Raw genomic sequence first — 116,789 nt, 5'->3', positions numbered from 1 at the left:
TATTGCACGCCTGAAAATTTTGAAAAAGTGTCCTCTATTCAGATTCCTAAAATATGGTAGCCCTAGTTGTAATCAAGTCAGTCTCACTCTACAGCTTTGACTCGAGTCATTTTCATTTCATCACCGAGTCATATCAGGGAGTAGGCCTAGATGTCAGTTCCAAATCATTTTTTCCACTGTTCGGTTTCGAGTTCAAGTCATGCTCAGGGTTGCCATGCGCCCGGAATTTCACTGTCCAGACTTGCGCCCGGGAGGAATTTCTAAGATATACCTAAATGTCCGGAATTTTGAAGGCTTGACGTTGGCTCAAAATTGTTTCGTAAAGCAATATGATAACGTTATTTTGGGGAATATACATGCTACATTTTATTTTTCTTCGCGCTGCGCGCGATTTAACATGTCATTTATTGATTGTAATATAGGGATTACCACCCTCGCAAAAACTGCAATAAAACAAATAAAAATAACTTTCATTTACTAAAATAAGCCTTATTGTAATCGCAATTATAGGATAATGGTATATTCCTAGGGATGGTTACGGCCGTTTAAATGCTTTATTCAAAGATAGTGGTTCCAAACGTGGGGGTCGTTTGCCTTTATTCTGGGATGTTGGGAAGATGTTGAACGTATTCAGCTTCCAAAATAGCCTGTGACCAAGTCTGGGCAAAGGTGCTGACTTCTTTTAGTAATCAGCTCGTAAAATTTTGATCCGGGCCACGGAACATTTTCAAATTGGAGATGGAGTCGCGACCATAAAAGGTTGCACATCACTGGATGTGGGGTGTTCATTACGCTCACTGTATTTTTGAAGTCGTTCTCGTCCACCAGCTCTACCACCAACATAATCCTGAACCACCTTTGGTCTATAAGCAAAGCTTTGCTAGTGTGACGTCATATTGATAGACAATGTGCTATTACTCATTTTGAAATCCACTAGTGGGCGCTAAAGAGTGTCTGGAATTTGGGTAACAGAAATATGGTAACCCTATGCTCAATCCACTCTTGCAACTCCGCTTGTGCAATATCGAATTCATGATATACTATTTATTATCAGTTTCTGGCCCCATTTCTCAAGTACCAGTAGTGATTGACGAAATACCAATATAATGAATATATGTGTTTATTGGTCTATTCGAAGTTACAATTAAATGGCGGTATTGACCGTCCTATTCTCGAGTCAGTGCTCAATGACTCCAGTGCTAGTCGAGTCGATACACAAATTGAATCAAGTGAGGTCATTTTCCGCATTTTAAGAAAATGACTCAGGTCGAGTCACCAAAAATAGCCAGTTGATTCATTACGACTTCGTAACAGGCGGATGTGGTCCAGAGCTTTGCAATCTTTTCGCTTGTGGGTGTTAATGATTCGTAGGATATTGAATGCGTAATATTCTAAAACAGCAACCTGTCGCAGCTGTAGTCGGTCATCAATACTTTTGTACCGTAATGTAGTACCTAGTATCCCCAGCTACTGCGGCGCGAATCCTGGCTTGGTATCGTTACGTTCACGCCAGTCATTAAAATGGATTGGGTCGCCTCGATTTCCAAATTTATGGGCGACATTCTCTAGGCGCGTGACGATTGCATCGCTCCGCCAGCCAGCGTCAACAGGAGTGCTTTATTCCTGTGACGACACGATCCCCGTCGGAGGAACTCTAGTATCGTCATCATCATTGGTTTATTATAGCAATTTTTATCAGTTCAATACACCACAAAAATGCGATACAATATTAAAAGATAGGAAGTTGTCGAAGCGACTAGGAGTAGTCTATGGAATCAAGCACCCACCTTGGCCTAAGGCGATGTAAAGAGAAGGTATGCACATTGCACAGTGCACACTGAATGAAAAGTAAAAGAATATAGTATATAAAAAAGCAAGCGACAAAAATGGGGTGACATGTCCTGGAAGGCGAGATCGATAGGTCTGGTCGTGGTCCGGTAATCTTGAGGTTGGACTAGTACTGAGGAAACCGAACTTTTATACCGCGCATGGTCTAACTGTAACAAAGATTGATCTGATATTTGAGCAATGTAACCTAATCCGGGTTTCGGGACTCCTTATAGTAAGTAGGCTATTGGTTATGTCATTGCCAAAGTCAAATTAAATCAGCGTTTGAATATTGAAACAGATCAAAAACAACTTGAATAGTAGGCCTGCACTAATTGTGCCATTGTAATATAAATGTACCTTCGCCGAGGAAGAGAGAGATATGATATTCTTTCTCGCCTGCACCATCGAGATGCTTTGGCGACGGAGTTGCGATACGGCCCCATGAGGTCATCTAGTCTGCGCCCCCGTTTTTTTTCTCCTCCATGCTATCCGTGATTGCTGAGCGCCTAGCAGGATAGCTGCGGATACCATTTTTCGAGTCTTTGGTATGACCCGGCCGGGGATCGAACCCACGACCTACCGCTCGAGAAGCCGGACGCATAACCATTACACTATCTCGCTCGCTCGCTCGGTATCCATTGGTGTTACAGCTGTGGAGCGTACCCCTACTCACCTGTGGCGATAATATCCTGGATAGAAAACCCAAAATGACCCGTGATGTAACTAACTATATATCAAGGGATCAACAATTTGCCAATGGTTACCATACCGAGCTGCTTAGATACCTAAACGCAAACTATACGACCTTTTGATAGATTTTACTATATTCTCCATGACATTTTGATAGTAGGCTATATGTTGCGTCCGTGATTGTACGAAGTCACGGCGTTCCGAATCACAAGTCCTTCTCTTTTAGAGTAACGTTTGACCCGGCTCTACTCGAGTCATAATTTTAATCAACCAGTCTGTCCACGTTTGAGTAATATACGAAAGGTCGCGCCCAAGTCCAAATCACAATTTTCTGTCAGGAATCATGTTTTATCACTATGATCCGGTAATGTGACATAATAGATGATCTTGCATCGCATGGAAACTTTTGAAAGTGACGTGATAGTAGGGTCACCATGCGTCCTCTTTTAAGAGGATCTGTCTTCTTTCTTTTACTTTTTTGAAAGTGTCCTCGGAGGACCAATAAATGTTTTATTTTTTGAGAATTTGTCATCTTTTTTGAGAATGTTGGTTAAAATGTAGGGTAAAATTCGACTGAGATACAGTAAATCAGCACTGAAATAACCCTCCGGCTGTTATTGCGGGAGATGGGCCGGAATGATGACCTTTGTTTTTAGTCACCCAACCCGTTGAATAAATTGGTCCAGAAAATATTCCACAGCATACATGCCTAATTCCACAATTGAACTCGTACCCCTGGGCAGTGGCGTAGCAGCCACTTGGCGGTTTTGGCTCTGCGCCAGGGGCGGCAGGCTCCAAGGGGGCGGCAAAATGAGGCTGCACAGTGCAGACAGCCGGCTAAAAGCAGCGTAATTGGTAGTCGCTAATAGCTGGCGTCCCCTGAGCTAAAATTTATTCAAACTGATCTCAATCGAAATATATTGTCGCGCTGATTCCGAAAACACGAATCAATATGTTAACATGGCAATGGAAACACTCCGAGAAAGCCGTCAAGGCCGATTGCTCCTAACAATCGGAGCGCCGCAATGCAATGACCATGACCATGATAATGTCAAATGCTGAAGCGAGAGTGATTGATACGCGATGGAGCGCAGATCACGCCGCTGTAAAGGCCCTTCACGCAAGTTTTGATGAAGTTTTGGATGCTCTTGAGGAGCTAGGTAATCCCTACGAAAATCTTACTACACAAGGTGACGCTCATAGTATTCTAGAAGCGATTCAGAATGCACGATGCATGTTTCAAGCTTTGAACAGATTTAAACTTGAAGCTGAAAGTATAGGTTTACCGGCATACATCACTTAAATGATATGTTTGCATTTTTGAATCCTCACGCGCTGCTGCGAAGCGAGAGTCGCAATTTATTCACCAGCGCTTTTAAAAGCACTTATAACGACGAGGTGGACTTTTTGAAGTTAGCTGCGGAAATTGACATATTCAGGGGGCTGGTGCGGAGCAGTGAAATCAAGTTTGATCGTAGTGCAACAGCGTTTGATGTTTTACAGTGATTAGTTAATGCAAAACTACTTGATTCGACACCATATTTATGCTCGTGTCTGAACATTTATCTGACCATTGGTGTTTCAATTGCGAGGTGTGAGAGGAGCTTCTCAAAGCTCAAACTCAGTGCTTTTCAACCTGCGTGACAGTTCGCACTTGTGCGAATGAAAAAAATTGCAGTGCGAATGACGGAGATGGTGCGAATGAAAATCGTGATTAATTGTTAACTTTTCTGAGGTGGAATAATTCAAATAAACCTAATTGAAAATTTAAGGTCAGTGTAACATTTGTAATTGCAATTGTAAAAACTTAATACGTCGCACCACTAATCGTAACTCTCACAAGCCGTAGTGAAAGCAAAACGAGCGAAAAAAGTTGCCTTATTAATGAGACACTTGATAGCTTAAGCTACATAGTAGCCAGTTTGTTGCACATCTGAACAAAATATTATTAGGTATAGGCCTATCTTCATCTTCTTTTTGTATAACAATTTTCGATTAGCTTGTGCGAATGAAATTTATTTTACAAAAAAAGTGCGAACGGAGCTCAAAAAGGTTGAAAAGCACTGCTCAAACTGATTAAGTCTTATTTACGTTCTACCATGAATGATGATCGGCTATCAGCTTTATCCATTCTGTCTATAGAAAGAGACTACGTTCAAAAACTTGAATTTGAGGATATTACCGCTGATTTTGCTTCTGCGAAAGCCCGAAAAGTTAAGTTTTGAGACGGCTATTGGTTTTCTATTTGCACAATACATTCGTTCGCTATTTCTTGTTTTTATTATTTCTGGCCTTATTAACGTTAAGACGGTGAGGCTGGGACGCGGCATAGCAGTTCTAATTAATTTTATTGACAGGACTGCTTGAACATCAATATATGTCGGAATTTGCTGCGGTCTACTTAGGAGGAGGGGGCGGCATTTTAAGCGAGAGCCAGGGGCGGCAGCACACGCTGCTACGCCAGTGCCCCTGGGGGTTCTTCGTACCCCGAAGGGGTCTGCGGACCCCTGGAATAGAAATGTCCAATCGCCGAAGAATCCATTCGTGTTACAGCTGTGGAGCGCACCACTACGTTAATAGCCAACGATAATAACATGGATAAAGAGAACAAACAACACCCGTGACGTATAACCCACTATGCGTCACGGAGGCTACCAGAATTTACCATTTTCCGGATTTTACTCCAGTATTGTAAGTCTGAAAATTTTGAAAAAGTGTCATCTTTTCAGATTTCCAAAATATGGTAAGCCTATGTGATAGCGAAACTTGATGAGTAGCTTCTGGTTTTTGGAATAGTTTTAAAGTGAATTTTAAGTTCTCAAATTATAAATAAAGATGTGTGCCAGTTAAATATTGTCGAATACTTGAAAACCAAAATGCCGACCCGGGTCGTACAAAATGCTTGTGATGCGCGTGCTGGTCACCACTGCTTTAGGTCCATAAGTTTATTTTTGGGAGATTTCTCTTTATGGCGAATATGCAGTGCAGTACTACTGCATGTCTTACCGCGAGTAGTTGCAAGCTCTCATTCCGTCTATAACTATATGTAGGGTTACCATATTTTGAGATACGGAGCTAGGATACTTCTTCGACTCACAAACTTTATAATACCGGACGAGAAAACGGTTAATAAGAAAATCTTTACTATAGAAATACTGCCGTGTCGACCTAAAAAAAAGGTCATTTTTCCAAATTAGCTTCCGAAAGACCCGGTCTAACGCAATAATGTTGTAGTCCCCAAAACAGTCGTTTATTCCAGATTTCGCATCATTTATGGCGTATTTTAGTTGTGCTTGCACAATCGCCAGGCTGTCAAGGCAATAAAGCACTGCGAATTGCCAAAAGGGAGGAAATTTGGGAGTCCTGGGTGGACTTTTCCGATTTTATGAAAAAAGAGGACAAATCCTCCTAAAGGGGGACGTATGGTAACCCTACTATATGGCATTACTGAGGAGAGGACTGTGTCGAATGACACGACTCGTGGACTTCATATCTATTTTTCATAAATATGAGCTTTGTTTGAATATTAGATACAAGATTGGTATGATTGGCTGGTTCTTCGCTATGTAATCTCTGCCGCATACGACATGAATTTCATAAAGTTCATTGGTCTTTTTGCTTTTTGTCTTGTTGGGAACGTCTTTTTCATTCTCTCTCGCAGTCATCATCATTGTCTCTCGCTCCCATGCGTCCCCAACGTGGTCTCTGCTGCCGACTTATAGCATGGCTCACCTTTCAGTCTGGGCTTTTCAATGCACTACCGTAGTGTTGAGGTCGGCGATGAGGAGCCCAGATAAACCTCCGACACGTAGACGTTGGTCAGAACCGGTATTTGAACCAGCGTCCATTGGTGTCGTGACTACAATGTTTAGCCAACTGCGCCACTCGCTTCCCTGGACTCCCTGGTAGATTGCGCAATTTATTCCACACGCGGTTGGGTTCCGACCAGCAATTAATGAAGATATTCTTGGTGTATTTCAGAGGTCTCAAACTCAAATGTGCTCGCGGGCCAATTTCCTAGTTTTTGATGACGCCGAGGGCCGCAGCATCAATAATAGGGGTATATAATGTATAATATCCGAGCATGTCCACATTCAAGTCGAAATACAAGCAATTACTACTAAATAAATACAGTCCATCCTCAAGATTACCGGACCACGACTGACCTATCGATCTCGCTTCCCATGACATGCCGCCCTATTTATTGTCGCTTTCTTTTTTCTATACTATCTTCTTTACTTTCATTCAGTGTGCATGCCTCCTCTTTAGATCGCCTAGGCCAAGGTGGGTGTCAGATTCCATAGACTGCTCCTTGTCGCTTCGACATCTTCCTGTCTTTTCATTGTATCGCATTTTTTGTGGTGTATTGAACTGATAAAATTGCTAATAAACCAATGATGATGATGATATCCAAGTAGGCCTTATTTTTGACGGGATCTTGCTGACAGGTATTCCACAAACATCATGAAATTGTAGTTTACTATTGTACTATTCACGTTCAGCACGGAAAAAATCATATTTTCAAATATTTGAATAAAATTGTGTTTGTGCCGGGCATTTGTTAAAATAGGGAGTTGTAGACATCATGCGAGAGGACGCACCATGACATCTTAAAAGCTGTCGGGTTATAATATTGCAGCTAGCGGATCTTTAACGTGACACAATTTTATGTACAATATTTCAAAATTTACTGAAGATTGATCTGATATCAGAGCATGTAAGCGGTGTAGCCTAATCCGGGTTTCTGATATGGTCGTGGTAAGTACGCTATTGTTACTGTCATTGCCAAAGTCAAATTAAATCAGCGTTAGATTTGCCTTCGAGTATTATTGGAACAGATCAGTAACAACTTAATAATTATCGTGCCATGATAATAGCATTGTTTCTTAACCTTTTTAACGATCGCACCCCGTGTGCTTTCAATAAGATGTCTCGTACCCCCTGTCTAATTTCAACACAATTTCTGATGGTAGGTCTATATTAAAATCACAAATCCAAATCACATAAAATCGCGCGTAGCGCAAAGAATATTTTCCAGTTGAATAAATTGGTCCAGAAAATATTCCACAGCATACATGCCTAATTCCGCAATTGAACTCGTACCCTTGATGGGGTGCTTCGTACCCCGAAGGGGTCTGCGGAACCCTGGAATAGAAATATCCAATCGCCGAAGAATCCATTGGTGTTACAGCTGTGGAGCGCACCAGTACGTTAATAGCCGCCGATAATAACATGGATAAAGAGAACAAACAACACCCATCACGTATAACCCACTATGCGTCACGGGGGCCACCAAATGCCAATGGTTTCCATACTGGCGTGATTAAATAGCTACCCTACCCAACGCAAGCTACGACCTTTGATATATTACTATTCCCCCAAACAGATTGTTGCGCCCGTAGGATTACCAAGTCATCGTTCCGAGTCGCAAGACCTTCTCTGATTTTAACGGTTTACCCGATTCAACTCGAGTCATTTTATTTAATCACCCAGTCAATCCCAAATCGAGTAATTTTACGGAAAGTCGCACCAAACCAAATCACAATTTTCCGTCACGAATCATCAATGGGTCATTTTTATCATCATGAACTAGGAATGTGACGTAATAGCTGATCTTCTACCACATGGTAGCTTTTAAAAGTGATGTGATGGTGAAGTTTGTTGAGATTTCCGGTTTTTGTAGTAGTTTTAGAATGAACTCTAAGTTCTCAAATCTAAAAAAGATGTATGGCATTTGGTTATATCGTCGAATATTTGAAATCCAAAAATGCAGTCGCGGGCAGCACAAAATGTTCTCGTGGGCCGTGTATTGGAGACCTCTGGTGTATTTGCTATGATACACGCTAGTAGTAGTATAGATCGGTCGCGAATCGTAATGGGTTCTTATGGGTGCGGTCGCACATCGTATGGAAAACTCGTGGTGGCACATCGTACTTTTGGACCCCCCTCTCGGTCGCACATCGTAATGCGTTCTTATGGGTGCGCTCGCACATCGTACTTTCAGGTATAGGCATCTGTCGCATATCGTATAGAAAACTCGTGTTGGCACATCGTACTTTTAGGTATAGGCATCTGTCGCACGTCGTACTTTCGCGTGTCGTATTTCGCGTATAGGCAGTGGTGGTGATTCACAATGTGTTCTTATGGGTGCGTCGGCATATCGTACTTTCGGGTATAGGCATCTCTCGACTGGTGTTGAATATGTATCAAGTAAATAGCCATGTGATTGACTCTTAGTTAATGTGTATATTCCAAATTACGGCGAGTACGACAATGATATATCGTTATTCTTATGGACGCGGCGATGATTCGTACTTTCGTTGATAGAATGCTAGCGGCATGTCGTACTTTCACCAAAAAGGGTGTGAAATAGTTTGCTAAATCTAGGAATCAGTCGCTTGGTAATTCGTTTACCACGGAGCCGGCGTAGACGGCGATTCGAATACCAACAATAACCGCGTTCACAAACTAACACTCCAAAAAGGTGTGAAATATTGGTAAAATCCCGCGATCGCTCACAAGATAATACCTAAGACATAACCATCGCTCGCGACTCGCTGTTACATACATACCGATCGTTGACAATGTAATATTTTGGTAATTAGTTTACCACAGAACCCGCGTAGACGGCGATACCAACAATAGCCGCGTTCACAAACTAACACTTCAAAAAGGTGCGAAATAGGTTGCAAATCCCACGATCACTCACGAGATAACACCTAAGACATAGCCAGCCCTCACCAACTTGTTGTTACATACATTCCAATCGCCACAATGTAATATTTTGATAATCGGTATGTCACAGGAACCGGATTTCACTGGTAAAATTTAATAAGTAACGGATAACAGAGCCGTCACAGACGATGATTCGAATACCGACAAATTCTCACTTATTTCTGATCCCACCCTAATCCTTTGCGAAGTTGACGCTTATTCGAAAAGGTGTGAAATAATTGTAAAACCCTACGTCGCTGACGGGATAATGCATCAGACATAGCGATCTAGTTATAGCATGGGTCGGAATCCATTCGCGGGATGTACTAGGTAAATTGAGATAATCCAAAACCGAATATTTTGACTTTGGTGTAGTGTGAATTGAAATAGGATTGACAAACATGGCTATCAACTTTCCCACAGCCCCATATTGATATTATACGCACATTGATTCGAAACAAGTAATGGAACATTGCAACTCTATTCGCGATCCGACTTTTCGTTTGTCAAAGCGACATTTTTAACATCTTACCATACTCAAAAGAATTATTTACAACATTAACAAGTGTTCAAAATCTAGTTTTCACTTACTTGATTATACCACTGCAACTCACAAATTTGAATTAATTCATTCTGGTTGTATTCGTATGATCGGTCTTTTTTATTCAATTGTAAAGGTCGTTACTATTCTGAAGACAAAGTAAGCTATTTACTAATCGACACATAAATGACTTGACATAAACATATTATATTTTGAGTATACGAGATTTGAATGTCTGAACAATAACTGAGAAATAATTTATCATAATAAAATACGTATATTACAGCGTAAAAGATGTTTGAATGTCAGCAACTCTGTACGGTCATAGTTACTACCACTAATTTACCCGACCAACTCGTCATGATCATTCCTGAAATCAACACAAATATGACCACTGACTTGAGTTAACCACAAAACAGCATCAAGTTTTAAATCCACTTGTAGCTTACGGCTTATTTGAATGCTGGTTATGTTTTGTTGTAATTGAGTTCACGGACATAGTATTACGTCTCGACATCTGACCATCTTACCATATTCAAAGAATCAACCACGAAAACATTGTCAAGTAAATCCGTTAACCGACCAACTCAACAGTATCAATATGAAAAACAGCCAAACATACACGAATCCATACAAGCACTAAAACCTAAAATCCATAACAAACCTGGTTGTATTCATATCCCTACATGTCTTTTTTATTCAACTTGAAAAGTCGTTACTATTCTGTAAGACAAAGAAATTAGTATGCGGTATATTTTGTAAGATAAAAGTAATTACTTCTCGGTGCCCGCGACTTGAGATTAACATAATATGTTTGAGTATGCGAGATTTGAAAGTCTGCCCAACATGTTGAGAATTCATTTCTTACAATCGAACGCAGGTGTTATATTGAAAATTATCATGATGTAAACATAAGGATTGACACATTGATTTGACATATGTAATAGTTGATCATGACTTGACTATTAAATTATTTGCGTTAATTAGACCCGGCGTTGTGGTAAAGATTATTGTGACAGCAACAAACTTTTCAGTACCATTGTTATTAACATATTGAGTTGTAAACTATGTGTGTCTAAAATGTTCTCGATTGGAAAATTATTCAGCCTTGGTACAAACCACACAGAGTATTGTGGATATCAGGAAATATTTTACAAATGTCTGCATTAAACAAGACTAAAGATGAAACAACAATTTCCTTTGTTGAACAATAACCGGGGCAATACTTTATTGTCGGTGAGAATTGAAACACTTTCGCGCATTACCTGGTGTCAAGATATCACACTAGGTGAATTGACATACCACCATTTGATTAATGCTTAATCCGTTCGCATCATTTCACACTCACTTTGATCATTACAAAAGTAAATTGGAATATGTTTGCTAGGCACCACCCATTCAACTATACTTGAGTAATACAGAAACCTCTCAGCGTTAATAAAATCGAAATGTGCGCTACACTGAAATCTACAAAAATGTGTTTGTATTGCTGTTCGTAGTAGCGATATCGATTTGAACCTCCATCATCTAACCAAACTACTGAGAGTCGTTGTCAATTTACATGACGTTCACTGATTACATACTAGAACTATTTGTGCAGCGCACACGATGAGAGAAATTGGACATTTTTCCATTGCCATTCGTCAAAGTAAATGTCGTCACAATAATCAGTCACTAAAAGACCATATACTTGTATGTGATTGAATCGCCGACAATTAACTCGGTAAATCAAACCCCTGAGAAATTTCACTCAGTCATTGGATAGGAAACAGCGTCGCTTAATCGGTGTGAGTCGTTTTTTCTAAATACTAATCATATCTGTCCAGCCAAGAACAATTTTCACTCACTTGGGTAACAAAACCAGTGTCCAATATCAATACAAGATATTTTCGTCACACAAAAATAATCAACTTCACTCGATATTCCCGTACTACGAAACTGTACAAAGGTTACATGCTTTTGTATGACATGGAATCAATACCGATCGAAGTAACCGTATTGGAGATAACTTTTAAACAAACACACTCTACGTGGTTAACATTCTCGTCGATTCTATTGTGATTAATGTATACTTCATGTGATCTGGATTCATTTCGATATGGCTAAACATTCAACCTCGACGGATACGAATTGTCACACACTCAAGTAATATCATACCAAATAGTTATTTACAAGACACAGAAAATTTGTTTTGGTCGTTTCGATTTTATTACTGGAGATACTCATCACTTCGCTTAATACAATCTAGATTTAAACTCCGTCGAACCTTTGGTGTCTATCGTTTGCTGGATACGAATTATGTTAGTCTAAGAGTACACAATTTTCACTATCTTGGGTTATGAACTCAGTGTGTTAGCGATCATTCAATATTTTGTAGTATCAACTAGCTACCTCGTAGGATACGAATGATCATCCTCACAACTCTTACAAAAGTACGAAGGATATTTACATCACACAAAGTAATCGACTTTACTCGATATCCTCACACTACGAAACTGAATGATTGGTTTGACTCTACAAACTGTTCTGATGTCACAAGAACTTTTTCATACGAATGGTTACGTATCTAAATATTCAAATAATCCAACACACGACTATAGTACTTACAGAAATATCATAGTTCTTGTAACATAGTTGTATAAGTATAATGTTTATCGTAAGTCCTACATAGCCATGATATCCGTCCGAGTTTGACTTTTAGAAAACATTATACCGACTTCGCGACATCTTTCAAAATTAAAACCACGGTGACTGCTTCAGAGACCTACCAATGATATTGCAGTAATACAGTTACTTCCACAAAAGAGTATGTATTCGACTTACTTACAAATCTAACGCACAAAGCAATTTACTTTACTAACGAGAAGCACCGAGCCTCACATCAAAACAACTAGAAAGTGGAACTATATTAAAAAACGTCGCTAACCTTTGTGCACCAGCTGTAAATCACACAAGCAACATGTTTCAAGATTCTGGTTATTGAAAAACGTTAAAGTGTTTCTCCTGCACCAAGTCGTCAACATAACGACTTGGTGTAGAAATACTTTCACGCTTTTTGAATAACTGGATTCTCGAGACTTGTTACTTGTACGATGTACCGTTGGTGTGCAAACTATAACGACCATTTTGTATGATAGTATGTTTTACTAGTGAGGATAACCATATGATGACTCACCACTTTTCGTTAGCAAAGTAGTTTGATCTATGTGAAAGATGTAAGGAGCGTGACTAGAAAACATATGTACTTTGTTGTTGGAGTACTGCTATGGCGTTGACATAACCCTCTGGAAGTGAGTATGCTTTTCTTTCACGAAAGTTTACGTGGCTCCGTTGTAATAAATTTGTGTTAACTAAACTCGGATGGATACCGCAATTGTGCTGGACTTACACATGGTATTCGCATACTGTACACATACAAACTTTTGTGTAAACAACTCTGATGTTTATGTTCGTACTAGTTCTGTGTTGAACTATTTGATGATTAAGATACATGAACACCCATTCAGACAATAAAGTTCTTGTGATATCGAAACAGTTTTAAAGCGTCACCAATCATTGCGTATGTTCGTAGCATGAGCGAATATTTTCATGTGTCATGAATATCTTTCGTATACACTTAGTGTGAAATGAGATGTGTGGAACAATAATTAGTGTCGTAGAAAGTGTTGTGTTTGATTGCGTACTTTTTTATCATTGTTTGTTGTTGAAAGATGGGTGAGTTTACATTTAAATATAGTAAGCGGAACAACTCATGTAATAAATTTTACTCGTTTGAAAATCGACTCGCGTGAAAATACCGATTAACAGTATCAGTATGAGCAGTATGTTATTTTTCGCGATATGCAACCAATCTTCTAAGCATAACTTGTCGAAATTTATCGTGTCATAGAAAAGTCGGCTGTTACGAATTCGAAACAAATGTACTTCGATTATCACGACAAAGGGAATTGAGATCAATGCAGTATGTCGGAAGTGAATGTGTATCGTTTGGTATGTTCAGCAATCACTAAATGACAAAAATATCAAACTGTGCACACAACTCGGTTAGGTAAACGATACAGTTACAAGTCGGATGCGATCTCGATTTACAGATGACAGCTTGATGATGTAAAGCTCAACCACTCCAGTGTGTTTATTGCAAAGTATTTGACACAAAATATTGAAACGAAGGCCCACCACTTGGTTTCATTACAAGGTGAGTGAAAATTGTTTTCTGTTGGCTAGGTATGATTTGCATTTAGAAAAAAAAACGAACTACACCGATTAAGCGACGCTGTTTAATATCCGATGAGTGAGTAAAATTTATTTGGAGTTCGGTTTAGCGAGTTAATTACCGGCGATTCAATCACATACGAGTAACGTCTTTTAGTGGTAGAGTATTGTGACGACATTTACTTTGATGAATGACAATTTCCGATTTCTTTGGTCGTGAGCGTTCTACAAATATTTCTGGCATACATTTAGCAAGCAACCTACAATATTATTTTGTTATGGTAATGACTTTCGCAAGTTTGGTTTTATGATTACAATTACTTATTCAAATGATAATTTATGATCACTACTTTGAGCAATACAAACACATTTTGTAGATTTCAGTGTAGCGCCTATTGCGATTTTGTTAATGCTATGAGTTTTGTGTATTACTCAAGTCTAGTAGAATAGGATGCGTCCAGTAAGGATATTCTAAATTGCTTCTGTGTTGATCAAAGTCTTGAAGTGTAAATCTGTAGACTTCACAACGTCTTAGAGAGTGCGAACGGAATTGTGTATTGATCACACGCTTCAAACGGTACTCGATACCCAAAGTGGTATTTTCACACTCTGTCAGTTGTGTATGTTTCAAGTCCTGTCACAACTCCGACAACAAATTGTATCAATTGCTGGATTCAATAGTAACGACATGAAATTGTGATATACTGACTCTATATGTAGTCGTTTCAATTAGCCGTCAAGAATTTGACCAATAAAGCATTTTGCATCGGGTGTTCAATGTTTGAATAACGAAATTGTTGTTTCATCTTTAGTCTCGGTTACTGGAAACAACTACATTTGTAAAAATATTTTCTGATATCCGTAATACGCAGAGTGATTTGTACCAACACGGAATATCTTTCAAATCAAGAACATTTCAGACAAGTATAGTTTTACAAATCAATATGTTAATAACCACGGTAGTGAAAAGTTTGTTGTTGTCATAACCTTTACCACAACACCGGGTCTAATTAACGCGAATAATTTAATAATCAAGTCATGATCAACTATTACATATGGCAAATCAATTTGTCAATAAGGATGTTTACAACATGATAACTTTAAATGTAGCACCGGCGTTTGATCGTATAAGAAATGAATTCTTAACTAGATTGCTCGACTTTTCAAATCTCGTATACTCAAACATATTATGTTAAGCTCAAGTCCCCTGTACCGAAGAGTAATTACTTTTGTCTTACAAAATATACCGAGTAATAATTAGTTTGTCTTGCAGAATATACCGCGTAGTAATTCCTTTATCTTACAGAATAGTAACGACTTTTCAAGTTGAATAAAAAAGATGCGTTGGGATATGAATACAACCGACCTTGCTATGGATTTTAGATTGTAGCGATTGTATGGACTCGTGTATGCTTGGCTGTTTTCATACTGATACTGCTTGAGTTGGTTGGGTAAGTTACAAACGGATTGACTTGACAATGTTTTCGTGGTTGCCTCTTTGAATATGGTAAGATGGTAAGATGTCGAGACCTAATACTTTATCCGTACACCCAATTATAACAAAACATACCCCGCATTCAAATAATGCGTAAGCTACAAGTGGATTTAAAACTTGACGCTGTTTTGTGGTTAACTCAAGTCAGTGGTCATGTTTGTGTAGATTTCAGGAATGATCATCACGAGTTGGCCGGGTAAATTAGTGGTAGTAACTATGACCGTACAGAGTTGCTGACATTCCAACATCTTTTACGCTGTAATATACGGATTCACTCGTGATCATTTAATTCTCAGTTATTGTTCAGACATTCAAATCTCGTATACTCAAAATGTAATAGGTTATGTCAAGTCTATAACGGACGTTTTGGTCGTTGCCTAGCTCAAACGATAGTTCGTTATATTTACTTGATTAGAGTTTTGGCTGTAACAATTTAGGCTTGTCGAGTAGCTTGCCAACTCGAATTGAGACTACCACCTCACTTTCTTTGCTTCCTACAATCCGAGCCTGCCCTTGAGACCCGGTCAAATGTAACTCAAAATAATTACAGAATAGGATAGCAATTTACTACATAGAAAGATCACGTCAACGTCGAGGCAACAGTCACAATAGCGGTTAACAACAGTTAACTCTCTAGGCTCTAAACTTACAATCTAAACAAAATACAATCACCTGAATGATGGCCTAAACTTATACAATACTTACACAATACAAATAATGCCCTATGGTACATTATATCCCTAAATTTAGCCTAACTTCAATCACTGATCCAATGATATTACAAGCAACAAAGCGACTAAACTTCAACAAGTGACTATCAAGACACTAGGGGAAAATCCAACCAGAGAGGGCACTACTGAGCTGTGAGGCTCACAATCACTTGACCATTTCTCGTGTTACATTCCCCCCCACAGATGTAGGAATTACGAGAATACATCGACTTAACCTAATAGCACGAGATATTATCAAGCCAAAGAAAAGTAATTCAAATTACCAATCAACTCATGCCACAATGTCACTATCAATATAAGTCAAATGTTCTTCAAAAGGTTGGTGAGACTTCAGTAAATCTCTCAAATATATCAACAGTCTTCAAGTAACATTTTCAAACAACCATCTGTTTACTGGCTGTACAATCAACCAAGTACGAACGAAAAACTGGAACTCCATGAGGAAAGGTTCCACTCTTATTCTTTGGGAGACATCGGAGTTCGATCCACATCGCACAATGGCATTCACCAGACACTCAATCTTCTTCAAGGTCTCCAAAGCTGTTTTGGTTTGCACCTCCTTATAAAAGAAGGATAATGACAATATGTCAGTGCCAATCCAAATGGTAGCCAACTCCAACATTGATTTGTCCATGCTACCAAACCGAGCAAGCTCTTGAAGACAAGCCCCATTATAAAGAGATGCTTCTCCATCAAACTCAGTGCTGTCAGAATACCCTTGTGGATCCTTCAACAATTGCGATTGGATATTAGCACTCACATCGCGAATCCCATCGTCACCAGTTATGGAACGAGAGCATGCTTCAAACTTTGAATCCAATGCGCAATCCATTGACACCTGTGTCATCAACTTTTCAATATTGGCATCAAGAGAATATCGTTTCTCAAATGTGAATTGATTTCCTGTCACTTCTCTATGCACAAATTGCACAGGCATCTTTGCTACCTGACCATTACCAGTTGGATCAGGATGGCTTGACTTGTGAAGTATTGATACTTCATCATGCGCATTAGATGATTCGGTTTCACCTTCAAACTTTGCATCACGTGAACAACTTGAGTGTTCACACAACAATGTATCTTCCGGAATATGATTATCAACTCTGTTCCCAAGGAGAACGTCTTCCGGATTACACTTCAGCGCCTTTCCAATATCAGGAAATTTACAAGACCTAGCACTGTCAAATTTAACCATCGTGGTTTGAGAACATTCTGTGTCACAGTCCTCAACGTTGTCATAGTTTCCTTTCAAAATACCAAGGTCCTGAACACAAGTATTTGCATTGATGCAATCTTCAATTGGGTGTGACGCATTGACAGGATCGACGATAACATCGACTTCAGTGGAATTGAATACTGCAGCTTCAGAATTACTTGGACATTCCACATCCTGACCTTTCACATCAGATTTGTCTTTGCTTGTGCCATTGACAAATACTTGTGCAGTGTTGCCAAGGCCTTTCACAGCAAGTCCAACGAGGGCAGGAGAAACTGGATTCTCTGTATTTACACTGCTTTGCTTCAGAGCAGTACCTTGACAAACAGGCATTTCTTCAGTATTCTTCTGCGAGTATGAATGTAGCTTGTGCACGTTAGCTGAGGATTTCCAAATACTTGCTTCAACGCAAGCAAGTTCAAAGTCTTGCTTCAATCGTAATCGTGACGTTTTACGTTCAATCATTAATTTCTCATCTTCCAAAACTTCGCGATTGAACTGATGAGCTAATTTCAAATGAGCCATTTTCTTTTGGATGATTGCTTCTTTTCTCTTCACGTTTACAGTATCATGTATGCTGGCAGAATATGCATTTCCAAATCGCCGAGACACATGACGACTGCTTCCAATATAATTCGAACGTGTATGTTTCGATCTTTCTTGCATGCATCTCTCCAACTTAGTTTGGAATTCATGATAAAATCTCACTTGTTTATCATGATCTTTATGACATGCACTCTTTTCTAGATCATCTTCGACTCCGAGGAGGTATAAACTCCAGAGTGTAGAATATTCTTGAAACATACACTGTAGATCACTTTGATGTCTCAGAAGATTGATGTTTACGTCTCGGGTCAAGATTTCGTGTTCAATGCTTTCATATCTTCTATGCAGTCCGGCCAACTTCTGAATCAATTCTTCTTCAGACACACACTTAATTCTTGCCATGGTCATTGTTGTTTTTCATCAGTTACGAATTGGAGAGACGTTGGAAACCTCAGTTGCACATTACCGTTTTGACTGGCGTGAACTATAACTAATTTGCTTATTACATATGGTGGGCCAATTAACAACTCCTGAACTTGCTTCCACTTTCAATTACAACTAGGACAATTTCATGTATGGAGGACACTAGCCTCATATGAGAACCTATATCTCATTCAAATGCAAAATACTTCTGCTGAGAACCCTTGGCTTAGCAGTCAAATTTTCTATTGGGAACACCAGCCTCAATAGACTTACGAATTTGTATCAACTGCTACTAAAGCTGATTCTAACAATCAATTCAATGTCAGCTCTTCGAATGCAACTAGCAGTTGTCAATGGTACAATACCGGTACTCCACTTGCAGCAATTGATATTCAACAATGGCCAAGTCTATACAATAGACTTGGATATATCAAATTGTGGACGACCGTTTCTATCAAAGGTTGCCGTTTTGATAGTCTTCAAATTACTTCTGAGATTGTTGTTAACTTAAATATAACGGACGTTTTGGTCGTTGCCTAGCTCAAACGATAGTTCGTTATATTTACTTGATTAGAGTTTTGGCTGTAACAATTTAGGCTTGTCGAGTAGCTTGCCAACTCGAATTGAGACTACCACCTCACTTTCTTTGCTTCCTACAATCCGAGCCTGCCCTTGAGACCCGGTCAAATGTAACTCAAAATAATTACAGAATAGGATAGCAATTTACTACATAGAAAGATCACGTCAACGTCGAGGCAACAGTCACAATAGCGGTTAACAACAGTTAACTCTCTAGGCTCTAAACTTACAATCTAAACAAAATACAATCACCTGAATGATGGCCTAAACTTATACAATACTTACACAATACAAATAATGCCCTATGGTACATTATATCCCTAAATTTAGCCTAACTTCAATCACTGATCCAATGATATTACAAGCAACAAAGCGACTAAACTTCAACAAGTGACTATCAAGACACTAGGGGAAAATCCAACCAGAGAGGGCACTACTGAGCTGTGAGGCTCACAATCACTTGACCATTTCTCGTGTTACAAAGTCGTATATGTACCGATTAGTAAATACTTTGTCTTGCAGTGTAGTAACGATCTTTACAATTGATTAAAAAAGACCGATCATACGAATACAACAAGGATGACTTAATTCAAGTTTGCGAGTTGTAGTGGTATAATCAAATAAGTGAAAACTCTATTTTTAACACCGGTTGATATTATGAATAATTCTTTTGAGTATGGTAAGATGTTAAAATGTCTCTTTGACAAACAGAAAGCCAGATCGTGAATAGAGTTGTAAGGTTTCATTACTTGTTTCAAATCAATATGCGTATAATTTCTAAATATGACCGGGTTGAAATTTGGTAGTCTTGTTAGTCAATCCTATTTCAATTCACAATACGCCAAAGTCAAAATATTCGGTTTCGGATTATCTCAATTTACCTATAGAACCCGAATGGATTCCGACCCGTGCTATAACTAGATCGCTATGTCTGATACATTATCCTGTCAGCGACGTAGGGTTTTACAATAATTTCACACCTTTTCGAATAAGCGTCAACTTCGCAAAGGATTAGGGTGGGATCAGAAATAAGTGAGAATTTGTCGGTATTCGAATCATCGTCTGCGACGGTTCACATTCTTGCGTGCGGGTGAGGGTGAGACGTCACCTCATCAGCGATCACTATACCCACAAGGCACCGGTTGAGCGATAGGGCATGTTTTGGGGGATTCCCCTTGTCTCACCCTCACCCGCACGCAAGAATGTGAAACGTGTTTATCATTTTCGGTGTTGGTTGTGTTCACATTCTTGCGTGCGGGTGAGGGTGAGACGTCACCTCATCAGCGATCACTATACCCACAAGGCACCGGTTGAGCGATAGGGCATGTTTTGGGGGATTCCCCTTGTCTCACCCTCACCCGCACGCAAGAATGTGAAACGTGTTTATCATTTTCGGTGTTGGTTGTGTTCACATTCTTGCGTGCGGGTGAGGGTGAGACAAGGGGAATCCCCCAAAACATGCCCTATCGCTCAACCGGTGCCTTGTGGGTATAGTGATCGCTGATGAGGTGACGTCTCACCCTCACCCGCACGCAAGAATGTGAACACAACCAACACCGAAAATGATAAACACGTTTCACATTCTTGCGTGCGGGTGAGGGTGAGACAAGGGGAATCCCCCAAAACATGCCCTATCGCTCAACCGGTGCCTTGTGGGTATAGTGATCGCTGATGAGGTGACGTCTCACCCTCACCCGCACGCAAGAATGTGAACACAACCAACACCGAAAATGATAAACACGTTTCACATTCTTGCGTGCGGGTGAGGGTGAGACAAGGGGAATCCCCCAAAACATGCCCTATCGCTCAACCGGTGCCTTGTGGGTATAGTGATCGCTGATGAGGTGACGTCTCACCCTCACCCGCACGCAAGAATGTGAAACGTGTTTATCATTTTCGGTGTTGGTTGTGTTCACATTCTTGCGTGCGGGTGAGGGTGAGACGTCACCTCATCAGCGATCACTATACCCACAAGGCACCGGTTGAGCGATAGGGCATGTTTTGGGGGATTCCCCTTGTCTCACCCTCACCCGCACGCAAGAATGTGCAAGTAACCCGGAGTTGTTAGCGCGATGGGGAACATAAATTCATCCGTTTTCCGAACATCATTATCCGTGTACCAACCAGTTACCAAAGTCGAGGAGGTGTTTTATTCAGACATTTTGACTCTGGAAAATCCAAAGCGCGAACCCGGACATCGCGGACATATCGGAAACCCCTTTATTCGCCAATTACGAAAACATACATATCGATGTACAACAGCACATTGTTATTGCATGCGAGTAACCAATGATTTTGATGGGATGCATCAGAGCAAGTGAATATTTGATTAGACAAATGTATCGGAGTCGTTGTTGGTGTATATTTTGTCACTGTCGTTGTAACAATATACAAAAATATCAAATTGTTCGGTGTGGTTGTCAGTTTTCAAAACGAAAATGGTATTGTTACCCAGGTGAAAGATAGATTTCCAAGTGAAAACTGTATTGGTACTCAGGCAAATGATAGTTTTCCAGACGAAAAGGGTTTGTTACCCAGGAGAAATGATTAGTTACTCTAGGTAAAAGTATTTTTCCAAGTGAAAATGTATTGTTACACTAGGTAAACGCCGGATCTCCAAAAGAAAATGATATTTTTACTCGGGTAAACGACGGACCACCAAGTCAAAATGGTGTGTTGCTCAGGGAAAAAGGTTTGTTAACCAGAGAAAAAAATATATTTCCAAGTGAAAAGGTTTGTTAACCAGAGAAAAAATATATTTCCAAGTGAAAAAGGTTTGTTACCCAGAGAAAAAATATATTTCCAAGTGAAAAAAGGTTTGTTAGCCGAGGAAAAAAAAATATTTACAAGTGAAAATGGTTTCTTACTCTGGGTAAACGTCAGATCTCCAAAGGAAAATAATATGTCTAGTCAGGTAAACGATGGACTGGCAAGTGAAAGTGGTAATTTTACATAGGTAAACGTCGTGGGTTCAGTGTCGTTGGTCTTGTTAAACGTTATCGCTTGACGTTGGTATACTATTACGAGTGTGAAAAGGCTATGCACGTCTTGTGCGGAGTATCGCGACAGTGAACATATTTTTGGTGTGACGAAACAAGATCGTTGTTTACATGTTAATGCATTTCGATCACCGAGTAGCTGTACAACAGAGAGGAGTCTACAGTTAGTTCGTGCTGTATGTCCCGACGAAAACCACAAGACCACATGTAAATCTATTAGCACAACTCGATGATGTTGATACAGTGTTACTTGAATTAATTATTACCTATTTACACAACATAAAAATAAAAATTCATGTCGTAGTAAGTAAGTTTCTTGAACTCGTGCTTGATGAAAACGAATGGTGACAAGTATGCGTTTGTGTTTGAGTGAAAAAGAATTATTTAGAGTAGTGACAGTTTGTGACCAACGAATGTAAATCGATCATGATATTACAATATACGCCTTCGTCAACATAACGACTTGGTGTAGAAATACTTTCACGTTTTTTGAATAACTGGATTCTCGAGACTTGTTACTTGTACGATGTATCGTTGGTGTGCAAACTATAACGACCATTTTGTATGATAGTATGTTTTAGTTGTGAGGACAACCCTATGATGACTCACCACTTTTCGTTAGCAAAGTAGATTGATTTGTGTGTAAGATGTAAGCACCGTAACTAGAAAACATATGCACTCTGTTGTTGGAGTAGCTGATTTATTGCTATGACATGGACATATCCTGAAGCCTTGGTTTGTTGTCTTACGAAAGATGACGCGACCTCGGTGTCGTAAATTGTGTTTACTAAACTCGGGTGGATACCACAATTGTGCTGGGCTTACACACGGTATTCACATACTGTACACATACAAACTTTTGTGTAAATAACTCTGATGTTTCTGTTCGTGTTAGTTCTGTGTTGAACTATTTGATTATTAAGATACATGAACACCCATTGAGACAATAAAGTTCTTGAGGTATCGTAACATTTTGAAAGCAACACCAATCATTGTATAGGTTTGTAGCATGGGAATATTTTCGTGTAACATGAATATATTTCATATGGCTTTGGTAAGAAATGAGTTATGCAGGATAATCATACACAACCTACAAAAGTAAACTTGTTGCGTTTGATTGTATACTTTGTATCGATGTCTTTGTGATGTTGAAAGACGGTTGTGTTTACATTTGCATTAAGCGGAGTAACTCAAGTAATAAATTTTACTCGTTTGAAAATACCGAAGAATGGATAACAGTATCAATATGACCGGTAATTATTTTTCGTGATATACAACCAATCTTCCAAGCATACCTTGTCAAAAATTTATCATGTCATAGTCGGCTGTTACGAATTCGACACAAATGTACTTCGATTATTACGATGATGGAAATTACGTTCAAGGGAGTATTTCGAAGTAGTATATTCAGCAATTACCAAATAACAAAAAACATCAAACTGTGCATACAACTCGGTTAGGTAAACGATACAGTTACAAGTAGGATGTAAGCTTGATTTACAGATTACAGTCTGCTGATGTAAAGCTCGACCACTCCAGTGTGTTTATTGCAAAGTATTTGACACAAACAAAATATTGAATGAAGACTTCGGTTTCATTACCAAGCTAGTGAAAATTGTTTTCTATTGGATGGATATGATTTACCTTTGGGAAAACGATATAGACCGATTAAGCGACGCTGTTTCATACCCAATGAGTGAGTGAAATTTCTTTGGAGTTCGGTTTAGTGAGTTAATTATCGGTGATTCAATGACATACAAGTAACGTCTTTAGTGACAGAGTATTGCGATGACATTTACTTTAGCGAATGACAACGGAACAATTTTCGATTACATTGTCGGTGTATGTGTTACACAAATAATTCTAGTACACCTAACCATATAGGATACATTTGGCAAACACCGTACAAAGTGTTTCTTTGTGTTGGTAACGACTTTCAGCGGCTTGGTTTCATGTCGGGAATTATTATTTGAGGGTTCAAAAACAATCAATGCTACAAATGAACAACAATGCAAAAACACGTTTAGTGAATTACAGTGTAGCAAGTACTTCCTTAATATTACGATTGTTGTGCACTAGACATTTCTAGTTGAATTGAATGCATCGAGCAAACATATTCAATTTACTTTTGTAATGATCAAAGTCTTGCAACCTCGTGATATTTTACATTTAGCACGTTCTATAGAAAGTGTGAACGGAGTTGAGTATTAATCGTGTACTTGGGATAGTGCTTTGATATCAAAGATATATTTTCACATTGTGTAATGTTTCGATTCTCTGTTGTGAATACCTCCAGTAACGACATTGATGTTAAGTCCTCACTCTTGGTCATTGTAAGTGAATCCTAAACATCACAACAGTCGGTATGGAAATCGAACGCGTGCGTACTTTTAGATAGGTGACACTAACAAGTTTATTACATCCGTGAAATACTCTGAAACGTCGATTCGTGATTGTGTTAGCTATATTCATCTTCCATATCTGTGGACACAAAGATATCTTGACTTTGGTTACAACTCACTCGAAACGAATTGTCGCGGGCAATCTAAAAAAGCACAACTCGAAGACGAATGATTTGATTTCAATGAACTAAAAAAGTCCTTTTGTTTTGATGTTGGATTTAATACAATTTGTATGACTATACCGAATCCGAAGGTGCAATGTTACTTTAGTAGAAAAATTGGATGACTCGCATTTTGATATTGATAGATGTGTAGAGTAATATGACTAGTTTATAAAATCTCGGTAATGTTTTTTTGTCATGTCTGTGATCAACAAATATGTGATCAAGTCTTACCATTCGATATTAACTTTCGCAGTCGGTGTAATTTGTTGAAGTAACAATACCGACGAGTTCAATAATATTCTCCATCGATGTATTCGAATAATCCGTCAGCTGCAAGCGGATTTAAAACTTGATGCTGTTTCGCGGTTAACTCAAGTCAGTGGTCGTGTTTGTGTTGATTTCAGGAATGATCATGACGAGTTGCCTGGGTAGATTAGTTAATGTGGTTGTAACTACGACCGTACAGAGTTGCTGACACCCCAATATCTTTTACGCTGTAATATACGGATTTAATTGTGATAAATTAATTCTCAGTTATTGTTCGGACATTCAAATCTCGTATACTCAAATATAATATGTCCAAGTCAAATCGTGTATGTACCGATTAGTAAATACTTTGTCTTCAGAACAGACCTTTACAATCGAATAAAAAAGACCGATCATACGAATACAGCCAGGATGAATTAATTCAAGTTTGTGAGTTGTAGTGATATAATCAAGTAAGTGAAAACTAGATTTTTAACAATTGTTAATGTTGTGAAGAATTCTTTTGAGTATGGTAAGATGTTAAAATATCTCTTTGACAAACGGAAAGCGGGATCGCGAATAGAGTTGCAATGCTTCATTACTTGTTTCAAATCAATGTGCATATAATATCGAAATGGGACTGCGGGAAAGTTGGTAGTCATGTTTGTCAATCTATTTCAATTCAGACTATGTCAAAGTCCAAATATTTCATTTTGGATTATTTGGATTTACCTTTAGTACACCCGCGAATGGATTTAAAGTTGGTAAATTACCAAAATGATTGAATATTATCGGGTTAGAGATAGTTGGTATTGATTCTATAACTGTTAAAACAGCGGCGTGGAATGTGTGAATAATTCAATGTGACTGAAAGTCGGCGTCAGTAATATTCAGGTTACGGTCGAATCAGAAGATCACGTTAAAAAGATTTCTCGAATTAATTAGAATTGTGCCGGATCAACACATTCAAATACGAATCAACTTGAGCTGTGTAGTAAGTTTCATTTCATTCAATTGATACATTGCTTGAATTCTCGCATGATTCTTATCATACAACTAAAGTCAAACACGGACAAAGTGTCAAAAACATATAGCGACCATACCAGAAAGTGTCAAATTGTTGGTTTACGAATCACCGTCTGCGACGACTCTGTGACAAACTAATTACGGAAATATTACCTTGTGAGCGGGCATGAGGGATCGCTTTGTCTGAAGCATTACCCTGTGAGTGTCGTAGGATTTTAAAATGATATCACACCCTTTTGAATAAGCGTTCACTTCACAAAGGATTAGGGTTAGAGCGGAAATAAGTGACAATTTGTCGCTATTCAAGTTGCCGACACTGGCGGTCTGTTATTCGTTACTTATTAAATCGTACGAGTGAAATCAAGCTCTGTGTCAAACTGCTTACGAAAATTTCACCGCGTGAGCGATCGATATGCCTGTAACATCAAGTCGCGTATGTCTGAGACATTATCTTGTCAGCGAACGCAGGGTTTGCAAACTATTTCACACCTTTTTGGAGTGTTAGTCTGTGAACGCGGTTATTGTTGGTATTCGAATCGCCGTCTACGCCGGTTTTGTGGTAAACTAATTACCAAAACATTACCAAGCGACTGATTCCTAGATTTAGCAAACTATTTCACACCCTTTTTGGTGAAAGTACGACATGCCGCTAGCATTCTATCAACGAAAGTACGAATCATCGCCGCGCCCATAAGAATAACGATATATCGAAGTCGCATTCACCGCAAACGTTGGGATTAACTCGAATCGGTCATATATAATAATTTGTAATATACACATTAACTAAGAATCAATCACGTGACTATTTACTATTCCTGATACTTCTTCAACACAGCGCGAGAGTTGCCTATACCCGAAAGTACGATATGCCGACGCATCCATAAGAACACACAGCGAATCACCACCACTGCCTATACGCGAAATACGACATGCGAAAGTACGACGTGCGACAGATGCCTATACCTAAAAGTACGATGTGCCAACACGAGTTTTCAATACGATATGCGACAGATGCCTATACCTGAAAGTACGATGTGCGAGCGCACCCATAAGAACGCATTACGATGTGCGACCGAGAGGGGGGTCCAAAAGTACGATGTGCCACCACGAGTTTTCCATACGATGTGCGACCGCACCCATAAGAACCCATTACGAATCGCGAGCGATCATACCTACTACTCACGCTCAGGGTCATGTTTAGGCAACCGAGTTCAGCAGCAGCGCCTACCTGTAGTAGGCTGCGGTTTATAATTACCTAGAAGCCTTGCAATAAATCAGTCGTTTAATATGACATGAAATCCAAAGTAATTACACGCATGCATGAATTACTATGGATTATGCTTCCTGAGTGAAATTATTCCAGGAGGTGGAGGAAATTGCGGACAATCTCGGGTGCGCCTTGTTAAAGGTGTTGGCATTTCAGGACTATTGGAGTTGCAGTACCCTGATATCTACAATCTACATTCTACAAACTATACAAGCGTTTACCTCTACAGAGTGTGCGAAACATCGCACGATGAGGCAAAACAAACGGATGATCAAATACAGCATATAATGTTGATGTTTTGGTATCAAGGTCGATATAGGATTACACTGACGAATTATTTCCAAAGTTACGGAAGCCAAGTGTGACTACGACTACAGACCGCAGGAATTCACTATACATTGTACATTGTACTCAAAGTACGCGAGTGCAAAAATGATATCAAACCAAATTTTGTAATACAGAGGTCGGCACATTTTCATGATCAAGCCATATAACGTCGTTACCACTTTTCTCCGTGACTTCTTATTGGCTATAATAGCTGGCACAAACTAACCACATGAGATCGCGCGAAACACCAAAGTTATTTTTTGTTGCAAGAAATTCAGCAACTATTAAATAGGCTACGTATCCCAAGATCGCTCTGGTGCGGTCGCAACCCACATTTATATTCTTCGCGACCCATACTTAAAGAACCCCTGAAGTAAAACTTGCTTGAGTATTATCTTCGTATTACATTGTCACGACTCCCAGTTAGCATGCGGGACTCCATTTCCGATTAATGCGCGGCGCAAAATTGCGCGCTGTGTTTTGACGCGAAATGGACGACAATCCTTAATGTCTTCACGGCGGAAACTCACGACTTTTGAAGCATGACCTGGCCGATATAAGAGATCATGGTCGAAATCGTCAGCAGAAGACATTGAAATTAAAAAAACGTCTTTTAATTGGGACGCAATTCACCAAATAACAAATGTCATTCACATGAAACTCCATCGTATGTATAAGTAGCCGACGTCTCACGATTTACGTCGAGCAGAGCGAGACGCGAGGCAGATGCAAATCATTTATAGTTCTGCTGCAGAATGAAAGTTGCGAATGTATAACGTCAAGTCATTTTTTCTCGCACATGTAACAGGCTTTACCGCAAAGATATTACGACAGGCACGCACCAATTGGTATATCAAGCCTATTTATGCGAGTGTCATAACGCAAATGGTGCCCGTGAACCAAACTAATAAGGGACTGGTATCGTATTCAAAAGCTCTTTTAACTTCTGTTTGAACGTGTGAGTTTGATATAAGCTAAAATCTACCATGCTGATTCCAATCGTCACGCAATCAAAACCATGGATTATGGATCCACTATTAGATGCTGTTTTGAATATTCACGTTTTCCTTCTGTTTCTCATGTTGGTATAGCAGACGTATAGATATACTGTGTCCAGAAGTATGAGCCCGAATCCGCCTTTTAAAAAGATCTTGACTTGGGAAGAAACACTGAAACATGGGGATTTCGTCAAGAAATATGCGCTTCAACAGTTCTTGGAGGCATACCACAGGACGATGCTAAGAACGCCAGATGAACTGAAATACGGAGATGAGGTGAATGGATATTGGATATATAATGAATGTTGCAGTAAAAATATGCGGAGTACGTAAAAACAGTGGCACGATTTAATTAGAACAATAAATGGGTATATATCGCCTAAAAATACACTACTTCCAGAATGGTTAAAATTCCAGTTCTTGAAACTATATGCCCAATAAACCTATATTCTGATTCCACGTATAGAAGAAGTCGTTGTGGAAAAGGAAAACCGTGACTTTGAAGGAGTACCAGTCTCAACACTATTTGAGAGAAGACAGATATACCTAACAATATGCAGGGATATCGGTTGGCCTATGCTATCAGAGTGCACTGAACGAACACGAATACACCCCGCACTATCCGATATATTGCTGGTATACGCTCCTGAGCTACGATCTCGCTTAGCCAGACCTCATTGTCTCGACACGATGCCAATATCCCAATGAAAAATTGAGGCTGATTGTGGGGGCTCCAGTGTCGTGAGCGGAATAAAATTTATATTTTCGTGATCAGTACAGCGGCAGCTTTCGATTGATACCCGTTTTGTCAAATTTAATTCTTGGCAAGGCGGTCAAAAATTACCGTCAAATTGCCTTTAGCCAAAAGGAAAGCGTGACGTCGACCAATTTCACTGAGCCGTGAGACTTGTCCACACCATAGAGTCTATTATTTAACCGTCACTGATCGTTTAGCTGGAATGCTACTTGATCGAATTCGACAACGCTAAACAAGCCGCCCGCTTACTTCTAAATGGAGAGCAGTTTTATGACAGCGTGACTCGCTTTCAGCAGGAAGGAAAGTAAGAATGCTGTGTACCAACCATAGTGTAACTTGTGATACTTGGTATCATTTTGCTGCAAGTTATTTTTTTGGGGTACAAAGCACGAAAATCAATGCACATATCGATTAGTTTCGTGTCATTTGATCGCAGCGAGCTGGCTGGAATCTGGGCTCTGGAATATGCGAGTTTCCAGATCGAAAGTACCCCGGCGAAGCCTTTCGAAGGCCTGTCAGGACTTGGGGACGTAGAAAGGAATATGAACGACAGGTTAGCTTGTATTTCCAAGACCAATCTGGAGGTTTCGTACGAATATATGTTTACTGTAGTTAAAGTTACTGATGGGTTGGCAGGCTTTTCGGAAATCGTAACATTGGAATATGCTTTCGCTAGCACACAAATATCATGTCGTTGCTTTTTTCGCATGATTTACGCGGTTAGGAATTACTGATAAAGAATATTGAACTTATTCTTTTGCCACTTCCAGGAGACGGGAAGCTCGGGCAATGATGAAGGAGAATGAGAGACTTGTAACGGTGCCGTCTTTCCCAAGGTAACGCGCTGTCTAGAAGTAATTTACAAACAAGCGCTATAATACCCATCGCGTTTTATGGCGCGGAATTGAAAATGCATGAGCATAACGAGCCGATTAGTAGGGCTGGTTAGGAACAGTCGTAGTCACGGCATGGACTACGGAAAATTATATACTACAATATTGGACCATGTTGGACTATAAGTACTCGATATTTACACATCCGTAGTTTTATTGGGTATGAAATTTATATAGCAGGCCTAGGCCTATATATATTAAAATTTATCAAACTAGGCCTACTTCCACCAATCAGAAGTTCCGGTTGTGATATGTTGCATTTTCATATCGGTCAAAATATGTTATAATAGTGATATTGGTATCTGTTACAATTCTGATATCGACCTAGTTCTGATTAGCATACTGTCACAGAATTCGTTAAACGGCAACTGTAGAAATGAGAGTTACTTTGGATTATTTTGCCTCAAGGAAATGGGATTCGGGCATAGAACATGCATTTCAGCAGATTTTGATTTACTGTACATGAAATTTCTATTGAACTTTAATTGATTTTCGTGTCCCGATTCGTAGAAAGTTCATAGCAATATACCGGATGGGAATCTGGATTCGGGCTGAATTCTCAAAACATGGACTGGTCCGCCAATCTTTGTGGTGATATGAAAAGGGCCAGCTGCTCGTGACGTTATGAGAACAGTTTTCCAAGCGCAGTTTATTCACGGTCTGGTACATAACTCGTTTATCACGATAGGCTCGGATGCCCGGGTGCGCTGGCTGGCTGTCAAGACACTTCGCTGAATGGCCCGCTTATGGATTCCATCTTTCTTCCCGATTCCACCGTCACTCCGGAATTGATGATGACGTGAGGCGAGACATACGATAACATATTCATCAACTAAGACGCTGATGCGTTGAAACATCTGCAGGGCGTATGCCAGCAATATTCGTTCAAGACGGGGCGGTAAAATGTCGCTAAATGCTCCAGGTAGTATTCCTTTGAGTTTCATTAGTGGATTAGTAAAATACGTATGCGCAGAGGTGCACCATGGGGAAAAGGTTCCATATAATGTTGTTCAAGTCAATCTACATAAGCAATCAACCAATCCTCCATTTTATAATTCACCATCAGTTCAAAACACCCCATGAGTTACAATTCTTTTCGAAAGAAAAAGAGAAGTTCTAAAGCATCAGTGGTTATTAACCTTTACTAACCAGGAGAACCCATAAGCTAATCAGCAAGCCTTTGGCGGACCCCAAAATGTCACCGTGTCACAAAAACAAGGATCTACCACACCACAGACTTCACACACACACACACACATTACCACATAATACATTACTATAGGATAGCGGTGCACAAAATGAACTGTGCAATGGGCATCAACAACCGTGTTAAAAGAACAAAACCAATCAAGCTTCATTTTCGCACTGAAACAAAAAAAACTACGATAAAAATTTACTGGAAATCAGTGTGACTTATTTCTGCTGTGTAGTGTAAGTCGGGTGTGTGCCTTTACCTCCGACGAACCCCTGAGACTGGCTTAGCGAACCCCTGGCTTGCGTAAACCCCGGTTAAGAAGCACTGTGTTCAAGACGTAGGAAGAAAGTTTAGGGGTTTCCGATGGTTTTCCAGTCATCGCAGAGTCGGATAGGCCATATGACACGTATCACCAACCATCACAGGCTTAATTTCCAGTGTTGGGATCAAGTCACTACCTTCGAGTCACGAGTCATTTCGAGTCATTGCACATTTCGACTCGAGTCAAGTCAAGTCAATCGATTTTCGAAGGTGACTCGAGTCAAGTCAAGTCAGTCGATTTTTGGAGGTGACTCGAGTCAAGTCGAGTCAAGTCAAGTCAAGTCAAGTCAAGTCACGAGTCAAGTCAAAATTCAAGTCAAGCTGCCTTTTAGAAGTATGAAGCATGATTACGTCATTGCATTTCGCTAGGTCTCTGAATAACAGATTGATTGGTAATTGATTCTGATCCGATGAACGAATATAGAGTTGAATATACATGCAATAAGGGGCTGTATCGCTCACATATACGTAGAACTGTTGAACTACTTAAGTAATTGCATAGCCTCATTTTATAGTTACCAGCCAAGATAGAGAATCGTGAAACGATTCGAGGAGATGCAATACAGTACCCATTTATACATATTGATATGATATTATTCGAGTCTGCGCCAATGGTTGAGGAGTATATAAACTATATTCGATATCAATTTCAATCAAACAAGAGGTTCGGTTAAGGTAAGAACAGAGAACACAAATATATATTTTGCTATAAAATTACTTTACTACTAGTTTACGACAACGTAAGCTGTAGCTTCGATCACTTCGTTTGTGGTCAATATCTTTGTGAGAGAATATATTGGGGGGGGGGGGGGCTCAGTAAAACACACGATCATTTAATGATCGGTCGCTCTCATGGGTTACACAGAAGTTTGGCGAGCAATCCGAACAAGATGCAAGATGCAAGATAAGGTGATTTTTACTTGATGACTTGAAATTGACTCGTGAATTTTGCTCCGAGTCACGAGTCAATCCACATTTCTGATACGCCGAGTCAAGTCAAGTCAAGTCATTTTAGCAAAGTGACTCGAGTCAAGTCAAGTCATACGAAAAAGGTGACTCGAGTCTGACTCGAGTCAAGTCATGACTCGAGTCATCCCAACACTGTTAATTTCTGAACTAAAAGTGGCGTCGCCTATAATGTCTTGTTCGCCTAAATCTAATTACAGCTCCAGTCATCATTGCAATGTCGATTTGCCCGGATACTAATATTGAAAAACAATCGCTCGACATTGTTAATTTGCGCTGCCCTGTGCCCATAGCGCTCATGCGGTATAAGTCAAGCTAAAGTTTAGATTTGCAATTCACACGAAATTGTGTTGCGAAAAGTATTTCAGGATTGCAAGACACCGAAACCGTTCTTAGAAAGTTTTGCGAGCCACGCAGATCGAGAAGCTTCGCGCGCAGATCACGTATATATGGATAGTCCGGTGTTTGGCTACGGATGTTGCGCTCTGCAAGTAACGTTGCAGGCAAGAGATTTGGAAGAAATGAAATTGCTTTATGATCAATTAGGAGCGGTGTCTCCGATCATAGTGAGTATACTACTAATAGATTGGCGTGCTCTTTTTCATTTGAATAAATTATGCAGATAATTGTCTTTGTATATTAAAGAGACATCATAGTGGCCTAATGAGCGGTAAGCTTCGGTGTCAGAAGTCTACTACAGTTATGCCTTACCATCCTCTGAGCGTTCTATAGCCTTATGTTTATTCGACAAACTGTTGGAAGTATAGCCTGGTTGTATAAGTCAGCCTCGAAAATTGACACGATATCAGTGAATGCCACTCCTTCTCCACGTGCCGGTCAAGTCATGCCATCTATGGCACAAGAACAGCACGGCCACACTATACTACGTTTGAACACAGAAAGCCTTGTGCGCATCAGCGCCAATTTTCCGCGGCTTCTTGGTGGATGTAGACACAAGATGGAGAGTCTTAGTTCAGGGCTCTGACGATAGAACAACCGAAGAGCAAGAAACTGTCATCTCTGGCGAAAGGTGATTGCATCTGAAATGCTTGAAAGGAGACGAAGTCAGAGATTAATGTCACTATTTTCTGCAGTCGATGCCCCGTCTATCCGAGATGCTCATCAATAAGAAACTACATTTCGAAAAAGGGTCAAGAGTATAACGATTTGCCCTTTCCGGTTGATGAGGAGGTTCAGAAGACTCTTATTACAGCAGGTGTGACCTCTAGGGTTGTTCAAAAATAACTTTTTTTCGGATACCAGCCATTCACTGATTAAATTGCTAGGTTACTCTAAAAAATGCAGCACACCAAATTTGGTTCAATTCTAACAAGTATAAGCTGCCGCAGAGCCAATTAAAATTTTCAATTTATTAAGAAATATTTTAAAAAAATCAAAGTTTTCTGACATTTGTTGAGTTGTCTTCAAAAACGATGCAAAACAAATTTGACCCAATTCCAGCTAGTAGAAGCGGAGTTATTTGAGTTTTTCGTTCATAATTTTTGGATTATCATTGATTGGTGGATATGAATGGTATGAAATTATATTCATGAATTATACATGTCAATTGAGTTTATGCCTGAAAAACTAGTTTCAAGCCTACCAGCACTGGCGAGGGAATTGATACGATACGGTAGACCTGAGATCAAAGTTATTGTAATTCGAACCACAAATAACTTCGAACGGCTACCACACTGTAAAAAATAAAAAACCTCGATTTACCGCGAAATGTTTGGAAGTACGGTAGCCAGACATTTCGTGGTAATCTAACATTACCGTTAGTCAATGTAAATTTAACTTACACTCGTCCGGTAATCTCACTTTACACGCCAGACTGTAATGTTACAGTCACCTCCGGTATATCCAATCTACATGTTCCCCTGTACATTTGCGATCGAGACTGTCATTTAATCGCCTACCTACCTACATGCTGTCCCTGTAAATCAGGATTACATACCAGCTTGTAAATTCACGTACATCCATACCTATCGCAAAGCAACCCGATGCAAAAATATCGCAACATTTTCTTCACATCCCCAAAACGACATTGGAACAAACTGTATATTCATTCATGATATCACGATGAAGTGGTTATCGATGGAAAAATATTGCTGCTGGAGGTCTAATTCTTCTTTAGGAGACATGCAGTAACACGAGTGGTCCCAAGAAAACGTGAATTAATTCCACCACCGGCCAAACTTCCAATTGTTTCTTTTTCTCGTTCTCATTGCTTCTGTGTAACTAGTATCTTGCAGTTCCACTAAAAAGAATTCATGCGTAAGTCGCTATATAAAGCAAAGTTCCTAACCTGGACAGTGGACACTGGACATGACATTATAAAGACTAAGACAACTAGGCTAACAAAAATATAACATGTTTTGAAGTACCGGTACTGGCACATTGTGTGATGACGGCTCCGCCTTTTACATGACATAGCAGAGATTAATGACTTACTTTATCTTTGTATTGAAGCAAAAGGTTCCTAATTTAAGGTGGCATGTGTGGCAAACAAATCCAGCAGTGGATGAAAACATCTCTATGCTACGGCCCGAAAATGACATTACCAAGCCAGCAGTTTCAACTCCTCCGCGGTGGAGTATGTGGTCACTATATAAGTCGACAAATATCCCAAAATAGAGCAGAGAATGCAGCGAATGAAATATATCAATCATAAAATCTAAGTCATCAAGGGCTGGTGTGCAGAGTCAGGTATTCACGGTAACAAATACTATGTAGTACAGTATTACCTTTTAAGATGCGTATTCCATTCAGCATTCCTTGGAATCTTCAACGATCGTGTCCACTTTCTTCAAGCACAACAAGCTTCGCTCCACCCCTTGCTCAAATCTCACTAATGGCCATTGGCCACTGGCCAGAGCCAGACGACACTCAAACGATTTCGAAATAAATGGTATTTATCCGCTGACGCATGACACCAATAATATTTACTGGCCACGTTATAATGTTTGATCTGGTCGTTTTTTCCATACAGAAACATTTATCATTATATATAGTCCCTTTTTCCATCTAATTTCGTGTAGATTGATATTTATTCCATGTGTTGTTCACTACTTACTGTACTTACTTAACCAGACGGTGCTTGTGATGTCACAGTTGTGCGTTGGCTGTTTACTACGAATCTCAGAAAAGGCAGTCACCTAATGTAACCTATTACAGGTCGCCTTGTCCGCCATTAACAAATGGTCAGCTGAGCATGCGGTGCTGATATTTCTAGTTTCCCCGAACAATATTATACATCCTGAACTAATTTTCTAACTTATCAGTCTTATCCGTGACAACGAATGTAACCAGCGAGACTGGCCGTACAGCCATTGCCTTATAATATAATATGGCTACGGTGTACCACATTAGCTACGATTGTCAGTTATCTCTTGTACCCTACTAAGCTTAAATTGATACTAGGGCCAACAATTTCGGTATGACAGACCCCAGTCTCGCAAACGAGGTTCAATCAGATCAAATCACCTCTAGAATCATATATCAGTAACATTCAGTTCTACGTATACATTGGCTGCAGCGATTTTGAAGCTAATCAATTTTGCCAATAGCCCGGTAAACTGCAGTAACGAGTAACTGTCAGTAATTTTGCGAAGAAATTCTGGTAACTTACTTTACAGCTATATTAAGGTAATATTACACAGGGATATATAGAACTCCGGGATGACTGACTTCATTTTGGCCTTTACCTAAGTAGGTCCAGAAAGTTACCTGCAATCTGCCTCGAAATATCCACTTTTCTGCAAGCTAGCTATACAGCTTTTTCTAGAATAACGATCCTCAACCTTTTGCGGAATAGTTAGTAAGCTACACATTCTTCCCTTATCACAACCTTACTGCTGTATAGCCAACCTAATAGAGTATGACACTGCTGTATAGCCAACCAAGTAAACTATGACAACTCTGAATTTCAGTAAATCATGAATGTGTTTAATTTCTACACATCATATAATTTGCATCAGGCGATAAATAACAGGGTGAATAACGAATAATATCAGTGTCTTCTACCTATTTACAAGCCATTGTCGGAAACCTTGCAGCTGGAAAGGGGGGGGGGGGTTAATATGATTGATTAAATTAACCGTTTCAATTAGCGTTAATCGACAATTACCATGGAGTATAGGGTTGCATTTAAAACAAACATGTTTAAAACCAGGCCCTTGTATAAAACATACTTTTTTAAGCCATGACGTCAAGAATATTCAATAGTGACGTCATATTGGATTGACATTGACAATTGAAAATATAGTGTAAATATAGCTCCTTTGACGAAATATCTGTGCTATTGCTGTTGAACCGACTATTTTGAGGGTTCCAGCCATCCCATATCGATATTAGTCGGCTATATCGGGTGGTAATCGTCTGTAGGCTCATACAACACGTATTTTGGGAAGTATTTACACAATTATGGCATAATTTTACAACTTAAAAAGAATTTTTTTCAAAAGGCCTTTGTTTAAAACACTGTTTAAAGCATGTTTTAAATATAGTGTTTGTTTGTTTTAAATGCACCCCTACCATGGAGGCTTTCCAATAACGAAAAGATAGCACGGCCTGTAAGGACTTGAAATTGTGATAGCATGCATTGTCAGCTTCTATGTCACTCAATGAAAGTTGATCAAGAAATCAACACACCATTGATACTTCTCTTCAGGTTCAAATGTAGCCAGGGTAGCAGTTTGGTACATATCATTATCAATTTAAGAAGCATTCGGTAGACCCAGTTGTTGAATTCAGCTGATATTTTGTTCACCGAGAAATGGTTTCATGACCGCAGTGAAGACATTGCCACCATGGCTTAACGGTACATCACGAATGGGCCTCCTGAAGCATTTCATGCCATTTATCAGTTAAGAAAGATTCAGTATCATTGTCTTGCAGATTTTCCGATAGAGCGATAGATGATTCCATATCAAAAAATCATCTCGGTGAGGAGGCACGAGATCCAAATATCCAGATCGTGGCCATCTTTGCCAAGATTTCAATGGAATGTGCCCAGTATAATATATCAGGATATTCATATTCACTGTTGACGTGATGCAAATGCTGGAACATCGCGTTTGTTTATCCGGAATCTGCAACAAAAATAAACAAATGATGTTTTTAGAGACACAAATTAACATTAAGAATACATATAGATGTATGCAGACTTGGTCAGTAATGAAGAACTTCTACTTCATTGCAGTACTCAAGTAGGTGTTGCCTATTTTTGAAGATACATCTTGTAATTTTGAAGCAGCCATCTCCAAACTTAAGTACCTTGCATGCATTTCACTTTCTACAGCTACTTGAGGAAGTTTAAATACCAGTATGCTCGGGAATACAACTGTTACTTGAGTAGCAATGCAGACTACTTTAACCACATCAGGATTAATGTAAATCCCTCATTTATAATAACGTATCACAAGAATCAGCCAAACTTACAAACTTACCTTGGGCCGACTGAGGAGAAGTCCATGCGTTATTGCGACGATTTGACTAAACCTTGCAAATTGAAAGCAATCTTCAGAGTTTTCTCTTCCTCCATCGTACAGGCCTATAGCCTATAGGCTATAAGTGTTTATATGGTAAAGACAGGCAGTATCTCAGGGTCGTATCGTGTCCTGACGATTGTGTTGGCTTATCCATTAAAGGGAGTCGGCATCTTCATGGCTTCAGTAAGAGCAAAAGGTCAACAAACGCTGTGGCCATATACTGGGAGTCAGCCATTGGCAGTTCACACTCAGTGCACTTCCGTTGAAGTATAATTCCAGTACTGTAGCATTGAGGTGCCGTTCATTAACAAACATATGCCTGTCTTGTTTTACCAGACATGTAACTGATGAATAGTATCTGTAACAAGAGATTGGATTCAACAGTTGTTATGGACACTTACAACTGCAACGACCTTGACGTGTTGTGTTTGTATTAGATTCAAATGTTAGGTTATCCTTAATTGAAATGCCTCTTGAATCTTGCACACCGGTGGTGTACTCAGTGGCTCCAATTCTTACTAGGAATAATCCAGCAATGATCTGGAATAACGGTAAGCCTGCAATACCGGAACTACCTGCATATTCACACATTAATCTATAGTACAAGATCTTAACCGACGAAGTCCCTCCTAACGGTCGCCTTCATAGTTGACACGGCACAGTGTAAATGTACACTTGTACTTGTACAATGTACAGCCTTGGATGGTGACATACATTCGCATAACATACCGCAAGGCGTAATCAAAATCATACTGCGGATATCAATGTTAACGTTGGAAATTATTCTACATTTTGTTATCTTCTCACAATTATCAGCGCAGCAAAACATGTTACATAAGATACTACAGAAGCAGAGATATTCCGAAGGCGAGTAAATGACCGTACCGGTATACCGGTAAATTGCTGCTGAAGGAATAGGGCTAATACCGCAAAGTTTCAGACTACCTGAACATCTCATAACCTAGTTAACCTCTAGCTTCATATAATAACATAAACTTGGATATTATATACCTCTACCGCTCTCAAAAACTTAAAATTACACACAGATGATGCGGCTGAATGGAACGTGCATCAAAACTGAATGCGCGAATCTGGACCCACTTAGGTAATACCGCGATGACGCAATTGACGCAGTCAGCCATCCCGGAGTTCTATATATCCCTGATATTACATATCAAAACGTAAAATTACAAGCTACGCACAGTAATTGGCTGCGACCGGTAATTCGTGGCAAAATTTACAGAGATTTCCCAGTAAATCTACCAGATTTTTTACAGTGCATGATTGATAACTAATTGCATTGTGATGTAATATGATAGCATAGCATTATTTATTATCATTAATGAAATAGTAAAATGACACGTGTGTCACATAGTCATCATTCATCATCAGTCACCACAAGATTGCGATATAATGAAAAGATAGGAGAGTGTCGAAACGAATTGCGGTGTAGTCTTTTAATCAGACACCCACCGTGGCCTGCAGCATGTATATATAAATATGAGACGTGTACACATGATTTAAGAAAGCACAAAATAAAAGAAAGCGGCGTACCATCATTAATGAAATGTATCCGGTATCGCGCAGTAATCCAATCGCCTTATCAACTACCACAAGATTATTGTCCGATTATTTCGATATTGTATAATAGGCCTACTACCAGGCCTATCTATGCATGCTTTTCTCGGGTCACTACAGCAGTGGAACTGCCTGCTATGTATAATATATACAGTATACTTTGTACATTGTATATGGCGATGTAACCGGCCCCGTCTTTGATGTCCACAAGCTTTGCCCGATAAATGCCGTCTTTCTAATTTCATTTGATCGTTGTAGGCATCAGCCAAGGGTTAGCCGCTCACATAGCGAACACCTTCACTCGCGATGTGTTGTTTATGTTCGAGGAAATGTTAGATTTGAAAGAGGACCACGACAACATTCATTTCGAAGTAAGTGTGACAGTGTGGTGAAAGACGCATTAATTAGCGTGATTTGATTATTTTTTAGTTACGCGAACTTATACATCTCATTCTGTATATCCAACTTTCTACAGTTTCTACAACTTCTTAACTGCCAGGCAGTTCGGTTCAAGCTACCTCCGCCCAAAGCTGACATGGGTTGGAGGGTTGAACTGAGGCCGTGCGATGTACAACTAACGGACTTCGAAAACGCCGCGTTCGTTACATTTGTTGTTCTGCTTTCTCGCGTCATCGTGCAAGGGAATTTGAACTTACTAATGGCCATCTCGAAGGTGAGAATCGCTTTCATATCGTAACAAATCAGCCACGTATGAGCGAATGGCTAGTCAGCGTGCAGATTCCAAACGGACATGGAAACCGGAATGGAAAAAAGCGGAAAGCGTGTCTAAAACAAGGAAACAGCGGAGATATTATTCATTCTTATTCAGTTATGGTTGTCTTCGTATGGCCATTAGTCAAGCATGAAATTCTGGCATGATCGGTAACAACGACGTACCACTACTTTTCTTACGAACTATACTATAATCTTATTCAATTTGTCATGCATTTCATACTCGCCTTGAACTCACATGGTGGGTGGACTTTTCCGATGTTTACATGCCCTTAGACACATTTCCGGATATGCTCCCCTGTCCAGACTTGTAGAGTCCGATTTCCCAGTATTCTGACTGCAATCCGAATACAAAGCCTGATTATTTGTGAATTATTATCGGATATGATAAGACTCCGAAAATTCTAATCTAGTTGGATTCAAGTGTTTTAACACGAAATTATATAAGCATTCGCTAAGCGGGTAGTTGCTCATCAGGTCGATGAAAATACGGAAGAAGCCGACATGAACGACGCTGTTCGACAAGGAAAATTCTGGTGCAGGCTGAAATCTGGCAAGGACGACAATGTCTACGAAAAACTATCGCTAAATGCTGTAGTAAATGGATCGGTACGTCTAATAAAGCTGCCTCAATTACGAATTAGATTTTGTTCACTCTGCCTTTCCCTTATCCAGGAAGGAAAGTTCGTTGGTCTCGTACCAGCGATCAGGAGATATCTCTCGTCCGTGTCCGATATCGAAGAATCGACTAGGCTGATAATCGATGAACATTTAACGCTGATATCGAAAAGAGCCTCCGGTATGCCTGTCATGTGAGATAAAAGATAATGCAGCACCATATATAGTCCCACTGGTAATTCTCGCAATCTGGAAAGCAGTGTTTTATGAGTGTCATCAATTTATAGTAAACTGCTATCTGATGCATCTATAGGGTTGCATTTAAAACAAAAATCAATTTAAAACTAACGTGTTTAAAACAAGGCCCTTGTTTAAAAGGAAATATACAGAACAATATAGAACAATATAGAACAACATAGAACAATATAGAACAACATAGAACAATATAGAACAACTGCGGGAACAACTGAATGGATATCCGGCCGGATTATTTCAATTTTAGCTGGATCCGGAACAATACTTTTTTGATACGGACTGAATCTTTGTTGATAATCATGACTTTTGTAACTAAACAACTAACTACCAACCAAACAACCACACGAAAGTATAACCGCCAAGCCAGTCCGAAAATAAGCGAGCCATATTTATAAATTCACGGAACCACCGTACCGTGTAGGGCGGAGCATGGACCGGGGCCAGATTATATATCCGGCGGGACTTTTTCATTTTTGGCCGGAGCCGGATCGGAGCCGGACCAGAGAATAGAAAAAAATGGATCGGAGTCAGACCAGTGAATTTGTCGATCCGCTTCGCACTATGGTACCCATATTTGACAACATTAAGTAGCGCCAGCGCGAAAATATTTTGAAAAAGTTGCATAAATTTCCAAAAAAATACTCTATGACTTATGTCAATTCACGAAATCATTTTGAGCCCCCTTTGAGATCGGTCCCCCAAATTGGGGGGTTTGGGGTGCGGCAGTTACGGTCCTGACTACCGATTGAATTCTGCTAGTCTACGACAACGTAAGCTCTAATCACTGTACGTTTTTGGTCCATTTATTTGTGACTTGCCGACGGAGTCTGAGTAAAACCAGGTTGCGCAATCGTATAGAACAGTGGTTCCCAACGTGGGCGATATCGCCCCCAGGGGGCGATTTGGCGATCTAGGGGGGCGAAAATGACGAAGGGGGCGATAGGGGGGCGAAAATGGACAAAGGGGGCGACGGGGGGCGAAAATAGCGAAGGGGGCGATAGGGGGGCGATGACGCGTCAAAACGGCTGACCTTTTTTTTTTTTTTTAGTCATCCACCTAGCAATTCGGAGAGAAAAAAACGATATTCGCAGCTCTGAGCGGAGAAAGATGACCCTTTTTTTTTTTTTTTTAGTCAACCCGCCGGTGATTACAGTCTGTATGCCCAATTATCGGTGCACAAAATTTTGGGGGGCGATGATTGGTGTTGACCTTGAAAAGGGGGCGATGGGTCGAAAAAGGTTGGGAACCACTGGTATAGAATGACTGGTTGCTCACATAACACATCAGCGTGTCGAGGGTATGTAAATGCAGGTACAGCGAGTTAGTCGACACCGATTATTTGATGACTTGAAATTGACTCGAAACTTTTGCTTTGAATCACGAGTAAATGCCCATTTTGAGACGCCGAGTCAAGTCAAGTCATTTTTCCAAAGTGATTCGGGTCAAGTCAAGTCAATTCATCTGAAAAATTTGACTCGAGTCATCCCAACACTGACTTGGTCCGACTCCAAAACGCTTCTTCTCAAGATATTGTCAAGGAGAAGTATATTATTCGAGTTGGCGTATAGTAGGTTAATCAACGGCCTTAATCGCAGAAGACTGTAATCGACTCTCGGCGCTAGCACGTTTATCCGGGCAAAAGAATTTTACCTCGAATCAGCAGACTAACCACCGTAACTGCACATGAATATTATTATCACCAAAACCCGTGCAAAAAAAAACGGTTTCATACTTTACAGTTTGGGTAAATTTCTAGTTTTGAAGGACCCCGGCCCGCCAAATATTTTTTGAAATTTCACTGGTCCGCGAGGTGAAAAAGGTTGAGAACCACTGATCTCTAGTATATCATTATGCATATATTATACTTCTCAGGTGACTATCTTACGACCGCTCAGTGGATGAGGCTGTTCGTCCGGTCGCACAAAGACTATCGCAACGACTCAGTCGTGTCGGAAGCGATATCCTACGACCTTATGGTGATGTGCGAGAAGATTTTGACGGGAGAAGTTGAGGATCCCCGGAAGCTTACCTGAATTCGTTGTCATAAATTGTCATAAATTGTCATTGTCGTTGTCATAAAATCCTTTGAAATCGTTGTCATTACACACATTTGGTTGCACAATGCGCAATGCCCGTAGTAGGCTACTATATGCACTGCACAATGGTCAATGTAACATAGGCATCGAATGTCCTCTCCGGCGACCAGATGAAGTTTCAGTCAATAATATTATACGGCAATCAGTGTGGGAGACCAGGGGACTTCATTGGGTTCGGTGTCTATAGATATACCATAGTAAACGGCTCAACTTCCTTCAACAAGGCAGTTCAAAGAATTTTTCGGCGTTGTCGATAGAAAATGGGAACGTTGCACAAATTGCCTAATACCCCCGTGGTACAGTCATTGTACTTGTACAATGTACAAGTACATGTTGTAAAGAAGGCCCATGTTTCAAACATTGGTGTTTTGAAAGTATTTTCATTTTGAAAACACCTCTATCTTCTACCACTATCATACTTGCTGCTATGCGCACGACTTCATTGTGATTGCGTGTGGTTTTCTGCTCTTGTTTAAATCAAATGAGACGGCGTCGATCAAGGATGCTGATGGTCTTGAGAGCATCATTGCTGAAATTCCATATCAAGGACCACATGGTTAATCAAACACCGTGGCTAAAATGCATAGTTGAATAATGACTATGCATGTGTTTGCATACAGATTAAAGACACACATATTTGTCAGTGTGTAATGGTGATGACCGCTCTGCAAACATTGGGCGGGTGTTGTTACTGTGCGGCCGTCAAAACTCCAATCTAAATCATCCGACATCGAGGTCTAATATATCCGCAGCCTATCAAATAGGATAAATACGGACCATATTCGTTGTAATCCACAAAGATAGATTCGTAGAAGTTTTATAGAAGTTGTACAATTTCATTTTCCAAACAGCAAAATCGAGTCATCAAGTCGCGATTGTGAGTAGCCAAGATAAGTCAGTTGATCAGTATGATGGTGAGTTTGGGCAAGTATACGGAAGAATTTGAAATTATCATGATCATCCGACATTGTAAATATCCAACAATTAACAGTTCTAAAGCGCTTTACATATTACTGGGCAAGTCGTGAGCCAGATAAGATGAGAAGAGCGGATTATTACCACGAAAACCAAATACCAAAGTCATCAAACGGGCATTGCTCGGAGCTGATGTCTGCCCACTAAATAGGCCGAGACATACTCCGGACCTGACATATGCGCAGTGTTTGTAGCCGAGCATGTCCAGCCCATTACTTGATATCTGTACACTATAAAGGTAGCCAAACATGCTTCGGAGCCGATATCTACGCATATGGGTCCTACACAGGCAACCCAGACATGATATCACATTGCAAATGATGCATGGAGATTGGGCTGAGATTGATTTGTTAATCATACTTAGCTGCGATATCTTAGTCTGCGGGTCTGACACAGATTTATGGATGATGTTTTGTTCAAGACGAAAGCGAATAGCAGCAACACCGCTAAAGGAGCTGCACACAGGATGTGGCAAGCGACGTGTTGCTAATTCAGCCCTGACAACGCGCATGACGGAATGCGGCGATTCTTTCACCCAAAGCGGCAATCGTCAGAGTTATAATTTATAACTTTTTAGTTTGCCGCTTCGACTGCATCGCGTACAGAGCTTTGTGTCTGGTGCATTTTTCGAACGGCGGCATGTCTGCAGTGTGTTCGGAATGCATTATCACCAGAGGATCAAGTCTGGGGTATGTCGAATGTGTGTTCGGAAGGTGTTGCCAGTCGAACATCATGTCGGGGGTATATGTCTAATGCGTGCTTGGACTAACGTTCTACCCGGACATCATGTCTGGAGTGTGTTTCGGGGTAAGTTATTACTCTAACATCATATCTGGGGTATGTCTATAAATGTGTTCGGACGGCGTTGTCACTCGAACATTATATCTTGGTTGTGTCTGAGTTGTGTTCGAACGGTGTTGTCACTCGGATATCATGCCAGGGCTATGTCTGAAGTGTGTCCAAACGGTGTTGTCACTCGGACATCATGTCTGGGTCCTGTGTGAATTGTCCGGCGTTAAGCGTCAAACATCAAAAATTGGAGCGGTAGGCGCTGGACGCTTCTTGTGTGTAACGCCCTGAATACTGTGAATGGTATTGTTGCCGCGTGTTATGACAATAAAAGCGACAATGTTAGCCTAGTCTTCATTGAATCACGATTGTAATGTAGAATTTCGGTTGAAAAACGTTATTGCACTTAATTAAAGCAAGATTGGCGCAATCGTAGCAATAAGAGAATGTCTGAATTGTCTGAATTCACGCGGATGATCAATCGCTCATTTCGTTACGCTTACTTTTAAGTGCCTCGGCAAGCGAAGCATCTTCCGCTCGTCCGATGGTCTGTTAGCCTAATTATGCGACAACTCGGTTGACGATGTGATGGAGGAATAAACAGGCTCGGACCATGACCTATGCACTACACAGTTCTTAGTTCCCTCTAATCCACGCCGTGAGCAACTGAGCATGAAGGTGATAGTAGCTAGCATGTCGAAATGTGGAACAAAGACTCTGCACAAATGTTTGGAAACACTGGGATACACTGTTGCCGATTTCGATCGTCATGCCTTTCAAGACCGAGAAGAATGGAAAAAAATCCTTCTGTACGGAAGTACCAGTGAACAATTTCACAAAATGTATGACGACATCGATGCTGTGTGTGGCCTTCCTGCGTTCTACTTCTGGGAAGAGATAGCCACGGCGTTTCCAGATGCGAAGGTATGGCGTGCGTTTCGATTTGTTTCAATCTGCTTGGTGTATCACCGCGCAACCCGTTTCGTGGGGTATGCTGTGGTGCTATATCACCCCCCGAAAATTTATACAAGAAAAGTCCATTATATTGCAATCAAATATACCGTATACGAGCGTCGAATATGCAAGTTTGGGTGCATGTGACCACGTGTTGTCGTCATTGGTTTCATTTTGTCTTTAGTTGGTGAGTGGTCTGATCAGGTCGTATCTTTTTATTGACTGAGTGCAGGGTTGTAACCAAATCACAAGGTTCCAAGTAACAAGTCAATCTCACTTTTAAAGTTTTACCTCGAGTCAGTTAAGTTGAGTCACGTCCGATTACAGGGTGGCGAGATAGCGCAGTGGTATAATCCGCGGCTGCAACACCAATGGGTTGCGGGTTCGAGTCCGACCGAAGTCGACTTCAGAATTCCTATACCTAAGTGTTGGAGGTTTATCTAGGCCTCTTACTCGCCGCCTCATCCGCGTGAGCGGTGTCTTACAAAAAGCCTAGAAGTGGGCCGTGCTATAAGTCGGCAGGTAGGCCTACGGAATAAAAATGAAGAATATCGGTCTGGTGTAAATGACCATAGTAGTCGACAAGCACCATCAAAACCACGAAAACAAACAAGTCCGAGTCCAAGTAATTGTGTTCACTGTTCAGTTTTGAGTTCAATCCTGTTCAATCCACTTTTTTCAACTCTGCCAGAGTGATATACATATATATTTACCTATTAGGCTACTTTGGGAGACAATCGTACTTATTTTTGTAGCAGTTGGGGGACGAAAAAAATAGGGAGACAATTTAGTGTCCCCCTAATTCTTGGCGACATTTTTCCCTCAGTTGTTATCGTCTGTTAAGCAAATCCGTTTGGGACCACGCTCATTAGTCCCTCATTTGCCCCTTACAAAAGAAATCAAGCCATGAAGTAGCAGGAATTTAGAGTTACAATGGCGACATTTTGACCCCTGTATAAACCCCGTATTTTGAAAAGTGGCATTAAGTCGACAACCAATAGGGGGGATTTTCTTCCACTTTTCGCGTGTATAAAATGACACCGCTTTGCATACATGATAGTTTTTGTTTAGGATTCACTCAGTTCGAACCATTCCGGTATATATAGGGATTTTAAGCATTTATACACTGTGTTAAAAAATGACGACACAAAAAATGCTGACCACCATTGTGATGACTCAACATAAGTTCTAGTTGCGATTTTGGTAGACACCGCGGGTAGTACGATTTTAATGTCGACTCCTAATATTTGGCCCTTATTAGCTCTTAGCAAAGGCGAAAAGGCACTACATCATTGTTACATGTTGTTCAACACTCGTGATACACATTGTGAAAAAGAATTACTGCTTTACCTTAATACAGCTCCATCAAATATATGTATTGGTTATAGCATGATGAATATTCTGTAGTATTTCTCGCACCCAATATATTGAGCTGTTAGGTCGTTGATTTGCTTGTGTCAAGGCCGCTTGAAGATGCTCTGTCAGTTGCGAGCATAAGGAATATACCTTACGTCAGTTATTCTCAACCTTTTATGTCCTTGCGGACCCCCTTTGGACCGTCTCGAGCCTCCGCGGACACCCGACTTTTATTTCTAATTTAGCTCAAATTATTGTTTCGGCTCAAGCCAGACAATGTACAGTGCGGTACAAAAGATGCATTGCGACATATTGAACAAAGAGGAGAATGATGAAACTACGAAGCGCGTTATTTATTAAGGGTGCCAAATATTAATTCGTGAATGAACAATTAATATACGCTATTTATTTGAAAATTTTTGCATCTTTTTAATTCTGCTCGCACTATACGCGATTTCATGTAGATAAATGTTTTGATTATTAGGCACCCTTCCTCCACAAAAAATACGCATCATTTATGAAAGTAGGCATCTAAGCGTTGGCCATTACCACGCCAAGATGTAAGAAGATATATGAAGTTTGGGCGAGCATGGGTCTCATAGAAGTGTGCCAAAAAGATCGTCAGCGAGAACACATTAGTCGAAAGGGATTGCCCTTATGTTGACCGTAAACTTCGATATAAAAATGTATTTGTACGGGTGCCTAAAGTGCTGGCACATTATATTCATGTCGTGGCAATCTGGACCCCACAGGGCAACTGACATCCCATCCCGAATTATTATTGAACAGTGAAAAAATACCAATTTTGAATCGTGCGCTTCTTTTAGTTTAGTAGCCTGCGTATAGGCGAGTTCAATATCGTTTGATTACATACCGCACAGGAAGTCGGACTGAGAGGATACAAAATTTATAGCAATATACACGCAATTATCAATATTTTATAGACCTAATCAATCATTAATTATACAAACATTTTACCAGGTCCACGTGGTCGCATCTAAATGGAGACTGCATAGGTCAAAAGTGCTACATTCGGTCAAAGTGGCGATCACCGAATAGATATAGGATTCTTAATTGTATCAATGTGAGGCGAGATGCTATGTAACAGTCCCTGGATTTATGGCTTTTATACCTATACAAGAATAATATATTGCTCAGAACGCAGTAGTCAAAGCAGATGAATATAAAATGTGACCTAATATGGCCGCGGGTGTAATCATCCCCTCTCCACATCCACAACAATTTCGTTGCTAGAGAGAGGAGAACAGCACCAACTAGCATAATAAATAACAATATATCTCGTAATTTTCGAATTATACGCAAGGTCCAACGGACTATGTGACCCCAAACAGCTTTCCATACTTTCGTAAGTTTGTTTTATTCCATAAATTATTGTAATCACCCTATCATCGTCACCAGAAACACATATCTGAGTCGAAAACGCCTGACATCAATCAAGCGTATACGTTTTACATTAAATTCAACTACGTAGCTCATGTCATCCGCTCATACCATGCAGGAGTGTTGATAGAAAAATCGAGCTGGTTTATTCGTCATCACATACACGGATAAAATGACTCTGCAAAAGCTAACATAAACAAATAATTATGATCAGGCTGAAATGTGGCAACATAGGATTGGAAAGCAGCCAAGTGCAAGTAGTAAATTAGTTGACTTGTTTTTGTCATTTCATAACGTCACAATGCTGAGGCAGGAGAGCGTCAAATCAAACACTTATCAAACATATTATGGTTAGGGCTGGGCACAATGATTCGAGTACTCGAATCTGAATCGAGTATTATTTTTAATGATTCGAGTCGAGTAGTAAAAGACGAATTTTTCGAGTATTGAAATTATACGCTCCTCGCCACTGAAAGTTAATTTATCAACGAGAATTATAGTCTCGATACTGATTTTCACTGCTGAAGCCTTGAAACCTGATTTTTCATATTGTAGCATACGAAATATATAGCACAAAGCTAGGAACATTACTGGAAATAGCATATTTCCGAAGTCATGATCATCCCACAGCATTGTCACCAAGTCGTATGAAATCGGTAATATGGTCGAAAAAATACCAAACTATGTTTAATGTGATGGATACCAGGCATTATATTCTTTGTGGTAGCATTAACGGTACATATTTGAACTTTGACAAATTACATTCTGTTATGACGTCATAATGACTGATACTCGATTACTCGACTCGACTCGAAGCTAGGGCTGGGCAAAATCGAGTACCTTAGTGATTCGATTCTGAATCACGTAATATGCTTCGAGTCGAGTCGAGTAATCGAGTATCAGTCATTATGACGTCATAACAGAATGTAATTTGTCAAAGTTCAAATATGTACCGTTAATGCTACCACAAAGAATATAATGCCTGGTATCCATCACATTAAACATAGTTTGGTATTTTTTCGACCATATTACCGATTTCATACGACTTGGTGACAATGCTGTGGGATGATCATGACTTCGGAAATATGCTATTTCCAGTAATGTTCCTAGCTTTGTGCTATATATTTCGTATGCTACAATATGAAAAATCAGGTTTCAAGGCTTCAGCAGTGAAAATCAGTATCGAGACTATAATTCTCGTTGATAAATTAACTTTCAGTGGCGAGGAGCGTATAATTTCAATACTCGAAAAATTCGTCTTTTACTACTCGACTCGAATCATTAAAAATAATACTCGATTCAGATTCGAGTACTCGAATCATTGTGCCCAGCCCTACTCGAAGCATATTACGTGATTCAGAATCGAATCACTAAGGTACTCGATTTTGCCCAGCCCTAATTATGGTATCAGCTTTAAATACCAGAGGATCGAATTCGCACAATGCGTCGGTTACAACGCTCCGTATAGGCTTACAGCCCACAATTCTACATTGTATACGTTGCACTAACTAATAATTTCCACGAGTACAGATATTTTAGTTTCCCTATTGTAAAACACGGTAAGAAGCAGTCAGATTCGGGTATCAATTACGACCCCGTCAATTCAAGCCAAGGCAAGGCAACATTACATATATTGACTGACTGATGTTGAAGAGATCAGAGCGTATAACGTCATCATCGTTGCTCATTATGGCAGACTAGGGAGTGATATTCGCATTTGCGTCTGATTATATGAAGCCTCCGCAGTCCGCATGCACTTATCGGTCACGCATTGAGCAGCTCGACGGCAAATTCATTGGAGTGAGTTCCCAGCTATCTTGACGTCTCGATTGTTTGTAGTGGCTGAAAAATAATGCAGCGATGTAGTGCCAAATTGGTAACTACATGCACAGTACACTCGCGTTTGGAGATGATACACAACTTCATTAAATTTCAAAACAAAAATGCAGCATGATAGGTTGCTTCATCAAGATTGAGCTACTGAACGGCGGGCCTATATGCAAAAATTTGGGTGGATTCACAAAAATGATCATAAAATCCGAACCCCGGGACTTGCACCAACGCCTAACGTATCGCCAGATGCTGCGTTTCAATGCTCAACCAACTGAGCTAAATTAACGCCGACTGCAATGGGATATCATAGTTTAATTATGCCGAGTGTTCTCGATTTCTCGTCTGAGAAAAGAGAAAACTGGTATTCATTTGGCCGTGACGCCATTTCTAATCCTTATTATGTTATAGTGATCGCTTGACCGAATTCTCAGCTGTATCATCTATCGAAAGAGTCCTGAGTGACGTGTTTACCTTATGCAGTTATCAAGTAATGAACTCAGACGTACATGCGATTTGAGCGTGCGTGTTGCGGTTTGCGTAAGATGACTCACACCGCGTGTCGATTACACAACGCGGCAGCCACTTCACAGTCACTAAGCTATTGTTTTTGTGATCAATGATAACTAATGATAACGAATAAAGTATTGTTATCCATGGCATTAGACATCTAGCAAATCTGCCAATTCGAAAGACAATCATAATACAGGGTATATTGTCTCACATAGGTGACACGCGGGCGTCGTTTCTACGCAGTATAAGTGATGTTTCTTTCATATCAATATGAAAGGCAATACACATCACCACGTGCGATTTATTGGCGTCATGATCGGCATACGTCCTTTCCTATCCAGAACTTATGATATCGCTGTTTATGGCGCGTTATTATATACACCAGTCAGCTAAATTACGGCAAAGTCTGCGGGCTCATTTGTACGGTCACGTTGGCATTTTTTGCTACGCCAGTGTCCAATAGATTGATAGTAATGAATTCTTTTGAATTGCAGCTATCTTGTACAATTTGCAAGTGCCTAAAAGTCTCATAAAAGCAAATATGTTGCCATGGCGGACGGGCATTTGTGAAAATTCAATCATGCCTGCCGACATCGTTAGCCGCGTAATGTTTTGCCGTATAGAACCTACACTTTTAACAGGTTTTATCATCATAAAATAGCTTATAAATGGCTGGGTACATGTGTGTCGATAGAAGCCATCCACAGCACAGTACTGCAACATCATAAGACCATCATAACGCATTATATCTCCGATTAGGTGAAGCGTGTTCAGGGAAGACTTTGCATGTCTGGTCTTACCGACACGCGCAAAATTCGTTTTTCTGTATTCAACCAGCATTTGAACAGGTTATACGCTGCTCGCGTATATGATATATAGCTTGATGTACGCGTATTGATAAAAATTATCATTACAGAAAGACTGTAACCGTCTATGACCGGTACAACGCCAGATATCTTAGATCAAAGGAGGCGTGTTAGTGAACAATTGCGTCCGTCTCACGACCGAGACAATCGTATCGATCAGGCATAGGCCACACACTGGATTTTAAAAAGAATCAATGAAACGAAAATGCAGATGTTATCGTAACTATATGCTCTCTCAAACAGCGTTTAAATACGATTTATCAATATTTAGAAACTATCTAGTTCAGGGGTTCTCAACCTGGGGGGCGCGCCCCCCTTGGGGGGCGCGGAAGGCTCTCAGGGGGGGCGCGAGAAATTGACGAAGTCACTATAGGGGGGGGGGGGGCGCGAGAAATTGACAAAGTCAGTATAAATTGTACGTGTCCGAACATGTGTTTCACATCCATTATGAGAAGACGATTACTGAAGATGAAATTTATTACATATTCAAGAAAGCTTGCAAAATACAAACTCTAGCAACAGCGCTCAACGGAGTAGGCCTATAGTCTGATTTCAACTTGATTTGAGCAAATTTTTGAAATTCTTTGGAGATATAGAGAGCAATTCCCACGTGTAAGTCATTCATTGCTTGATAGCTTTGACAGTAGCCTAAAGCTTGGCGGGCTGGGCAGCTCTTGTTAGTAGCTTGCGAACTGCACTGACAGAATTAGATGCAACATAGGTTGCCCGGTTTCGCCCTCAATTAGGCTATAAATCAACACAATTTAATTAATTTCCAAAACTGATCAAATTTAGCCTGGCAGGACAGAACGACACCTTGCGCTCTGTACTCACGACCAGCATCAGGATTAGTCTCAGGGTGACCTACCTTGAAATTAATTAATGGATGTCTTGTTTAATGTTTTTTGTTATTTTCAAACAAGTTTGGAGAAATTTGTCATGTAAAAGACTCAACAACTGGAATGCCGATTCAAAATTGGCGTAAGATATACCTTATGTATACTATTAGATCAGGGGTGGGCAGCCTGCGGCCGTAGAAGGGAATTTGAGCGGCGTTCGACGCCTAATTCAATTAGTAGGCTATATGTTGGCGGCCGTAGACATGCAAATTGCAATTACGAATTCACTCCCGCATTTTCGAGAGATTTTAATTAATCTTCAAATTTTCTTCGCCCTCCGCGCAATTCAACAAGACTTCATTTTTTGATTTTAATGCAGTAGCGCCCGGCTTAATCTGAGCCGGAATGGGAATTGGCAAGAAATAACAATTCGTTCGCAGCCCTGAAAAATTTTCGCGCTCCGCGCGACAATATGCACCTCCCGGCAACTATTCATAACATTGCCACTCGCGATTTCGTTGCGTACAATAGGCCATTGTGAAAAGTGGAATAGTCCGGAGTTCACCGGGAATGGATATGGACAGTTTACCATAGGAATTTTGTGTCCAGATCGTTCATTGCGGCTATGCCCTGGAATGCGGCCTTACGCTACCCCGTACATAAGTAATCGAAATGCGGCCATGATTATCAAATACGTTGCCCACCTCTGTATTAGATGATGTGCTCTTTTTGACATGACGATAAATGCAAGGGGGGTCAGGGGGGGCGCGATTTTTTTGACCATCTCCAAGGGGGGCGCGAGTCAAAAAAGGTTGAGAACCACTGATCTAGTTGAACTATTTGAAATTAATCGGGAAACAATATAAAGTTAACGCGAAATATAAAGTTATAGCGTGAAATATAACAAAACAGAAGAGAAATGCATTCTTTACTCAATACTCACTTTTTGTCATGGAAATGGAGTCGGCGTGGCGATCCATTTTTACACGCTATTTGTACGCAGAATTCAGCAGCTATGTAGAATACTCTTCAATACGCACAACGGATCGTTCGATGAAAACACTGATTGGGAAGTAACTCCATCACGCATGGCATGTTTGCATCTTAAACTTTTCTTATGAGATTCGTGTTTATAGGATTCATGCTAATATACTTGTCATGAAACTTGGAGGCCATGAGCTGCTAATAACATCATCTTCATCATTCTACATCATCTGCTATTACATCTTCCAAAGTAACGTCCATTTACTATAACCTGCTAAAGTGCTAAAACGCTGAAACTAATCCTTCAATCACTCGGTGACAGCGGACATGAGACCTTACCAGTTGATGGCACGCAATTGGTCGCACGTACGTATACAACACCAAAGTCATCGACCTAATTCAACATTGTGAATTGCGCCTATCTCTGTAAGTAAGGCGGCATGTTAAATTTTTTGTGATAAAAGTAGGCTATTCCTAAGCTACTGATCGATCTGTATATTCTGCGAATTCGGTAGCCTTTGGGAGACAAAAACCGACTTTTCAAACGCCAATACCGGGCCAACCCCGGGTCCCAAGCCGTTGAATCGGATATCATCGCGTTCAGTTCGACGAGAGGAAAACGGGGATAACTCTGTCGAACCCCTAGGACCAGCGGTTGTCGATCGGTATTTCGATCTCTGTTCTGATACCGACCGATCAAAAAACCAATTGCGTAACCCGTATTGGCGTACCATCACGGGTTTTTGGAAGAAAACTTTTTTCTACGCGTCCCAGCCCCATTTCCCGGGCATCGTTGGAATCGTAATCGAATTACGCGTCTGCCGGTACCAAATTTATCCGGCTACGATATTTGGTTGGCGAGAAATCGGTGATTAAAAAAACTGTGAAAAAAGCGCTATACACTGTTTTTTGAAGGCCGATCCCGAGTCGGCTGAAAGTCCGATACGATCGTATCAGGTATCGGTCCACGCGGGGCCCGAAGACGAACGCAGCGGTACCTCGTATGGCCCAGTGGTGTGAACGACCGAGACGGAACCTCGGATAGCCCGCCTATGAAAAACGTGAACTTCTCGGATGATCCACCGATCCAGGATAATCCGAGGATTATAATCGAAAAACTCACATAACTCCGCTTCTACTGGTCGGAATTGAGTCAAATTTGTTTTGCATCGTCTTTGAAAACAGCTCAACAATTTCATGGGGTTGGCAGAAAAATTTGATTTTTTTAAAAATTTTACCTAATAAATTAAAAATTCTAATTTGATCTGCGGAGTCCTATGCTTGTTAGAATTGAACCAAATTTGGTGTGCAGTGTTTTTTTAGAGTAAGCTGACAATTTAATAAGTGAATGGCTGGAATCCGGAATTATTTTTTATGACATTTATGATCAGTGCGGGATTTGAAGCACAGGCCTGCAGACATGGGCGGTGCCTGGAGCCTATTAAATCATATTACGTCGCGTGCAATACCTCGGTTACAATGATGATGACCCCATCAAGCGCCAAGGTAATCAAGGAGGTTCGCAATTCGAAATGAAGATAGGTTGGGATTGGTTTATGCAGGGTTTGACGCTTTGGCCATGTTGATAATTGTAATTATAATTGATCGGGCAGGGTTATTACCCGTAACATTTATGATACCTTACAAAACGCGTATTCAACGTAGTATTGGCGACAAATATAGCTTTAGTTACGAAATTACACATGAAGGAAATCTATCGGTATCAAGGTCAATATTACATGACTTCGCTATTTCGAATCTGGTTTTACTGGTGGATGGCTGCATCAACAAACCCACTCTGACTGTTTTAGTATAGATTAGTGAAGATTCATTCGACTCCGAGCCGGTAAATCTAGGTTAATGTGTTTCAACTGCGAAAGTATGAACAGTGAACATAGACGATATCAGATCGATGCGATTCATGAAAGCAATTCTCACGCCGCAATATAGCGTACCGCAACAATTTTGGTCGTTATTGTTTGATATTCACGGTGCTCGACTACAGTGTTCACATTTTACACCATGCCGATGTTTTTTATGCCATATTTACCTTCATAAGACAACGATTACGCGAATGAAATGCTACGTAGAAGCCGAGATAAACCTTTACTACCTTAGTACAAATTCTAGAGTCGACCTCGGTCGGACCCGAAACCGCAACCAGCTGGTCTTGCGGTTGTGGATTATTCCACTATACGCTATCTCGCCACGCTCTCACTAGCGAGCATGATTGAATTGGAGATCTAGGCGTGTCTAACTGTCTATGAATGTGGCGAATGTTCGGTTAGGTTTGCTGGATTTCCCGCTGCGTAGAAGCCGAGGCCAGTCAAATGCAAATTTCGGTCATTTTTGAAATAATAGTATTTACGGTGACCAATTTCGTCACACCGACATGACCAAAAATCGTGTTCCATTTATGCCTGAAGAGGCTGGGATGTCCCTTAGACTTGTTTTGATCTTGACAAGGGCCTACATCGCCAGTAAATGAAAGAAATTGATGACACATATTAGCTGTAACTTAGTCCACTTCATTGAAATATACACGTTAAAACGATGGTGAGATAATTTTCCAATAGAGTAGTTTACACACTGAAATTCACGACCACAATAAGCACGCAAAATACGGGTAAATATATTTTTCAAGTGATAGTCAATATCTATATTCTTTATCGGTCCAAGGTGGATTCCTTCACGCTACAATTTGATATTCACAGTGGTTCCCAACGTGGGCGATATCGCCCCCCAGGGGGCGATTTGGCGATCTAGGGGGGCGAAAATGACGAAGGGGGCGATAGGGGGGCGAAAATGGACAAAGGGGGCGACGGGGGGCGAAAATAGCGAAGGGGGCGATAGGGGGGCGATGACGCGTCAAAACGGCTGACCTTTTTTTTTTTTTTTTTTTTTTTTTTTTAGTCATCCACCTAGCAATTCGGAGAGAAAAAACGTTATTTGCAGCTCTGAGCGGAGAAAGATGACCTTTTTTTTTTTTTTTTTAGTCAACCCGCCGGTGATTACAGTCTGTATGCCCAATTATCGGTGCACAAAATTTTGGGGGGCGATGATTGGTGTTGGCCTTGAAAAGGGGGCGATGGGTCGAAAAAGGTTGGGAACCACTGTTCTATCATTTGCTCTGCAGCACTCCTATAGTACTCTAACAGGCGGATTATAAGACTAATTGGCATCGTGACGGATCTTATTCCTATCAAAAGTCATCGTCCTTTTTTCATGTCATCCTCCACATTCGGTGAATACCATCTAATAACTAATTGTATCCATATATCGTGTTAAATCACCAATGTTTTTTATTACTTTATGACAAGAAGGGGGTTCTGGTGATATTGAAAGACCAGAAAATATCTAATGTGCTTTATAAGCTCAGTGGGTTACCATTTCGTTTCCCTGAAGCTCGCAAAGTTTCCAGCACATACACAGCTCTAGTATCAACGCCTAAGTGAAGTACCATAAATGCTTTTTTAACTCATAAATACCATTCATTGGCATAGCCCATTCTCAATTGCAATCGGCATCATTTACGCCCTGGATCAGTCAATGTCAAGTGGCAGAGAAATATTCGAACGCTGCGAGTTGCTGAGGAATGCAATTGATGTCTCTGTGGATGAGATTTTAGGAATGGCGACTTTGCAATCAGTAAAAACTTCGAATCAAGGCAGAGAGACATCGGTGTGCCCTTCATAACTGGGATTGATTTCATGAAATCTAAATCGGTCCGACAAAAATACATGTTACTATCACTGGAGAAATATATTTACCCGTATTTTACCTGCTTGTCAGCTCATTTCATTTTCGTCGTCCTTAATTTCAAAAAATTATCCCACCACCCTTTAACGGAGTTATTTTAATGAAGTGGACTAATTTCCAGCTAATCCGTAACGATTTGAAGCGGCTTTAACATGACGGGAGTCTGAGATAGGAGGTAGAGACATGTTAAAGTGGTCTTTATTCGAAGGTTTCTGTCTTGCAGCACTAGTAATAATTGATCAAAAAGTGTGCCTTGCGTTAAGCCGAAAATTGCCTTATACCTGCTAATACACTCCAAGTCCATGAAACAAGAAGCTTCCGATGGATATTAGGGTCGATTATAATAAATGAATATATTTATTATTTTATGGTAACTGAGATCTGCTATCGCAGCAAGGTAGCTATTGAATGTCGTAGTTATTTGCATACTAGCCGTAGAGAACTGGTGATCCAATCTGCAGCATGGCCAACTGTAGCTTCTTATAAAGACACATGTTCCGTATTTTCACAGCAGTTTTCAAACGCAAATATGTGCGTGGTGAAATGGCGTGGTCATTGGTATAATCCACAGCTGCAACACCAATGGGTTGTTGGTTCGAGTCCGGCTGAGGACGACACGAGAATTCCTACCCAAGTGTTGGAGGTTTATCTAGGCTCCTCGTCGTCATGTGATCCGCGTAAGCGGTGATTTATGAAAGCCTAGGAGTGGGCTGTGCTAAAAGTCGGTGAATACGGAATCAAAAAATGAATATAGGCATACTCTAAAACTACCAAATTAGTCAAAACACCACGAATAAAAAACAAACAAACGGCGAATTATATATCGCGATCATCGATATCGTACAAGGATGACGTCGTGGATTTCAAATAGTGACGTCAAAAGTGATTGTCATTGGTAAATGACTCTTTTGACGAAACTGGTTCCCGAACCTTGTCATATAATACGACGTCAATGTCCACCTAAGTTCAGTAACAGCAATGGTCATGGTCTGGTAATTCAAAATGGCGAATTGTCTCCCTAAGTAACAAATGTCCACTAAAGTGGTCTATTAGATATTGCAAAAGTTGGGAAAAATTAGGGCGACCGCAGTTGGAGGACATTTCGTGTATATTCTAAACGCTGCGATATAAACCGCAAATCACCAGTGACAAAGCGCGGAATCGATATTCCAAAACCAATCGAGTTATTTCAAGACGCCTAGCTTGTCTCCTTCTGTTGGCGATAATTGTCGCCCAACTGCTTCAAAACAGGACTGTCCACCAAAGTAGTCTAATAGGTAAATATATATATACATATATTTGTCCCTATTTTTCAGGTATATCAGGGAGACGAAATACCAATAATATGGTGACTTTACTCTTCTTCAAAGTTACAATAGAATGTCTGTCTTGGCCGTCCTATAGTTTCGAGTCATACGACTTGGTTCGAGTCATGCACAATGACTCGAGTACAAGTCGAGTCAATACAAAATTGACTCAAGTCGAGTCGAGTCATTTTAAGAATTTCAAAAAATAACTCGAGTCACCAAAAAATCGTGAATCGAGTCACTACAACCCTGCCCGAGTGTGCCTATTTGTCGATTATTATAGTATAGAGACTACCGTCTCTACAATTATAGTATTTCGTCGTACTATAATATCTATCAATCAATCAATCTATCTATCGTCCTAGGGCTGGGCACAATGATTCGAGTACTCGAATCTGAATCTAGTATTCATTTTAATGATTCGAGTCGAGTAGTAAAAGACGATTTTTTCGAGTAGTGAAATTCTGCGCTTCTCCCCACTGAAAGGTAATTTATCAACGAGAATTATAGTTTCGATACTAATTTTCACCGTTGAAGCCTTGAAACCTTGACTGGCGGTATCGCAGCGTACGAAACATATAATACAAAGCTACGAACGTTACTGGACGTATCACATTTCCGAAGTCATGATTATTTCACAACATTGTCATCAAGAGGAATGAAATCGGTATGGTCGAAAAAATACCAAATTATCTTTTACGAGATGGATTACTTCCATTATATTCTTCGTGGTGGCATAACTGTACATTAGGGCTGTTCAAAAATAACTTTTTTTTCCTGATTCAAGCCGGTCCCCTCTTAAATCGTCAGGTTGCAGTAGAAAACCTTGCTCACCAAATTTCACTCGATTCCAACCAGTTAACGCCTCCGCAGACCCAATTAAAATTTTTAATTTATTATGGAAAATTAAAAAAAAAAATTTTCCAAATTTTTCTGCCAACCCCATGAAATTGTTGAGCTGTCTTCATAGACGTTGCAAAACAAATTTGAGTCAATTCCGACCAGTAGAAGCGGAGTTATGTGAGTTTTTCGATGATAATCCTCGGATTATCCTTGATCGGTGATAATCCGCGATTTATCAACGTAAAACTTACATAACTCCGCTTCTACTGGTCGGAATTGACTCAAATTTGTTTTGCAACGTCTTTGAAGACAGCTCAACAATTTCATGGGGTTGGCAGAAAAATTTGGAAATTTTTTTTTTTAATTTTCCATAATAAATTGAAAATTTTAATTGGGTCTGCGGAGGCCTTTACTGGTTGGAATCGAGTGAAATTTGGTGAGCAAGGTTTTCTACTGCAACCTGACGATTTAAGAGGGGACCGGCTTGAATCGGGAAAAAAAAGTTATTTTTGAACAGCCCTACTGTACATATTAGAACGTTGATGTATTACATTTTGTTATGACGTCATAATGAGTGATACTCGATTACTCGACTCGACTCGAAGGATATTAAAGAGACGCTTAGGAGTACAGAACTTCATAACACATTTGAATAAAATATTCATATTTATTACCGAAGCTTTTCGGCTGACAATATATATCGCTAATTATGACGTCACACAGAAAATATACAAAGTTAGGACGAGGCTATTCTGGCGACTACTAATACAATGTGCTGCACGAAAACACCTGAAAACAGCTATACTTGGCCAACAGCCATCCACAAAATCGGGGCCGAAAAAGCGCTATGTCAGTCGCCTCCCAAAAAAATACGTTGCTCTTGGGCCCCCACAGTTTAATGGCTGTTTTTAGCAGTAGGCCTATTCGGGAGTTCATTCATTCTACCAAGTGTAGGCAGATAGACAGTGTAGCCTAATCGCGCGAAGCGCGAAATTTTTTATAATTCATGACAGTTCAATAATATTGGTAATTGCGTATATATTGCTAACGATATTCCCCTGACGAGCGTCAGCCGAAAAGCTTCGGGAATAAATATGAATATTTTATTCAAATGTGTTTCGAAGGATATTACGTGATTCAGAATCGAATCACTCAGGTACTCGATTTTGCCCAGCCCTATTCGTCACCTGCTCAATTGTCAGAATCATCACCTGCCCAAGACACATATACATTGTACAACACTATATACAAGACGCAATGCGATGTAATGAACGCGGATGCCGAGCGACCAGTCAGTTGATGTATCTTGAACTGGCATCCACCTCGACCTGGTGCCCGATGTTACAGTCTTCTTCGATGTTATTCTCTCTTCATCGGCCCTTTTTTTATAAGCTACTTATTCGTATTTTTCTTTCTTTTTGGGGTCTTTTATCCTGGGATTTTTTTGTCGCTGTAAAAACAGCGTCACGGGGGACGAGGAGCCCAGAACAACCTCCGACGGCGAAAATCGAACCCGCCTGCTTGGATGTCGCTGACGCTCACCACTACACCATCTCCGACGTGCTATCTATGCTGTCTAACTAAATTACCGTATGGAGTGTGAATCATGTGTGCATTATAGAATCGGGCTGGTGTTTCCAGTAATGGGAGCGCTATACATGGCACAGAATAACTTGATCGTACTGTTCTTTTAGATATCCATGAGGACAAAGTATCGCTACAGCTTTATATAGCGGTTTCAATAACTCTGCAAACACGTTTTCCTTCATTCAGGTGATCCTCACAACCAGAAGTGACGAATATGTGTGGCTTAAAAGCTTTCAGAATCAGATGCACGGATTGTCTTCATCTTGGATAAAGAGACTTTGCTATATTTTGACCCCCACAGGACGACGTACACGAGAACATTACCGTCGATGCGGTGAGCGAATGGGACTAAAATAGTCGAAAAGGAGTCGTAGTAATTTCACATTGTCAGTGATGTCACATTTGTAATTGTATATCAGATGATATAAAAATTTTAGGTGTCTAAGACCGTGGTTCTCAACCTTTTTGGACATGCGCCCCCCTTGGCGATGGTCAAAAAAAATTGCGCCCCCCTAAACCCCCTGCACTTATCGTGATGTCAAAAATAGGACATCATCTGTCTGCATCTAATACAGAGGTAGGCAAAATTTTTGCTAATCATAGCCGCATTTCGATTACTAATGTAGCCGACATTCCAGGGCATAACCGTAATGAACTAACTGGACGCAAAATACCTATGTTAATCTGTCCAGTCCATAATATCCATTCCCGGTGAGCTCCGGACCATTCTACTTTTCACAACGGCCTATTGTACGCACCGAAATCGCGAGTGTCAATGGTATCAATACTTGCTGGGGTGGCATATTGTCGCGCGGAGCGCGAAAATTTTTCAGATCCACGACTGAATTCCGTAATCCATAGTAGCAGTATCACATATTACTTTCAAGTATTTATCCTTTCTCAGCACATATGTGATCAAATTCACCGGTAGGGTTCATGAAAGGAGTGCTTTCAAAAATTTAGGGCAAGTTATAAATGATAATGCATCTTCGGGTGGGCCAATTGTTATTAGTCACTTTGTTGCATGCTGTTATTTCTTGACCCCTCATCAGGATTGTCGATTGTATCGGTAGTGGAAATATATTTAAATCGCCAAGATGTACCATAAACAAATTTCTCTCGGGAGGAGCACACGATTCCGATTCCGGATCAGATTGAGAAGGCCGCCAACACATACCAATTGAATTAGGTGTCGACGGCCACACAAATTCCCTTCTGCGGCCGCAGGTTGCTCATACCCGATCTAATAGTATACATATGGTATGTTTTACGCCAAGTTTGAATCCGCATTCCAGTTGTTGAGTCTTTAACATTTCTGACAAATTTCCCCAAACTTGCTTGAAAACAGCAAAAAACATTGAACAGGACATCAATTTAGTTCAAGGTAGGTTGCACTGAGACTAATCCTAATGCTGGTATAGTTCGTCAGCTATTAACAACAGCTACCCAGCGCACCGAGCTTTAGGCTGCTGCCAAAGTTTTGAAGCAATGAATGACTTACACATGTGCATTGCACTAAATCTTCCAAGAATATAAATATTTTGTTCAAATGAAGTTGAAATCAGCCTATACTCCGTTGAGGGCTACTGCTTGAGTTTGAATTTGGCGAGCTTTCTTGAATACGCAATAAGTTTCATCTTCAACAATCGTCTTCTCAGAATGGTTGTGAAACACGTTTTTTCAGAAGTCACACAGACTTGCTCAATTTCTCGCGTCCCCCCTGAGAGCCTCCCGCGCCCCCCAGGTTGAGAACAACTGGTCTAAGAAATGAATTTTTATGACAATCCTATAAAGATGATTCCTAAAGATCGAATCCTGTATCATTGCCTATATTTTAGGTCGCGTTGTGTATTCATGTCCACCGCAAGGAATAAATCAAAATATTATTCAGCCGAACGAGGAGCTTCTAAGACGAAGATACCGGGAGCATATCGCATCCGTAGTATCTGTAAGTATAGATTAGCGGTTCTTAAACAGGGGTCCACGGACCCCTTGGTAGTACGAAGCACAAAAGTAGTGGGTACGAGACGCAGTGTGCAATTATATGTTATTTAATTACGCATATCATTTTGCAAATTAACATGAAGTGAAATATGATTGGCCGGATTTCTTGAAGTCGAAAATGTTTTTCGCGCTTCGCGCGATTCCCTTTCAAGAGCATTCTTGCTTTAAATTTGGGTATGCCATGACTCCGACAAAATAAATTCCAGAAATAAGTCTATACTTTTTCGCAATTATGAGAGAATGGTGCCTTGAGGTCGTTAGGGTGCTTTAGTTGAGGGGTGTGAAGCCTGCTGGGTCACGATTATCACAATCCCACATTTCGGCACTGTGTGTAACATCCACCCCATGACACGCCAAGACCTGTGACATATCGGTGCACTGGCGACGGCGACTTATATTTGAACCCTAAAATCACAGCACATCGGCGAAACCTTCGAAATTATTAACTCCAGTCGCTGAAATGTCTCCTTTCCCTGAAATCCAAATAAGTTGTGTTGAAAACCCTATGGGGCCCAAGACCAGCATTTGGGGATGGCTTGACAAAGTGCTGTTTCGATCCTGGATAGGGGGTACGAAAAGTATTTTATGGCAGCAGCTCAAGGTTTACGAGCGCTTAAAAGTTTAAGAAACACTCGTATAGATCATGTTCGCGTTGTAGGGCAGTCTTGTCGTTCTTCAAACATTTAATTGTATTTAAGAACATACTTATTCATAGCTCAGAAACAGCTTAAGGACTCGGGTTGAATATCAACGTGACTTATACTCCTAGTACACTAAACGGCTACAGACAAGAAATACCCGAGACATTCAACCCCTCTTTTACCGGAATCGGGTAACTGAAACACAGCCGAAGTGCTTACCAAGGCTAGACGGAAGAACGACAGGACGTCGCTCAATATAGGCGCCAACTTTTATTTTTTAGGAGGTGGCGAAGTATTGTGACGTCATAATTATTCTATTTCGATGACGTCATCGCACTAAAACGGACTTTACTACATGCCGCTGGTGTACGTGCACCGTTAAACCATTTGTGTGACGTTTTAATACCTACCCTGCAGTCATTAATATCAAATCATGCAGTCTAGTTATTAAATGGAATCTTAGAACGGTACGATCATTCGAAAGTGTAACTGCACTGTCAGTCCGTAGACGGAATGCATGGAACAAAAATCAGAAATTACGTCACTGAGAATTCGGAGCTGCATCAATGTTATTCACGCGCAATGCGCCTTTTGAGTAACGAAATACGCTACACACTTTCCTGGCAAGTTCGCAAATAATACCTAACACGACAACTCTAGAATATGAGGTTTCAGGCAGACAATAATGATGATTACAAACGGGAAATGGCGCAGCCAATCAGTAATTGTCTGTTGCGGTTTCTGGCTTCGCTTTGAGTAGTTCGCATCGCCGCAATTGCTTGCAAATTAAAACAGCGATTTTGGCGGCATTGGTACATTTCCCGATTTACATTCTCGAAGCATTTTTGGAGTACATCGGTGTATATGCTGCAAATAGATCTAGGAACAATATATAACGTCATATTCCTATTTAATGTAACGACTATGGGCTAGAACAGGGGTGGTCGACCTTTTTGCTATTCAAGACTGCATTTCGATTACTTAAGCAGCCTACGGTCGCATTCCTGGGTAGTGGGCATAGTCGTAATACCCTAAGTGGGCGCAAAATTTCCATATTGAACTGTCCTTGCCCATTACCGGTGAATTGCGGACTCATATATGTTTTCATATCGGCTTATTATACGCACGAAAATCCCGAGCGAGCATGTTATGAACACTGAACTGTTCCTGGGATACCTTACGGTCGAACGATAACGAAATTAACGGTCGGTCATATTCACGAACGAATTTCGTCATTTATATCAGTAGTTTCACATATACCTGTCAAATATGTATCCTTTCTCATCCCCTGTGATCAGATTCATCGGTAGAGTGGATGGAAAGGGTGTTTTCGAAAATTTAGGGAAAGTTATAAATGATGATGCAGCTTTGTGCGGGCCAATTGTTATCCGTCACTTCGTTGCTTGCTGTTATTTCTTGACCTCCTATTAGGATTTTCGATATAGTGGGAAGATACTGGAATCTCCCCAACGCACTAGAAATTAAAATGTAAAAGTGAAGCATTGTGAAATCGCGCGCAGCGCGAAGAAAATTTTAAGAATAATTAGAATCTCTTAAATCGGGAGTCAATTCGTAAATTCAATTTGCATGTCGACGGCCGCCAGCACATACTAATTGAATTACGTGTTGACGGCTGCACAAAATTTCCTTCTACGGCCGCAGGTTGGCCAGGCCTGGGATACAATTAATTCCAGTTCCGGGCGAATGCCGCGATCTTATCAATAGTAATCCACTGTCTGCGAAATGCCCAATAGTTAAAAATTCGCTATTGTTGTTCTCGATACGACTACGTCCAGCAATCAAGTTTATCGGAATACAGAAGGTTCCCTGTTCAAACGATTCGATTGAATTCAGAATTTGTGACACCCAGAATCTCGTGATGCATCAATATTTGACAATGGTATGGCCTGGCCTACTACACGTTAATAACGAAAGGAACACTGAAAAATGACATTGTGCGACAATATCAGAGTACGAATGTATCAAGCAGACAACAAGAAATAGGGATGGTGGCAAACGGGAAAGCGTGTATTCTAATCAGTATCGTCACGAATGGGTTGAGCCTGACACCGTATTGAGTGGTCACCGGCAAAGCCTTGTTAGAGAAACGAATATGGGCAAAAATGAATTCCAATTTGCAGGCACACACCAACCTAGCATACCCTCCAATTTCGCGCTCCGATTACCAAGACTATCATGAAGCTAGCTAGCTCCAGAATGGATTTTTAAACGAATATGGGCGCACACGATTTAGACTTTAGAGAAGCAGAACGTCTATTTGAGCGCCTGGTCGGAAGAGGAGATCTAGTATGGTGCTTCTCAGCCAGACTTGGACAACTAGGTAATTCTAGTTGTCTAATTTCACTAAATTAGATCGATATGCCAGTAATTTAATTCTACCGTAATTTGGAAAAGCTAAAAATATTCCATTCGAAAAATTAGAGGGATTTGCATTTTTTTTCAAATTTACCTATATAGCTTCAATTCAATTCGGGTTAAGTACATGTCATGTAGATGACGATATAATCTCTTCGTAATGAAGATTTTAGGCGCATGATAAGCTTGCCAAAGAGTCAGGAAGTGCTGCCAATTAGCGAGTCCATGATCTCTGGTGAACACTGAACAATCAAATACGTGCGCGACTGCGCGTACTATACGCAGCCTCGGCGACAGTTTTCGCAAATCAAAATGTCCGATTTTGAAAATTTTCTGTTCACCCCAGAAAAGTGTTAGGTTGTCGACAGAAACGATGTTCACCAAATTTGGTTCAATTCCAAACAGTGGAAGCGGAGGTATTGCCGTCGAAAAATTGGGATTTGAATAAAATAGTATTTACGGTGGGCACGACTATAATAAATAAACAAAGAATCGGTCACCGTAAATACTATTTTATTCAAATCCAAATTTTTCGACGGCAATAACTCCGCTTCCACTGGTTGGAATTGAACCACATTTGGTGAGCATCGTTTCTATAGACAGCCTAACACTTTCCTGGGGTGAACAGAAAGTTATCAAATGTTTTGCTATTCATTTTTATATAATACATAGAAACTTTCTTCTCATGTAGCAATGCGGCTACTGGTTGGAATTGAACCAAATTTGGTGTGTAGGCTTAAATTAGGTAACCTAACAATTTTATCAAGTAGCCAGTACGATTTGAGAAAAAAGTCATTTTTGAAGAGCCCTACTGCGCAGGCAAGCGATGATATAGTGTGAACTGGGCCTATTGCAGATGCGATTGTTGAATCCATCGGAACCAGGCTTGTTTAAGACGAGATAAATCAGGCTAGCTACGATTGCCACGCGCGCGGGAATGAATGACCTAATTTCGCAATCATGTCAGCGGGAGATCATCACAGATTCTTCTCGCTAATTGACAGCATGCTTCTCGCAAATAGGCCGCGCAGAATACTGATAACACAATGATTGAATTGCAACTGAATATTAGAGTAAGAATGGTCTTTCAAAATGACGGGGTTTCGCGTTTCAAATAGGAGGTTCGACCTCCGAAACTCCCGTGGCTACGCACCTGGCACACGAAATCGTATCACATCTAACGAGGTCGCATCGTTTCGCCTGATTACTGGTCAGAAATCACTTGGGCGTTTGAGCATTTTGTACGAGGTGGCCGCCACCTCGTAAATATAGTGACGAGATGGCTGCGCCTATGCGTCGCTCTATAACGCCCATAACTCCTGAAATTTCTTTATGTATTAACGCCATCAGTATCGGTTCTATTCCATTACAGCGCTGCAGCGAGAAAAGGCTTCTCCATTTTGATTTTAGAGACGGCTGGAAGCCACTTTGCGAGTTTTTGGAAAAGCCAATCCCGGATCAAGCATTCCCATACGAAAACAAAAACGCGAAACTCGCCTCGACGCTTTGGAACCTGGAACTATACAAAAAAATGACGAGGGAGCTGTACGTTGGTGCTGCCATCATTTCGGCGCTCGCGAGTTTTACGTGCGTCCACTTACTGAGGATGATTGACTAAGATCAAAATTTTATGATTTTATCGTGTTCCATAATCTCTACGCAGTGGTTCTCAACCTTTTTTTAGACACGCCCCCCTATATGATGGTGAAAAATCTCGCGCCCCCCCTTATCATCATATCACAAAATCCAACCGGGATGCTAGCAACCCCAACAGATTGTTTGATGGCATGGAAGGGTATGACTGTTGATTGGAGAATTCAAAATTATGAAATTAGGTCTTTATATAGAGAAACACGCGTGAATTGGAGGTAAATCGCGCATAGCGCGAAACAAATTTCAGTTGACCGCTTCTTCGCGCCCCCTTCACGCCCCCCAGGTTGAGAACCTCTGCTCTACGCCGATGTTTGCGATCGACATGAATGACAAAATAAGGACAGTCGAATACCTGATCAAGACGCAAAATGTACAATGCGATATACATGAACAAATCCAATGCAATAAACCGATGTGAGGATGTCCAAACGACCAAGTATGGTCTCTTAATCTTGATCCACATTGGCCTAGTGCCCGATGTAACATTGTTCGATTTTGATCTTTTCGCTTCGGTCTTTCTTTGGACCAGGGCGGGCCAAATGCGAAGCAGAAAATACGTTGGCGGGCCGAGACAAAAGTTTGGACTACGATCTGCGGCGTGACCTTATATTTCTAAATTGAAAGCAGTGAATTACATTGTCAACACGTGTTGCTAAGTGGTGGGTGTCTGATCTTAAGACTACTCCTAGTGGTTTCGGCATCTTCCTATCATTCATTATATAGCGGTCTGGTGATGTTTTGAAGTGATGAAATTTTATGAATAAACTTGAACTTGAACTTGAAGTGGATGAAGTAATATTAGGCTGCGTCCCTAGCTCTCTGTGGCTTGGTAAAATAGCCTTGCTGTTTTGCTAGTTTCTCTATAGTGGGTCCGCATCACCCGAGTGTATGTATTCGCTAGGGATGGTGTGAACGTGAGGTTCACGTTCGCGATCTGTTTGTGAACCTCGGAAATTTAGAGGTTCGCGTTCACAACAGAACCTTGGTAGGTTCTGCACTGTGAACCTTTTGGTAAATTGTAATTTTTCACTCCATTATAAGATCTTTGGCTCAAATTTATTGCATTCCAACTGCGGGCCACTCCATGCATGGTGCTGGCAGCATAAAAAATCAACACTAAACGAGCATGCACCATGCACCTCGACAACCTTAAAAGTTGTACTTGCTTTGTTGCAAAAATTTTCTCGGAATATCCAGCTTTCCGTTTGTGAATATTTAGTGACTCTCTGCTGTGATCCTGACCCGCAATCGATATACGTAGTCAGCGAATGATGCATAGTCAACCAATCAATGACATTGATATCGTCTTCTGATGTAGAAAATCGAACGGTCGTACTGCTTGACTTCATATCTTTACTGTATCATTAAAACCAAATCCGTGCGATTAAGGTGCGTGCTACTGCTGCATAACTTGTTGTTTGTGGTATTGGTAGCGAGTATAGAAACCCGTAGTACACTCTGCTCAATATCAATATAGAAATACTAAGACTCCGAGCACATTGCCCGGTCTGGCTAAGACCGTTAAGGCGTAAGCTTATATTCCTTGGTAAGTCCTCGTCGAAATTGTTGGCAAAGCGACAGAATGTACTGATTTATGCAATTATTATATCCTTTGATTACCGCGGTTGATGCATTTAGCGACGTTTAAAACGCCGATATGTACTTCAGCATTGTGGCATTATGTGGGCCGAATCTTCGCTAGGTATCGTGTACATTATTATAGGGCATATTAGGCTACCACTTCATTGAAAGAAAGGGTTGGAATTAGCAATATGACGTCACGTGACGTCACGAGGTTCACGTTCGCGTTCACACAGAACCTTTCAAAAAGGTTCGCGTTCACACGAACCTGAACCTTTCAGAGGTTCACACCATCCCTAGACTATTCGCTGCATGATTGTTCTCGTGATATGTCACTTAAACATGGAGAACTGCTCGGTACTCACTATAAACTAAAAAAACTTCAGTAGATAAATATTTACTGCTCCAAATCTTGTCGAAATGTCGGCCTTCAGACGCATCTTTCATTGCTTAACATAACATAGTGAGGATGGCCGCTAATCCCATGCACTGATTTTATTATTTTACGAATTAGGATTTGGAAACGTTTGACTATAGAGCAGGGATCGAGAACCTTTTTCAACCGAAGAGCCATATTGACCCAATGTTACGCCGCAATTCAAAATTCGTGATGTATTGGTAGCACTGATACATGAAATTCGTGGTGTGCGCCATATTCTCTCTTCTCACATGCGTAGGTGAAGCCAAACATGGTCACTCACAATTGCAGTATATACATTGAAACCTTCATGATTATTGGTATTTTCTAGCGATGTTTATGAATGGCTAGATTTTAAACATTTTTACTCCCAAAATCAAGCAATTTTCAAATTTATTGTTCGAAAATAATGCGCGAAAGGAGAGATAAGGCACTGGTGAAGCACAGACGGTCCAAGCCGCCCCTGTGATAGCGCAACTCATCGTAAATAGCGTATAATTTATAATCACTGATATTAATCGAATGTAATTGTCGCACTGATTCCGAATATCTAAATAGTGATCAACACTCTAGTAATCGGTGAACAAACGTTGCGCTAGACACCTACCATTTTAACGACGGTACTAGAAAGCTACTTACTTACCAATCAATAACATGGATACTGGATAGCTATGACGTTTTGAATTAAATTAATTAAAAAATTTAAAATCTGTTGAAGAGCCCTATCTCATACCCAAACGAGTCACAGGTTCCCGACCACTGCCGTAGAGGGGTGTAGTTTGGATGTAGTCTATCCTTGCAACCATGCAATAATAGATATGGTCAGATCCAGCGTCCGGTTTAAACTTCGACATGGTGTGTTGGGTTATTACTGATGTTAGCCGATAGCTTTCCAGATTAGTGTGGTCTATTTATCCTGCAGCAGTTGTATCGCTATTCTATTATTTCATGCTACATGCCATACGTTTTTGTTTCTTGTTTTGTGATATTCATGGTGTTTGTCGACTACTAATGGCCATTTACATTAGGCCGATATTCTTCATTTTTATTCCGTAACTGCCGACTTATAGCACGCGGCCCATTTCTAGGATTTTTGCTAGACAGCGCTTACGCGATGAGGACGTGCCATACATATTCAACACGAAGACATGAGCTATAGTTAGCTGGTTCATTTCTTTTATAATTTCACAATGTATGATAAAGAAGGCTCAGGAGCTAGAGCAATTCAACATTTAAGCCTGCTAAACCAGTGTTGGGATCAAGTCACTACCTTCGAGTCACGAGTCATTTCGAGTCATTGCACATTTTGACTCGAGTCAAGTCAAGTTAATCGATTTTCGAAGGTGACTCGAGTCAAGTCAAGTCACTCGAATTTTGGAAGTGACTCGAGTCAAGTCGAGTCAAGTCAAGTCACGAGTCAAGTCACAATTCAAGTCAAGTTGCCTTTTGGAAGTATGAGGCATGATTACGCCATTGCATTTTGATGGGTGTCTGAAATACAGATTGAGTGGTCATTGATTTTGAGCCGATGAACGAATATGGAGTTGAGTATACACGCAAGAAGGCGCTGTATTGCTAACGTACGTGAGTAATTGCATAGCCTCAGTTTAAAGTTACCAGCCAAACTAGAAAATAGAGAATCGAATTGATAGGATGCAATACATTATCCATTTACAAATTGACATGATACAATTCCAGCTTGCGCCAATGGTTGAGGACTATAATAAACAATATTCGAATCCAATTTCAATAAAACAATAGGTTTGGTTGAGGTAAGAACAGAGTACAGAAATAGACATTTTGCTATTAAATTACTTTACTATACTAGTTTACGACAACGTAAGCTGTAAGCTTCGATCACTTCGTTTGCGGTCAATTTATTTGTGAGAGAACGATGAAGGCTCACTAAAACGCACGATTGGTCGCTGTCACGGGTTACACCAGCGTTTCGTGAACAATCCGAACACATGCAAGATACAGTGATTTTTATCGACACCGATTACTTGATGACTTGAAATTGACTCGTGAATTTTGCTCCGAGTCACGAGTCAATTTGCATTTCTGATACGCCGAGTTAAGTCAAGTCAAGTCATTTTAGGAAAGTGACTCAAGTCAAGTCAAGTCATACGAAAAAGGTGACTCGAGTCTGACTCGAGTCAAGTCACGACTCGAGAGTCATCCCAACACTGCTTTAAACCCGTTATAGAGTGTCATATAGTATACACATCACATAATTGCACCCCATATGGCGCACTAATATTCAATTGTTAAAAACCGAAGCAAAAGGGGGTCTGGGCTGGAGCCCCCAGAAGCTGCGATTACATGCTTATAGGGGGCCCCTGGGAGTATTGCCCAGGACCCCCAACCGTAGGGCCACTACTGACCAAATCTCAAACCCCTAGGTCTTCAAACTTGACCCAAGACATTGCAGCAAAACTCAGTGTTGGCGACTTTTACAAAATCAACAGCCTGAAAAAAGGTGACCCAGTGAAAATGTAATTTTTGACGGTCTCGCCTGAGCGTCCGTCATATTAGGAAGGGCCTCAAATTTTAACGACAGTGAATCAATCAAGCGATCTATTTACATATAGTTTAGGCAATGTCATGCTTGGCTGGGAATTTTGAACTTCTTGCTTGCAAGCCCTTGCGTCATAACATTGCGATGGAGCAATCTATCACATAGCGCTTTGTTAAGCAAATCAAAGACACAACGAAACTAGAAATAGTGTAATAGCATGGTTTTTAAATGACTCATTTACGTTTTGCGCAATACTTGATAAAAGTTTCAGTAAAAATTTCGAAAAAGTACATGAAAACGTAGCAAAAATTTGCAAAAAGTTGCAACATAAAATTCCTAAAAACAGCTTAAAACACCATACTACATACAGTCTGAATATCTAGGAAGCTCCCGGTAGCTGTGAAAAATGTTGCAAGAGTTGCAAAAACTTGCCCTACTAATTTCCGAAATCCAGTTAAGACAACACCGTCCTATCATGTTACAACGCGCCTTATCGTATCAATGACTGCATTGCATGCTCATATTTATAATCCAGTTATATTAAAATACAGGTCCAATGTCGTACGTAACTGGGTTAGTACCTCTAATTACCCTATTAAAGCGAGTATTGCTATGTCGTTTATTATTTCAGACTGAAATACAGAAATTTTCAGTCGAGATGAATTTTCGTTGGCATTCTGGCTTTCACTGCATGATTATTGTCGTCTCATGAAGCCACCGAATGGTCTTGAGTTTTGCATTTGCGGAACTTGGGCCTTTCAGTTGCTTCATTGCCTCCTTCCGACTTGACACGTTCAGATACGGTTTTCAAGTGTTAGTAAAGCTGAGCTGACTGGTATTTCCTTAGCGGTAATTATCGCTTGAGTGTTGTTTGTTAGAACTGTCGATGTGACTGTATGCAACAATAAATAATTGATCGTTTCGGGGTTAGACCGGAGCATCATGCTTGAGCTGAGCATCTTAACTCAACAACGATGGAACTAATTTGTAAATAGTGCGAGCCGGTGTCGCTCGTATGATTCCCATTAGCGTCGAGCTGATGGATTTGTTCGTGGGTTTCGTTTTCGATTGATGTGAGTTGAAGTGATTTACGACTCAGATAGGCCGGTCGGATTGAATAAAGGGTATGTAGTTCAGTTCGGTATATTAGAAATTTTTATCAGTTCAATGCACCACAAAAGGTGCGATACAATGAAAAGATAGGAAGGTGTCGGAACGACTTGGAGTAGTCTTTGGAATCAGACACCCACCTTGACCTAGACCAGGAGCGGGCAACATACTGCCCGCGGGCCGGATCCGGCCCGCAAAGGGATTTTGTCCGGCCCGCGGATAGTTTTCCGTCTTACATGACAGTGTGGCCCGCGGCCCCAGTCTTCCGAGATTCCCCTCAACTTGCTTACATACGTCAAATTTTAGTGACTGTATGTCATTATACGCATGTATGTGCGGTAGGGCGTTCAAAAATAACTCTTTTTTTGGATTCCAGCCATTCACTGATTAAATTGTCAGATTACCCTAAAAAACGCTACACACCAAATTTGGTTCAATTCTAACAAGTATAGGACTCCGCAGATCCAATTAAAATTTTTAATTTATTATGGAATATTAAAAAAAAAAATTCAAATTTTTCTGCCAACCCCATGAAATTATTGAGCTGTCTTCAAAGACGTTGCAAAACAAATTTGAGTCAATTCCGACCAGTAGAAGCGGAGTTACGTGAGTTTTTCGTTGATAAATCGCGAATTATCCACTGATCAAGGATAATCCGAGGATTATCATCGAAAAACTCACATAACTCTGCTTCTACTGGTCGGAGTTGACTCAAATTTGTTTTACAACGTCTTTGAAGACAGCTCAACAATTTCATGGGGTTGGCAGAAAAATTTGAATTTTTATTTTTTATTTTCCATAATAAATTAAAAATTTTAATCGGATCTGCGGAGTCCAATACTTGTTAGAATTGAACCAAATTTGGTGTGCAGCGTTTTTTAGGGTAACCTGACAATTTAATCAGTGAATGCCTAGAATCCGGGAAAAAAAGTTATTTTTGAACAGCCTTAATGCGCAGCAATCGAGGGTGGAGCTCATAGGCGCCGACTTTTATTTTTGCATGGGGTGGCGGTAGGCGCGTGGCCAGGGGGGTGTCGAAACCCCCGTCCTTTTGAAATACTCATTCTGACGCTAAGATTCAGTTGTAATTCAACAAGTCGTATTATCAGTGTTACGCGGGGCCGAGACCAATTAGCTTAATTCGTATGTGCAGTGTGCACGCATACCGCATCGCACAATGCAACGCGACGCGATCTCCCGCTGAGATGATTCTGGAATTAGGTCATTGATTGCCGCGTACTCAGCATCCGTCGCTGGACTGAGCAGTAACACGGCGCGACAATTCTGGAAGGCGAAAGACAGACAAGAATTATTACAAACGCACGCGGCCAATCAGTAATTATTCCTTACCGCCAACACGATGGGTTTTTACTTAGTATTGAGTAGCTCGCATCGCGACAATTGGTTGCTGATGAAAACATCGATTTTGACTGCATTGCTGCATTTCCAGATTTACGTTTGTAAAGTATAATTGGAAATAATATTATGGGCACTGGAATAAATTCCGTCTAGCAGGCACACACAATAAAACACTGTTCAACTTTGCGCTCAAAGAATATTTATCACAAAAATGGTTCACAAAATATTTTATACGCGGCTTGCGGCCCTCATCGATGCCAATAATGGACTTTAATTTGTAGAAGGTGGACGTATATTTAGCCGTCAAATCGCGATAGGAGATGGTGTTTCTCAGAGCTCGCGATGAAATCTACGTTTCTAACGATGAGGTCGAATTTGTCCATCTAATAAGGATCGTTAGTTTGCTGAAATCAGCATCAGTACGCGGTGCGAAATATATAGTAGTAATTAATTTTATCGGACTGTACAATCGGCTGGCAAAGTTGCGCTGATAACGAAATTGCAGACATGCCGCAAACCTGCAATAATTACAATTACAGGGTGCGTTAGTCATATCTAAATACCCAGATACGGCAATGGCAACGAGCACAATTTGTTCAGACGCGGGCCTGAGTTTTAATCAAAAAGATACATAAACACAAAGAATTTCACTCAGAGATTGTTACTGTTCGGCGAAAGTGTTTCTGCGGACGGTAGCAGGACTGCATGCGGATGCGGTAAATTAAACCACCGACGATAGTGCACATGAGATATCGATGACCCGTTTCGCATACACATGATTCTCGCTAATTTGCAGTATGAAGCATCAATAATACGAATTAGTGAATTAACATTTCAAAGAGGACGAGATTTCTAGTTATAAATGAGAAACTCCCTGGCTACGCACCTGGGGTTTTTATGCCGACAACGCGCTGGTTAATATCAGCCCGGAGCCTACGGTCTACAGGCCCCGATTAGCCAGTCGAATTTGATCTTAAAATGGTGCGCTTTTAATTATCCGCGTGTTATTGCAGTAAGAGCAATATGGGCGAATGCCGCGACCTTATCAACAGAAATACATATCCCAAAGGGTTGAAATTCGATCCGCGATATGGTGCGCTCGATGCAGTCCGTCCAGTAATGAAGTTTATTGGAACATAGAAGGTTCCCGTTCAAACTAATCGAATAAATTCAGAATTTGCGCCAGCGAGAATCTCGTGTTGCATCAATTTTGACAACGTAATTCAACGCCGTGCACTGCACAATGCGCAGTATTATTAACAAAACAAACACTGACAAGTGACACCGAGGGAATACAAGTGTATAAAGCAGACAAGAATTAGTAGCCTGCAGATGATAGCAAACGAGAAAGCGCGCATCTAATCAGTAATTCCTCAACTTGCGTACAGTACAATAGGGTTCCAAGTCTCACATCACGACAATTGTTTGCACATTAAAACGATGTCCGAGCTGCATTGTTGCATTTCCTGATAAGTTGGCAAAGCCTTGTTAGAGTAATGAATATGCGCACGTTGCGCAGGAATGACTTTCAATTCGCAGTCATACCCAAACACAATGTTCTATTTCGCTCCAAGCCTCCAATTAAAGAGACTATCTTGGAACTAACTCGAGAAATATTTTGTAAACGAATATGGGCGCAAATACGATTTAATTTAGAGAAGAAGAACGAACGGGAATTCGCTCGTCCGGTCGAGAGAGAAGATGGTGTTTCTCGGCGCAAGCGTGTCGTAATCGACGTCGTAAACGAGGTTGCTTTGATTGTCTGATTACTAATTACGGATTACAATTTATTGGGGCGTTTTAAGCACCAGCTCATCGTCGCCAACGAAGCTGCGTATTCAATTGTTCGCGCGCGTATCGGTTAACGGTAATAGTTGACATTTACGCGCTATCACGGACTCGCTAAATCGACAGCGCTGATGATTTGAAATCGCAGACGGCGGGCGTTTAATCTTTTTGTATGGGGTGGCCGCCACCCCATAAATGTGTCATGGGGTGGCTGCGCCACCCCGCCACCCCCTAACTCGGCGCCTATGGTGGAGCTTACGCATAAATTCGTCGAAGCGAGAAGACTTATTGCATTATCGGCATTTACGATGTACTCCACCCTAACGTCATTTGTGGTAACCACGGTGTTTGTCGAGTGTCGACTACAATGGTCATTTACGCCAGGCCGATATTTTTTTATTTTTGATTCCGTAACCGTCGACTTGTAGCACGGCACACTTCCAGGCTTCCGACACCGCTTGTACCCGGGGTCACCAACTCAAAACGAGTCGGGGGCCACTTTCAAATTTCGTGGAGGCCGCGGGCCGCATGAATTCAATATCGAGATAAAATAGGCCACATGGTTGAACAACCACGCTATCTCGTCACCTCCTAAACCCTAATGAATTGATATCTTGGTAAATATGGGGTACCGGGCTTATCGAACGCCTTGAAATCTTAATTGAGAATTGCACCGTGTGTTGATTGATCAGAGAGAAGCATACATGATGGTGCCTGTATGACAAAGCTGTTCTCAAATCCACATTGTCTTCGCCATTATTGGCGAGAAATGGCTTTGAAGTTACATTGCTGTCGTTAAAATATATTCAATAAATACGATATATTCCTTGTAGCCTATATATGTGGATAAATGGGTGAATAATGTATCGATTCAGAAATCTGGCCCGACAAGTTCTTAATTTTCCTGTATCCGGCCCGCCGACTGGAGAAGTTGCCCGCCCCTGGCCTAGACAATGTAAAGAGGAGGCATATGCACACTGAATGGAAAGTATAAGAAGATAGTATAGAAAAAGCAAGCGACAAAAATGGGGTGGCATGTCATTAAAGGCGAGATCGATAATTCAGATCGTGGTCCGGTAATCTCGAGGGCGGACTATATGCGAGTTTTGAATTTTATCATTGGTCACAGTTGATGAGCCTCTTGTCAAATTCCAATTACTGTATATGACTCACCGAATTCGCACTCGACGTCTACAAGAATCGGATTTTACCCAAGACAGGATAATCCGTCCGAATTCGTTGTACAAGATAAACCGATTCTGTTCTCAAACGGCCGGTATGTGCGTACCTATGACTGGGGTGTAGCCAGTATAATGATTTGGAAGCTAGGAAAACATCTACAATAAAGAAAAATATATGGCGTATATAGCAGCGGTTCTTGATCGGTGTTTCCATGAAGCCGGGGGCTCCCTAAGCCGGTCTCAGGAGTTCCGCTGGTGGTCCAGACACACAGAAGCACTCAACTCACGCATATGATTCGTAATGACACGCCTGTCTTGCCCATCATTGACTGCAGACAATTAGACGCCATCAGCTGTGTTCTGTTGTTACGTCGTGTGCAGAGGCGTACCCAGGGGAGGTTGCGGTACGAAATCGACACCCCATCATTATGAAACCCGATTCTATCTCAAAAATTTAATAACTCATTTGCATTAGGAAACTGATATCTAGCTGTTGCGTCTCTAGACAGAACGTTACGAAGGCACTTTCTAAGGCGAAGCCTCGCATATTCAAACTGGTGTCTGAAATGTAATAGCAGAATTCACAATTAGCAATAAATACTCATCATACTGATTTCGTTTTAATAAAAATAATATATTTTAATGGTTTTGTACTTTTAACGCTGATGCACCGTTCATTTTGTGCACCAGTAATCCGTAGTAATGTAGCTTACTAATTGTATTTTGTAGTTAATTGTGCAATGTGGTAGATGTCGGTGTTCCCGGAATGCTTGCAGATTAGCGTAAATGTTCGTCAGGATATTAAAGGTCAAGAACCTCTGACATACGCTGTGATGCATCCAACGAAAATGGTGTCGTCTTCCACATTGTCTAAACATAAATTGGGATGCAGCTAGAGCTCCTATTATTCCTCTACCTAAACCTTGATAGCTGGCGAAGGGATTCAATTATAGCCGAGGCGTCGATATCAGACGACACTAGCTAGAACACGGAATCAGTGTGACGATAGCATTTGATTTATACCAGTTGCTATAAATTCCGAGCTATTTATTATGAATTGCATTGTCGCAGGTGAGGCACGACCCGCCCGTGCCTCACCTGCGACAATGCAATTCATAATAAATAGCTCGGAATTTATAGCAACTGGTATAAATCAAATGCTATCGTCACACTGATTCCGAAAATCCAAATATTAACATTGTCAGACCACCAAAACCCCCTCAAAATCGCCAAGGAAGGTGACATTCGGCTTTATTACAAACAACGCCATCGCAGAGAAACAATGGCCAGGTGAGGCACAAACGAATTTGCCTCGTGCATTATTCGCTAACAATTGGACAATCGCAACACAGTGAAACGCGCTATCGATTTCGGAATACAACAGTCTTGAGTTGACTCTTGACTGTCTTGTAGGAATTATATAGTAGCGACGGCCAATACGTAATGCAGAGCAAATACATTCCCCTACTACAGGGGCGGGCAACTTCTCCTGTCGGTGGGCCGGATATAGGAAAATTAAGTACTTGGCGTATACAAGGAATAAATCGAATTTAATGAATGTATTTCAACGACAGCAATGTCACTTCAAAGCCATTTCTCGCCGATTATGACGAAGACAATGTGGATTTGAGAATAGCATTTTGTAATACAGGCGCCGTCATGTCTGCTTCCAGCTGATCAATTAACACACGGTGCAATCCCTAATTTTAGGATTTCAGGGCGTTCGATGAGCCCGGTACCCCAAATTTACCCAGATATCAATTTGTTAGGGTTGAGTAGGTGAAGAGATAGCGTCGTTGTTCAACTGTGTTGTCTAATTAATCTCGATATTGAATTCATGCGGCCAGCGTCCTCCACGGAATTTGAAAAGTGACACGCGACCCGTTTTGAGTTGGCGATCCCTAACGTAAGCGGTGTCTTACGGAAGCCTAGAAGTGTGCCGTGCTACAAGTCGGCGGTTACGAATACAAAAATCAGATATATCAGCCTGGTATAAATGATCATTGTAATCGACAAACACCATCATGATTACCACAAACGACATTAGGATTGAGTACAATCGTAAATGCCGATAATGCAAGTCTTCTCGCTTCGACGAAGTTACGCGTAAGCTCCACTCTCGCACGCTTCGGTTATACGTATAAAATAACATACATTCACTAAAATTTGACGTAGTAAGCAAGTAGTTGGGAATCTCGGCAGACTGGGGCTGCGGGCCACATTATCATGTAAGACGGAAAACTGTCCGCGGGCCGTATGTTGCCCGCCCCTGCCCTACTATGTAGCTGTTATTTATTTTCCGTTAAATTGTGGTATGTGATAGCTACTTGCATAGGCTGCATTGTCGTTGCTTTAGGCTTCGAATAATTTATACCGGTACTTCAAGATATATTAATTATTATCGGTCTAAACTTGCCCATTTAGCACAATAGCGACCAGTCCTACATGTATTGTATATTGTGGAATTGCAACGGCTATCAGTGTGCAAAGAAAATGCTCTCTATACCCGCTGCTGTTGTTATTCACATTTTGGATCTATTTATCAGGTAGGCTACTTTACGTGTGTGTGTGTGTGTGTGGGGGGGGTGTCCACTGTCCGTGCCTCACCAGCCATGAACCTCACCGCACGCCACTGGTATCGAGTATCGAGTATTCATTCCAATGATTCGATTCGAATAATAAAAGACGAATATTTTGAGTAATGAAGTCATACGCTCGTTTGTTTGTTTTTGTGGTATTCATGGTGTTTCTCGACTACTATGGTCATTTACACCAGGCCGATATTCTTCATTATTTTCCGTAACTGCTGACTTATGGCACGGCCCACCTCTAGGCTTTTTGTAAGACACCGCTGACGCGGATGAGGTGGCGAGGAGTCATACGCTCGTTACCGCTATATTTGGTAGTTATTACATCAACGACAATGATAGATACGATATTATTTGCCACTGTAGAAACTTTGAAACCTCGTCTGGTCTGGTCATATCACAGCACACGAAGCTTGTAGTGCAAAGTTACGCGCGTTGGTGAAAATGACATATCTGTGAACTCGTGATCATGCCCACAGCAATGAAATAGACATAGTCGATGCAATAGCGAATTATGTTTATTATGATGTAGAACTGGCATTATATTGGGTCCGTGGACATATGAGCATGCGACATTACAGCATGCGACGCTTCGGCATGCGACAATTTGGCATGCGACACATGAGCATGTGGGTTAAATTACGGATTAGGGGTAGGTTAGGTTAGGTTTATGGTTGGGTTAGGGTTAGGGTTTAGGTTAGGTTAGGTTAGGTTAGGTTAGGCTATGTTTCGGGTTAGGGTAAGTTTTTGGGTTATACAGTCACATGCTGAAGTGACGCATGCTGATGTGTTCCATGCTGAACTGTCGTTTTCCATTGTGTCGCATGCTCATATGTCGGGCAACCATTATATTGTTAGTGGCAGCAGAAAAGGTACATATTTCAGCTTTCCACATCTACCATACTGTCATGACGTGATAGCGTGTGATACTCGGATACTCGACCAGAAGCATACTATCCGATTCAGGATCGAATCACTCAGGTAATCGATTCTGCCCAGCCATAGTTCTAAGTAGGGCAGGTCAAAAACGTGTGCCTGGGTGAATCGAGTATTAGACTTCGAGTTGAATATAGTCTTCGGGTACCACTATCGATGACGTCATAATAGCATAGATGACATGGATAGTTCAAGATGTAACTTTCATAGGAACGTAAATGAAATAAAATCAGTTACACTGCAACGTTATTTGGTATTTTTAACCATGTCTGTTTCAAAAAGGTTTTATGACAGGGGTGGGCAAACTTTTTAGCTCGCGGGTCGCAATCAACATTTAAATCCATTCGCGGGCTGTACTATATAAAATTGGGATTATAAACCAAAACGCAATATTGGTATTTGATTATATAGTGAGTACATGGATATAATATATTTGTATATTTAAAACACACCCAACATTGATTTGATGACAACGTTCACGCGTCAGACACATTATCGAGATTTTATAAGCTGGTCGACCTCAGTAACCAATTTGTCAAAAATAAAGATTAAAGTATAAGTGGTTCCGAATCTTAAAACAGGGCGGACATTTGAATCTGAGAACAGCGATATGTTCGTAGATTTGCTGATTCTACTTTTGGTTCAAGTCAAGCGTCCAGGAAACACAAAGCTGATTGCATCATAGCCCGAATGTTTGCTTCGAATACGCTTGTAAAATGTATATATAATATAAATATAAATACTTCTACACTAGACAGAAAACGAAACTACCTAACACACACGCGAATTAGTTTTTCTAAGTACAGCATTAATAGTAATGAACTTGCTGGAGTGACCAATCTAAAATCTCACTCGTGATCCGAATTACGTCATTCCCGTTTTGACTGTCCGTGATGCTTAGCAGTTGAAACAATTGAAACCTTTCAAAATTTGTAGGCCTTGATGTCGGGCTATCGCGCCGGCAATGACATAAAAATAGTGTAGCAAGAATGTAACTTTGGTGAAATGTATCAGGAAAAAGTTTAATCAAGTCCTTGCAGTAATTTGATTTTTAGTACACATTTTATCAATATTTTTGATACGTTTCTGGAGACTTTCGCCGGCCGACAATGTTACTGCTTAATCACTAAAATGTAGCTTCCGTCAACACGGGCGGACTTGCGCTACAGGTTCGGAATGCAGGGATGGTTTCGAGGCTTCCACGGCAAGAAAAAAGTATCGGAACTATGATTCTCTCTGATAAAATAACCATAGCAGCTTTGCGGGAGACGTGTAATTTCAGTGAATCGTCCCTCGCCAATCGACTCGATTCTTTACAATTGATGCTCGATTCGGATTCGAGTACTCGAAGCATTGTGCTCATCCCTACTTATAAGATGCGTTATAATGGACGAGCAAACCAGCGCCTATCATTTTGTTAACGACTATATCCTTGGCCGATATTTCATGACTTAATATCAGATTTTGTCAAGAAAGCTTGTTTTTTGCGAGGCATCACATAATTTCACATAATTATGGACTGTTACTGATTTTTAGAACCGACGTCTTCAATGCTAATACTGTAGCACGGCAACCGAACTAATCGCACTTCCTCTTAATTGGCGAACAGCACCGCTCGTTAACAGGCGAGTGACGGCAGTGACATTTAGAGGTAGGTCATTGTTGATTGACATAAATCGAGCTTCAACTGCTATGACCTTTCCCTGTTATCCTCTCGTGCTAACCGCAAACGCCGAAGGGTGCAGCTCACTGAGTCACATTAGTCATAACTATGACAGCCTCCTAATGCAGGTCTTCGATTAAATAGGAGCGATGTTCAGTAATAGTGCAACTCAGCTTTACACAGTAGCCCAGCCGTCGCCACTCCCCCCACATATGCAGTTGTGAGTTGATAATGTGGGTTACTGCATTTTCAGAGATAGTACCGTTGAGATAGTCTAGACTGGTCGTGGTCAAAGGTCATGCAAGCAACTGGTATCTGATAGCTGATATTATGTCTACCATATTTTCAGTACCCAAAAGGAGGACATTTTCTTGCCGGCATTTTTTGACCCTTGCTTTTTATTATACTATCTTCTTTTACTATTCATTCAGTGTACATGCCTCCTCTTTACATCGCCTAGGATAAGGTGGGTGTCTGATTCCAAATACTGTACTCTATGTTGTTTCGACACCTTCTGATCTTTTCATTGCATCGAATTTTTGTGGTGTATTGAACTTATAAAAATTGCTAATATAAACCGAACTGAAGGGAACTTGTAAATGAAACTAGAACTACGTTTGAGTTTGATGGGTGTTTTACAATTCCCTGGTTTGTTTGTTTGTGGTATTCATGGTGTTTGTCGACTACAATGGTAATTTACACTAGGCCGATATTTCTTAGTTTTTGATTCCGTAGCTGCCGACTTGTAGTACGACCCACTTCTCTAAGGCTTTTTAAGATATCGCTTACGCGGATGAGATGGCGAGGAGGAGCCTAGATAAACCTCCAACACTTAGGTAAGAATTCTCGAGTCGACCTCGGTCGAACTCGAACCCACAACGCATTCATGCGGACTCGAACCCACACAGCTATCTCCCTACACATTTCCTTGGTAGTTGCAAGGTAAAAGAAACAAAAGAAAATAAAAGCAAAAGTTACAAAATCAGACCCAAAAACAGTCCAATCAAATTTATTTTCCAGATTCAGTTCACGTGGTCCCCTTAACTTTTGTCGATAAGGAGAAATCATTTGCACGAGTTAGTGATAATTCTATACGTCAAATATCATTGGAATTATATATAACCGTCACAATACTCGAAACTGATCCAATTAATGAGCTTGTAAAAATGCGACACATCATAGTATGCAAAAAGGCCAAATGGTACAGAGAACGTGTAACAATGTTTGCAATAGCAATCAATAAGGTTGGGCTGGTAGGGCAATTTGTTGGAAAAACTCTTTTAACCAGCAATTCAGCATGCGCCATGGCTACCGTACGTTTTGCGTCGGATTTGTAAATGTAGACCACGGCCGGTGATAAAATTGCTGTGTCGCGGGGCGATATAAGCAGCTCGTTTGACGCTCCTATTTCTACAAAGACAACCCCGAAAACTACTTCGAAGGGCCTTGTCGAGGGATATTCGCAATATGTCCCAGAGCGGCTTACATAGACAGACCTTACTTGAATCCGCCGTAGGAAATACATTTGTCCAAGCAATAATATCACATTTACGTATGCATATCGGTTACATCACTTTTTCGGATGTCCCATTTGTTCCACTGCGAGGGGTTATCAGTGAGCTCTAGCCGATCTCGTCGATTGACAGTGATGGCGAAGCCGTTATAAGCTCGCGAACTTAAAATATATCCACCGTGTCCTGCTTTAGAATCCATGCTTAGATAAAAATAACTTTTTTCAGTGTAATCCGCAGCGGATAATTTATCAGCACGTTTGGTGATCAGTCTTTTTCTCGCATTAACCGTAACGTAGTACCAGTCATCGGCTTCTACGAAGGCAAACATCAGATATGGCTGTTCGCGAAAATTATGGGATACTACTTCCCGTACATATACATTTTGCTTCAAAGTTAACTCGAGTTTCACCCGTCTGCCCTTTTTGGTCCATTTCCGTCCGTCATTATAATGGGCGATTTCACATTTGAAATGAGGCATTTCGTCATGACGCGTCACAATCGCGTCGCTCTCGCCAACGGAGACAGGAATGACTTCTCTGGAGGAAACTTGTCGGAGAAGCTGGTCCCGCCGATTTTGAATTTGCATCATCGCTATACTATCCGCACACGCGTCCACTGCTTGAGGAGTATGTTCGGTGTTTTTTTGTCTTCTCTGGTAAGGACGCGCGTCTCGATATCTAGTGCCCGACGGCAGACGAGGACGCAGTTTCTGCCTGAACGTGGAGGTTTCGCCGTTACAGTTTCTTCGGTTCATGCCTCTCCGCCTATGCTAACTTCCTTGAAAACGTGTGTACTGTACTGAGGACCACTCCAATGGTATATTACAAGGCAACATTCCGGCTGATACGTCAGTGGCTTCGCCTGATCGTAAAACATAAACATTGTATTGAATAGAGCAACTTGCGAACTTTGAAAAGGTTTTGTTTCATTCGTAAATACTTATCCGATGACTTGTGTGATCGGGTAACATCTACGGATTTCGTGAATCTGTTGCCGGTCGTCTGCTCCGGATATCCGCATGGTTGCGAGGGAATCTCGCCATTCTCTCCGAAACACCTGAAGCCCATCACCATAGGATCCATACCGTTGCCATATTGGCAACGAAAACGTTCATTCGGATTTGCTGAATGTAAATTTGTCTGAAATGGAAACACGATTTAGTTTTTCAAGTCTCGAGCATAGCATTCCCCGGAATTAGTTATTGTTTTTGCCATGCACCCAACCTCATCGCCGCTGTTTGTAGTGCCAGGCTTTGTATCGGCTAGAAACTTTTCAACAGGGTGTATCGAGCTTACTATACATTCTTATGTGCGATATCATTTGGCTGGTAAAAAACACTGAAATCGGTGATATATTTCGATGGCTATCACACGATAAATTCTTTTAGACGCGCTATTGTGCCGACATTCCGACCAGTCGTTCAAATTCTAATTTCTAAATTGAAGAGCTTCTTTGAGGTACAGAACTTCAATATACATTTGATTAGTATATTCATATTGAAATGAACCCGAATATTTTCGGCTGACACTCGTCAGGGGTAATCGTCAGCAACTAGTAGATAATTGGAAATAACATTGTATATCAACAATCGTATCACAAAATATGACGTCACCAGCATGAAAGAGAGAGCGTTCAATGTACGTTGGACGGGGCCGTTCACAATTCCATTTGTGTGCCTTGGAGTCGACTTCTATCAAAATAAACCAACCAAAACTCTGCCAACAAAAGGAGTTCGTGTACCACATAAAAATAGTACATTGAACGCTCTCTCTTTCATGCTGGTGACGTCATATTTTGCGATACGATTGTTGATATACAATGTTCTTTCCAATTCTCTACTAGTTGCTGACGATTTCCCCTGACGAGTGTCAGCCGAAAATATTCGGGTTTATTTCAATATGAATATACTATTCAATTTCTAAATTGAGTGTGTGATGGATTAAACATTGAATCATTTGGGTGCGACCGAACGTCGCAGTTTTAGAAATAAATTATCGTCGAATTGTGTGGTTTCGCCCGGTTGTTGTTGTTGATTATATTTGATCGGCGATCACAACGCAAGTTGTTTTGTTTGCCATATCCAAAAATCTTTTCAATAAACAAGGGTGCGCATGAGCGAAATTTAAAATTTTTTCGGCTCTCCGTATATCATACTTGTTGATATGGCGTTTTCATAGTTTTATTTCTTTTTTTATTCCACATTTTTTTTTGTACGAAAACTTGAAGTTTCTCAAGGTTATGATGATGCGGAAACGTAAAGTATTCAAGGTGAGTTCAACGCAAGTTCAAGTTCATTTGTTTGCTCATTTGTTAGTACTAGTCTACTTTTTAGAGGTCTACATGTTTGATTGTAGATCTCTTTGACTACTTCTTTATTTTGTGACATCTGATTTTCTTGATCTACTTTTTCCTATGTTATATCATTTTCTGTTTATATATTGCGAGTCTTTTTTTGTGGTATTCATTGTGTTTGCCGACTATTACTATGGTCATTTACACGAGGCCGGTAATCTTCATTTATATTCCGTAACTCCCGACTTGTAGCACGACCCAGTTCTATAGGCTTTTTACAAGACACCACTTGTACGGATGAGATGGCGAGGAGGAGTCTAGATAAACCTCCAGCGCCTCGGTCGCACTCGAACCCGCAACCCATTGGTGTTGCAGCAGTGGATTATACCACTACGCTCTCTCGCCACCTGCGAGTATTATTCTAGCTTGGTATCTCTTGGTTTCTGTGTCTTCGTTCTTTATGACATTAGCTTCTTTTAGTTCAATTGGATCCCCTTCGGTGATGCGACTTGGCTTTTCGAATATCTTTTGCGCTGTTGGGCAATCGTATACAATGAGTTTCACTCTTTCCAGTTGGCTTCCGCATTGTCTACACTCGGTGATTGCTATGTCACCTGTACTTGTCTTTAATATATATTTTTCCTTCCTCTTTGCTCCGAAGAGGTAGCCGTCATTTGCGATTCGGTAGCTAGTTACTTTTTCTTTACTACTTCGTAAATCTTTTAGGCTTTATGGATTGTGTATTTGCAGCCAATTTGTCTCTATTGCAGCTTTGGTGTAGGCTAGGTGTAGAGTTTTTTCGTAGCTAGGTATATTTCTTTATGCGCTGCTTCTTTCCATTCTTCGATTTATCATTCCAGGTCTTCATAGATTGCTATCATGTTCTCCATTCTTTTATTAGATCAGTTTTGTGTGGCATATTATTTGTGAAAGGATTTCTGTTCCGTTTTCTGATAGTCGGTCGTAATAGGTATAGTTTGTGGTGGTGCCAAAGTTTTGTTGATTCGTTTAATTTCGCTGTTATTCCAATATTTTCCAGTTTACATGTTTTAGTTTTTGCCTGTAAATGCGGTATTTCCAACCCTCCTTTTTTCTGTTTGGTTAGTTTCTGTCTTGCTATTATTTCAATATTTTCAGGCTGCCCGATTACGCCCGGCATATCCTGCTTCATCCTATTTGCGATAATTTTGGTAAGTATTTTGTAATCTATATTAGTAAGTGAAACCGGTCTCCAATTCTCTAGGTGTTCCGGATCGCCTTTTTTGTATATTAGCTTTACCGCAGAATCACCGCAGGATTTTGCGATTCCCGAAAATGCGATTGCATTGTTATAGATAAGCAGGTCGTTATTGATCAAGTAGTAGAAGGTCTTGCAGAATTCGGTCGTTATTCCATCTAGCCCTGGTGACCGGCTGTTATGCTGCGACGAAACGACAAGTTGCAGTTCCTGCAGCCAGTCTAGCGTGATCGTACCGTCCTGTATATTTGCCTCTTCTTTAGTGAGGCTCTCTGGTAGACATTCGATTAATTCCTGTCTCTCTTCTTTCGGTTCGTAGAAGGTTCGTCCCTAAAGGCTATTGCAGGTTCCCACGTGGTGCCCAATATCTTCGACTGTTCTTTGGTTTCTCAACCCACTTCTGGTGTTATGCTGTTGCATGATAACTTTGTTGGTTTTCCTCTTCTCCAGTTTAGAGTAGAAGGTGTGGCTGGTTTTGTCTCCCTGTTTTATTTCCTCTCTATAGTGGAGTGTCATATGAAAATTCATATTATCTTTTTCGATCTCTTTTAATTCCTTGATTATCTGTTTACTTTTCTCAGGTGCTATGTTCGGGTTTTTTAGTTCTTGATGTTTTTTATTTATTTGGTAGTCGGAACGTTTCTTTGTTTCGGTTATGCCGTAGGTTATTGAGGCTTGTTTTATCTTAAGTTTCAGGTTATCCCACCACTCTCTTAGGCTGTAGAATTCGTATTTACGAAGGCTGAACTCATTGCAGAGATTTCCGATCGTCGCTTTGAAGTTTCCGTTATGAAAATGTGCCGTCTTGTTCCTTCAAGTCCCTATGCCCCAATTGGTTTCCCAGTCAACAAAATTGGAAGCGATCGCTCGGCGTATCATGCGCATACGATGTCAAAATGATGTTTCAAAGGATACAATTTTCGCACTTCAGCTGCAGCCTCGTTAACCCTTTTGTTGCCGTCCATTAATCCTCTCCTGACTGCAGCTTACAACCGCTTTTCGGTTGTATCGCTACCTGAATCGTTGTTGCTTTCTGGCATACATACTAACCCCTATGTTGTAAGACATCGCAATATGACAATATGTTTTCATTATCGTGTTAGTTTTAATAAAATCCACAACGAGCATACATACAAATACCGGTCAAATACAGACAGTCACATAAAAGGCACAACACGACATATTGATTTCAGTCAGGATACAGAGAGATCTTCTTTACGGGACAAGTTTGCTACAACTATTCCTGATCTTGAATTGAAATACAGACAAAATCTGGTTTATTAAACAAGTCTGTGCCTAGGCGGGGAGAATAGGATCAAGCAGCGCGGAGCTACCATCAGCAGCCTACTCACTGTGTGGCACGCTAACTTCATTCAGAGCCCAGACGGGACAGAGTTGACCGAAAAATTTTGAAATTTTATTCAAAACTTTCTACTACACGAATCTAGCTTCTACTGGTTGGAATTGAGGTAAAGTTGGTGTGCAGCGTTTTTTTAACCAACCTAACAATTTTATCAAGCAGCCAGGGAAATTTGAAGGAAAAGTTTTTATTTTGAACAGCCCTAATGTACAGTGTACACACTTTTGTTGACTAGGTTGCTTTCTACTTTCTATTTTTACAACCATGAAGTAATTATGATCGGATATAGGATTGATCTTATATTCACATCCTTTCGTGGTGATGGATAGGACTTTCGATACGTAAACCCGATCTATTCGTCTCGAATTGGACCATCTTGCTACCGTTACCAACTTGAACTCAAATATATGGCTTCGTGATGAGAACAAATTTCACAGCGTATGGAAAAATCAGCGAGTCAGTCATGAAGCTCATTACGGTGAGAGCGATATTCTTCCTCTTACACGTGTCCATGAGAACTCTTATCTAGGTTTCGCCCGGTAAACATAACTGTATATTTCCCAGGGTATCGAAGGTTTGAACACGGATTTCGGTAGGGAGGATGAATAATTAAAACAGCTCTCTAGAGATGGATGTAATTATTATTATAAATTTATGAATTATTATACGTCCTGTTTTTTCTTAAATAAGACCATACTTTTCTCTCAGAAGTAATGCCGGATCCGAGGGGCTAAGAGATGCTCGTACTTACCTATTTTGAATAATTGAATGAATACAATTCAGACCGACGCAGCGACAAAGCGACAAATCAATCCGTATATGCGAATTAGTCCACACCAAGGTTCGGGAACCGATAGCTCGCAAGCCATACATGACTCTTTTGTTGATATGATATGGCTCTCTGATATATTTTCAATTTCGTACATAATTCGTATCTTATTCATAAACATTGCTGCAGCTTTTTATTAATTTTTCATAACGGTCAGAATCATTATTCTTGTGGTAGCTAAGACAAGTCTCTGTGAGGCCAAACAGGGGATTGGGGAAATCCCGTTCGAAATTCTAACACTTATGTCAAATATTGCCCGCTGATATTTGCTCAAGAATCAATCCAATGTAATAGTATTTTATTCAGCAAATACGGTACCTTCAAGTTACTTGGGATAATGGTTGGCACTCTGCAGATCACGATCCCTGGTGGGGTCGCTTAAACTTTTCGTGGGGTAGGCTAACCATAAATCACCACCGTTTCAATTTACTACTGAAAACCGACGTAGTTGTGGTTGACAACCTTCGCCTTTGCTTTATTTTATTGCGCGCTATCTTGTGTCGCAATTAAACCATTGTGTTGCAATAACACTAAACCGAATAGTTGCAAGGGGACGCAGCAATATACCTTTAATCAGAGGTGATCAGTAACGAAGTACTTCTACTTTTTCGAAGTACTCAAGTAGTTTTCCTCTACTTTTGGTACTTACTCAAGTAGATAGGATCTTCGCTACTTCTACTTCTACTTCGTAATATATAGTGATCTACTTACTTACTTTTCGCTATTTTCAGTTTGTCAAGTAGAAGTAGTTCAATCCCCCAATTAGAAAGAGAAACTGGGGAATTGTCGGGCTGTTTTCAGGGAGTTCTAACTTTTAATTTTAAGGAACTTTAAGTCAAACCCAGAATTTCCGTCGCGCTTCACATTAAGCATATATAGAGTTACAAATACGTTTTCACGAAAGTGAATATTATTTAGGTTGCACGTTGCACCGCATTTTCGCTCATATGACATATTTCATTACAGTAAATATGGCCCATCATAACGCTTGAAACTACCGTTTCGAAATCTAGCATTTACCCATCATATCGTATTCTAGCAGCCCATGGCGTGTCCAATTCTGGAAATGTGGGCTCTGACTTTTTGAGCGTTAAATGTGTTTTAGCAGACCACCGTTAATACTGTCTCGACAAAAGACATAAAATACATTTTCCGCTTTTCTGATGTAGTATTTGTAGTTATCGTTCAATTCATAGTATCATTTAGAGTTCTAATTGGTTTCAGTTCTTTTGTCTGACGAACATACATGTTTAAGTTTAAAAGCAAGTGTAGCATCGCCGTATATTTTCCTAAAATACAATTACACTATGGCATTTTTACGTTATGCCCTATTTTCTTATCATCGTATAAGAATCGCGCAAAGTGTTAACATCGTATCCATACAACTTCTCCGTATCGCTCTTCGACTAACTAAAGGCCGTAATATGCGTGAGGGAACATGCCATGACATTTTCTAAAACGGGATGTTCGAGTAAACAAAAGATTACTATCTCATTTCCATAGCAAAACTATCTTTGCATCTCATGATTCGGTCGAATGTTCATGCTGTCGGGAATTTATACCTTCTGGGATGCATCAATATGCGTTGGACATGAAGCTCTCTGCACCTTCCGCATATCTCAATTTGCAGCTTTTGAGAGTCTATGCGAACGTATTATGACCGTTTTCAAAACTACTTACTTACTTGAGTAGGTTTTAAGTCAGTCAATTCTACTTCTACTTCAAGTAGTTTTAGGTTGCTCATGTAAAAAGTACTTCTACTCGTACTTGAGTAGATTTTTGCGTCGCTACTTCTACTTCTGCTTGAGTAGCTTTCTTGACTACTTTGACCACCTCTGCATAAAGTCAAAATTTTGTAGTAGGACAGAGTGCAAACTTTCACGATGCTAGTTCAGACAAACTCCTTGTTTTTTCGCACATTTATAAAACCTAAAATGTCAGCGCATTCAGTTGGCGATTCGTTTATTATCTTACACTCTTCACGCGCATTGGCCTACTGCGTAAGAAGGTATTAAGCTTACTCAATACTCACCCACTATGTACAATTGAATAGTATATTCATATTGAAATGAACCCGAATATTTCCGGCTGACACTCGTCAGGGATAATCGTCAGCAACTAGTAGAGAATTGGAAAGAACATTGTATATCAACAATCGTATCTCGAATAGGGCTGGGCACAATGATTCGAGTACTCGAATCTGAATCGAGTATTAATTTTAATGATTCGAGTCGAGTAGTAGAAGACGATTTTTTCGAGTAATGAAATTATACGCTCCTCGCAACAGAAAGTTAATTTACTAACGAGAACTATGGTTTTGATGCTATTTTCCACTGAGAAAGCCTTGAAAAATAGATTGGCCGTGTCGCAGCATGCGAGACATAGTACAAAGCTACGAACGTTACAGGAAATATCACATTTCCGAAGTCATGATCATCCGACAACATTGTCAAGAAGTGCAATGAAATCAATATGGTTGAAAAAATACCAAAGTATCTTAAATGTGACAGATAACAGGCATTATATTCTTTGTGGTGAAATAAAAGGTACATATTTGAACTTCGAAACAGTATATTCTTTTGTGACGTCATAATGAGTGATACTCGAAACTCGACTCGACTCGAAGCGTAATACGTGATTCAGAATCGAATCACTCAGGTACTCGATTTTGCCCAGCCCTAATCTCGAAATATGACCTCACCAGCATAGGAGTTAAGTACAGAAATAAATCAGCTTCTTTGAGGTACAGAACTTCAATATACAATTGAATAGTATATTCATATTGAAATGAACCCGAATATTTTCGGCTGACACTCGTCAGGGGTAATCGTCAGCAACTAGTAGAGAATTCGAAAGAACAGTGTATATCAACAATCGTAACACAAAATATGACGTCACCAGCACGAAATGTCGAATACGAGAGCGTTCAATGTACTATTTTTAGATGCAACAGCTTTCGTGTATCATCTAAAAATAGTACATTGAACGCTCTCGTATTCGACATTTCGTGCTGGTGACGTCATATTTTGTGTTACGATTGTTGATATACGCTGTTCTTTCGAATTCTCTACGAGTTGCTGACGATTACCCCTGACGAGTGTCAGCCGAAAATATTCGGGTTCATTTCAATATGAATATACTATTCAATTACAAATAAATCAGTTACATCAGTAAGAGAGGCTAATACACGTTGGCTGTATCAAGTTCACAGTTCATACTACTACGTCAGTTCGCGAATTCGATAGCCGCCGATTTAGCACGATTGTCGGGTTGTTATTGTTAGCCCAACAGTCGGCGCGGCAGATGCATCTGTGCCTCATCTGTTATTGTTCCACTTCGCTGGCGTTTTACGTAGCCAAGCTTATTTTCACGTTTGAGGGGGACCTGGTGCACCGGCGTAATAAATATAAGAATATTCGGACTCGGCATGACATTCGCATTCGATTGATACCCGCTGGATAAATTTTTGAGTTAACATATTTTGGAATCGAGAAAGGAGGCCACTTTTTCAAAATTATAAAAGCTTCGCTGATTTTGATATATATACGTTCGTGTTACCTATTTCACGGCATTTATGCCGAGACGCTGTCCTTTAACCTAGCTGTAAAAGTTGCAAAGGAGGAAGAATTGCCAAAAAGCAGGACATTTAGGGGTCCTCGGAGGACATTTTCAATTTCCTCAAAAAGAAGAACGTATGGTAACCCTACCTATAAATATCAGCAAGAAACCCACGACTCTCGTACGAATGAGCCTACTCGATGTTGTAGATGACTTTGTGTTTGCACCTTATTAGTCTGTGTTGTCTGTTGATTCGCTGTTCATGTTCCATGATTAAAACCAATTGTGTCATTATACGTGAATGGTTAAAAACATTTGCCAGGCTCAATAAAAGTCCAAGAAGTGTATAAATTAATCTGGATTCCGAAAATATACAGACGACAAGCACATGCCCATGCCGTATCAGGTATCAGCTTTCTTTATGTTCACATGGGAGACTTCGCTCGTCTCTGCCTCGCCCCTAGAGACAGTTATGGCGTTTTAACCAAATGACTAATGGCGAGATAGCGTATATCGGCGTGATCGACAGTTTTGCAGCACCCAGGACCATAACAGCACTTCGTCAGCCCTCCCCCCTCCAGAAAAAAATTGGTCTTGCCCCACCCTCCCATAGGGTGATAAACCGAACTTCTGGGGGCCCAGGCCCCTCTCAGGCTATACGCTTTTTTCCGCTATATTGAGTGTACTGTTTAGTGAGTGAGATGATTTCACATAAACGGGCGAAACGCGAAAAACTTCTATAATTCATGATTGAATCGGTCAGTGTGATCGGGAATTGCATATATTGCTATCAATTTTTTATCCTCTCTCTGTTCAGGTAATCAGATTTACCGGTAGGCCTATTAGATATGAGTCAGGTGTCTTGGAAAATCTAGGGCCCCTAAATAATAATTAAACATCTTCGGGCGGACCCGTTGGAGAGAGAGAGAGAGAGAGTCTTTATTTTTTTCATCGAACCAAAATACATAACAAACGGCAGTGATGGTGGTAGAGAAAATATGCATGCACAGTATTCGGTATTAGATAGGAATGATCGATAAGACCGTGAAGGTCATCTAGTCTGATCACACCAGCATCAAACAGGTACACTTGACTCTGAACAGTCTGGCTGTAAAGAAATGTTTAGTTAAAGGAAAATAAATAAAAAAATTAAACAATGGTGGCAAATGATCAATGAAGCAATGTCTGGGCGAGGTAGGGCAACAGTGTTAGTGTAACGACAAGAGGTGATCAAGTAGGGCTTTTTTGAATCTATTATAAGGCAATTCACGGATATGTGGTGGTAATGCATTCCAGATGATAGGTCCCGAGTAGTCGATAGATCTCTTAGTTAGGTTGCTATTGGGTGGGGGTAAGTAGATGTTTCCTTTAGACGAGGATCTCGTGTAATGGGAATGGACATGTTTAGCAGGTATGAAAAAGTCATCAAACACAGGAGGCAGACTATTGGAAAAATATTTGTGAACAACTTTTGATACTTCGAAGCGATATAGTTCATCAACTCGCAAAATTCGATGCTTACGGTAGTAAGGCGATAAATTGGTACGTAAAGGTACAGATGAGATCAGCCGTATCGCACGGTTTTGCAGGGTTCGAATTCTGCACAAAAATGTTGTGCATGCATTTCCCCATACTACGATTCCATATTGCAGATGAGAGTGGAAAAGAGAGAAGTAGATGGTTCGTAGCACTGATCTGGAAACCAAAGATTGGAGACGGGTCATTATTCCCACACACCGAGCTAGTTTTGATATTGTGCAATGTGCATTCAATATGCTGCTTCCAGGACAATTTGGAATCAATGGTGACGCCAAGATATTTTGCTGAGTCACATATTGAGATTTGTTTATGATTGATGTTCACAGTGAAATTATGACTGGCATTATTTAAAACGAGCATCTCGGTCTTATCTGCATTCAAACTTAGTTGGTATAATGATTTCTCTAAATGATGCTATTTCGTGACCTCCTATCTGCTATGTCAAAAGATATTGAAATCGCCCAAACTTACTAAACTAAAAGACGCACACGATTTCAAATTGATGTTTCTTTACGTGGCTAATAATTTTTCTCTGCGGAATGGCATTTGTCTAGTGGAGTTCAGATCGCCAGGACAGGCACATTCGGCGCCTGCCATTTAGGCGCTCATGGACATTTAAACATATATATATTGTATATATCGGAAGTTTTCGGTCAGCACAATGGCAGTCCTTGTCGGCCAAGGTCTTTTCGCTGCTGATCGTTCTGGCGCACTTCTCGGAGTCGCATGTTACATGGCCTATAACTTCATATGTCTTGGTGCGTCGTGGTGCGGTAATGGCCGACGCCTTAGACCCCATTTCTATAAATTATGCGTAATTTTTGTTGGGGGAAGGGTACCCAATAACCAAGATATCTGTCAACAGTTGCAGAAATTTCCAAAGATATACTTCATAATTTATGTTAATTCACGAAATAATATTGAGCCCCCGTCGAGCTCGGCCATCCCAATTGGGGGGGTTAGGGTGCGACAGTTATGGTCCTGGCAACACCAATGGGTTAAGGGTTCGAGTCCGACTGAGGTCGCCTCTAAAATCCCTACGCTGATTTATCTATGCTCATCTCCGCCATCTCCCTATTGCATGCCATTATTAAAAGCGCTAAATAAACTTTGAAACAAATTGACAAGTTTGTGTTCGTGAAATCAAGTTCATGTGTCAATTCAAATTTATTAAAATCAATCATTTTGGAATACGCTTGGATAGTCAAATTTATTATATGTGTGTACTTTTAGCCCTTATTATTCAGTTTCACTACTTGAAACCAGGAACGCAACTGCCGCACGCCAAACTCGCCAATTGAGGGGGGCGAGCTCGAAGGAGGCCCAAAATTATTTCGTGAATTAGCATAAATTATAGAGTATTTTTTGAAAATTTATGCAACCTTTACAAAAAAAATTTCACGCCTTGCGCGATTTCATGTTGCCAAATATCTTGATTATTGGGTAGGGATAGTTAGGGATGGTTTGAACGTGAGGTTCACGTTCCCGTTCTGTGTGTGAACCTCATAAATTTAGAGGTTCATGTTCACAAACGAACCTCGGTAGGTTCTCCACTGTGAACCTTGATCTTATAGTACAATTTTCACGTCATTATAACATCTTTGGTTGAAATGTATTGCATTGCAAGTGAGAGCCACTATATGCACGGCGCTGGCAGCATAAAAAATCAACACTAAACGAGCATACACCTTGACAATCTCAAACATTTTACCAGCTTTGTTACAAAAGTTTGCTCGAAATAGCCAGCGCTGTGTTTGTGAATATTTAGGGAAAAGTAGTAGGAAAATACAGTATAATTACTAATCAATTCGCAAGTTTCGTGCAAGAGGTCCAGCAAGGCGAATATTCTTTTTCGCTCTCCCCCTTTTTTGATTGCCACACAAAGGGTCATAAAAGTATTGCTGCAAAAATTGTGAATCAGCTGATTCTTTTATTATCTATTATATTGACCTTATATATGCGGAGGATGGATCAGTGAAATACCACCAAATTCTTCAGTTATGAACCATTAAAGATGAGAAGATTTGCTGCAACAGTTTCAACGCGGCTTTGCGATTCCTGGTACTGACCAGTGACCACGGTTCTCAGCCTTTATTGCTAAGACCAAGTGTAGCAACCTGAGCAACCACCACCATATGTGGTTACAAGACTGCGTGTTTGTTCAACGTTTCGGAATGCCAATAATCGCGGAAGCAATATCCATTTTGCATTAAATATTCTATACGAGGTGTTTTAGCATTTTCTATACCTTCCAATGCCTTGTTGTTTGCAGATCTGTATGACTTAACGGGTGGTATGGGTCTGCAGACGGCAATGAAGAATTTAATGACATGGGACGAAACGCGGAGATACGGTAAATTTATCAAGAAGCGTGCACTTGAACAGTTCTTGGAGATATACAACAGGATGAAGTTGAGACCACCGGATGACCTGAAATACGGGGATGAGGCAGGGAAATATATTCATATTTTACATTGCATACAGTATAGAGTGATTTATTAACAAAGATAAGATAAGTTGTGTATTGCATGTATCTTCGTATTGTAGCATCGAGGAATTGCTGTCATATAAGTGAAGGTAACTGAATATTAAATACTTCAACTGTAACAGGAATAAGTAGAAAATTAATAATTGCCAAGACATACGCCTGTTACATGCATTCCGTAATGAAAATCACCGGAATGAATGTCGTAAAGAAGGCAATAAGTAGAAATGGGCGAAACGAGTCACTGATTCGAAATCGGTTCAAATCATTCTTGCGGTCGTCAAATTATAGATCCCTATATTGAGGGATGGCGCTGGCTAGCAATCAAGCATAGAACTAAGCGCACACTTCACGCGGTTATTCAAGCCACCGGTATTTTGAAGTAATATTCGCATTCATTTCAGTATACTGGAAAAATGTGATTTGATTCGATTAGGTCGTGGATATTGGATCCAGATTCGATTTTGCCTGTCACCATAGTGATAAGCCTCGGTTTAAATTTGATGCCAGGTTGTCATCACTATGCATTGCCACTCACTGTAGGCCGGATTTGATTTGACATTTGACCATAAACCGTCATTTAGATGGAATACATGTTGATCGAATTCGACAATGTTAAGCGCGCCGCGCGCTTACTGCTGACAGGAAACCGACTCTGTGAAAAACTGAATCGAACATGCAAGAACGAGAAGTAGACCTAAACATAAAAATATATTCAGGCTGTACAACAGAGCACATTATTTTTTTTATTGTATTTCATTGCAGAGAGCTCGTGGGAAACTGGACACTTGAGTATTCGACGTTCATGATCGAAAGTACTCCGGCCACGCCTTTCGAAGGCCTGGCAGGACTTGGTGATGTAGAGAGGACCATGAATGCGAGGTACTTTGCATTGATACCAACGTATGTAGACTGCCGATTAGTGGTTCTCAACCTTTCTGCATTCGCCGACCGCTTTTTGTCCGTCAAGCCGCCGCGGACAACGCGAATTAGTTTGGGAAGTGAAATGGTCGTACAAAATTACAAACTGGACTGATGACTGATCTGCTATTCTCAAATCTCAAAAATAACCCGAACTATCTCTTGCTCCACTGATCTCAACAAAAAACTTCATTCATATTCCACTCCATCGCTACAGTCTCGGAAATACAATTCGCCGGTACGGACGATAATTCAAATTTCAGTGTGCAACGGTAAACAACATCCGATGACTTATTACATCACAATCACTCCACGCTCCAGTGCTCACGAACCTGGAAAAGCCAGGCAGAAGAAACGTCACGTTGAAGCAGCGTGATAATCAAGCGTAATTTGATTGGTTAATTACGCTGACACCAATCTCGCTGGCCGACCGATGGAAATGAGAACGATCGATCTTCTGAATTCGAGGGCGATCAGTTTTTGCACATCAAAGGTGCCGCCTCACTGTAGTGTCAAGACGGTTGCGTTCACTTCTCTCCTGCACTTTCTTCGCCTGTTTCGGCCTTGAATGTACACACTTTTGTTGACTGGGATGGTGCTAGAATATGTTTTCATAATTTGCACTTATTTGTAGTGTCATCAGTTATTTTGCATTAGCCTCGAAGATGCATCTTTCGAGTTCAAAAGTAGCTACTTTCGATTAACTGCTAAAAATATGTGACACTCCGACCGGATCTACTTTTTGAAACTACCACTTGATTAATTCTCAGACCTCATTTTCTATTTCCACTTCAAGTATAGCGTTGTCACGTCTTGGAAATCACTAGCTCTACTCGCAATTGCGTATAAATTTACGACATGATTTTCCCGACCTTCGTACATCACAAATTCGGTTATCATCATTCATATTGAAAAATTAGAGGTTACGCGGACCCCCTGAAAATGTTTCTCGAATCCCCAATCTAGAACCATTGTTTCGATAACTTGCTGAAATTTTTGCAAACGAGTATTTTTAATATTTTTCTTTTCTCAAAGGCATTATGCCTTGGATTTATTACATCCATTTAAATGGGTATAAACTAGTGCTGCGTCCATGAGGTTTCTCGAGGGAAACATTTTGTGCTCGCGTCTGATGTATGTCGTCTTTTTCTAATTACAGGAGACAGGAGGGTCAGGCAAGGATGGAGGAGAATGAAAAACTTGTTACAGTGTCGTCATTTCCAAGGTAACACAACATGTAATAATAGCCTATCTATGTACCAGCCCAGCGTACCCATCGCAATTCATGGCGTCTCACTGAAACCGTGAGCGTGACGAGGCGATATTTATTCGTGGTTTCACAATTCATTCTATCAAACTTCGGACAAATATTCTGTAGCTAACATATTTGGATTATATCTAACTTTTAAACAAACTCTTGCCGGTACAGAACTCTAATGGAATACTATATTCATATTGAAATCGAATCTTTTAGACTGACATTCGTCAGGGGTAATCGAGACCGCAACGACTGATTTCGAGTCGTCGAAAAAGGCCGTTCACATGTTCATTTGTATGCCACGGATTTGACTTTTATCAAACTACACCAACCTACTTTGTGCCAAAATATAGTCAATTGAACTTGAGCGATCTCTTCGCCTCCGTTTGTCGAAATTTCATCCGGTGACGTCATATGATTTGGAGAAACGATCCTTGCTAAACAATGTTCTTTCCAATTCTCTAGTATAGTTGCTGACGATGACCCCTGACGAGTGGTCAGCCGAAAATAAATGGGTTGATTTCATGAATATGCAATTTAATCCAACTCTTACGATCACGTGCCGTTTGCCGCTAACGTCCAACATTCCTGATTCATTCGTGTTGTGCCACAATCTCGTGATGTTTTGAATTGATGAAATTGATGATAATTCGAATGATAAATAGTATGATAGATTCCGAACCAAGCGTGAGACAGGGAATTCGCTACTCGTTATTGTAACGACACTATATACAGCTGAGTTTTCCCAGTATATTCGCACTCAAAACCTGCCACACCAGATTTTGCGTGGCCTGTATTCTAACATGACGCTCATACACGCCAAACTCCGCTATCGGTAGATGAGTCAGACGCTAATCACCAACCATACACTCGACCGCAGAGCGTCCTGTGGTGTGTGACGGTGGCATCTGAACGGGTTTGACCCTGTCTCTGAAATGTAGAATGCTTGTCGCCACAGGCTTGGATGCGATGGAGCGCTAGCAGATTCTCAAGACCTTCCGCTGAATGGTTCTCTGATGGATTCAAGCTTTCTACCTGATTTCACAGTCACCCTAACACCCAGATTCGAGTGAGACGAAAAAAGCTATCCCAAGTTTCCATACTAGCACGCTATAGATTTTGAAACTTTTATAGAGCCATGACAAGAAATGCAAATTTGAGACGGGGCAGAAAAATTTCGATCAATGTTCCAGGTATGAATTCATATAAAATTCAACGTGAATTGCAGTATATGAGCTCAATCCACGATCAAGACGTACAGAATTTAAGGGATGTGCAATGTGCATGTGCATTGTGCAGTTGTGCACTGTGCAGTGCAGCCTACAGTCGTGCGGAGTAAATTGTGATCCCGCGAAAGTGTCAATTTGTAGTAATGTGCATCTCACGAAATGAGTTTAATTCGCCTATTAGACTGGTATGTGAAAGTAATTAAAATGCCATTTGGGCTGTGACGTGCTCCACCGTAGTGGAACTCAATTTTCGACATCTGTTGCACAACACATGCTCTAGCAAAGTATAGTCTTTGAGCAGGGGCGTCAGAGCTAAACCTGGTCTCGCAAAACTGTGGCGAGATAGCGCAGTGGTATGATCCGCGGCTGCAACACCAATGGGTGCGGGTTCGAGTCCGACCAAGGTCGACTTCAGAATTCCGATAATTAAGTGTTGGAGGTTTACCTAGGCTCCTCCTCGCCAACTCGTCTTACAAAAAGCCTAGAGGTGGGCCGTGCTATAAGTCGGCAGTTACGGAAAATAATGAAGAAAATCGGCCTGGTGTACATGACCATAATAGTCGACGAACACCATGAATACCACAAAACAAACAAGCTCGCAAAACTCATGGGTTGGCTCAATTAAGGTATGAACTCTTACAAATATATAATTAGATCCCGAAGCATTGATGTTGATTGGTATACGGCATAATACATGAAATCAACACCATCGTACCGCAATTTTCATAATAAAATATTAAGTTTCTATTTTAAATTAAACATCCACTCCAGGTGAATCAGGTCACGTGACTAAGAGAAATATCATAAAAATATTAAAGTATAGGACTGTTCTGACTGGTCACAGTAATATTTACGTCAAAAGTCATCCAACAACTCAAAAAGTTTTCTGGTGATTTAAAAACCATTATAGACTTCATTTTTGCAGAGTTTCCGGCGATTCCATGTTAACCGATTCCATAGAGTCTCGCCTTCTCTTTTATCGCTTTTGAGTGAAAAGTTAGGTGTTGTTATTGTCGCTTCAAAAAATATTTTGTGCATCCCGCTACACCAGAAATCCAATTTAAATGGCGTAAAAGGCCCGTTATTGAATGTTGCTTGTACGCTGTAAATGTGCCTGTAATAAGGGTTGTAAATCCCTGCATTAGGCCATTCGGGTTGGTAGAAATTTACAACAGCTCACGAGTATGGCTGGATCATATGATTCGAGCACTCGAATCTGAATTGAGTATTAATTGTAATGATTCGAGTCGAGTAGTAGAAGACAATTTTTTCGAGCACTAAAATTAGATGCTCCTCGCAACTGAAAGTTAATTTATCAATGAGAATTATATTTTCGATTGTATTTTCCACTGTGGAAGCCTTGAAACCTTGATTGACCGTGTCGCAGCATACGAAACAAAGCTACGAACATTACTGGAAATAGCACATTTTCGAAGTCACAATCATCCCACAACATTGTCACAAGTGCAGTGAAATCGGTATGGTCGAAAAAAGACCAAAGTATCTTTAATGAAATGGACAACAGGCATCATATTTTTGTGATGACATAAAAGGTGCATGTTTAAAATTTACATATTGCATACTGTTATGACTTCATAATGAGTGATACTCGAATACTCGACTCGAAACATAATACGTGATTCAGAATCGAGTCGCTCGGGTACTCGATTTTGCCCGGTCCTACACCCGAGTAACACAAACGAAAATTGAGGTGGGTGTATATAAGGAGGGCATCTACACACCACATTATACTAAACACAAATTAACATTTAGCAGATCCATATTCTGGTGATCAATACAATCGCTTTATTTAGTCAAGTTCTACGTTGTGCAGCATCTGTGCTCTGTTTGGTGGGTAAATTATTAAATTAATGTGTTTCGAAAAGTATTCCAGGATCGTAAAACATCACGACCGGTTCTGGAAAATTTCAATAGCCATGTAGATAGTACTGCTTCGCGTGCAGACCACGTTTACATGGATGGTATGGCGTTTGCTAACGGATGCTGCAGTCTACAAATAACGTTGCAAGCGAAGGATTTAGAAGAGCTGAAATTGCTTTACGATCAATTTGGTGCGTTGTCTCCGATCATAGTAAGTATATGCTGATGATAGTAACATCTTTTTGGATGGTAACCATGTTCTTGTTGTTTATGAATATGAACAATCCAACGTACGGTATGCTGTTTGCTGATTTTTTTTCGTGCGCAGAAAGCTTTAGGTGCATCATCTCCTATATTCCGCGGTTTTCTGTTGGATCTAGACACAAGGTGGAGTGTCTTAGTTCAGGGCACGGACGATAGAACACCGGAAGAGCAAGACACTCTAATTTCTAGCGCAAGGTATTTGCATCGGAAATGCTTATACATGATGCAAAGTCAAAGATTGACATGATTATTGTGTGCAGTCGATGTCCTTTCTATCCGAGGTGCTCATCCATCAGAAGCTACATTTCGGAAAATGGTCGAGAGTATAACGATTTGCCGTTCCCGGTTGATGAAGCGGTTCAGAAGACTCTTATTAAAGAAGGTGTGACCATTTCTCTTCCATTTATGATACGGGGTGAAAAATATACAAGATCATCATGAGAATTATAATATATACATGAAATGATATTCATGAAATACACACGTAAATCGAATTTTTCGCACAAGACACCATGCGATGCAATGAATAGATAGGAGCGTAGTCTACGAAAACTGACTGTGTGTTATATCGTATAGGCCCCGATAGGAGAGTGTCGAAAGTTGAAACGAGGTCTGTCGCTAAAATATCACCCGGGTCTAGACCAATACTACTCTATACTATTAGTGCGGCGAGAAAGAATATTTTAATCATGCCTATTGCCTTTGTCTTGCTATCATCTTACTCTCCTATATGCGACTCCTTTGGCGACACATCAAGACAAAGTCATACAAAATTGCCCATGAACCGGCATGTTTTCATAAAATTGACTTCATGATGACCCAAAATGCAGTGGCCATGCTAAGTATATTATATTTGTACCGTTAGGTGTGTGTCAAGGCCTTGCTGCGCACTTAGCGAATACCTTCGCTCGTGAGCCGATGTTGATGTTTGAAGAAAAAGTAACCGAGGATGTGGATCACGACTACTTTTATTTTGAAGTGAGTAGAAGCGTGATTTCCGTTTTGATTGCGAAAAGTCCTTAGTCTTAGCCTAGGCTTCCAGGTGCGGGTATTGCCTTAGATAAATGGTTCTCAACCTTTTTATGGTCGCGACCCCTAATTTCGATTTGAAAATGTTCCACGATCCATATTTCAATTTGGCGTGCTGATTACTAGAAAGAAAGAAAGATTTTGCACAATTTTGAGACAGTCGGATTGGATTCGGATACTATTGTAGATTTTGTTTCGGATATTTTCGGATAGTTGTAACTTCAGCTTCGGATATTTTTGGATAGTTCTGACCAGAAGTGACTTGACGTGATTTCAAGGCAATGAAAAATCGTCAACTCGACAACCAAACATGGTCCGTATACAGAGGTGGTCAAAGTAGTCAAGGAAGCTACTCAAGTAGAAGTAGAAGTAGCGACGACAAAATCTACTGAAGTACGAGTAGAAGTACTTCTTCAATAAGCCACCTAAAACTACTTGAAGTAGGATTGACTGACTTTAAATCTACTCAAGTAACTAAGTAGTTTTGATAACAGTCTTAGTTCGTTCGCATGGACTGTCTGCTTGTTTGTTTTGTGGTGTTCATGGTGTTTGTCGACTATACTATGGTCATTTACACCAGGCCGTTAAACTCCATTATTTTCTGTAACTGCCGACTTATAGCACGGCCCACCTCCAGGCTTTTTGTAAATCACCGCTTACGTGGACGAGGTGGCGAGGAGGAGCCTAGGTTTCGGAATTCTGAAGTCGACCTCGGTCGGACTCGAACCCGCACCCATTGGTGTTGCAGCCGCGGACTATATCACTGCGCTATCTCGCCACTTCGCATGGACTGTCAAAAACTGCGAATTGAGCTATGCGCAAGGTGCAGAGAGCTTGATTCGTATTGAGGCATCCCAGGAGGTATCAATTTTCGACAGAATAAGCATTGTTTAGCGTCATGGGATGCAAATTATAGTATTGATATGAAAATGCGATACGAACCCTTTCTTTATTAGAAGACCCCGTTTTTAGAGAAGATCATGGCATAGCGCCCTACCCCATATTATAAGGCCCCAAGTTTAGGCGAAGAGCAATACGTAGAAGTGGTATCGGATACGGTTTCATCACTTTGCGCGATTAGTATACGTTAATAACAAATATTGTGGATCGTAAAAGTTATATTTAGTGTAGCTTTAGTTTCGGAAAACAGAGGCATTACTACACTTGCTTTTACGCTTCAACATGTATATTCTGCGGACAAAAAGAACTGAAAGTAATTAGAACTCAAAGTATGATACTCGCAATTGAAGGTGAAATACAAATACCACTTCTAGAAAGCGGAAAATACATTTTATGTATTTTGTCCATAAAGCTTCAAAGATGATCTGCTAAAACAGGTGTAACGTTCAAAAACCGGGGTTTTCCAGATTAGCAAGACACGTAATGGGCTTCTAGATTCCGATATGATAGGTAATTGCTAGATTGAGAAACGGTAGTTTCAAACGTTATGGTGGGCCTTATTTACTGTGATCAAATATTAGAAATGGGCGACAATGCGGTGTGAGAGGAACCAAGCAATCCGGTACCTAAATTATATTCACTGATACTTTCGTGAAAACATATTTGTCACTCCATCATTACTATGCGCAAAGCGCAACAAAATTATTGGGCTTCACTTGACTTTTATAAATATTAAATGTTGGTATACTCCGTGAAAACTTCCCCGAAATTCCTCAGGCTATCTTTCGTGTCGGGGGATTAAACTACTTCTACTTGACAAACTGAAAATAGCGAAAAGTAAGTAAGTAGATCATAAAATATTACGAAGTGGAAGTAGAAGTAAAGAAAATCAGATCTACTTGAGTAAGTCCAGGGCTGTGGAGTCGGTAAATTTTACCACCGACTCCGGCTCCGACTCCGACTCCACACATTTTCAATATACCGACTCCGACTCCGACTCCTGAGTCTTTAAACGTACCGACTCCGACTCCGACTCCCGACTCCGACTCCAGCATTATTACCAATTTACTTCGAAAATTATATGCCACATTGTCGGTTGAATGACTATCATACAACCATTAAACATATGCAAACATATGATTAACGGTGGCATGCTAAATTGTTTCATTGTGGCACAGCTCGAATTATCCACTATGCAATTAACATGAAAGAAAGATTTGCTAAATATCCTTCCTTTTCAAGTTTTTATAACATGGACTCTCTAATATCCTGAAATGTATGAATCATTCAAATATGGCAGATATCCAATCCTGTATAAAAAAATGTAGATAAAAGATTCAAGTGTAGCTCTTGTGTATGAGTCAGCAACTAATAAAGAGATTGAACCTACTAATTTTGTCATTGCACACTATACTGTTTCCAAGCACGCACACTCTTACTACTAAGGTACTAATAGACATTGGTCATAAATGGAATTTAGTTAAGTAGTCGAAGACCATAGCCTATGTCTAGTCTACATGTACTTAATCAAGTATTCAAGGATTGGGACTTGCAGTCTTTCTTAATCATTTGTTCGACCCAAGCAGCTAAGCTACACTACAAATAGTTTTAATTTTTTCAAGTTGGAAGCATCGTTTGGTGAAATTTACACCATTTTTACAATTTTACAAAACCAGCCGATGCATTTGCTCTGTCACAGTATCATGGTATAATTCCAAAAATTGCATCAATTTTGACGCAAATTGCGATTTTTTTCTCCTGTGCAACTGAGTTGTAATTTGCAAGTAATGTCTAATTTTATCTATATTAGGGGTGGGCAACTTTTTCGGCCATAGGGACATATGAGATTTACGAGCCATTGCACGGGCAACTGGAATGTTGATAACCTTTTTTAGTCATCCGATAGGATCGAACCGAATTAGGTAACATTGCAAACAGGACTTACATTAATACGCTCTAAAATTGATAACAATATGTCATGCAACTGTGCAGTGCGCAATCAGGCCCTGGTAGCGCGAAGCGCGAAATTTTTTTGCAAGATAGTTACTGAATTATATCAACAAATATGTTGCTAACATCCATGCATTGGGGGTCGCATCTGTATACCACTGGGCTCATTTGACAAGGACAGGATTATTCGACGTTTAGACGTAGCAAAATCGACGGTATCAGTGAACAGACCCCTATCATTTTGTGCAAATGTTTTGTCGACGATCTCGCTGCGAATGCACAAGCGAAGCCGCATGTTGGACGTCACATTATCTCCTAATTGCGAATATAGTTAGACTCAATTCTGTGAATAATATTTATTTATAATTTTCAGAAGGGGGCTCAAATACTGAATGCAAGAAATCTAGTGACAAATCATGCGAAGTACCGAGACAAATTTCAAGTCAAATGAATCTGCTATGAAATATTCTACTTTATGGTCATATACGAAGGTCTGGGATAAATGTGGCTGGCCCCTGGATACGTCAATGCGTCAGAACTGTTGTTTTAGTCATCATCAAATTTCGCGGTCATGCTAATCAAATTTTGGTTGGCCTTGCAATTGTACCTGATGTCATAAATAATTTCAAGAATTACCTCGCAGGCCACACCTAACCTTCTCGTGAGCCAAATTTGGCCTGCGTGCGACGTGCTGGCCGCACCTGATCTGTATGGCTATTAATAACAGTGATTGGTGGTACATAAAAATTATATTGAAAATTCTTTGAAAGCAAATGTTTTCATGATAGAGAAGTTGGAGTCGAAGTCAGGGTCATTCTCACAAACTCCGACTCCAGTCAGTATTTCCCCCACGACTCCGACTCCGACTCCAGCTATTAGAGTTTTCACGACTCCGACTCCGACTCCATCAAGCGAAAATTACCCAGACTCCGACTCCACCGACTCCGACTCCGACTCCACAGCCCTGGTAAGTACCAGAAGTAGAGGAAATATACTTGAGTACTTCCAAAAAGTAGAAGTACTTCGTTACTGACCACTTCTGCGTAAACACATTCTGATAGGACTGGTAACACTCTAACGTTGATTTGTAAAAGGTCCAAGCAAATATACCAGCTAACCCTAACCTTAGCTTTTGTAAAAACTGCCCGCAGCTCAGCCGTACAATTAGGATTCTTCGGAAAACTTATTCGATTCGCATTTCTCGCATGGATTTTGATTGAGGTTGTTCGGATTCGGACGGATAGCTACTCAGAGACTCGAGCTGTCGGACGGATTCGGATTCTCAGAAATCAATATCCGCTCATCACTGACTCACGGCCTATGTGGGAAGCTGACAACAATGTGCGCAGTCATTGCAATTATGCAATTATGCAATTATGAACTCGTCAACCTCCATCTGCATGTCTATAAGCTTGAGCAACGTATATGGATCTTTGGAAACGATTTCTATCTATATTCAATCGCAGTATAGTCAAGTAGCGCTACGTGAAATCCTGCGTCATGCAAAATACAGATAACGATCAACTACAATTTACTGGTAAAAGTATATGCCGCCCCTAAATCAAATGTACGTTTTAAAACTTTTGAAACAGCTTTTAATTTTCTTCTACTGCTTGAAATAGTTTTGACATGTCGTGGGAATAACTACTTCTACTTGCGATTACGTAGAAATTTTCGGAGTCACTTCTACTTGAGTAGCAAAGTTTGAGTAGTAACCACCTCTGCTGATAAATGACTGTCCTGCCAGAACTTGGCTTCCATAGACCAGAGTTATCTTTATAATTTGTAATACATAATCCATAAATCCAGAATGTGCTTGTAACGTAAAGAAATTAGTTTGTAGCGGCTGAGGCCAAAAAGTCGAGACGGCATAACTGCGTTAATGTAACTTCGATCCAGAGTACCGGGCGGTGTTATTCAATCGCGACTAAATATAAATTAAATATATATCCGTACAGATCATCAGTACTGACTTTTCCACAGAGTCTACAATCTCTGAACTATCAGGCGGTCAGATTTAAAATACCACCGCCCAACATTGATATGGGTTGGAGACTTGAACTGAGGGTATGCGACGTGCAGCTAACCGACTTCGAAAACGCCGCGTTCGTTACGTTTGCCGTCCTCCTTTCCCGAGTTATTGTGCAGAGGAAGTTGAATTTCCTAATGCCAATCTCGAAGGTGAGAATCGCTTTCATATCGTAACAAATCAGCCACGTATGAGCGAATGGCTAGTCAGCGTGCAGATTCCAAACGTTGTGACTTCTATCTATCAGGGCATTAGATATGTATGATGAATGGTGGTATTTACTGTTACAAATCTTGCGCTTATTTACACCTGAGCTAATGTCCGATATATTCTATTAAAATAGCTTGTCTAAACATAGGCTATTTAAGCAATGTAATGAATGCAAACTGCTATAACACAATAACAATAGCGCTATCCATTGCGTGATTGGTTGCCATGCCATTCCGGGTACAAAACTCTTTCTTTTATGAAAATTCTGATTGACGCGTCCATTTATTCGTTTCTGCTGGTGTAGCCCTGTTGGTTTTAGGACGACTAGCCCACTGCTTTCACAAAAGCTGCTTTAGATGCAATACTTTGAAATGGCTCGTATATATGTATATTGTATAATATATATTAGGGGTCTTCAAAAATGACTTTTTTTCTCAAATTGTACTGGCTACTTGATAAAAGTCTTAGGTTACCTAATTTAAGCCTACACACCAAATTCGGTTCAACTCCAGCCAGTAGCCGCATTGTACAGGAGAACAAAGTTTCTATTTATTATATAAAAATAAATTACCAAAAATTTTAAAATTTTCTGCTCACCCCATTTAAGAAAAAAAGTCATTTTTGAAGACCCCTAATATATATTCCCATATTCCCATATATTCCCATATATATATTCCCATATATATATTCCCAAAATATATATCCCCATATATTCCCATATATTCCCATATATCCCCTAATATATATTCCCATCTTATATCAATCAATTCCTTTCGTGTATTCATCAGGTCGATGAAAATATGCTACAAGCCGACGCAAACGATGCTGTTCGACAAGGAAAGTTTTGGTGTCGGGTTAAATCTAGCAAGAATAACGACGTTTTCGAAAGACTATCGTTGAACGCTTTGATAAATGGATTGGTACGCCAACGAAATAGATTTCGTTTTGCTAATTCATTTTTTTTTTCATTCCGTTCTGACCGCCACCCAGGAAGGCAAGTTCGATGGTATCATACCAATTATAAGGGGATTTCTCTCAACCGCGACGGAGATGCACAAATCGACAAGGCAGATCGTCGATCAGCATTTAACGTTGATATCGAAAAGAGCGTCCGGTAGGTGGTGATATAGGAATAACGTTGTCTCATCATTCTCGCAATCTCGAAAAACATGGTTTTACGAGTCTCCCCTCCTTGACTAGCATTTAATAAACCGGAGTCGGACAACTACAAACTTTTCAGCTTTTCCTAATTAGATTCGAATTAGAATTAAAGCTACACAGCTATTTCCTAACTAGATTTGAATTAAATTATAGCTACACAGTTTTTCTTTATAAATTAGATTATAATTTGAATTACTTATAATTCGCGACAACTTGAATCACGTTCAGTTCGTATCGAATCAAATTTCATTCTCATAAAGAAAGAGAATGGAAAATGTCTTGTACAGCAAGCTTGGCTCTTTTCGCACGATACCATTCTTCTGTAGCATTTTACGGAAAATCAGAAACAATATGACAATTAAAATTAGAGAATAAAAACATTTCACGAATTAGATTAGAATAAGAATTACAGCAAAGAAACATTTTACAAGCTAGATTATAATCGGATTGCAGGCATTTTGCTCTAATTAGATAATTCTAGTCGTCGAAGTCTATTTCCTGCGCAAGTTTTCCGTTGAAATGTCAGTACGGCGGCTTTCCCTTCAAATTTTGAACTTTCCATTCGGGCGTCGTGGTGTTGTTGACGTAACGATTAGACCTTGTGGGTCTTCCATCGCTCTTGGTGAGTGACAGTATACTTTCCAGGTGACTACCTCACGACTGCGCAGTGGATAAGGCAGTTCGTTCGGTCTCATCAAGACTACCGCGAGGACTCGGTGGTAACGGAAGCAATATGTTACGATCTCATGGTGATGTGCGAGAAAACTTCGAAGGGAGAAGTCCGCGACTCCCGAATACTTGCGTAAATTGTTGTTACATCCTGTCTCACACACGTGTATTATAATATGTGTTGTTCAGTTTAGCTTAACAACAATTCCATCTATTCGAAGCGCCACAATAATGCGATAAAATGAAAACATCGGAAGGAGTCGAAACTAGATCGAGTATAGTCTTTCAATCAAACACCCCCCGTGGTCTCTAGATCTATTTGACTATATCGCGCCGTACGTTCGGGTATGATATTAAACGTGTTGATAGCAGTTGTTTCGAAATATAATTATAATTATCTATGGACGAGTTTGCAAGAACGCTGCTTCAATTGTAGTATACTACTTATATCCCAATCTGTATTTAGCGTGTAGATCAACTCTTCGATGTTGTATATGAATATATCACCATATCTTTGATACTGAATTACTGATATTCCTATAAACAGCACTTATGCTTACAGAATACAACAATAAATAGAGTAGACATAGACATGCGTTGTCTCTATAGATCATACATAGGCCTCCTCGGAAAACTATAATATAGTAGGTCGGAGAAATATGTGATTTTTCGTAGGAACGACGTAAAACGTCAATGTCAGAAGATCTGCATCAATGTGGTTGATTGAATTTTTTGAGACCAGTCTGGCCAGTGGCCACAGTAGTCATCCGTTTTATGCAATTGCATGTATAGTGCATATATGTTGCATATATTGCGCACGTTCTACAGAGGCTCTCACTCATAGGTGCCCGAGAGTAATGAAACTTGAGAGTGCAAAACTATTGTGTGTCAAATTAAGACAGATTTTACTGAAAAAGTATATTTGAAGAGCTTCTTGGAGGTACAGAACTTCAATATACAATTGTATATTACATTTATATTGAAATGAACTCAAATATTTTTTGCTGACACACGTCAAGGGTAATCGTCAGCAACTATAGTAGAGAATTGAAAAGAAAATTGTATATCAACAATCGTATCACAAAATATGACGTCACCAGCATGAAATTTCGAATAAGAGAGCGCTCAATGTACTATTTTTAGATGGTACACGGACTTTTTTTGTTGACACAGCCTTGGCTGGTGTATTTTGATAAATGTCGACTCCAAGGCGCTCAAATGAAAGGCCTCTCCCGACGACGCGAAATCTGTCGTCTCGATAATTGTTCGCGCAAACGGGATTATCCAACAAATGCTTGCCAATGGCAGATTTTACGGCCTTTGATTGCAACTCATCAGCCTTGATGGGATGAGTCCAGGATAAGCTTTTCATGGAGTCGCGATGAGCGTGTTTCGGTAAATCTAGGGGCATGCTGATTTATGCGTTCTTGCGTCAAACGTCAAAGCGAGTGTCAGCCGAGAATCTTCGGGTTCATTTCAATATAAATATAGTATTCAAAAAGTGTATTGTTAGCAAATGTTCGTACAGTACAATAACGTGACACAAATCTACACAGAGCACACAACGCAAAATTAGTGATATCTTCTAAAATAGCTACTGTGGCATCGTGACGTCATTCTGTGATATAACACCGAAACTGAAAGAGGAATTACATTTCATTAATTCAAGTAGATATCGCACGCGGATCTTGCCTTCCTACGCTAAACTCTAATTACACGGGTCCACGAGGTCATGCATGGTTGCAAAGTCGTTTTGCAAACAGAAGTCAGTTCCGTTCAAAATAAAATTGAAACTTGCTAGCGCAGACTTGCAGTTGCGGTATTTTGCGGAAGCCGTGAGAACTATATCAGATTTCTTCATATCTCAAAATCCCTTCGACCAGTAACCAAGCGCTGGTGGCATCTGCGGTTTGCTATGTTCCGGGTGGGTAGGCTTCTCAGGACTGCGGTAACAATACGATTTGTCAACAAATGCCGAACACTTCGTGCTGTATATATACAATACAATTATTCATCAACTATGGACAGAATTGCACCTATGTATTCTACGCAATTCCGTGTATAGTATGGGCAGAGTTAATTATCAAAGTTACCAGAAACGATGCGTCACCAGTGTACGGCAGAAGTTTTCATTCCCTGTGCATTTGCTTTTATCGTGCATGGGCTCAGCCGCTGAACTACAGTGATTGGACAGGTAGGCCTACCCTGACCCTCTGTTCAGACCCGATCCTAATAGCATGACGGTGAAATTTTCGAGATGCGGTTTAGTAAGTTATCAAAGACGCAGATTATTAGCTGTTTGCAATCTCTTACAACGACATGAGAACAGAAGCTTCTCTGAACACTGAGCAGTGAGCACTGAGCAGTCTTCTATACTGCACGTAGGAAATTTAATATATTTCCGAAGAATAATATGTCAACACGTACGCTATCATAAAAACGCGAATATGGATCTATTATAAGCCTAGCTTGTTATTTAGTTTACGATTGCAGCATACTGGATTCAGAACTGCGAGATATCCGCATATCCGATAGAGAGGTTATCGCGTAACAACTTCGATCAGCCCTTTCTTGTTTACGCCGAAAGATGCTATGGGCATTGGGCACTGGCCAGTCACTAGACCGACAGTAGCTGTTTAACATCAACTGCAAGTGACACGATCAAAGTTGCTAAATGACAGGCACGTGTCCGGCTTTTTAGATAGCAATGACACAGATAAGTGATAAACATCAGTAGGAACGATGAGGGATGTTGACCTCGCATATAGCATAGCATGTACTATATGAATCCGTAGGAAAATAGCCAGCAAGCGATATGAATGCGCGGAAGTGGTAAAAGTATGTAGATAAACCGGAGGTGTACGCGTTCAAGATGTGGAGCAGAAACAGGATTATATAAATTCTTGAAAGTAGAAGACTGCATCTGGACTTTAAAATCTCTTCCAGCGTAGGATTTTAGTGAGATCTTTATATCAGAATGTATAACAATTAGGTATGGGTACGAAGATCCGAGTACTCGAATCTGAACCGAGAATTAATTCTAGTGACAGGGTCAAGTAATGACGGCCGATTTTTTGAGTAGGCTGCTGAAAAGATACGCTCATTGCCACAAGAGTTAATTTTGCTACCAGAATTATAGTTACAATACCATTACCACAATCGAAGGCTGTAAACCTCTATTGGTCGTATTGCAACACACAATAATTCATGTGTAGCGTCTAGGGGTCACCGGCGTGATGCCCGCGGGCGCCATGTCATCCGTAAAAAACATACAGATTATTCGTCCTTGGTAGCAGTAGCAAATATTCAAATGCCAGATTTGAAGGTCGAAGTGGGGAAGGGTGTCATGTGAACGGCAGCTGTACATGGGCCAGTCAACGCTATCGAACATGTGGACGTAGTTTTCGATCGCGGGGGGGGGGGTGCTAGTCTTCGCTCTCGCAGAGTAAGAAAGGGAATAGTAGTTAATATTCCGAAGCCTTCGTGGGAAGATTGGCGCTTCGGCGCTCAGTGAATGAGGCAACTGAACTGAACTCGGAGACGCCGACGCTTAGTCCCGGGGAAACCCTGTCCAGTGCTCAGAATGTCAAAGTGAAGAAATTCAACCAAGAATGGGTTAGCTGCGGAAGTAACTGTGGGAGTATAATCGCATTGATCAGTACTCAAGAAGTAGGGGAGATGTGGTACCGATGGATCACTGGGACCGAAAATACTTGAAAAATTCTCCATGATAATTCCATGATTACACTCCATGAATTTGTCGACAGTTACATGCTGCCAGAATCTTTCCCCACATGCAAAAAAAAATTCGCCCTGCGTGAGGTATGGGGTCTGTGACGAATGATTTACGTTTTAGGGGGTGCAAAGTAAATTTGGATCGACATTTGCATTTTTCTATATCACCTTTCTGACTAACAAACCCGCCATAATTTTTGATGTGAAGTATAGGGCTTGTATCAGGGTATATAATGGCAGGTATTTTTTGAATCAATACCATCCTCGAGTGAACTATTTTCAATTCAATTGCAATATTTATGGGGTGGGAGACCTATGGTACCATAGCCAAATCAAGCAAAATAGATGGACCAACTAATCACTTAACAACAGAAACTCGCCTACATATATATAGGCTGTAAATCAGGGGTCGCCAACTCAAAATGGGTCGCGGGCCACTTTTCAAAATTCCTAGAGGCCGCGGGCCGCATGAATTCAATATCGAGATTAACATAGACAACGCAGCTTAACAACTACGTATGATAACTCTACATAAGTACAATGCTGTGCTCTCTTACATCGGCGATGGGCATAGTCACCACAAAATGAATAATATTTTGTTAAACAAACACAAATACAACAAAAAAATCATGCTCATCAATTTCATTATATTTTGAACTATGAGCTGCGCACGATACCAAACACTCTTTAGCAACTAAAACAGGGGTGGGCAACCTTTTTGCTATTCACGGCCGCATTTCGATTACTCATGTAGCCCGCGGCTGCATTCCGGTGCATAATGGTGTTAAACAAACTGGGGCCAAATATCCACGTCAAACTCACCATGTCCAATTGTCCATTGCGGATACACTCCGGACAAATCTATTTACTCATATCGGCTTACTATGGGCACCGAGACCGCGAATATAGTCATGTTATGAAGAGCGACAGGGGTTCGCACTGTAGTCGCGCCAAGCGCGTATATTTTTTCATGTTTATGAGTGAATTTCATCATTTAATATTAGTATAGTTTCACATATTACTATCAAATATTTATCCTTTCTCGGCCCATGTGATCAGATTCACCGATTGAGTTTATGCCGGGGGTGTGTGCCAAAACTTGGAGAAGTTATTAATGCAGGGTTGCATCTTTGGGTAGGCCAATTCTTATTAGTCCCCTTTGTTGCATCCAGTTATTTCTTGACCTCCCATTAGAATTGTCGTTATAGTGGAAATATATTGGATTCGCCCAAACGCAGGCTACCAGAAAAAAATTTTAATTCGGTATGAGGAGAACACGATTAAAAATTGGTATTTCTTTATGGGTCGCATCATTTTTCTCCGCTGTTCGCATCTGTACTGTGGGACTCAGATTACAAAGGACACTGCTGTATTAAAATCCAAAATCAACTCGCGTTGAAGCGCGCGTAGCGCGAAGAAAATTTCAAGACTAATTCAAACCTCAAATTAATTAGCGAGTCAATTCGTAAATTCAATTTGCATAATATTGACAGCCACCAACACATCCTAATTAAATTGAGTGTCGACGGCCGCATAATTTTTCTTCTACTGCCGCAGATTGACCGCCCCAGGATTGAAGAATCGATATTGGGGTTAGTTATAGACACGGTA

At 40.5% G+C, this 116,789-nt stretch overlaps 3 protein-coding genes and 2 long non-coding RNA genes across 8 annotated transcripts; 3 read left to right on the top strand and 2 right to left on the bottom strand.

Moving 5' to 3' along the window:
* Positions 1-28,433: 28,433 nt before the first annotated feature.
* Positions 28,434-43,335, top strand: LOC145445612 (glutamate--cysteine ligase catalytic subunit-like). Of its 2 annotated transcripts, none has more exons than XM_080323811.1 (14): positions 28,434-28,682; positions 29,361-29,467; positions 29,600-29,716; positions 29,934-29,999; positions 30,745-30,855; positions 30,920-30,978; positions 32,899-33,104; positions 33,438-33,568; positions 33,633-33,754; positions 39,867-39,979; positions 40,084-40,281; positions 40,818-40,949; positions 41,016-41,152; positions 43,086-43,220. In XM_080323811.1, the coding sequence occupies exons 1-14, from the start codon at positions 28,530-28,532 to the stop codon at positions 43,087-43,089; spliced, it is 1,656 nt and encodes a 551-aa protein (XP_080179937.1). In that variant the 5' UTR covers positions 28,434-28,529; the 3' UTR covers positions 43,090-43,220. The 2 variants fall into 2 exon arrangements, with proteins under 2 accessions (XP_080179937.1, XP_080179936.1); XM_080323810.1 differs by having other exon boundaries at positions 28,446-28,682; positions 41,016-41,139; positions 43,086-43,335.
* On the bottom strand, positions 34,551-35,503 carry LOC145445636 (uncharacterized). Its single transcript, XR_013917096.1, has 2 exons — positions 35,286-35,503; positions 34,551-34,798 (listed from the first exon to the last, which is right to left on the bottom strand). It is a non-coding gene; the product is annotated as an uncharacterized LOC145445636 (long non-coding RNA).
* Positions 36,467-39,044, bottom strand: LOC145445635 (uncharacterized). The gene is made up of 2 exons (XR_013917095.1): positions 37,989-39,044; positions 36,467-37,631 (listed from the first exon to the last, which is right to left on the bottom strand). It is a non-coding gene; the product is annotated as an uncharacterized LOC145445635 (long non-coding RNA).
* A 2,229-nt stretch (positions 43,336-45,564) lies between the features above and the next one.
* LOC145445627 (uncharacterized) lies at positions 45,565-68,769 on the top strand. Its single transcript, XM_080323829.1, has 4 exons — positions 45,565-45,997; positions 61,499-61,646; positions 63,151-63,260; positions 67,706-68,769. The coding sequence occupies exons 1-4, from the start codon at positions 45,746-45,748 to the stop codon at positions 67,949-67,951; spliced, it is 756 nt and encodes a 251-aa protein (XP_080179955.1). The 5' UTR covers positions 45,565-45,745; the 3' UTR covers positions 67,952-68,769.
* A 3,408-nt stretch (positions 68,770-72,177) lies between these two features.
* Positions 72,178-112,032, top strand: LOC145445610 (glutamate--cysteine ligase catalytic subunit-like). Of its 3 annotated transcripts, XM_080323808.1 has the most exons (16): positions 72,178-73,627; positions 83,002-83,116; positions 97,730-97,905; positions 98,527-98,633; positions 98,708-98,824; positions 100,023-100,088; positions 101,080-101,190; positions 101,256-101,314; positions 103,237-103,442; positions 103,560-103,690; positions 103,756-103,877; positions 104,361-104,473; positions 109,358-109,555; positions 110,402-110,533; positions 110,604-110,727; positions 111,420-112,032. In XM_080323808.1, exons 3-16 carry the CDS (start codon positions 97,753-97,755, stop codon positions 111,578-111,580), a joined length of 1,800 nt encoding a protein of 599 aa, XP_080179934.1. In that variant the 5' UTR covers positions 72,178-73,627; positions 83,002-83,116; positions 97,730-97,752; the 3' UTR covers positions 111,581-112,032. The 3 variants fall into 3 exon arrangements, with proteins under 3 accessions (XP_080179934.1, XP_080179933.1, XP_080179935.1); XM_080323807.1 differs by lacking the exons at positions 72,178-73,627; positions 83,002-83,116 and having other exon boundaries at positions 97,497-97,905; XM_080323809.1 differs by lacking the exons at positions 72,178-73,627; positions 83,002-83,116 and having other exon boundaries at positions 97,498-97,905; positions 103,315-103,442.
* Positions 112,033-116,789: the final 4,757 nt, after the last annotated feature.

This window comes from Botryllus schlosseri, chromosome 8 (assembly GCF_051294905.1).
Source record: "Botryllus schlosseri isolate E-star chromosome 8, Bs_hap1, whole genome shotgun sequence".
Lineage (NCBI taxonomy): Eukaryota > Metazoa > Chordata > Ascidiacea > Stolidobranchia > Styelidae > Botryllus > Botryllus schlosseri.
This window is presented reverse-complemented; position numbering and strand designations above follow the sequence as displayed.

What these genes read in the sequence shown, in the direction of transcription:
- LOC145445612 (XM_080323810.1), top strand. Translation starts at nt 28,530, where the DNA reads ATGAGCCCGAATCCGCCTTTTAAAAAGATCTTGACTTGGGAAGAAACA. An exon ending in ATGCTGTAGTAAATGGATCG is followed by an intron (nt 40,950 to 41,015) that starts GTACGTCTAATA and finishes TCCCTTATCCAG; the next exon opens with GAAGGAAAGTTCGTTGGTCT. An exon ending in GATATCGAAAAGAGCCTCCG is followed by an intron (nt 41,140 to 43,085) that starts GTATGCCTGTCA and finishes TATACTTCTCAG; the next exon opens with GTGACTATCTTACGACCGCT.
- LOC145445627 (XM_080323829.1), top strand. Translation starts at nt 45,746, where the DNA reads ATGAAGGTGATAGTAGCTAGCATGTCGAAATGTGGAACAAAGACTCTG. An exon ending in CGGCGTTTCCAGATGCGAAG is followed by an intron (nt 45,998 to 61,498) that starts GTATGGCGTGCG and finishes TCCTTCATTCAG; the next exon opens with GTGATCCTCACAACCAGAAG. An exon ending in ATATCGCATCCGTAGTATCT is followed by an intron (nt 63,261 to 67,705) that starts GTAAGTATAGAT and finishes ATTCCATTACAG; the next exon opens with CGCTGCAGCGAGAAAAGGCT.
- LOC145445610 (XM_080323808.1), top strand. Translation starts at nt 97,753, where the DNA reads ATGGGTCTGCAGACGGCAATGAAGAATTTAATGACATGGGACGAAACG. An exon ending in GAGAGGACCATGAATGCGAG is followed by an intron (nt 98,825 to 100,022) that starts GTACTTTGCATT and finishes TTCTAATTACAG; the next exon opens with GAGACAGGAGGGTCAGGCAA. An exon ending in TCCTAATGCCAATCTCGAAG is followed by an intron (nt 109,556 to 110,401) that starts GTGAGAATCGCT and finishes TGTATTCATCAG; the next exon opens with GTCGATGAAAATATGCTACA.